At 46.3% G+C, this 129,694-nt stretch overlaps 4 protein-coding genes across 8 annotated transcripts; 3 read left to right on the forward strand and 1 right to left on the reverse strand.

Moving 5' to 3' along the window:
• Positions 1-23,609: 23,609 nt before the first annotated feature.
• LOC310768091 (F-box only protein 44-like) lies at positions 23,610-34,761 on the reverse strand. Its single transcript, XM_083625802.1, has 6 exons — positions 34,430-34,761; positions 32,335-32,765; positions 31,325-31,403; positions 28,944-29,137; positions 26,895-27,106; positions 23,610-24,338 (listed from the first exon to the last, which is right to left on the reverse strand). Coding segments are annotated over exons 2-6 (891 nt in total). The 5' UTR covers positions 32,740-32,765; positions 34,430-34,761; the 3' UTR covers positions 23,610-24,337.
• Positions 34,762-35,071: 310 nt separating this feature from the next.
• On the forward strand, positions 35,072-42,241 carry LOC310769505 (F-box only protein 44-like). Of its 3 annotated transcripts, none has more exons than XM_083628950.1 (7): positions 35,072-35,228; positions 38,036-38,046; positions 38,596-38,863; positions 39,397-39,514; positions 40,577-40,672; positions 41,620-41,755; positions 41,895-42,241. In XM_083628950.1, the coding sequence occupies exons 1-7, from the start codon at positions 35,081-35,083 to the stop codon at positions 42,018-42,020; spliced, it is 903 nt and encodes a 300-aa protein (XP_083485076.1). In that variant the 5' UTR covers positions 35,072-35,080; the 3' UTR covers positions 42,021-42,241. The 3 variants fall into 3 exon arrangements, with proteins under 3 accessions (XP_083485076.1, XP_083485078.1, XP_083485077.1); XM_083628952.1 differs by having other exon boundaries at positions 35,072-35,210; XM_083628951.1 differs by lacking the exon at positions 38,036-38,046 and having other exon boundaries at positions 35,072-35,210; positions 38,579-38,863.
• Positions 42,242-46,719: 4,478 nt separating this feature from the next.
• Positions 46,720-58,267, forward strand: LOC310769524 (F-box only protein 6-like). 2 transcript variants are annotated; one of them, XM_083628991.1, is made up of 6 exons: positions 46,720-46,823; positions 51,094-51,355; positions 53,705-53,822; positions 55,136-55,231; positions 56,868-57,006; positions 57,922-58,267. In XM_083628991.1, the coding sequence occupies exons 2-6, from the start codon at positions 51,094-51,096 to the stop codon at positions 58,036-58,038; spliced, it is 732 nt and encodes a 243-aa protein (XP_083485117.1). In that variant the 5' UTR covers positions 46,720-46,823; the 3' UTR covers positions 58,039-58,267. The 2 variants fall into 2 exon arrangements, with proteins under 2 accessions (XP_083485117.1, XP_083485118.1); XM_083628992.1 differs by lacking the exon at positions 46,720-46,823 and having other exon boundaries at positions 50,992-51,355; positions 57,858-57,974.
• Positions 58,268-62,859: 4,592 nt separating this feature from the next.
• Positions 62,860-85,006, forward strand: LOC310769520 (F-box only protein 2-like). Of its 2 annotated transcripts, none has more exons than XM_083628973.1 (7): positions 62,860-62,947; positions 66,799-67,111; positions 72,924-73,177; positions 76,677-76,803; positions 79,618-79,713; positions 80,611-80,746; positions 83,112-85,006. In XM_083628973.1, the coding sequence occupies exons 3-7, from the start codon at positions 72,925-72,927 to the stop codon at positions 83,244-83,246; spliced, it is 747 nt and encodes a 248-aa protein (XP_083485099.1). In that variant the 5' UTR covers positions 62,860-62,947; positions 66,799-67,111; position 72,924; the 3' UTR covers positions 83,247-85,006. The 2 variants fall into 2 exon arrangements, with proteins under 2 accessions (XP_083485099.1, XP_083485100.1); XM_083628974.1 differs by lacking the exon at positions 62,860-62,947 and adding an exon at positions 64,134-64,645.
• The last annotated feature ends 44,688 nt before the right edge of the window (positions 85,007-129,694 follow it).

A 129,694-nucleotide genomic window follows, 5' to 3' on the forward strand; every position in this document is an offset into this window, starting at 1 on the left:
TGTGCATATCCTGTCAACTTAAGTTGCCATTCTTCTTTAGTTGGGACCTCGCCCCTTTTCCATTCTGGCTAACAAAACATGGGCTGCAGTAGCAGCATACATAAATAACCTGATTTTTCTGCTGGCACCTCTACCCAGGATCTCTCTGTGCAAAGGAAGCAGCCTTGCGTAGAGTCCATCTAGCTCAGTAGTGTCGACACTGACTGGCAGAAGCTGCCTGGGGTTTCCAACAGGACTTCCCTTAAAAATAAAGCAAGCTTCTGGCCATACTAGTTCTCCATAAAGGCTTGGTTTCAGCAGGAAGATGAGCAGCTGCCTTATAAAGGGTCCTCGGTCCATCTAGCTCAGTGCCGTCTACACTGGCTGGCAGCAGCTGTCCGGGGTTTCAAGCAGGGGTCTCTCCATGCTTGGAGATGCTGCTGCTTCTCTTTCTTGTGCCAAAGCTCAGTTCTGGGATTTGTTTTGTTGTAGCAATAATGATAATAAATAGTGCTTCCTCTGGAATGGCATTTAGCATTGTTGCTTAGTTGTTTAGTCATGTCCGACTCTTCGTGACCCCATGGACCAGAGCACGCCAGGCACTCCTGTCTTCCACTGCCTCCCGCAGTTTGGTCAAACTCATGCTGGTAGCTTCGAGAACACTGTCCAACCATCTCGTCCTCTGTCGTCCCCTTCTCCTTGTGCCCTCCATCTTTCCCAACATCAGGGTCTTTTCCAGGGAGTCTTCTCTTCTCATGAGGTGGCCAAAGTATTGGAGCCTCAGCTTCAGGATCTGTCCTTCCAGTGAGCACTCAGGGCTGATTTCCCTAAGAATGGATAGGTTTGATCTTCTTGTAGTCCATGGGACTCTCAAGAGTCTCCTCCAGCACCAGAATTCAAAAGCATCAATTCTTCAGCGATCAGCCTTCTTTATGGTCTTTATGGTCCAGCATTCTGAAGCTGCATTGTAGAGAGCTGGGCTAGAACAGATGACCTTCGGGTGTACTTGCCAACCTTGTGCATTCAGTGAATCAGAGAACTGCAGAGTTGGACGGACTCCCTGGGGTCATCTCGTCCAGCCTTTGCATTTTATGTACAGTTACTGCAAGTTCTTTATCACCCGTTGTTTCTGAAGAAAGCGTGTTTTCTCAGAAGGAAGGCTATCCTCCCTCCACCACAACAAAATAAGAAATTCTGATTGCAATGGGTGACTAATGATTTCTTAACCAGAGAACGATGTTTGTCTATTTCAGAAAAGCACCGTCATTTCAGAAGGCTCTGTGAGAGCCACCTCGCCCTGACATTCGGCAAAGCAAGGAATTGTTGTTATGTTTTCTTATTGGCATAATTATTATCATTGCAAATGTGTCTAGTGATATAGACACAGCTGCTGCTGTTTTAATTTATTTATTTGGTTTTTCAACTTAAAATTTTACAGAGATACATCAAACATAAATCATAAAAACCAGATTCCAAGGAATCTCTTGGACTTCCATCCTCCCCTTTGTGGGTCCTATTATTAATCATTTCCTCCCGCATCTTTTATGGTAATCCAAACCCTTTACCCCTTCCATTATATCCAAAATTCACCGTTAAACTATAAGTGATATTCCAATCATATGAATGATTTTAACTGTTTACAATGGTCTTTAAGATAAGTTATAAATTTCCCCCATTCCTTATTAAAAAATAATTGTGCTGTTTACAGGGCCTAATACAGTGTGATCTAATGGTTAGAGTCGCAGACTAGGACCTGAGAGAAACCAAGGTTCAAATGCTGCCACATAGCTATGAAGCTCACTGGATGGGCTTGGGGGTGAGTCCCCGCCTTTCTCAGCCTTGCAGAGTTACAGCTCAACATCCTGTTCTCAAAACAGCCCATTCTGCATACCCTCCAGGGTCCCAATTTTCCAGGGACAGTCCCGAAATCACAGAAGCCATCCTGGTTTCTGATTTGATCCTGGGATGTCCCGCTTTTCCTTTTCCCTTTCCTCTATGTCTTGAACAATTAAAAGTGATTGTCAGTCTAAAAAATGAGTCCTGTTTATACTGAAAATAAAATCGCTTTAGCAAATGAAGGAAATGCTGAAGATGGCATAGAAAGCCCTCTCTATAATTTTGAAGGAAAAGGTCACCCATCCGCTTTAAATTATTTAATTGCAAAGCTTCAGCAGCCAGCCATTTTTTTTTAGGAAACACGTGATGTGTTTATTCCTTTATTGTAAATTGAGCCTAACACTGCCTACTCAGAACTAAGTCCCACTGAGTTCAATAGGATTTACACTCTGGTATGTTCCTGGTCATTCTCACAGTTTCTACCATTATTATTATTATTATTATTATTATTATTATTATTATTATTATATCAAGACAACTTCCAGCCAAAATCTTATTTCATTCCATTTATCTGTTGAAAGTGTTGTACACAATCCCTTCCCTCACACATTTCCACCCCCTTTTCTGAAGGAGCGTCTCCACCCCCATCGTTCTACCCTGACACTGAGGTCCAATGCCGAGTGCCTTCTGGCGGTTCCCTCACTACGAGAAGCCAAATTACAGGGAACCAGGCAGAGGGCCTTCTTGGTAGTGGTGCCCACCCTGTGGAATGCCCTCCCACCAAATGTCAAAGAGAACAACAACTACCAAACTTTTAGAAGACATCTGAAGGCAGCACTGTTTAGGGAAGCTTTTAATGTTTGATGTATTACTGTATTTTAATATTTGGTTGGAAGCCGCCCAGAGTGGCTGGGGAATAAATATTATTATTATTATTATTATTATTATTATTATTATTATTATTATTATTCCTGATGTAGAATAGAATGTCCCTATTTTGAAATGTTGGAGGGTATGCACCTTTCCCTGATCTGTCATCCCCTTTGCAACACATCCCCCCTGAATTTGCTCGGGGGCAGCAGCAAGCAGTTCCTTCTGGGAACGCAAGGAGCCATTCCATTTGCAGAAGAGCAGCTCAAGATCAAATCCTGCATGAGTTCCATTAGGTGGGGGGGGAGAGAAGGGGGCATTCCAGTAGCTAAAGAAAGCCCAAATATTTCAGAAGAATATATTTCAGAAGCTAGACGAATCAAGGATCTGACTCCATATAAAGCAGCTTTTGAGGTCACTGAAGGGAACCCAGGGGTCATCTAGCCCAACCCCCGGCAGTGCAGGAATCACAACAACCTTTTCAGCCCAAGGCCTTCATTGCCTTGTGGGCAGCTTTCCTGGGGCTGCAGGCCTGCGGTAGGTAGCTGATCCTTGCAATGCAGCCCTAATTATGGTCATTGCGTAATTATAAGATCTTTACGTGATCTTAGAAGGTCATGCAGTCTTGACTTCCTAGGGCGAAGCCCTCAGACCTGGAAGACTACATTTGGATTTGGTGCCCAGCCCCCTCCCCCCCCCAAAAAAACACACCACCACAAAAGGATAGGGCTTACTGGCGAGCGTTGACCTTACACACCCCATCCCAAGACTTTCCCTGGCTCAGGAGAGTTAGCATCTGTGACAAATTACCTACAGAGCAGCCGACGCCCGAGACTCAAGGGTTGCCCAACATCCTATTATAAGGACGATGGAGATCTATGGAGATGAGGATGTCATCTAATCAGGGACGTGAGGCTGGCAGACTTCACACGCCCATCTCCAAAGGATTTGCCTTGCAGTTTAGGGCCGGAGTCACAAGACCAGGAGAACGCAAGCACAGAGGAAAACATAATGGCAATAAAATCTGCATTGGAAATACCGTCTGTCTATGCCTCTAGAGCACAAAGGTCTGCTTGCTTTGGGCTCAGTATTGCAAAGGGTTCAACACTGCCAGCCTCTTATAATGGGACTGGATAACAGACCCGGATTAACCGGTATTTACGATGTCGAGGTATCAAGCCACAGTCATAGAAAAGTAAGTTATGTAAAACGAAGCATAAGTACACACACACACGTATTCTGACAGCCAGTGTGGTGTGGTTAGTGTTGGACCAGGGCTGGATTTAGACACACCAAAGAAGCGTTTCAGTTAACGCGTTGTAAACGTTGAGAAATCAGGTTGGCAAAAGCGGAACTCCACAGTGCCATATGGTGTCACATATAAAGTGCCTTTCCTTTGCCAATGTAGTTGAGTCCCAGGGTTCAAATCCCCACACAGCCATGAAGCTTACTGTGTGGGACAAGTTTTTGTGGGCCTGAGTCAGTCCACTTTTTGAATTATTCCCAGTTGGGAGGCATGTAGGCGCAGGTGAAAAGAATGGACCCAGCAGGTTCTGTGGGAAAACTTTGGGTAGTAGCCAATGCTGGTCCTACACAGAGTAGACCCATTGAAATCATGACCATGATTGACTTAGATCTATTAATGTCAAAAATTGTAGAGACAGAAGGGACTCAAAGAGTCATTTAGTCCAACCCCTTGCAATGGATCTACTTTGAGTAAAACCTAGTTGCATCCAACCCTGTCAATTTTGGTTTCTTTCCAGTTCTGACTTTTTTCAAGTTCAGTTCTTCACTTTTCCAGATCAGGGTGTGGGTGTGTGCCCCCATGAACATTCATCCGCATTTCCGTGCATTTCCCCACATTAATATATACATGTGCTCTGCGTTGCATTGGGGGGGGGAGGTAAAGGACCCCTGGACGGGTAAGTCCAGTCCAAGGTGACTCACTTTCAGGCCAAGGGAGCCGATGTTTGTCCACAGACAGCTTTCTAGGTCATGTGGCCAGCACAACTAAACCGCTTCTGGCGCAACGGAACACCGTGACGGAAACCAGAGCACATGGAAACACCATTTACCTTTCCGCCACAGTGGTACCTATTTATCTGCTTGCACTGGTGTGCTTTCGAACTGCTAGGTTGGCAGGAGCTGGGACAGAGCAACAGGAGCTCATCCCGTCACAGGGATTTGAACTGCCAACCTTCCAATCAGCAAGCCCAAGAGGCTCAGTGGTTTAGACCCCAGTGCCACCCACATTACAATGGCCACCTCGGAACCACCCACCCCCTCCAGATTGGTTCCTGGTTGCTGCTGCAACTTGTAAAACAGGAAAATCTCTTGTTCTTCCTTGACAAGTGAGGTGTGTCAATAACAGCACCCAGATAAATCAATGGGTGGAGGCCTTCATTTCCGCCTGACATTTGAGGCTGGTCCTTAGTCACCCATCAAGGGCGGAAAGACCCATCAAGTCTCCGCACGGCACTTACATAAACTACAGAACTGGCTGCCGCAGGAGGCAATACTGGCCACTGACTTGGATAGCTTTAAAAGAGAATTGGACAACTTGATGGAGGAGGACAAAGGCTGGCAGTGGCTACATCTGTCAGGGGCCATTTGTCTCTGAATGCCAGGGGGAGGCGATTATAGGTGAGGAGAGAGTTGCTGTTGTGCTCAGGTCCTGTTTTTAGGTTTCGCCCTTGGACTTTTCCCATATTCTTATGCTGAAAATGAGCGAATCAGTGGTCTGAGCTACATCCCCAGCTAGCCAGATGTATGCAACTCTGCATATGCTCAGAATCCCATCTCCTCAGATACTTGCCAATTTATTTCCCTTTGGATGACTGGAGTAATCAACCTTATGGGCAAGAAGGGATATTTTCCAGGCAAATCATGCTGGGCATAAATTATACATAAAAGAATAGGATGGAAAGGATCTAGGGGTCTTAGAAGACCCCCACTTAACATGAGTCAATGCTAAAGTGATTCTAGGCTGCGTCAACAGAAGTCTAGTGTCCAGAGCAAGGGAAATAACAGTACAGTACTACTCTATTCTGCCTTGGTCAGACCACACCTGGAATTCTGTGTCCTGTTCTGGGTGCCACAATTTAAGGATATTAACAAGTTGGAATGTGTGCAGAGGAGGGTGAATGAGATTATCTGGGTCTGGAAACCAAGCCTTAGGAGGAATGTTTAAGGGAGTTGGGTATGTTTAGCCTGGGAAAGAGGAGACTGAGGTAAGAGGAGAGAGTCATCTTAAGGGCTGTCACATAGAAGAAGCAAGCTTGTTTACTGCAGAGGTGGATGGTCACCAGTTAGGGATTCTTTAACTGTGACTTCTGCATTTCAGTGGTTTGGACTAGATGAGTAACAAATGATTTTCAGAGGTGATATGACATATATTTCTTATTTAAAAATCTACTGAATGAAGACTTCCTTTTTCTGAACTTCTGTCATGTTTGACTAAAGGGTGTGATTCCTGATCAGATGTGACCTCAGTTTAGAAATGAGCTGAGCTGCACTTTGTAGAATTCTTTGGAAATGCATTTATTTTAAGACAATTGGCTTCATGGCTGAGTGGGGGATTCGAACCCGGGTCTCTCCCAGTCTGACACTCTAACCACTACACTTGTTGTTTAGTCATTTAGTCGTGTCTGACTCTTCGTGACCCCATGGACCAGAGCACGCCAGGCACTCCTGTCTTCCACTGCCTCCTGCAGTTTGGTCAGACTCATGTTTGTAGCTTTGAGAACACTGTCCAACCATCTCGTCCTCTGTCGCCCCCTTCTTCTTGTGCCCTCAATCTTTCCCAACATCAGGGTCTTTTCCAGGGAGTCTTCTCTTCTCATGAGGTGGCCAAAGTATTGGAGCCTCAGCTTCAGGATCTGTCCTTCCAGTGAGCACTCAGGGCTGATTTCCTTAAGAATGGAGAGGTTTGATCTTCTTGTAGTCCATGGGACTCTCAAGAGTCTCCTCCAGCACCGTGATTCAAAAGCATCAATTCTTCGGTGATCAGGCTTTTTTATGGTCCAGCTCTCACTTTCATACATCACTACTGGGAAAACCATGGCTTTAACTACATGGACCTTTGTTGGTAAGGTGATGTCTCTGCTTTTTAAGATGCTGTCTAGATTTGCCACCGCCTTTCTCCCAAGGAGCAGCCGTCTTTTAATTTTGTGACTGCTGTCACTCAGAGGAGAAGATGGTGAAATGCAAACAGGGGACACAGAAAGGGCTGAACTCCTCAATGCCTTCTTTGCCTCAGTCTTCTCCGATAAAGAAAACAATGCCCGACCTGAAGAATTTGGAGCAAATGATTCAGCAGAGGAAACACAGCCCAGAATAACTAAGGAGATAGTACAAGAATACTTGGCTAGTCTAGATGTATTTAAGTCTCCAGGGCCAGATGAACTGCATCCAAGAGTATTAAAAGAACTGGCAGATGTGATTTCAGAACCACTGGCAGTCATCTTTGAGAATTCCTGGAGAACAGGCGAAGTCCCGGCAGACTGGAGGAGGGCAAATGTTGTCCCTGTTTTCAAAAAGGGGAAAAGAGAGGACCCAAATAATTACCGCCCAGTCAGTCTGACATCAATACCAGGGAAGATTCTGGAGCAGATCATTAAGCAAACAGTCTGTGAGCACCTAGAAAGGAATGCTGTGATCACCAATAGTCAGCATGGATTTCTGAAAAATAAGTCATGTCAGACTAACCTGATCTCGTTTTTTGACAGAATTACAAGCCTGGTAGATGAAGGGAACGCAGTGGATGTAGCCTACCTTGATTTCAGCAAGGCATTTGACAAGGTGCCCCATGATATTCTTGTAAAGAAGCTGGTAAAATGCGGTCTTGACTATGCTACCACTCAGTGGATTTGTAACTGGCTGACTGACCGAACCCAAAGGGTGCTCATCAATGGTTCCTCTTCATCCTGGAGAAGAGTGATTAGTGGGGTGCCACAGGGTTCTGTCTTGGGCCCGGTCTTATTCAACATCTTTATCAACGACTTGGATGATGGACTCAAGGGCATCCTGATCAAATTTGCAGATGACACCAAACTGGGAGGGGTGGCTAACACCCCAGAGGACAGGATCACACTTCAAAACGACCTTGACAGATTAGAGAACTGGGCCAAAACAAACAAGATGAATTTTAACAGGGAGAAATGTAAAGTATTGCACTTGGGCAAAAAAAATGAGAGGCACAAATACAAGATGGGTGACACCTGGCTTGAGAGCAGTACATGTGAAAAGGATCTAGGAGTCTTGGTTGACCACAAACTTGACATGAGCCAACAGTGTGACGCGGCAGCTAAAAAAGCCAATGCAATTCTGCGCTGCATCAATAGGAGTATAGCATCTAGATCAAGGGAAGTAATAGTGCCACTGTATTCTGCTCTGGTCAGACCTCACCTGGAGTACTGTGTCCAGTTCTGGGCACCACAGTTCAAGAAGGACACTGACAAACTGGAACGTGTCCAGAGGAGGGCAACCAAAATGGTCAAAGGCCTGGAAATGATGCCTTATGAGGAACGGCTAAGGGAGCTGGGCATGTTTAGCCTGGTGAAGAGGAGGTTAAGGGGTGATATGATAGCCATGTTCAAATATATAAAAGGATGTCACATAGAGGAGGGAGAAAGGTTGTTTTCTGCTGCTCCAGAGAAGCGGACACGGAGCAATGGATCCAAACTACAAGAAAGAAGATTCCACCTAAACATTAGGAAGAACTTCCTGACAGTAAGAGCTGTTCGACAGTGGAATTTGCTGCCAAGGAGTGTGGTGGAGTCTCCTTCTTTGGAGGTCTTTAAGCAGAGGCTTGACAACCATATGTCAGGAGTGCTCTGATGGTGTTTCCTGCTTGGCAGGGGGTTGGACTCGATGGCCCTTGTGGTCTCTTCCAACTCTATGATTCTATGATTCTATGATTCTATGATCTGCAGTGACCACTACACTAACCTAGCTTTATTAGTTGTTCTACAATGCTTCTCCAACTGCTACCACATTATTGCTTTCCAATGGGTTCTAGCGCAATGGAAACAGGGTGAAAATATACCCAGAACACTCATAGCATAAAAAGGTGTGGGATTTCAACTGTAAATTATGGGATATGCATTGGAAATGAAGCCCCCCAAACTCAGCAAGGTGCAAATACAATGGAGACTGGGATTGCTTATAACTGCTCCAATACCGTCACAAGCCCAAACCACCACAAATGCACAATAAAATGGATCTTCCAGAAGGGCCCTACTGCTACTTCAGAGTAGGGTTTTTTTGTTTTTGTTTTTGTTTTTGCCTCGCATCACACAACCTTCTTTTTCACACAATCACCATTAATAGTTTGCCAGGACAGCATCTTTCTGGTCATTTTGACTCTGCCAGCCTTGTGCCAGGAGGAAAGAAAACTCAAAACCTAGGTTGGTGAATCAATAACAACTAGACTTGATCCCAGAGAGCCAAGATTTTTGCAGCTGAGATTCCCCCCCCCCCTCCATTTAACAAACCAGGCCATATGAGGAAAACTTGAAGGAGTTGAGTCTGTTTAACCTGGATCAGAGGAGAATGAGAGGAGATTCGATAGCCATCTTCCAATATCTCAAGGGCTGTCACTTGACAGATGGAGCAAGCTTGTTTTCTGCCATTCTGGAGGGTAGGACTCGAACCCATGGCTTCGAGTTACAAGAAAGGAGATTCTGACCAAACATCAGGAAAAACTTTCTGGCAGTAAGAGCTGTTTTGACAGCGGAGCAGACTCCCTCAGGAGCGGGTGGACTCTCCTTCCTTGGAGGTTTTTAAGCAGAGGTTGGATGGCCATCTGTCATGGATGCTTTAACTGAGATTCCTGCATTGCAGGGGGTTGGACTAGATGACCGTTGGGGTCCCAATTCTATGCTTCTATGCTAGATGTAATGTTAAGCCAGGGAGCAGGGTTTGTTTCCTTCGCATGTTAGTTGGGAAGGATCGAAGGAGCCCTCAGAGGCACAGTCAGCGCAAACTGTTACCTGTGGTTCCCCATGATGTGGGAACCGCACCTTTAGCAAGCACTCTGGTTTTCGCCTCAAGGTAGCCGTCACATATAAATGCAGCCATGCAGATCTATGGCACAACTGCATTTGAAATACTGTGTACTGTTCCGGTCGCCTCACCTCAAAAAGGATGTTGGAAAAGGTCCAGAAAAGGGCAACCCAAATGATCAAGGGGAAAAGGCGAGCGAGAGGCGACATGACAGTTTATAAAACTATGTGTGGTGTGGAGAAAGAGGGTGGAGGGAAGCTTGTTCTCCTTCTCTTCGAACACCCGAAGTTGCGGACATTCACTGAAGCTGAAGGACGGAAGAGTCAGGACAGATGAAATCAAGGGCTTCTAGAGTTAAACTGTGGAACTCACTGCCACAGGAAGCAGTGATGGCCACCCAATTGAAAGGCTTTAAAAGACAGACTCATGGAGGAGAGGACTATATACCAGTTTCTAGGAATCATGAGTGGGGACTGTTGCTGTTGTGCTTGGGTCCTTTTTGTGGGGTTCCCACAAAATGGGCATCTGGTTGGCCGCTGTGAGAACAGGACGCTGGGCTAGGGGGACCATTGGCCTGATCCAGTAGGTTCTCCTCATGGCCTTTACTATATTCTACCGCAGCTGCAGCCAAGATGGCGTCCTGCAGGCCTCCAAATCCCCTCATCCCCAGCCATCACGGCCCAATGGTTGGGAATGAGGGGAGTTGCAACAAATGTTGGAAATTTAAAGAAAAAGGGAGAGAGACTTGTTGGAATGTAATGTAAAGTGCTCTCTAAAATGTATAAAATATTATTGGAATGGGAGACCAAGTAAAATCCTTAATGATACATTGGGCAATAGATATTGGTCATGCTATAGATATGGAAGTATGGGAACGATTGTGGAATATGGATATAAAATTTACAGCATGTTATGGTGTAAGAGAAAATGATATGAAAATGATATATCGATGGTATCTAACTCCGAGTAAACTGGCAAAAATGTATAAATCAATATCAAATAAATGTTAGGAATGTAAAGAGAAAGAAGGGTCTTTTTATCATATGTGGTGGTCTTGTGGTAAGGTTAAAGCTTACTGGGAAATGATATATAATGAATTGAAAAGGATGTTCAAAATAACTTTTATTTTTTAAAAAAAAACCACAGAAGCTTTGCTTTTAAGAATTATAGGGACAAAACTACCTAAATTGTATAGAAATTTATTTATGTATGCTACTACAGTGGCAAGAAGGTTACTTGCCCAAAAGTGGAAAGAAGCAGAAGTCCCAGCAAAGGAAGAATGGATACAAAAACTTATGGAAGATGCAGAAATGGCGAAACTTACCGGAAGAATAAAAAGTGAAGACAACAAACTCTTTATAAAAGAATGGAAAGAGTTTATTGAATATTTACAGATAAATTGTAAACAGATAAAAACTTTAGCAAGATTATTGTAGTAACCTAGTTTTGTAAGAGTATATATTTAAAGTAGATGACTAAATGAGCAAATTAAGTTAATGTGGATATACAGAAGATATTAAAAATATATTTAAGGAACCACAGAAAGAGGGGGGAGGAAGTCAAATTTTGAAATGATAAATTGATTGTAAAGCTAATGAAATGTATAAATTTGAAAAGTGTGTGTGTGTGTATGAATGACAGAAGTTATAGTCCCTCAGCCCCAGGAGGACGCCATCTTGACTACCCCCTTTCTGAAAAATAAAGCAAAGCAAATAACCTTAACCGACAATAGTGGGAGAAATCGACTATCTTGTTGTTAATTTATTTTGGTAAAATGGCCTCATGAACCAAAGCACTTTGTAATTCTCCCATTTTACTTCATGGTTGTTGTTTAGGTCAGGAGAGCAAGCTATGCCCCCTGTCCATGTCTGAGGTAAAAAACGAAAAACCTTAGTCGTGCCTTTTTATTTTATCTCCAGATCGCCGGTGTTATGTACTGAGTTGAATAGGATCCAAACTGCAGCAGTCTGATTGGTCCTAGAACAATAGGATCCAAAAGGCAGCAGTCTGATTGGTCCTAGAACAATAGGATTCAGAATGCAGCAGTCTGATTGGTCCTAGAACAATGCAGCAGTATGATTGGTTGGCAGGAACCACCCAATCATGCTCCAGATAGAAGTGAATCCACAACCTGATTGGCTTACAGTAGAATTCCGGAATTAGCCAATCATGTGCAGCCCATTGTGTAAATAATGTATATAAAGCAGATACTTTGAGGGGACATTCATTCATTCCTCCTCACCACTATGAGCTGAATAAAGAGCATGAAATCACTTTACGACTCTGAGTATATTTCAGCCTCAGTTTAGCTAATCACAGTTGTTTGTTCATAATCGCTGTGGAATTTGGTTTCTTGTGTGGTTAGGATAGAAATGGCCATGAATATCTGGCTCGGCATTACATTTTACCTCAAATTTTACCTCAGGGTGTAATGACACAGGTCACGCTAACAGCGCTCCCCTTGTCAGTCAGCGAGAAATAAATTCACATCTTCCTCTTTCCTTATTGCGATTGCTCCCGGAAGATTATAAAGAGGTGTGGAGCTTTTATTTTAAAAGGACCAGTTTTTTAAAAACATGTTTTTGTTAGCGGGTAAAAGGGAGTGACTTTGATCCTCATCAACTAAGCGATTGTTCATAACTGACTTCTTAAAATCCAAGAGGCGACAGGAGTGTGACTGGTGTGTTAGGCCACATTGCTATTGGGGTTTGTGATTCTTAGTGTGAAATTTGGCCTCCATGAAAAGGAAATCTGCACCTCTGCAGTCCGGTGTTTGTTTTGCAAAGCGACTGTTTTCTGTCAGCCCGACTAATGAATGGGGGGATGGATTTGTTTAAAGAAGAATCAGCTTTATTTGCACTTTCCAAAACAAGACAGGAACTGAAATGCAGCCCACCTTCCAAATTTGCATTTTTCCATATTTTGCAATGCATTTCTCTGGCCATGTGTACCAAAAAATGCATATGCTGAGGTAAAGTGTGCGTAGAAATGCATACGATAAAATGAAGATGGCATTCAAAAGTAGAGAACCCTGCTTGTGGGTTTTCCTTCGGCGCTTCTGGTCAGCCATTGTGAGAAGAGGAGGCTGGACTAAATGGGCCCCCTTTGGCTTTTTCCTATGTTCTTGTGAAATTTAAATATATGTGGAAAAATAACCATATGGGGGAATGTAAATATTAGGGAACATAGGCTTTGCAAAAATAATAGGGGAAACTGAATGCATAAATGTATATATTGGGAGAAATCCACACTGAACTGCTGGTGAAATTTTCACGAAGGCTTTTGAAAGACGCACATCACACTTTGCACACTGATGTGGCAATGTAGAGAACTGAAGACTGGAAAAATGAAAGAAACCGAAATGGACAATTTCACCCATCCCTAGGCCTAATAGCCTTCTTTGATCCTGTGCCCTCCAGATATTTCGGACTATGGCCCCAGCCAGCATTTGGTCGATATTTTGAAGTAAAAAAAAAAAGACCTGGATTTCACCAGGCCTAGGAAGGAAGATGGAGAACATCTGTGGCCCTCCAGATGTTGATGGACTCCAACCCCCACCAGCCGCAGGCAGCGTGGTCAGGGAGGAGGAGGATGGGAGTTGTAGTCTGGGATCAGCCAGAGGTTTGCCAGCCCAGAATTAAAAGAAGGCAGAGGGGGTATGGAGGGAGCTAGGGGCAGTGAAGGCATGTGAGGGTCTAGTTCAGGGATGGCGGAAGTTGCGGCCCTCCAAATGTGGTTTGACTCCAACACCTACCAGCCCCGGCCAGCAAGGCCAAAGGCTCAGATGGGTGCCAGACATTCAAAGAACTATGATGCCATTTCAAACAGTCACGGCTTCTGGGAGCTGTCATTTGTGACAGGTGCTGAGAAGTGTTAGTAGGCCTCCTTGGGGCTGAAAAATAACAGAAAGTCTGTCTTTGGACGCAGAAAGAGATGCTGATGACAATGTCTAGGAATGAGGAAAGGAGATTACAAAAAAGGGAGCCAAACATTTGCCGAAGAGAGTTGGGCAATAGAAACCAGCTGCCAGGGGAAGTTGTGGTATGGTGTTTACTGGATGACGGAAACAAAACAAAATGTCTTTCTATTCCAGGGAAGATGTATTGCAGATCTTACACAGTGTGTGACTTCAGATAGGTGCTGAGGCTCAACCTAGACAGAATTGCTCAATTGCACCATTAACAGGAGCAGAAATGGCCAGCTTTTGCCTATTTGTCCCGCTTCTGGAAAGGAAATCAATCTAGCAAGTACAATAGGTATTTACACTGCTTTCCATCTGCAAATGATACATAATTGATTGTTTCCCTTCCACTCCTTTGCACTGTGCTTCCTTTGCACTGAAATGATGAGGTGGAATAACATAACAACAATGCAATTCATGTGATTAATTATGGGTGTTATATAACTGTACCACAGTGGACAGTGGGACAAACAATGTAGGGGTTTTGGGTTTTGTTGTTTTGTTTTTGCAAAAGGCAAACTGAGGTGGAATGGAAACCGCACTGCAAATTCAAGGTGGGATGGAAAAGGTCCAGAGTCACCTGAACTCTGATAACGGTTTTCCTGCACATACTTGCTGTCATGATGCAAAAGTCTGTCTGCCAGGAGCTCATCCAGACCTGCACAAATTTCAAAAAACTTGCTGGCTTTCATGAGCCCCATCAGGAAAGGAGCAGTAACTGAATTTTCTCAGTTGGTTATAGCATGGTGCTGATGACACCAGGCTTGCAGGTTCAAATCCTGTATGGGGCAGCTGCATATTCCAGCATTGCAGAGGGTTGGGCTAGATGATCCTCAGGGATCCCTTCCAACTCCACAATTCTTTGATTCTGTCCTCACCTTCAAACAGGGCAGCATTTCCGAAACCTTCTTTTGGCTTCATTCCAAACAGCGGGACTGGCTAAGAGCAACCAGAAGGCAGGGGGAGCCCTCGATTCCCCTCTTCCAGAGGAATCATTAGCCATTGGAACCAAGGAAATCAGTCAAACCGTTGAATTTTTGTGCCTCTTTGCTGTTGTGTATGTATGGTTCTTGTATAAATGGTCATTGTCCTGGCTTAGTTTGAGGCTGTGTTGGGGACTTGGGATTTGGGGGGATTCATTTAACTGCCACCACCATTCCTGGCTTTAACAATTACAATCACCTATAATTGGAAAAACTTTCTGACAGTAAGAGCTGTTTGACAGTGGAACGGTCTTCCTCTGGAGGTTGTGGACTCTCCTTCTTTGGTGGTTTTTAAGCAGCGGTTGGGTGGACATCAGTCATGGCTGCTTTAGCTGGGATTTCTGCATTGCAGGGCATTGGACTAGATAACCGTTGGGGATCCCTTCCAGCTCTGCACTTTTATGATTCTACAATCACTATTATGACTACATTTGGGTGCCATATTTTTCCTTCAAGGAACACCAGGTGGCACACGTGGTTCTCCCCCTCCAAAACAACCCTGTGAGGTAGGTTAGGCTGAGGAAAGGCAGCGACCTCATACCCAAAGTTGTACCCATTGAGCTCCCTGGCAAAGTGGGGATTTGAACCCTGGTCTCCAGAGCCTCGCTCAGGGCTGCCATATTACCAAAGTTCTCCCCTGGTTAGGGGAGAACTTTGGTAATATGGCGGCCCTGAGCGAGGACAAAATTTGGCCCACACCCCTAAATATTTCTTATTTTCATGCCCTCCAGCCTCTTGCCTTCTGTTCTGCGCATATTTTGTGCACCTTTGGCTTGGCGCACTGTTTGGGGGAACCGCCCACAGCACTTCCCTAAATCCAGCGCTGCTCTAACCACTAGGTCTCACTGGTTCTCTATTCCAGCTAGGCAAAAACCTCCAAATACTTTAGTGCAAAGCAGGCTCAGTAAGAGGTGTGGTTCCCAAATTTTGGGGGACCCACTCCCTTGGGTTCCATAAACTCATACCTAGTGCCCGCTACACTAAAATAAAAAATCATCCAGAATAGCGCTTTGCAGGACCCACTAAGGAAGAAAATAACATAATCCAATCCTAAACAGAAACCATTAATGGCATATTTATTCCAACGCCAGCTAAAACTATATGGTTTATTGAACTCAACAAAGCTTTTGAACTTGATCCAGTGATAGGGGCTTTTTAGAGTCTGATAGGCATTGACACCTCAATCGCACCTGTGATTCCCCCTTGCCTCTTGGCCCCTGGGAATCCTGCTGGCCACTTTGGGATCCCCTACCTAGAATTCCCCCTGCATTCTGACTGCATTCCAAATCCAGGATTGTGATGCAACTCTTGACAACAGCCTTACACACACACACACACACACACTCCGCATATGCATTACAACCTTTCTCTCTGTGCTTCCTCCACCCAGCTTTGTCTATGCCTTGCAGCAGCTTGCAAAGAAAGATATTAACCTGTCAACGTGTGGAATTTAAAAGAGAAGCCGAGGGAGGCAGTAAATCTGGCTGTAAACCCATCTAATCGCTCCTTTCCTTGTAGTTGGGCTCTGTTGGATTTATGATCCACAGAAGCACACCCATTAAGTATGACTCCCGGAGCTAGTCATCTTTGGTTGCAGAAAAGGAGGACGGAATGCACAGGGGGGAGAGGGGAATGAAACCTTCCTTTATGGGCCCTAAATAAGAGCAATCAGTTTCACAGTGTTTTCCATGCAGGTGGAGCAGCCGCCTTTGATCTCTTAATCTGCACACACCTAAAGGTCATCCTGGGAGTTGGGCTGGCTGATCACATAGCAGTTAAAGTCTTGAGTCCATTACTGGAAGCCCCTGAATAGGTCCTGAGCGCAAGAGCAACTCTCCCCATGGCTTCATTAACCTGCAACCCCGAAATTCAGGATCCCTCCCAAACTGATGCCAAAGTTTTGTGCAGTTTTATGCTGTAATAAACATAAATCTGCCCTTATTCCCTTATGGGGAGCACAGGAGCCCTTGTAGTGTCCTTTGCAGGTACTCCATCAGTCGGAGAAAATAACAGAGATTATTGAGAAGCAAAGCAGCTTGTAAGTGTTACGGTAAAAATCTGGGTGCGAGGCTGCTCAGCCACCCAGCTCGTCGGACTAAGTCCGCGGGTCCCTGCGGAGGAAAAATGAGCTCAGCCGGAAACAGGAGCAAGCTGCAGAAGATCCAAGTTTATTGCGCAACAGGTTCAAGGCGAGATTGAACCGCGAGAAAGGGGTGACATAAACTTTTGAAACTTCCCTCCATGTCCCAGAATACAGTGCAAAATACATCCCAGTTACATCATGAATACATTAAAGAGAGGTTGGGTTACACAGTTACATCATGAATACATTAAGAAGAGGTTGGGTTACACAGGATTAACATATGGAGGAGGGAGGGGGGAATATGCAGAGCTGGAGATATGCGCAGATAAGCACATCCTGATGAGAAGACAATGGTCCATGTACTGGCATTTCCTGGAGGCAGAGTGATTTGACAGGATTAGGGTCTTGACACCTTGTTTGAGGGATTATGGAGGACAGGGGAGGTGTAATGGAGTCCTAGAGAAATTGAGCAAATTGGCACGTTGATTTTCTATGAATTTTATAGATTTTAGTCCCTTTTGACATTGACAATTGGAAATAAATTGATATATTGTAGCGAAGAAGAAGGTGAAGAAGACATGCCCCCCCCTTCCGTATCATAAGCCTAATCTTTATTGAACTGTTGCAACAGGGTGCCCCCTTCACACACAGGACAAGGAGGAAGTCATTTTAAATTGCCCTGCCTTGGAGTCCAAGACCACCCCCAGAAACATCATACCTACATCACATATACATATAACCTTAATTTTTTTATTTCAATGCTGTGAACCCCGCGTTTTGTGCGACTCCCCAAACCGAGTAACCGACAAAACAAATTAGGGTCACAAGTTAATGCCAAAAATCCAACCTTGTCCGATTGACTCCACACCAGTGTCAAAGTGCCGCAAACCCCACTTTCCCAGCTGCCCCCCAAACTGTGTTACTGACACTCGAACTGGGGTCACAAGTAAAGGGCCAAAAACCCAATTGACTGACACCAAACTGGTCCCAAAGCAGAGTGCTGGTTTTGTGCTGTTTTGTGCCACAAACCCTGCTTTCCCAGTGATTTAGAAAAATAGCTAAAGAAGCTGAAAACCAAGACCAAATAAACCAAATGAAGACAACCTAAGAGAGAGAGATATCAGTCTTTTCTTCAATTTTGCCTTCCAGTCTGCTCTCCTTTTAATATGCTTCTCCTGTTATTCCCCTCCTTCAAATCACCTCTTTCCTTTCTGTAAAATAAAGCATTTTTCTTTCTTCCCTGCACTGCCCTATTTCCTGAATTTACCCTACCTCTATTTTTATAATTGTTGCCAAGTATTTTTTGTAATTGTATCCAAGTGTTGCTGTTGTTTTTATAATTGTATCCGGGTAATTTTAAATTGTATCTAGTTTCATTTTTCTTGTAATTGTGTCTTTACTACTTGTAAATGTGAATCCTTTCTGTGATCCTTATGCAATTGTTACATTTGGTGTCTTTGCAATGGAATTGACCCCTTTGTATCCTTAGGCCTTATCAGTGTTTGTTCAACTTCTCAATGATTGTAACTACTTTCAGGAAAATAATAATTGGAACTCATGTATTCAAATTGCATCACTTTATTGTAACCATGAAAGTAAAAATATTATTTTTAGCCTCAACCTAATCACTTCCACTCAGCTTCCCTTCCTTCCTCCTATCAGATGACCAGATCCATTTCCTTTGACCCTGCATGGTGAGGAATTCAGCTGTTGGATAAAATTCTCATCCAATTCCCATTCTAGAAAAACCGGATTACATTACCATTTGCCATCTCTTCCTGGATTTCTAGGTATTACCTTACTTATGTAGATAGGATTTGCACCCCATCTTATATCTTGCACCCGAACCTCCCTTTCGCATCCCTCACCCATGTACTTCCCCCCTTACTTTGTAAACTGATGAACCTGTGATGAATAAGACCACCTACAATTATGACTGTACAAGATTCTGGATTTATCATTGGACGGGGTTCCTCATACCTTTTGTCACCTTTGTATAGGGAACCCGGTTGCAACCAAATAAAGGATCTTTGCTTTTAAAAAGCCACTTGCTTCTTTCTCTCCTTGGTTGGACATCACCAGTCTTCTACAACTGTAGCTGACCCCTTCTTTATAAATTCATAGAAAATCCATACTTTAACCAACTCTCCTCATTCCAAGGCCATTTTGACCCTTAAAGAAAGATGAATTTGGGCTCCACCTCCCTCTATGAACCAAGAAGCAGGAAGTCATGTAGGCAGCAGGAACAGGGCATCCTGCCATAATTCCCAAAGCATGAGAGCACATACATGGCACCCCACCCAGGGAGTGACCAAGGGGGCAACAATAGACATCCACAGAGGCAGTTTAGCAAGTCAGGTGTTCTGAAAGCCCATCTCCAGACAAGTCCTGAGGGCAAGGATATGTAAAGTGTTTTATTGTTCTTTCGGTGATGGGTACTTAAGAGGTGTTGGGAAAGGTGTCTGATAAAGTGACCTAATGTTGAATTCCTGTAACCCTTGTATTTGTTGTTGTTTAGTCGTTTAGTTGTGTCCAACTCTTCGTGACCCCATGGACCAGAGCACGCCAGGCACTCCTGTCTTCCACTGCCTCCCGCAGTTTGGTCAAACTCATGTTAGTAACTTCAAGAACACTGTCCTTGTGCCCTCCATCTTTCCCAACATCAGGGTCTTTTCCAGGGAGTCTTCTCTTCTCATGAGGTGGCCAAAGTATTGGAGCCTCAGCTTCAGGATCTGTCCTTCCAGTGAGCACTCAGGGCTGATTTCCTTAAGAATGGAGATGTTTGATCTTCTTATACCCCTCCCTGTTTGTGACACTCCACTGATGTAGTGATGATGTATCAATGATGCTGCTCAAAGTGTATTCTGGGGGAAAGAGTGAAGTTTTAAAAGAGGATGTCACCCCATGCTTAGTGTTCTTACTTTTGTGGGGACCTGCACAATAATAAAGATATTGGTCTACTGACTGCTGTTTTGCTCCTATATATGTCTGGAACTTCCTTCCTTTCTGACTGTATAGACCAGCGGGCTCTGCCCCGATGAGTGGGGTTGTTGAGTAGTCTTTCACCCCAGAATTTTCCTTAACAAAGTGTTTCACATAACCAGCTGCCCCCCCTACATTTGAGTAATTGACACTCAAACTGGGGGCCATAGGCACACCAAACCCACTCCACTTTGGCACCAGTTTGCAGTCAATTGGACAAGGTTTGGTTTGCGGTGTGCTTGACCCCCCCCCAATATTTTCTTCAGGTTGGCACCCCTGCCCAAGATCTTCCGTCCCTTGAGGCACTGGGCTATGTCCAATTAAATTTCACTTGGAGTAGTAGACCCATTGCCTATGTCCCCAACGAAGTCCTAGGTGGAATCTGCACACGTATAAAAAAGGCTGTGAAAATGCTTTAAAAAAAAAAAGTTTTGAAGGATACGTTGAATTTTGCATAGCTCACTGTTACCATCTAGTGTCACATTTGTATACTGCACTTTGCAGCACATTTAAAACATTTTATTTGCAGTAGTATAGCTGAGTCCCTGGGCAACAAACCTTGCCAACAAAGGTCCGTATAGTTAAAGCTATGGTTTTCCCAGTAGTGATGTATGGAAGTGAGAGCTGGACCATAAAGAAGGCTGATCGCCGAAGAATTGATGCTTTTGAATTACGGTGCTGGAGGAGACTCTTGAGAGTCCCATGGACTGCAGGAAGATCAAACTTCTCCATTCTTAAGGAAATCAGCCCTGAGTGCTCACTGGAAGGACAGATCCTGAAGCTGAGGCTCCAATACTTTGGCCACATAAGAAGAGAAGACTCCCTGGAAAAGACCCTGATGTTGGGAAAGATTGAGGGCACAAGGAGAAGGGGATGATAGAGGACAAGATGGTTGGACAGTGTTCTGGAAGCTACCAGCATGAGTTTGGCCAAACTGCGGGAGGCAGTGGAAGACAGGAGTGCCTGGCGTGCTCTGGTCCATGGGGTCACGAAGAGTTGGACACGACTAAACAACTAAACAACAAGCTGAGTCCCTGGTCTGGAATGAACACAGAAACTACATAATGCTTCCGACAGGAAATCTAGCCACTGCCCTGCTCAGCCACCAGGCAGCAAGAGGAAATCGAAAGCGATCCTGGTCCAGGCACTGGAATTGCAGGAAGAGACATACCCCCTGCTGCCAATCCTCCCCTTAGGGGCGGGGCCTCTAGCAAGTTCTTCCCCTTGCGGGCTGGGCAAGCAGTGGAATCCCTGCCAGACTGTATTTGCATAAGATGATGCTCCTCCCAGCCTGCCACGCCGCTTTCAAGGCCACAGGCGCTTATTAAGCCCCAGTCTTGCTGCTCCTAAGGTTTTAGCTCAGCCTGCAGGAATTTGCTCTGAGCTCCAGGAAGCAGATTTCCAAAGGTGGACTCAGGACCCTGCAGCCTACAAAGCAAGTGGATGCAAAGCTTATATTGCAGGGGAGCCAACTCGAATAAAATATTGATAACTGATCACATGACGTAGTGCAGGCACACTATTTGAAGGGCAGTGCCCATGAACATTTTATGGGGGGGAGAGACCCTTCGGCCCCTAGGAGTTGGCTGCTATGTTAAGATTGTGTGTTAGCAAGCATTATGATTAGCACAAAAAAGCCCCAATGTTATGTGTGACCCACTAGGCTGAATTCAGCTCCACCACTGGTCCCCATGAAGCATGGCTGTGGCCCCTGGAAGGTGCTCCACGACCCTCTGTGGTGCATTAATTTTGCTTGGTTACTTCCTCCAAAAGGGTGCTGTACAAAAGTTTAAAGCAGTATATATAGCATACAACGCACGCAGATATCTTTAGCAAATTTTTCAAAAGAACCAACATAAAAACTAAATAAAAAAGCAACAACTCAGATACTTCGCTATGACAAAAAATGAAAATTGTATTATGAGGTTACCTTGAAGAAGTCATAAAAGGTATCAGTTTAAGGGTCTGGAAACTAAGACAGGTGAGACACGGTTGAGGGAGCTGGGTCTGTTTAGCCTGGAGGAGACTAAGAGGGGATACAATATCAATAATAATAATAATAATAATAATAATAATAATAATAATAATAATAATAAATTTTATTTATATCCCGCCCTCCCCAGCTGAAGCCGGGCTCAGGGCAGCTAACAACAATCAAATAGTCAAACAATCAAAATAATCCAACATTTTAAAAATATTTCATTATAAAAATTAATTATTAATTAAAATCAAGTTGATGGCAACCATTAAGCAAAATTCTGTGCAGGTTGCCAGAGGAGGGAGTCAGGCTGCGCCCTGACCAAAGGCCTGGTGGAACAATTCTGTCTTGCAGGCCCTGCGGAAAGATGTCAGGTCCCGCAGGGCCCTAGTCTCTTGTGACAGAGCGTTCCACCAGATTGGAGCCGCAGCCGAGAAGGCCCTGGCTCTAGTTGAGGCCAGCCTAACCTCTCTGAGGCCTGGGACCTTCAGGATGTTTTTATTTGCAGACCGTAGGTTTCTCTGTGGGGCATACCAGGAGAGGCGGTCCCGTAGGTATGAGGGTCCTAGGCCGTATAGGGCTTTAAAGGTTAAAAAAAGCACCTTAAACCTGATCCTGTACTCCACCGGGAGCCAGTGCAGCTGGTATAGTACCGGATGAATGTGGTCTCGCAGCGAAGACCCCATAAGGAGTCTCGCCGCGGCATTCTGCACCCGCTGGAGTTTCTGGGTCAGTCTCAAGGGCAGCCCCATGTGGAGCGAGTTACAATAATCCAGTCTGGAGGTGACCGTCGCATGGATCACAGTGGCTAGGTCAGGGCGAGAGAGATAAGGGGCCAACTGCTTAGCTTGGCGGAGATGAAAAAATGCCGCCTTTGTTATAGCTGTAATCTGCGCCTCCATAGAGAGGGAGGTATCGAAGATTACACCCAAACTCTTAACGGACGGTGCTGGCACTAATTGCACCCCCGCAAGAGATGGGAGTTGCCCCCTCAATCCCATATTGTCCCGTCCCAGCCAGAGGACCTCTGTCTTCGAAGGATTTAACTTCAACCGGCTCCCACGTAACCATCCAGCCACAGCTTCCAGACATCTGGTCATCTTGAAATAACTAAAGGGCTGTCCTAAGGAATGGAGCAAGCTTGTTGTTTTGGTGCGCCAGAGGGTAGGACCCAAATCAGTGGATTAAAGTTACGAGAAAGGGGATTCAGACTAAATATCAAGAACTACTTTCTGACCCTAAAAGCTCTTCAGCAGTGGAATGGACTCTTCTTCATTGGAGGTCTTTAAGCAGAGGTTGGATGGACATCTGTCATGTATGATCTAGATGAGATTCCTGCATTGCAGAGGGTTGGGCCAGATGACCCTTTGGGCCCATTCCAACTCAACTATTGTGTGTATTTGGATTACCTATATATAGATATAGGTAAAGGACCCCTGGATGGTTAAGTCCAGTCAAAGGTGACTATGGGGTGAGGCGCTTATCTCGCTTTCAGGCCGAGGGAGTCGGCGTTTGTCTACATCTGGGTTGTGTGGCCAGCAGGACTAAACCACTTCTGGCACAACAGAACACCGTGATGGAAACCAGATCGCACGGAAATGCCATTTACCTTTCCGCTGCAGTGGTACCTATTTATCTACTTGCACTGGTGTTCTTTCAAACTGCTAGGTTGGCAGGAGCTGGGACAGAGCAATGGGAGCTCACCCTGTCGTGCGGCTTTGAGTGGCAAGCTCAAGAGGCTCAGTGGTTTAGATCACAGAGCCACACGCATCCCAGATATAAATCTGCTTCATGTGCATGGCAGCACATTGGAAGTGGAAAAACCGATTGCTCCTTTGATCTTGGAATGTTACAGGAGGGATAGAGAATGTAGCATTTTCCTCTAAGCTGATGTCTTTAAAAAGTGATTAATGTAAAGAACAGGCAAACACATTTGTTGAAAGATGGACTTTATTTGCCAAGTTTTGTCACAGTAAATGTCAGGGTGGTGCTCAACCAAATTTCTTCCCCCCTCCCTCTTATCATAAGAGCTTGGATTTGAGGCTTTAACTCTTTTCGTGTGAGACAGTTCTTTATCCCCTCTCTCTTTTCATAAGTTCTATGTCCGCTGTCACAGTTTACTCTTCAAAGAGTATTGAAGGCAGTGTTATATAACCATGGCAGGAAAAATAAATTAATCAAATTCATCTGGCAAAGGATTTGGGAGAAGTCTCGGAGTTTTATGCATTTGTTTATGAGAAGGAAATCAACATCAAGATGTCTGCAGCGAGGATTGCATTGGGAAATGCAGTAATCAGGGCTTCGGTTTAAGGAAAAGGCAGGGGTCCTCATTCCCTCCAGGACAACTTTCCAGGGGCCACAAACCAGCAGTAGGTTTGGCTTGAGGCAAAACATGGGTGGAGCAACAGAAGGCTTCATCCAAACCATGCACAATCCAGAGGTTTGTATACTCAGGTTTCTCCATCTTGGCAAGCTAAAGGCTTTATTACAACTCAGGGACACATTCTGCTAGGCAAAGGCACTCAAGGAAGCAAGCAGAGCAGGGCCAGTGAGAGGAGAACCCCGAGGGCCGGATGGGAGGGCCGCATCTGGTCCCAGGGCTGCAGTTCATCACCTGAAAGTTAGGGACTAGAAGCTTGAATGGTGTCCAGGAGTACTCATCTGCAAAGGAGGACAGAGATATGGATTTAGCACAGGGGCAGGGAACCCTTGGCTTGTCACAGAACTACAACTCCCATCAGCCCCGGCAAGCATGGCATGCCCTATATCAAAAGATGATGGGAGTTGTGCCAGGCCCAAGGTTTCCCATACCTGACTTAGTGTAAACCACGGTAATCCTCATAGCTTGCTTTGCTGCAATTCCTTTTATAGTAAATAACCCCTCACAGTCAGTTACATAGAAATATGTCTCTGAAGAGCAGAGAGAAGGAAGGGAGCATCCTACCCCCACAAAAACAAAAAAGTGAACCCAGAAAAAGACAATGTTTGGTATCCAGTTACTATGTCAAACACAAATTAGGCCGCGAGCCTAACCCCACTTACTTGAAAATAAACCCCACTAAATTCAATAGGGCTTACTTTTGAGTAGACACAGTTAGGATTGCAGTGTCTATTCCTATTTTATTAATTCAGGATGAGACAAAGACCCAGCTCATGAAGAGATACTTGATTTACATGTCGCGGTAGAGAAAGACAGAGGACTCTTGGCTGCCCAAAATTATCGTCGTTCAAAAGTCAGCTTCCATTGTTCTCCCTAACTGGCCAGACTACACAGATCAGGAAGCCCTGATGCATCTTTTTTTTTTTAAAAAAAGTTTTTATTTATACTTTTCAAGTTTATACATTTCATTAGTTTTACAATCAATTTAACATTTCAAAGTTTGACTTCCTTCCCCCTCTTTCTGCGGTTCCTTAAATTTATTTTTCAATATCTTCTGCATATCCAAATTCATTTAATTATCTACTTTAAATATATACTCTTATGAAACTGCAGGTTGAGACTTCCGGTTGGCCGTGCGATTAATGGTGGATGAGAGCTCTTTCGGAAGAAGGAGCCCTTGCGCTTTGAAGACTGGGGTGACAGCAAGAGCGTCGCAGAACCCCGAAAAAACCTCAGACTGAGCATTCTGAGGACCTGGTGTTCCAGCGGGTACCCCTTGCAACTCCCCTGCTCCCTGGTAAGCTCTAATAAGCAGGGTTGGAGATGCGGATACTGTGGAATCTACTCGCTTTCTTCATCGCGCGAAGCTCCGAAGTCCGGCAATCATGAGCGACCAATTTCTCTGACCAAATTTTAAAAGATTGGACAATCATGAGTAAAAAAGGTTTTAAATTCGGACTGTCAATTGGATTGGAAGGGATTTAAATTACGGAGGTTGATCCCTTTCCGCTGAAGTAGAAGTGAAAGAAGTTACCGCTGACCGAAGCCGTAACTTTAAAAGACGTGTCAAAACTTCCAAGGAAACATTCTAAACCCCTCTTTCTGCAGGGGGAGGGGGGGGGGAATTTGACTGAATTGAGAGACCTTGCAAGAGATAGATTTGACAGGGGAATAGACTCTTTCTGGAAGCGGACCTCCCGGTGGGAGAAGGCTATACTCCATTATTGTGTCACAAAGGGAGAGGAAACATTCAACTTTCTTTTTCCGCTTTGGGGACTACAAAGTAACTGCTGCTGTCTGAGCTTGTTAAAATAGTATACAGTGTTTCTTTTACCCTCCTTGAATTGGATATAAGTGTGTGAATGGATTTTGGATGGTTTTTTAAAAGAATAAAAAGAGTAAAGAAATTAAGACTTTGAAAGGGGGGAGCTGCTGAGCTGTCTGCTGCTGCCTGTGCACTAAAAATCTTGTTGACTGTGACTGGGTGAGTTGACCTTGATACTATGGAATAGTTATGGCTAATGGTGTAGATAAGCCTGAGAAAAGTAAAATGAAAGACAGAAGAGACTCCAAAACACCAAATTTTGAAGAGGCGGTGATGCAAATGTTGTCGGACATAAGAACAGATGTCAGAGGAACGCAGCAGAGTGTACAGGACAGAATTAAGAGTCAGTGGGGGCTGGCGTGCCCATTGGCACTGGTAGGGCAGTAGGTAGGGAGCCCACCTCTAGGTGGTGCCACGGCCAAAGACAGATGGAGAGCCAATGACAGGCAGAGCCTGAGGAGATTTCACCCCTCCCATATCCAAGAATCTGCTGATGTTCTCTGCTGATTCTCCCAGAGAGGAGGGGCAGTTTTCTGCTCACTACTTATTCCGCTCCAGCCTCATATCAAAGAGAGAGAGAGAGACACTGAGTGTTAGAGAGAGACTGTGTGTGATCTCTGTATAGATAAGGTTGCTGCTAAGAGCAGCTGCAGACAGTGCAGTTCAGCATTTTCGTTTTAGACCTCATTTAGCTCTGTATATAGTTATATATTATAGTTGTAGATAGAATAAAAAAGATATTCTACAGAGCTGCTCTCCGAGTGGTTTATGCTCTACTATACTCTGCTATACTCTGCTGTGTCAACGACTGTCTTCTTGTGGAAGTGAATCCTGTGAGTCCACAGCACTTTGACCTGTTCCTGTGCAGAAGGTGGTCTCTGGAAGTGCTACCCAGCTCACTGGCCCAGTCGGGGCTGAAGTGGATGAGTCCAGTTGGTGGCACTGGCTCAGGGGCGATGCTGACAGAGCCTCCCCTTTATTGGTTGCAAGAAGACAGGGGGAGGGTCCTCACCAGTTGCATCCGCTGCCACTAGCGCCATCTTCGTCATCTGAGTTGGGAAAGGGCTCTATGAAGTCTTCATCCCAATTAAATGGCCCAAGAGTGACGCTGCTCCTGGTGACTCTTACACTGTTCTCGGGCGGCTGGCCGCTCCCGTTTACAGCCAGGTGTTCAAAGAGGATGTAGCGGAGTCCAGCCCGGCATTCGATAATCCCTTGCGAAATCTGAAGACAGGAGAGAAAGAGAGAGATGCTGAAAACGGGGCAAGGATGCCGAGGTAGGAGGAAAACTACCCCCCTCAAAGGTAGAGGTCTTTGGGCTGAATGTGGCCCTCAAGCCTGGCCCCTGGATCTCCCCTCTGGACACTCCACTTACCAGTCCTGCTTGGCAAGTATTTTTAGGGGGCTGGGAGATCTTCCTGACCCCCCCACTCAACCAATATGTCCTGCCAGATTACAAGGGATGCACAAATGTTCACTGTGCACTTGGATTCCTTCTTTTAGCATGGCAGCACCAATGTTTTGGAACTCCCTGCACATGATGTTTGTCAGGTGCCTTTGCTGTCCTTCTTTCAGTGCCCAGCTAACCTCTTTTTTCTTTTAGGCACATCCAAAGACATGCATATAATAATGTGCAACTTTGTTTTATAACATGCATGTAGTCTGATTTCGCCAGTAGTGATTTATGGAAGTGAAAGCTTCCCGCTTGCCCACTTCAACCTCTGCTCCTGGCCCATCACTGGAATGTGGCCCCCGGAAGCCTGCATACAAGGGAATGCCGGCCCTCAGATCGATAAATCCGACTAAACAACTAAACAACAACAACAATCTGATTTTGTTCCTATGTTGTACATTTTGGTTTTTTCACCTTCTTTCTCAGTCGTTAGAGCATGGGGCTCTTAATCCTGGGGTTGTGGATTCAAACCCCATGTTGGGCAAAATATTCCTGCATTGCAGGGGGGTTGGACTAGATGACCCCCACGGTCCTTTCCAACTTTGATTCTCTGAACTTGCTTTATCGATAATTTTGTGTATATCACATACAGGTTTTTAAATTCTGTTGTTGTTTAGTCGTTTCCGACTCTTCGTGACCCCATGGACCAGAGCACGCCAGGCACTCCTGTCTTCCACTGCCTCCCGCAGTTTGGTCAGACTCATGTTTGTATCTTCGAGAACACTGTCCAACCATCTCGTCCTCTGTCATCCCCTTATCCTTGTGCCCTCCCAACATCAGGGTCTTTTCCAGGGAGTCTTCTCTTCTCATGAGGTGGCCAAAGTATTGGAGCCTCAGCTTCACAATCTGTCCTTCCAGTGAGCACTCAGGGCTGATTTCCTTCAGAATGGACAGGTTTGATCTTCTTGTAGTCCATGGGACTCTCAAGAGTCTCCTCCAGCACCAGAATTCAAAAGCATCAATTCTTCAGCGATCAGCCTTCTTTATGGTCCAGCTCTCACTTCCATACATCACTACTGGGAAAACCATAGCTTTAACTATACGGGCCTTTGTTGGCAAGGTGATGTCTCTGCTTTTTAAGATGCTGTCTAGGTTTGCCATTGCTTTTCTCCCAAGAAGCAGGCGTCTTAATTTTGTGACTGCTATCACCATCTGCAGTGATCATGGAGCCCAAGAAAGTATTCATTTCTTACTTTTATAGACCATGTTTTCTCCAAGGAGCTCATGATGCCGTATATAACTCTCGCCTCCTCATTTTATCCCCGGGGAGGTAGGTTAGGCTTAGAGAAGACATTGAATGGGCTCAAGTTTCATGGCCAAGTGGGGATTCGAACCCTGGTCTCCCAGGTCATAGTCTTGACACTCTAACTAAAACACCACACTGGCTCCCTCCTTTTGTGATGACCACAAACTCCTTTAGATAAAAATAAATGAATAAGCACCCGCTTGCCCACTTCTACCTCTGCTCCTGCCCATCACTGGAATGTGGCCCCCGGAAGCCTGCATACAAGGGAATGCCGGCCCTCAGATCGATAAATCCTTCCCCCATCTACTGCAGGCTTTGCTTCTGCTCCCCACCCTAAGTATTCCCCACTGGGGCTTACAGACCCGACGCCAGCGTGGAGCTTCCGAACCGCGCCCTTCCGTATGGAGGATGTGGAGGAGCTGAAAGTCTGCGTCCAACAGCTTCACACTAAGTTGATAGCGGCTGCCAGGGGGACAATAATAGCTGGGTTTTTTTTGGGGGGGGGGGAGAAAAAACATCAGTTTGGGCAGAAACCAAACTAGGCATGATTTGAACACTCAACACCAAACCAAGAGTATATATTTCGCGACCGATAACCTCCAGATAAAAAAATCAAGGCAGCCTAGACCTTTCAATACAAATCTATTCCCATGTACTTGAATGTACAACTTTAAAACAGTTACTTCTAATAAATAATAATTAGTAGTAATATAGCCAATAATGGCGAATGGCTGTATGCTTATATACATCAATCAGTTTCATGCCTGAATACGGCTTTCAATGGCCATTATTATTATTATATTATTATTATTACAGTCATACCTCGGGATAAATGTTCTTCAGGTTAAGTATTTTTGGGTTGCGCTCCGCGACGACCCGGAACTAACGGAGCGTGTTACATCCGGGTTTCGCCGCATGCACATGCGCAGTCAAAATGACATCATGCGCATGCGCAGATGTGGCAAAAAGTGACCCGTGCACGTACAGGTTGCGTTCGCTTCAGGATGCGAACAGGGCTCCGGAATGGATCCCGTTCGCGTCCCAAGGTACCACTGTATTATATTTCTATAATGTCCTATACGTGCAGGTCTCAGGGCGGATACAACATAAAATCGCAATATAAAACCACAATACACATAATCAAAATATAAAAAAACAACCCAATACATTTTAAAAGGACATCGGGTGTCAGTCAGCCAAAGGCCTGCTTAAAAAAGAACATTTTTGCCTGACACCGAAAGCTGTATAATGAAGGAGCCAGGCGAACTTCCCTGGGGAGAGCATTCCACAGATGGGGAGCCACTGCAGAGGAGGCCCCGTTCTCGTGTTGCCACGCTCCGGGCCTCTTGAGGAGGAGGCACACGATGGAGGCCCTTGGAAGATGATCTCAGGGTCTGGCTAGGTTCATATGGAAAGAGGTGGTTCTTGAAGCCATGGGGTCTGTGTTCTCCCTCCACTGTCAAGAGGTGGGACACATTTGAATGCCAGTTGCACAAGAACAGGAGGCTGGACTAGATGGGTCACTGGCCTGATCTAGGAGGGCTCCTCTTACGTTTGCATGCAAATATATTATTTGGTGTGTCTACAAAACATAAGAGCCTGCTAGATCAAGCCAATGGACCATCCAGTCCAGCGTCCTGTTCTCACAGTGGCCAACCAGATGCCCATTATGGGAAACCCAAAAGCAGGACACGAGTACGAAAACCCTCTCCCTTCCTGCCTTTCCAGCAGTTGTTACTCAGAAGCATTGCTGTCTCTGACTGTGCCATTCATGTCTGCCTGCAGGCCCTTTCAGAAGGATCTTAGAATCATAGAATCATATCAGTGAGGCACAGCTTGCTCAGGAAATTCAAGGCCTGCAAAGGTGCAAAAAGGCTCAGGGTGCTAACAAAACAAGGTTATTTATGTATGCTACTACTGCGGCCCATATTTTGTTGGCCCCCAAATGGAAAACGAGCAAGGTCCCAACTAAAGAAGAGTGGCAATTTAAACTGATGGAATACGCGCAGCTTGCGGACTTAACATATAGAATAAGAGAACATATGCTTAAAGAAGATTGGAAAATGTTTGTTGAATATATGGGGGGGGAATTGTGTGCACTCGAAAACATTGGCAGCATTAAGATAAATTCAACAGCGCAAATAAGTTTGGATGAATGCAATAATGGAAAACTGAATGGTTCAGTTTATATAAAATATGCAGGGATTTATGTTATGCAAAATGAACCATGGAAAGAGAAGGAGGGAAGTCATTGATATTTTAAGGTTGTTTAAATGGATATTCTAAAATGTAAAACAGAAAAATTATAGGGGGGGGGGAAGGCTCAGAGTGGATGAACAGTGTTCTATAACCTTAGGTGGTTAGACTACAAGTCCCATCATCTCCAGCACACCAATGGTGAGGGATGATGGCAGTTGTAGTCCAGTAACACTAGGAGACCCAAGGTTGAAAGGTGTTGGGTTGGACCACACTGCAAGATTTGGAGCTGTCTGGAATCCTACCAGATCCTGCTTTTCAGATTTCCACATTCACTAATTTTACGATCATTTTAACATTTCAAAACTTGACTTCCTTCCCCCTCTTCCTGCGGTTCCTTAAATTCATTTTTAATATCTTCTGTATATCCAAATTAACTTAATTTGCTCATTTATTGATCTATTTTAAATATATTTAAGACAGATGAATAAATGAGCAGGCCCAGCACTCGCCAGCAGCCCCTCTCCACAAGGTGAAGACACCTAACGCCTTGCGCCCGGGAGGGTGGGCTGCGTCATTCCTCCTGGGGTGAACGACACCCCCACCATAGGAAAGAGGCAGCGCACCTGCACAAGCGAAGGCAGTCAAACGCACAGAGCCTGACAGGTTCCATGTGCTTGGCTATTGCTGCTAGGTTAGTCTTCGGGAGTGGGGGGTGAGGGGGCAAGATAGCTCGCCTGCCCCCAATGCCAGCAAAGGCAGAGGCAGCTTGGGTCCTTGTGCTCCAGCACGAGCGACAGGAATGTCAGGGCTGGCTCCACCGGGGCCAGTGGTTCTCCCGCCCCCAGCAGAGCCAGGCCAAGGGCCTCAGAGCTGGCTCCACTGCGGGCAGGAGTCGTTCCGCCCTCCAGCTGAGCAGCAGGCTGTATTGGCCCCCAGCCTGCAAGGCACTGGACTGAAAATGCCTCAGCTCCCACAATGAGATCTGTGGTGTTTTCACTCGCCACCTCACCAGCTGGGCCGATGCAGCTTTTTTCAAAATTGCGGTATATCGCCAAACCACGATGTTTGGCTGGCGATGCACCGCGATGTCGAAAACCCAGCATTGCTCGGCCTTGTTCCCCATCATTCGCAGCAAAGTGCCTTCCAAAAAAGGTAAAGGACCCCTGACAGTTAAGTCCAGTCGCAGACAACTCTGGGGCTGCGGCGCTCATCTCCCTTTACAGGCCGAGGGAGCTGGCGTTTGTCTGCAGACAGTTTTTCCGGGTCATGTGGCCAGCATGACTAAGCTGCTTCTGGCGCAACGGAACACCGAGACCAGAGCAGGGTACAGAAACACCATTTACCTTCCCGCCGCAGCGGTACCTATTTATCTACTTGCACTTTTTGGCGTGCTTTCGAACTGCTAGGTTGGCAGGAGCAGGGACCGAGCAACGGGAGCTCACCCCGTCGGGATTCGAACCACCGACCTTCTGATCGGCAAGCCCAAGAAGCTCAGTGCTTTAGACCACAGCGCCACGCGCCTTCCAAAAGGGTCACGCAAATCATTTATCGAACTGTGACCATTTCCTTTTCCTTATTTATTAAATTTGTATACTGCCCTTCATCTGTAGATCTTGGGGATGTAAAAATGCAAGGTAACGAATACAAAATACATAATAAAAACAAATAACAGAAACCAAGCAATAACCCCCTCCTCCCCCAGCTGAACAGGGATGCACCTTTGCCGCAAGGATTCTTGATTAAGTTCTTCTCCCTGTGGGAGTAAATGAAGAAAGCCTTCGACTCTTGGGTCTCGGGTCCGCTCTTTCGCTGGAAATTAATCTTCCACAGCTCAGGGTCGTCCACCAGGCGTCGCCACTGGGAGCAAACCAGCCGGCAGTTGCAAAGTAGGTTCCTCGCTGGTACCCGGGCCAGCACCTCCAGCAGGACACGTTCAGGCAAGTCTCCGATAGTCAGCATCTTTCTTCAGAGTGGTCTTTCGGCCGCTTCCAGGGAAGAACCACAAGAGGGCGAGAATGAGAGAGAGAGAGAGAAAAAACCCCACAAGAAGAACAGCAGTGGGAAATACGTAGTTGTAAAGAGGAACGCTGCAACAAAATGTTGTAGCCACGTGCTTCATTCCTTTCCTGCTTCTTCCCCCTGGGTTTCCTTCCCTGCCCTAAGAGCCAGTTAAACATTCTGTGCTCTATCCATATCTACAGTGGTACCTCAGGTTACATACGCTTCAGGTTACAGCCTCTGCTAACCCAGAAATAGTACCTCGGGTTAAGAACTTTGCTTCAGGATGAGAACAGAAATCGTGCTCCGGTGGTGTGGCAGCCCCATTAGCTAAAGTGGTGCTTCAGGTTAAGAACAGTTTCAGGTTGAAAATGGACCTCCAGAACGAATTAAGTTCTTAACCCGAGGTAACACTGTATCTGCTGCCCCCTTTCATTCTTAGCTTTCCTTCTGCATTTTGTGCTGGCCATCAGGCAATGGCTTTTTCTACCTGCCCTGGCCCACCCTCCAGACCTAGGAGGAGCCTTTCCCAGACCATGCAGAAGCAGCTGGGAAGAGAGGAGTTCAGCGATATTAAAAAATTATTATTATTATTATTATTATTAATGAATGAATGTGCTTTTGCTTCTCAATTTGTATTGTGTTACTTTATGCACCGTGACTTGCTGTTATTTTTATTGATTATAGTTTAGAAACTGTTTATTGTAATTGTTAAGAGTGAATTTGTACTTAATTCTTATTCGCTGATATTTAATTTCATTGTGCACTACTATATCCCAATGGGTTATCGAAGAACGCTTTATTGGATATAAGTTGTTCATTTTAAAGATGTGTTTTTATTATGACATAACTTTTGTATGTCATAATAATGGATTGGATCATATTGTTATAAAGTGCACAATCTTTTGTTATTTCTTCTGCTTGCAAACCGCCCTGTGTGTAGTGCTATAGAAAGGTGGGATACCAATTAAAAGTGAAATGAAATGAAATGAAGTGAAATTAAATCCAAAATTAGCATATTACATTTAGAAACCATTTAAATCAGCCCCACTCCCCAAATAAAACAGCACCCACCCAAGTTAAAACCCCATCCCCCGTTAAAATGTTAATTTAAGCAGGGTTATTGTCAGGTTATATCCAACATCAGTTGCCTTCAGAGATGACCCATTAAAATGAGTGAAACTGGCTAACTTTGGCCCATTCATTTCAATGGGCCTATTCTGAGTAGCCCATTACTAACTATTGCATTTCACTCTTCTGTATTGACATATTGGTACCCCCACCCTTCTCTGGCTATGGGTCTAACAGGGATCGTCTGGATAGGCCAATAAATTTAATTCTGAGCATCCCCACGGACCCCAAAACGCAATTACTCCATGCACGTGGCAACACTTCATAGCGAGGGGAGGGAATCCCATCACAAGCTCACACGTATCTGAAACCCTGAAAATACACACACGAACTTATACTTAGAGGGAAGAAAAGAAGGAGAGGTTGCTCTGCACATGCTCAGAGGCCATGCCATCACTTCTCCTACCGCAAACAGGTCCGGAGGGCAGGAGAGGGCGGACCCGCCCCCCCCCCCCAATACAAACTGAACCTCGCAGGCTCCACAACGTCGCCTCCCTCCAAAAAACAACAACAGGCTTACCGGGGCTGGAAAATGCGCAAGAGCCACGCGGGAGCCTTGCAGGAAAAAGAAACCGAATGTGAACATGGGCGAGGGCGCAGGAAACTCTCGGGGAGGGTCCCCCAAGGGAGCACCACCCCTTGGAGGCCGGGCGAGCAGGGGATTCGTGCCTTTGCGCACGATGATGCGCTTCTCGGATTGAGCGCGCCCCGGTCAAGGGCACAGGCTCTTCTCCAAAGAGCAACTGCAATTCCCAAGTCCACTTTTTCCTGAGTTTCCCGGAAAGGAAGTCTATCTGCCTGAGCTCAAGGAGGCTGAAGAAGCACGGTTGCAGGAGGACCCTATACAGCCTTCGCTGTTAGGATGGAGAGCCCCGGTTTTTTTAAAAAAAGCGCTATTATCATAAATACTGTAGCTTCCAAAAAATCCATGCACACGTCCAATGAGCGATCCCCAAGTAAGGCTCATTTGCATAATATGACGAGACACTCCTGTCGCCCCGCCCCGGATTAAATGAAGCCCTGGTGGCCAGAATCAGCTCGGAACCGAAGCGTTGCGCGCGCCTCTGGGTTTGCATTTGGAGACGCTTTAAGCTATTAAACGATTAAAGCGGGAGGGGAGGGACGGGGTTCCTTTGGAAGGAGCCAGCTGACGTCGAAGGGGTGTCATCGTATGCAAATGAGCCAGGATTCCCCTCCTCGAGGCGGAGATTGGGTGGTGTTACCTGATATTAGGGCAGTTTCGCTTCCTCCTTGTCTTCTGGGCGCAGAACCGGGCAGAGACGACTCTTTAAACCCCGGAGGTGAGGTGGGGTTTCCAGGTACCATGAGCTAGAGGGCGGGGGTGGTGGGTGTTGGGGTAGATCCGTGGGAGGGTTTAATTAACAACACTTTTTTAAAATAAGGAACAGGGGAAATTTATAATTCCTCTTAAAAACCCATTGTAAACAGTTAAAATCGTTAGTTGGATTGGAATAACACTTGTAGTTTAATGGTGAATTTTAGATATAATGGAGATGTAAAAGATCTGGATTATTATAAAAGATCAGGGGTCAGCAAACTTTTTCAGCAGGGGGCGGGTCCACTATCCCTCAGACCTTGTGGTGGGCCGGACTATATTTTTTTTGGGGGGGAATGAAAGAATTCCTATGCCCCACAAATAACCCAGAGATGCATTTTAAATAAAAGGACACATTCTACTCATGTAAAAACACGCTGATTCCCGGACCGTCCATGGGCCAGATTTAGAAGGCGATTGGGCCGGATCCGGCCCCTGGGCCTTAGTTTGCCTATGCATGTAAAAGATGCAGGAGGAAATGACTAAAGATAGAACCCACAAATGGGAAGAGAGAGGTCCAGATGATTCTTTGGAATCTTGTCTTTATGATGTATGTTGGATATGCGAGTGTAAAATGTTAATTCGAAAAACCAAATAAATAAATTTGCAAAAATAATAAAAAAGCACTTTTGGAGCGGGGAACCAACAAAAACGTTATTCTCATCATCTGAGTAAGCAAGATTGCATTTCCGAGGGCAAGCTGTAAATAAGTATTTAGTATAAGTCAGTACGGTAAAAACGCCCACATCAGAAACAGTCTCCAAGAGCACAAGTGGCCACAGTTCCTCTGAGCAGGGAAAGAAGGAACTTCCCCCATGATCAGAAAATAAGAAGCAGTGATGGCCACCAACAGTGGAAGGCTGTGGACTCTCCTTCCTTGGAGGTTTTTAAGCAGAGCTTGGATGGCCATGGATGCTTTCGCTGGGATTCATTCCTGCCTTGCAGGGGGTTGAACTAGATGACCCTCGGGGTCCCTTCCAGCTCTAGGTAAAGGTAAAGGGACCCCTGACCATTAGGTCTAGTCGTGGCCAACTCTGAGGTTGCGGCGCTCATCTCACTTTATTGGCCGAGGGAGCCGGTGTACAGCTTCCGGGTCATGTGGCCAGCATGACTAAGCTGCTTCTGGTGAACCAGAGCAGCGCACGGAAATGCCGTTTACCTTCCCGCCGGAGAGGTACCTATTTATCTACTTGCACTTTGACGTGCTTTTGAACTACTAGGTTGGCAGGAGCAGGGACCGAACAACGGGAGCTCACCCTGTCGTGGGGATTTGAACCGCCGACCTTCTGATCGGCAAGTCCTAGGCTCTGTGGTTTAACCCTCAGCACCAATCACGTCCCCAGCATTTTCCAGCTCTACGATTCCATAATAACTTGGATGGCTTTAAAAGAGGATTAGGGAAACTCATGGAAGAAGATGAGGAGATCTGTGGCTGCTAGCCAGGATGGCTGTGCTTTGCCTTCACAGCTGGAGGCAGCAATGCTTCTGCATGTCAGTTGCTGGATGTGCTGTGCCTGAGGGTAACCGAAGAACCATGGTCCAGGTCCGGTCCAGAATCTGTAGGTTCCACTAGGAGTCAGTCCAACAGGGTCAAGGCAGGACACGAGACAGGAACCCAGGCAAGGACAGGTACAGGATCTCAGGCAGGGTCTGGCATACAGCAATGTTGCTCCTGCAACCTGGGGCAGGGTCTAACAGCCTTTTATCTATGTCGGGGTAGCGGCCAGTCCTGATCCCCTGCTGACTCACCTCCCTGTTTTGCCCAAAGGTGAGCACTCCTCCTGCGAGAAGGTCTTTCCTTCTCTCAGACCTTAGTCTCTGCAGCTGGGGAGACGTCGGTGGATTACTAGACCCAGAGGCCGCCTCAGCCTCTCCTGACCCAACTGGTAGTGGAGCAGCTGTAAGTGATGGCCCAGGTGATGACAACGAGGTAATCCCTGCATCTGGAGCCAGGGCAGGCTCAGGCCCCTGACTCAGCCCAGCTGGTGTTTGTTGCAGGGGAAGCTGTGCAGACTGGGACCCTTCAGGATCAGGCCCCAGACTTGTTTCAGATGATGCCTGAGGCAAAGGATCCAGTGCAGACTGAGACTCCTCTGGTTCCGAGTCCGAGCCCGAGTCCCAGGCCATCACATTGGAAAACACAGATGGTTCTCTGGCTTGGAAGCATCTGTGAGAACAGGATTCTGGGCTAGATGGACCATTGGCCTGATCCAGCAGGCTCTTCACATGTCTCCATGACCTTGTCTAATCCTTATTTATTTATTTTTATATTTATTTATTTGGTTTTTCAAATTAAAAATTTACAGTCACATATCCAACATACAACATAAAAACAACATTCCAAGGCATCTCTTGTACTTCCCTCCTCCCCTTTGTGGGTCCTATTGTTAATCATTTCCTCCAGCATCTCTTAGGATAATCCAAAATCTTTTTTACCTCTCCATTGTGTCCAAAATTCACCATTAAACTACAAGTGATATTCCAATCCTACTAATGACTTTAACTGTTTACAATGGTTTTTAAGATCAGTTATAAATTTCCCCCATTCCCTATAAAAAATTTGGTCTTCCTGATTTCTGACTCTTCCGGTCCTTTTGGCCATTTCGGCATAGTCCATCAACTGGATCTGCCATTCTTCTCTGGCGGGGACTTTATCTTCTTTCCATCTCTGTCTAATCCTCTTTTAAAGCCATCCGAATCTGCGGTCGTTGCTGCTTCTTGCGGGAGCGAATCCCAGAGTTTGAGATGCTTTCTCTTCCATTTCTTCCCCTGCCTCATGGCCGCCCTCAGACCTTTCCCGAAGGAAGATGGTGAATATTGTTTTTTATATATATATAAAATATTTATTGAAGTTTTACAAAAACAAAAGTTTACAAAGATAAAACAAAAAATCGTGTAATCAAAAAAGATACAAAAAGATACATAAAAAAAGAAACAAGAAAAATAAAAATACAGAATTCAAAAGACAAATAGATACAAAAAAAAAATTTAAAAGCAAATCCGTTTTTGTAACTTTAAATTCATTTAACTTGTTTCCTTGACTCCCTCACACCTCCCCTTTTTGTATTCCCATTTAAATAATCAAATCAGCAAATCCTTACCCTCTTTCATTTATCTTAACTCTATGTCTTAACATATTATAACTCTATATTTTCATCCATTTATCAATTCATTTTTGCATATTCTTATTAACCTTTGTTGCTAAATACCACTTATTTCCAATCCAAACATCATTTTAACATTCATTAATTTTACAATATTTCTGAAGATAGTCTTTAAATTTCTTCCAGTCTTCCTCCACCAACTCTTCTCCCAAGTCTCGGATTCTGCCAGTCATTTCCGCCAATTCCAGGAAGATGGTGAATATTGAGGACCTTCCCAAGGAGATGCTGCTGGAGATCTTCCTTCGGCTCCCTTCCTGGTTCCTCCTCCGCAGTTGCCGTCTGGTTTGCTCCGGGTGGCGAGACATGGTGGACACTCTGAACACGGGATGGAAAGAGAAGTGTGAGCAGGCCGGCTACCCACTTGGGGTGTTGGCCGGTGCTCTCCCTGACTGGAAGACTCTCTACTTTCTTTGCAGAATGACGAAGAACCTCATTAGGAATCCCTGCGGCGAAGGTGGGGAGCAAGAACTTCTTCCAGACTTCTCCCGCACCATAAATCTTAATAATATAATAATATTTTTTATTTATACCCCGCCCTTCCCGGTTCAAAAACCAGCCTCAGGGCGGCTAACAACAAATTTAAAACACTTAATTATAAAAGCAGCATAAAATACAGTATAAAATCATGAATAACAATAAAATTCAAAATTCAAAAATAAGCATTAGATAGGGATGCGGGTGGTGCTGTGGGTTAAACCACAGAGCCTAGGACTTCCTGATCAGAAGGTCGGCTGTTCGAATCCCCGGGACGGGGTGAGCTCCCGTTGCTCGGTCCCTGCTCCTGCCAACCTAGCAGTTTGAAAGCACGTCAAAGTGCAAGTAGATAAATAGGAACCACTCCGGCGGGAAGGAAATAGTTTTAGTTGCCTCAGGAGATTACCTTTATCTGGAGACAGTGATCGTGTGTAGGGAGTGCAGAAATCCCAGGTTCAATATCTGTATGTATCCTATCCTTTCACTGTCCTTTTCTTTCTGGATTTGCCACAGAGGGCCTGAACTCCTGGCAAATTGGGCCAGATCAAGAAGAGGCCTGGGATGTAGGGAAGCTATCAAGGGACGACTCTCCCTTTGAGGATGGAACATGGTGCTTTGGTGCATTTAGCGGGTAAGGAGCACATTCCCAATCAAATGAATTTGGGGCGGTGGTGGTATGTGCTTAGTAATAATAATAATAATAATAATAATAATAATAATAATAATATTTTTATATATATATCCCGGCCTCCCCAGCCGAAGCCGGGCTCAAGGCAGCTAATAACAATAAAATAATACAACATTCTAAAATCATTTCATTATAAAATTAATTCAAATCAAATTGATGCAACCATTGGGCTAGAGTTCTGTGAAGATTGCCAAAGGAGGGAGTCAGGCTGTACCCTGGCCAAAGGCTTGGTGGAACAGCTCTGTCTTGCAGGCCCTGCAGAAAGATGTCAAGTCCTGCAGGGCCCTAGTCTCTTGTGACAGAGCGTTCCACCAGATCGGAGCCACAGCCGAAAAAGCCCTGGCTCTGGTTGAGGCCAGCCTAACCTCTCTGTGGCCTGGGACCTCCAAGATGTTTTTGTTTGAAGACTGTAAGTTCCTCTGTGGGACATACCAGGAGAGGTGGTCCCGTAGGTACGAGGGTCCTAGGCCGCATAGGGCTTTAAAGGTCAAAACCAGCACCTTAAACCTGATTCTGTACTCCACTGGGAGCCAGTGCAGCTGGTATAGCACCGGGTGAATGTGATCCTGCAGCAAGGACCCCGTAAGGAGTCTCGCTGCAGCATTCTGCACCCGCTGGAGTTTCTGGGTCAGTCTCAAGGGCAGCCCCACGTAGAGCGAGTTACAATAATCCAGTCTGGAGCTGACCGTTGCGTAGATCACGTGGCTAGGTCAGGGCGAGAGAGGTAAGGAGCTTAGCAGTTAGTTATTTGTCCAGTGGGAGTTTGCTATGGGGAGTTGAAACTTTGCATGCTTTCGTGGAGGGTAAAAGCTTCTGAGTTGGGTCGTTGAGTTTGTCAAAGTCAGTAGGGCATGGGGTCGGGAAGGGGTTGCAGCCTGGGCCAGACAGAGAGGTTTAGAGGGCTGCAGTAGGTGCTGGGGCCTGAGATTTCCCACCAGTGCTCTCCAACCCAATATCAATGGGTCCACATGGGTGATGGTGATAATGCCTTGATCTCTTTTTCAGGCCCTCACCCAAAAGCCAGGTCGTCATCTTAAAGGATCATGGCTACTGGGATGAGCTGATGGATGAAGTCAAGCCTGATATTGTTGTGAAAGACTGGTGAGTGCTGGAGGGCTTGCAGGCTGGGTAGCCCTTCTTGATAGCAGAAGCAAAACGAACCCCTACGGTTGGGGTTGCTCATCTGCCATGATTTCTGGGCAAAGCGAGGAATGCAATAGATAGCAGAACTCAGTTTAATTTGGAAGCAACAAGTTCCTAGTGGTTTCAAAGATCTCAGGGCTTCACCTCCTTCTCCTGAATTGTGCCAGCTGGTCCCTATAGGTACAACTGTTTAGAAACTGGTGCCCACGTTTTGATTTTCCTCTTCCTTCCTTGTCCCTTTTCTCTCTTGTGTGCTGCAGATTGCAAGCCTGCAAGAAGGGGTGGTCTAGTTTTCAGTTTCAGTTCTGTGTAAGCTGATCTGGGGGCTTTTTTGGCTGAAAAGAAGGGCACAGATACCCTTTGTTGTTGTTTAGTCATTTAGTCATGTCCGACTCTTCGTGACCCCATGGACCAGAGCACGCCAGGCACTCCTGTCTTCCACTGCCTCCCGCAGTTTGGTCAAACTCATGCTGGTAGCTTCGAGAACACTGTCCAGCCATCTTGTCCTCTGTCGCCCCTTTTCCTTGTGCCCTCCATCTTTCCCAACATCAGGGTCTTTTCCAGGGAGTCTTCTCTTCTCGTGAAGTGGCCAAAGTATTGGAGCCTCAGCTTCACGATCTGTCCTTCCAGTGAGCACTCAGTGCTGATTTCCTTCAGAATGGATAGGTTTGATCTTCTTGCAGTCCATGGGACTCTCAGGAGTCTCCTCCAGCACCATAATTCAAAAGCATCAATTCTTCAGCGATCAGCCTTCTTTATGGTCCAGCTCTCACTTCCATACAGATACCCTAAATAAATGCATAATAAGCAGGCAGCTACAAATTCTCCAAATGCGATCAGCTCTTTTTTGCGGGACCGGTTCCTCCTCAGAAATCGCTCATGTGTCGTTTTGTGCCGCAAAATAGGTGCAACGTCCTTGACGAGGACCCCTACAACTACACTCTGCACGTGAAACTGTTGTCTGCTGATTCTGAAGTCCTCTGCGAATGTCACGCTGAAGAGTTGGTCTTAAGTGAGCCCGGAGAGACAGAATGGAGAGAGGTTAGCTGGAAAAATGCATTGAATCAGCTCTGGGATATTAATGTGGGCCTTGAGTAAACGGTTCTTGAAAACGTCAGTTCCTTCCTCTTCCTTTTGTTAAACTGACTCCTAACCATTCCTTCTCCTCTTTCCTCTCTAGGGCTCGTATACATTCCATAACTACCCTGCCGGAGTCCGTTACATCTATTTTGAACACGGAGTGACCGGTGTGGACTCTGGGGGCCTAACTAACAGCAGCATCACTGTGGGACCCAGATTTCCCTAGAAAGAGGAGGAACCACCACAAGGGGAAACGGTTCCACTCATCCGCTTGAGCAACAGGGCGGGGAGACACACAAGGGCTCACTCTGTTGTGTCATTCCACACACACACACACACACACACACACACACACGCTTTCCAGCTAAATGGGTTGCAATCTTGGGTCCTACATCTGTTTCCCCGAAGTTGTGTTTTTGTGTAGTTTTCGGATGATCAGCATTTTTTTTTTAAAAAGGGTATGTGTGTGCATGTTATTTTGTAAGAGAAGGTGGGGGGACCCTGCAAACAATATTATACTGCAAAAAAGAAAATGCAACCAGCCCACGGTATTGCAGCTGCATTGAGCAAATACATAACGTGGGACTCATCTACACAGCTGCAAATGAAACGTTTTAAATGTGTTGTAAAGTATACAAATGTGACACTAGATGGTGACAGTGAGCTATGCAAAATTCAATGTATTTTTAAAAGCATGTTTGTTTGTTTTTAAAAAAGCATTTTCCCAGCATGGGGTGGTTGTTTTTTTTTGGTGTGTGTGTATATCCCATCGTGGTTAAGATAAAAGAAAGTCCTTCTTTACACAGCTCACAGTTAAGCTATGGATCTCTCTTCAATAGGAGACAGCAATGGCTACCAATTTGGATGGCTTTAAATATGAGATCAACATGGAGGAGAGGTCCAGTGCCGAGGGCCTTCTGGCGGTTCCCTCTCTGCGAGAAGCCAAGTTACTGGGAACCAGGCAGAGGGCCTTCTCGGTGGTGGCACCCGCCCTGTGGAACACCCTCCCACCAGATGTCAAAGAGGAAAACAACTACCAGACTATTAGAAGACATCTGAAGGCAGCCCTGTTTAGGGAAGCTTTTAATGTTTAATAGATTATTGTATTTTAATATTCTGTTGGAAGCCACCCAGAGTGGCTGGGGAAACCCAGCCAGATGGGCGGGGTATGAATAAATAAATAAATAAAAAATAAATAATAATAATAATAATACGAGCCATGATGGCTCTCTTCTGGCTCTGCAGTTGGAGGCAGCCATGCTTCTGAAGACCAGGTACTGGAGACAACAGCAGGAACAAGTTTGTTTTGTGCTTGAACCCTCTTTATGGGTTTCCCATTGAGGCATGTACTAGGCCACTGTGAGAACAGGACGCTGGACTCGATGGGTCAGTGGTCTGAACCAGCAGGCTCTTTTTACATTCTTATAAGTACCTGGAATTATACTAAAGGCAGATGATATACGGTATATATCCCCTGACCCCGGTCAATTCAGCTGTGTCAAAATAATGAACTGAAGTCAATGAATCTCTCCAGAAAAAAAAGTGATAAAATTGTGGTGTAAGTCAGTGTGGTATAACGGATACAGTGGCGGACCCGGAGCTGGGTTCAAATCCTCTGCTTGGATATGAAGCTGGGGCCGCTCGCTTTCTTCCAGCCTAACCTGCCCTTGCAGGGCTGTTGGGATAAAATGAGGAGAACTCTGTATGCCACCTTGAGCTAGCTTGGATGAAAAGGTGGATTCATAGAATTGTAGCGTTGGAAGGGACCCTGTTTAGGGAAGTTTTTAATGTTTGATGTTTTATCGTGTTTTTAATATTCTGTTGAGAGCTTCCCAGAGTGGCTGGGGAAATGGAGCCAGATGGGTGGGGCATAAATAACAAATTATTATTAATTCCCCTATGGATTATCTCGTCCAACTCCCTGGAAATATGCAGTTGTCCATATGGGAATCGAACCTGTAACATTGGTGTTATCAGTACCACACTCTAGCCAACTGAGCTATAAAGAAGTGAAAGTGAGGAAGAATTCAGATTTCTAGAGGAAATAAAGTGGTACCACACTGATGAAAACTGCTCAGACTGAGGACCTCATTCCCTTCCGGGAACCTCATGCCTGTGATGGGAGGGGCTAGGGACAAAGGGGGCGGAGCCACAAATGCAAATTTTACCTTTGTCCACACACTTGCACGCTGCTCTCTATTCCCCATCTAGGCAAGCAAGAGGCATTATCAGAGTCCCCCCCCCCATATTAAATTAGTATCCCGCCTTCACTGCAACAACCTCAGATATGCAGATCACACAACTTTGATGGCAGAAAGTGAGGAGGAATTAAAGAACCTTTTAATGAGGGTGAAAGAGGAGAGCGCAAAATATGGTCTGAAGCTCAACATCAAAAAAACGAAGATCATGGCCACTGGTCCCATCACCTCCTGGCAAATAGAAGGGGAAGAAATGGAGGCAGTGAGAGATTTTACTTTCTTGGGCTCTATGATCACTGCAGATGGTGACAGCAGTCATAAAATTAAAAGACGCCTGCTCCTTGGGAGAAAAGCAATGAAAACATAGACAGCATCTTAAAAAGCAGAGACATCACCTTGCCAACAAAGGTCCATATAGTTAAAGCTGTGGCTTTCCCAGTAGTGATATATAGAAGTGAGAGCTGGACCAGAAAGAAGGCTGATCGCCAAAGACTTGATGCTTTTGAATTCTGGTGCTGGAGGAGACTCTTGAGAGTCCCATGGACTGCAAGAAGATCAAACCTCTCCATTCTTAGGGAAATCAGCCCTGAGTGCTCACTGGAAGGACAGATCGTGAAGCTGAGGCTCCAATACTTTGGCCACTTCATGAGAAGAGAAGACTCCCTGGAAAAGACCCTGATGTTGGGAAAGATGGAGGGCACAAGGAGAAGGGGACGACAGAGGACGAGATGGTTGGACAGTGTTCTCAAAGCTACCAGCATGAGTCTGACCAAACTGTGGGAGGCAGTAGAAGGCAGGAGTGCCTGGCGTGCTCTGGTCCATGGGGTCACGAAGAGTCAGACACGACTAAACAACAACAACTTCCCTGCAAGGAGCTGAATGGTGGTGCTCACAACTGTCCCTTTGTATTGTCCTCACAATGACCCTGTGAGGTAGGTTTGGCTGAGAGGTGGTGACTGGCCCAAGGTTGACCTTTGTACCGGAATGGGGATTTGAACCCTGGGCTCCTAGGTCCACGTTCAGCAGCCTAACCACAATGCCACAGTGAAGACACCGTGACAGGGGAAGCTTACCTGGTTGAACATCTGCCTGTCATGCAGCAACTAAGTACAGCAAATCCCTACAAGAATTATAACCATTGCTAACTCCTCTTAACATAATTGTCTAACAGCAATGTACTAAAAAAAAAAAAAAATAGTTGTGAGAAATAGATGGTGCGGTAACATCTACTTTGGAACTCCCTACTTTGGAACCAGTCGCCTTCTCTGTACTTTTTTGCGGGTGTGTGTGGCTTAAACACCTTTTGCGGTGGAAATGCACAAATTTATTTATTTATACTTCTCATGTTTATACATTTCACTAATTTTACAATATTTTTTGACATTTCAAAATTTGACTTCCCCCTCTTTCAGCGGTTCCTTAAATTTGTTTTTAATATCTTCTGCATATCCAAATTAACAATTTGCTCATTTATTCATCTTATTTAAATATATACTCTTAAGGCTTAAACGATGCGGGTGCCACTGTGGTCTAAACCACAGAGCCTAGGGCTTGCCGATCAGAAGATTGGTGGTTCGAATCCCCGTGACTGGGTGAGCTCCCGTTGTTCGGTCCCTGCTCCTGCCAGCCTAGCAGTTTGAAAGCATGCCAGTGCAAGTAGATAAATAGGTACCACTCCAGCGGGAAGGTAAACAGTGTTTCCATGCGCTGCTCTGGTTAGCTAGAAGCGGCTTAGTCATGCTGGCCACATACCCGGAAGCTGCTGGCTCCCTTGGCCAGTAAAGCCACAACTCCGGAGTTGTCTGTGACTGGACCTAATGGTCCTTTACCTTTAAGGCTTAAACACCTTTTGGTCACACAAGCCTATCCAGATACATAGATGTTGACATCACTTTTGCTGTTGATTTTGCATGTTTTTAACTGATTAAAAAAACCAAAACTGGTCGCATTTCTTGTAAACTGCTAGGCTTTCTTACAATCAAGTGATATGCACATTTTGTTAAATAAAAGAAACGTCATTAAAAACTCAGGGTAAATTGCACAGAAAATTAAATCCATGTATGCGACCACAGTGGCTAGATTGTTACTTGCTCCCAAAATGGAAGGAAACACAAGTCCCAGCAAAGGAAGAATAGATAAAAAAACTTACGGAATATGCAGAAATGGCGAAACTTACCGGAAGAATATGAATTCAAGATAACAAACTTTTTTTATAAAAGAATGGAAATGTTTTATGGAATATTTACAGATAAATCGTAAACAGATAAGATCATTGGCAGGATTATAGCAATAACCTGCAGTTTTATAAGAGTATATATTTGAAGTAGATGAATAAATGAGCAAATTAAGTTAATTCGGATATGCAGGGGATATTCAAAATAAATTTAATGAACCGCAGAAATAGGCGGAAGGAAGTCAAGTTCTGAAATGTTTTTTAAAAATGTAAAATTAGTGAAATTTATAAACTTGAAAAGTATACATAAAATTTAAAAAACTGAAAAAGGAAAAAGGAAATCCAACATATGGAAAGTGCCTCTCACGTCACCTTGGTGGGAGACGCGATTGAACTCTCTATCATTGATTTGCCACTGGCATGGGAAACGTTCTTTTGGAAGGGGCGTGACGTTGCAGACGCGTCACTGAATGCAAATGAGCTGGGGTTCCCCTTCTCCGCCCCGCCTAGGAAGGAGGTAGCGCCTGGCCGCTGACGCCTCCCTGGGTTATCTTGCCCGCCTTCTGCTCCTGCAGGCTGAGCGGGGCGGAGACGGAAACTTCCTTCGTTTTGTCTTTCCAGAGAGCTTGGGACGCTGCCATTCCTTTTCTTAACCGAGGTAAGGCTGGGAGGTGTCCTCAGGGCTTACACTAGCTGCGAGGTTGAACCTCAAGGCAGCAACACTTTGGTGATAGGGTCTCTGAGCATGGAAAGAGTGCCTCTTCACTCCCTCCTTCGCTTGATAAAGCCAATTCTTACCTATCTCCAGGCTAGGCAAAATAGCTGGCGGCATACGTCTTGGAGCCTAGGCTTCTGTATTCTGTATTTGCCATCAGCATGGATGAATTTTTAGGGCTTATTTTATTTACCGCATTGATATTCCACCTTTTCCGCCACATGCTGGCTTGCATGGTCATTAACTTCATTAGTTCCTCTCTGAGTAGCACTAATATTGGATGCAAGGCATTGTTAGCAAAAGCCTTTTGCATTAAAACTTTTGTTCCCTCTAGCAATAAAATGAAGGTTGAGTGTGAAAAACAGGTTGGGGAGTCTAAGCTGTAGTGGAATATATTTAAAAGGGTATGTGTTTTTAGTTCCTATTTCCCTCCAGAGCGCCAAGTGAGTAAACTCCAAACTTTAAAACAGCTGCAACAGTCCCTGCATTAATGGTCATTAATTTGATCCCGTACAGAGAAGCTTGTTTTCATACCGTTAATATTCCCTGTGTGTGTGTTTATCTGAACCATTTTAATCCTGCTCACCAGCAAAAAAAAAAAAAGGGGGGGGGGCTTGTGAATGTAGCTCAGAAATGTGAAGGCACTGTCCTCATGCTTAACAAGACTAAAAAATAAAAAATACACACAGCACAAAAGGAAACAAGGTTGGGAGGGAGGAGGAAGAAAGCAAACTTGCGCCCTTACCAGGAACCTTGTTATTACCAGCTGGAGTGGAAAGATTTCAATTAGAGGAGGAGTCAAAGTTGGTGCTTTTTTGACAAAGGTCTGAAAAAGAGGTTATCCTGGCTTCCTGTCCTGTAGCCATATTAATTATAATGTTAGACCAGCTCTGATAATACCAATCTGAGCCTGAAACCAAGCAGCAGCTTGAGGGCTGTTTTGGCTAGCACCAAAGCTGGAGAAGGAAGGGTTAAACCTCAGCTCCACCTTGCTGGGATCCTAATTAATCAGGTGATCCCCAGCTGGGGCTCCTGCTTTGCACTTAAAACAAAAAAAAATTTCCTGTATCTAGTTTGTCCTTGTATCCGCCCAAGTGAGTTTAGAACTTGAGCCTAGCCTCTTGCACCCTAATTCATTCATTTGAGATGCTGATTTAAGAGGCCAACTAACATTATTGTTTTACGGGATTTCCCCCCCTGACTAGCTCAATGATAGAATTCTCTATTTATAAGATTCTAACCTTCACTGGAGGGACGCGGGTGGCGCTGTGGGTTAAAACACAGAGCCTAGGATTTGCCGATCAGAAGGTCGGCGGTTCAAATCCTCGCTACGGGGTGAGCTCGGTCCCTGCTCCTGCCAACCTAGCAGTTTGAAAGCACGTCAAAGTGCAAGTACATAAATAGGTACTGCTCCGGCAGGAAGGTAAATGGCATTTCCGTGTGCTGCTCTGGTTCGCCAGAAGTGGCTTAGTGATGCTGGCCACATGACCCGGAAGCTGTACGCTGGCTCCCTCGGCTAATAAAGTGAGATGAGCAGCGCAACCCCAGAGTCGGTCACAACTAGACCTAATGGTCAGGGGTCTCTTTACCTTTAACCTTCACTGGAGGGATGAGGGTGGCACTGTGGTCTAAACCACAGAGCCTAGGGCTTGCCGACCTAGCAGTTCAAAAGCACGTGAAAGTTCAAGTAGATAAATAGGTACCGCTCCAGCGGGAAGGTAAACGGCGTTTCTGTGTGCTGTTCTGGTTTCGCTAGAAGCGGCTTAGTCTTGCTGGCCACATGACCCAGAAGTTGTACACCGGCTCCCTCAGCCAGTAAAGTGAGATGAGCGCCGCAACCCCAGAGTCGTCCGTGACTGGACCTAACGGTCAGGGGTCCCTTTACCTTTACCTAACCTTCACTGGGCACAAGATTCCAAGAACTGGAAGGGACTCAAATGCATTGGTTTTTTGTTCTTGCCACGACAGGACCTAATGGTCAGGGGTCCCTTTACCTTTACCTATATTTTAACAATCCCAAAGGTTTGAGAGTCAGTAGCCCAGAGGCTGTGACAGTCTCACAGTAAGTTGTGCATATCATCTCCAGAAAAACGAGATTGCAAGGAAGCTCTCATAGGATGAAACTGTATGTGAATAAGTTGCTAGAAAAACCAGAAAAGAGAATATTTTGTAAAATGTGCTTCGTGTAACAGGAGGTAATCCAGTACAGCAATTTTAATCAAAACTTGAGATATGGTAGTTATTATTATTATTATTATTATTATTATTATTATTATTATTATTTACTGTGGTGATTTGTTGTGGAACAACCCCACTGAAGAAGATTAACTTAAGTTACCCAGACGTCATTGCTGGTTGCGAAGAGGGCTTCATGACAGTGAAAGCTTCTAGGACCCCAAAATGTAGCGTGCCACTGATCCAGATTGACCCCAGAAACCCACAACAGTGTTGTAATTTTCCTACCACCACTGCAAGTTTCCTACACACACCCATGCCCACCCCCACACAGTGCTTTTTTCGGGGGGTACGCAGTGGTATACATACCCCTAAACATTTTGTGAATCTAAGCTTGGCCTCATTGAGGGGTAGTATTTCAATATGGGATGTGGGTGGCGCTGTAGTCTAAACCTCAGAGCCTTGGCTTGCTGATCGGAAGGCTGGCGGTTCAAATCCCCGTGACGGGGTGAGCTCCCGTTTCTCAGTCCCTGCTCCTGCCAACCTAGCAGCTCGAAAGCACGTTAAAGTGCAAGTAGATAAATAGGTACCGCTCCGGCGGGAAGGTAAACGGCATTTCCGTGCGCTGCTCTGGTTTTGCCAGAAGTGGCTTAGTCCTGCTGGCCACATGACCCGGAAAAACTGTCTGCGGACAAACATCGGCTCCCTTGGCCAGTAAACGAGATGAGCGTGCAACCCCAGAGTCATTTATGACTGGACTTAACTGTTAGGGGTCCTTTACCTTTATTTCAATACAAGTAGGAAAATGAGAGTACCCCTAAACATTTTTTTAAAAGAAAAAAGCACTCGTGTGTGTGTGTAAATTTTGTTATTAAATTTTCTGTTTTGCAATTTAGAATATTCATTTAAACAACCTTAAAATATTCATGACTTCCCTTCTTCTCTCTCCATGGTTCATTTTGCATAGCATAAATCCCTGCATATTTTATATAAACTAAATCATTCAGTATTCCATTATTACTTCCCTCAAAACTTATTCACACTGTTGAATTTATCTTAATGCTGCCCATGTTTTCAAGTATACACAATCCTCCCCTCCCATATATTCAATAAACATTTTCCAATCTTCTCCAAACAAATGTTCTTCTTGTTCTCTTATTCTATAAGTTAGGTCCGTAAGCTGTGCATATTCCATCAGTTAAGTTGCCATTCACTCGTTTTCCATTTTGGGGCTAACAAAACATGAGCCGCTATAGTGGCATGCATAAATAACCTTTTTTGACACATGGGAATTTCCATCTGAATCATCCCCTACAAAAAGAGGGGTTTTTTTTTGGAAATGTGTTTTTAAACATATTTTTTTCCAATTCATTATGGATTATTTCCCAATACTCTTTTACCCATTTTCATGTCCACCACATATGAAAGGAAGTACCCCCGACCTTATTGCATCTCCAGCACTGATCTGATTCAGTCTTACACATCTTAGCCAGTCTAAAGATAAAAGTAAAGGGACCCCTGACCATTAGGTCCAGTCATGACCGACTCTGGGGTTGTGGCGCTCATCTTGCTTTATTGGCCGAGGGAGCCGGCGTACAGCTTCCGGGTCATGTGGCCAGCATGACTAAGCCGCTTCTGGTGAACCAGAGCAGCACACGGAAACACCGTTTACCTTCCCGCCGGAGCGGTACCTATTTATCTACTTGCACTTTGACATGCTTTCAAACTGCTAGGTTGGCAGGAGCAGGGACCGAGCAACGGGAGCTCACCCCATCGCGGGGATTCGAACCGCCAACGTTCTGATCGGCAAGTCCTAGGCTCTGTGGTTTAACCCACAGCACTACCCTTGGAGTTGAATATAAATCATTTTCAAGTTGTTCTCCTTCAGGGAATAACATGCTGTAAACTTCAGGTCGCTCTGAAGGAGCAAGCCCTATTGATTCCTAGCGGGTTTGGGTCTGAGTAGCCCAGGTCTCCTGCCTTTGCATTTATTTTGCATCTCTAAAACCTCTCTCGGCCAAGACTTCTCTTGCGGAAGATGGTGTCCATCAACGACCTGCCTCTGGAGATCCTGCTGGATGTGTTTGACTTCTTTCCTTCGTGGCACCTGCTCCGCTGCTTCCGTTGGGTGTGCTGCTGGTGGAGGGACCTGGTAGACTCCTTGAACGCTCAGTGGAAAGACAAGTGCAGACGGGCCAGCTACCCCATTGAGATGCTGACCAGTCCTTTCCCAGACTGGAAGGTCTTCTACCTTCTCTGCAAGCTGCAGAAGAACATTGTCCGGAATCCTTTCGGCAAAGGTGGGTATCTGCTCGGTGGCAGAGGGCTACCCCTGGCTGCTAGCCTATGGTTATTAGATTTTTTCCAATGAATCCAATGAATTAATTTTTTTTTGAGGCTGAGTAGCAACAGGGAGTCAGTAGTGGAGATGGTGAGGCAAAAGACCCTGGGCCCAAGCACACATGCATATTGTATAAAGGTGCAAAGCCATAGCTGTCAACTTACAGATTTGAAAATAAGGGACCAGCAGCCTCGAAAATAAGGGATCAGCAGCCAAAATAAGGGATTTTCCAAGCACAGGTATGTTCAGCTTCTGAGCCCCTCCAAGCCAAAGGCAGAAAGCCCAGCCAGCAGCCAAACGAAGCCTCAAGCGGTGGTTCCCACAGCGCAGCAACCGGGCAAAGGGGATGCAGCAAGGAAAACCACCGTCACCTCTCCGCTGGGAAGCGCTGAGCAAAGGCGAGTCCCCAGGCAATGCGGCCGATTTGATCGGCACAAGGCATGCAAGCTCCACCCCCCAGTCGTTCTTAGACTCCTTATTGGGTGAGCAACACAGCCAAGCAACACAGTTGGAGCTTCCCTCCTCCCTGGCCGGCAGGGAGGGAGGGAGAGGAGCTGCTTCCTTTGAAACCCGGGAAATTTAAGGGACATCATCAATAAGGGACAGCAGCGGGACACAGCCCTGGGATAAGGGACTTTCCCACCAAATAAGGGGTGGTTGACAGCTATGTGCAAAGCCCTTCTTTTGCACCCTGTGAAACATAAATGTGCAGGTTTTTTTTAAAAAAACCTGGGCAACGCCCACCCACCCGAGCCTCCCCTGATCTGTCAAAACAAAGGAGGAAGGCGGGATCTACAATGGATTGCTGCCTGCGCAGTTTTCTTTGATGGGGGGGGAATTTCAATGTGAGGTGGTGACAAAAAACAAGTTCCGCCCCAAGTACCACCTGACCATTCTACACCACTGTACCCACCCACCCTGTTTTCATGCTTTGCTCTGATATGACCTTGCTATGGCAATCGTCGGTCGCCATGTTGTTGGGGCTGGGTCGGAGTTTTTTCCACTTGGCAAATTTGTACCGGCCATTTGGTTTTTGCCTGTCTCGTAGCAATTGTTGCAACTTTTGTGAGGTTAGGCCTCCGTTTGGTTGCAGGGGATGTTGTTACCTTCGCCTGCCCCTCCTCAGTAAGGGTATCCTGTTAAAGCGATTCGTGAATACTGTCCAAAGCCTGGGCGTGGGCTAGGGCCATGTCACAGCCCCTATGGGGACCCCTCAGAGTCTCAGAGTGGTGCCGCTATCTGACGTAAGTTATAAAGGTAAAGGGACCCCTGACCATTAGGTCCAGTCGTGGCCGACTCTGGGGTTGCAGCGCTCATCTCGCTCTATTGGCCGAGGGAGCTAGCGTACAGCTTCCGGGTCATGTGGCCAGCATGACTAAGCTGCTTCTGGCAAACCAGAGCAGCGCACGGAAACGCCGTTTACCTTCCCGCCAGAGCGGTACCTGTTTATCTACTTGCACTTTGATGTGCTTTCAAACTGCTAGGTTGGCAGGAGCAGGGACCGAGCAACGGGAGCTCACCCCGTCGTGGGGATTCGAATCGCCGACCCTCTGATCAGCAAGTCCTAGGCTCTGTGGTTTAACCCACAGCGCTACCCACGTCTCCGCCAACGTAAGTTATAGGGCACCCCATATCGGTGGTTTAACCTTCTGTGGACTCCCTGCAGATGGGCAGGAGTCAAGATATAGTCTGGCTTCACCCCAGTGCCTATGCCAGACAGCTCACGTTGGTAACCAATAAAGTTGTGGCCTATTTTGAACCCATAAACCAAAATACTCTGCATCGGTGTTATGCACTGAGTTGAATAGGATCCAAAATGCAGCAGTCTGATTGGTCCTAGAACAATAGGATCCAAAATGCAGCAGTCTGATTGGTCCTAGAACAATAGGATTCAGAATACAGCAGTCTGATTGGTCCTAGAACAATGCAGCAGTATGATTGGGCTGCAGGAGCCACCCAATCCAGCTCCAGATGGAAGTGAATCCACAACCTGATTGGCCTACAGGAGAATCCCGGAAATAGCCAGTCACGTGGGGCTATTTATATAAATGTATATTATATAATGTATATAAAGCAGATACTTTGGGGAAACATTCATTCCTCCTCACCACTATGAGCTGAATAAAGAGCATGAAATCCACTCTCAACTCCGAGCATATTTCAGTCAGTGCGTTTTATTGTTCTCCTGGGAACTTTGTGGCTCAGGTGCCTTGGCACGCAACAGGATACTGGACTTGATGGGCCATTGTCCTGACCTAGCAAGTCTCTCTTAAAGTTCTTACGCCCTCCTTTCTTCCTTCTCCCGCAGAGGAATTTCTCTACTGGGAAATCGACAAGCATCAGGAGCACTGCTGGGGTGTGGAGGAGCTGTTAGCAGACGAATACCCCCATGACAACATCACGAAATGTTTCTTTGCCTTCAATGGGTGAGGACCTTTTTATAGGTTCAGTAAATCCTCAAATGTGGCTATGGATTTAGAAGATTGGTCACATGGTAGTGGAGGACCTGCATTGAATGCAGAAGGTCCAACCTATATCCCTGGCATCTCTAGGTAGGGCAGGGAAAAGACTCTTCTAGGAATCCCTTGAGAGCTGCGGCCAGAGTCAAAGAGTGGACAATATAAAACTAGTTGGACCAATAGTCTGACTCAACAGGCAGCCCTTCTTTCATGAGGACTGGAACCTTAGAGAAAAGAACGCAGGTTAGATGGAGAACACCTGCTTTGCATGCAGAAAGTCCTGAATTTGATTCCCAGCATCTCCAGGTAGCTCTAGAAGAGACTTTTCTTGTGATAGGATAGATAGATGCTGCCAGTCAGTGGTCTGGCTCAGTGTAAGGCAGGAAGATCCAGTCTCCTTTTCTCCCCTCAAGGGCTATTTCAGTAGAAGCAGAGAGTAAAATTAAAGATGTCCATCGGTGGCAAAAGAAGGACCACAGGAAGGCTTAAGGTATCTGGTTTCTCTGCCCTCCTCTCCTGCAGTGCAGGCTGCCTTCTGAGGGCTGGATTGGACTCATTGGCTGCCAGTTGCCAGTCTCCAAGGGCACAAAAGGTTAACAAGCTGGGCTGGTGATGGTGGTACCTTGATTTTCAAACTTAATCTGTTCCATAAGTCCGTTCCAAAACCAAAGCATTCCAAAACCAAGGCACACTTTCCCATAGAAAGTAATGCAAAACAGACTTTTAAAAACAACCCCTAAAACAGCAATTTAACATGAATTTTACTATGTAACGAGACCATTGATCCATAAAATGAAAGCAATAATCGATGTACTGTTCTATAAAATAAGGAAAACAGTATTGTAGATGACACAAATTAAAATTATTATTTTTTCTTACCTGCACTGATGATAGTCATTGTTTGGATGGGGTGATTTTATCAATTTCTGCAGTCACACAATCAATCAATCAATCAATCAATCAGTCAGTAGCTGAACTGGATTCCACACAGGCACAAAAACAAATTAACCAAAAAGGCCTTAAAAAACCCCCACAAAATAAATAGCGAAAACAAAAGCACCAAACCTAATCTGTCTGTTTGACTTCCGAAATGTTTGAAAACCAAGGCACAGCTTCTGATTGGTGCAGGCATTCGGAAAACAATAGCCGACAGCCACGTCAGACATTCGGCTTCCAAAAAACATTCGAAAACTGGAACACTTACTTCTGGTTTTCCGGAATTTGAGAACCAAGGTACCACTGTACTTGAAATGGCTTTGATTTCCTTCCTCAAATCTCAGGCCCGACACAAAAATTCAACGCATCACCTTGAAGGACCACGGCTACACGGACGAGTTGATGGACTACGTGACACCCCATATTGTGGTGCAGGATTGGTGAGTGCTGGAACTGGCCTCAGAAGAGCTTGCAGGATCAAACCCCCATCTAGTCCTGTTATTACAGTTCCCAGCCAGAGGGGTGGGTTTGGTAGGTCTTGAGTAGCAGGGAAAAAAACCCTACCAGGGTTGTTTAGGTGTGTTTGAGGATTTATCCTGAACTTCCGAGGGTTATTTAGCAAAATTTACAGCCCGCTTAAAGATAAAGGTACCCCTGACCGTTAGGTCATCAGGAAACCCCTATGAGTTCATTCACGCTTTTGCATTTTAATCATTTTGTGCACTACAGTGTTTCTCAAACTCAGGTCTCTAGCTGTTTTGGGACTACAGTTCCCATCTTCCCTGACCACTGATCCTGCTAGCTAGGGATGATGGGAGTTGTATTCCCAAAACAGCTGGAGACCCAAGTTTGGAAAACACTGGCATACAGGTTAATTTCTCCCCGGGTCTGAGAGCTTTCCCCGTTGTTCCTTGTGGAAAACTGGATCTTACTCTCTTATCAGGTGCGTGGAAAATCCAGAGAGAGATTTTGCTTTGCTTATCTTGCTCAGTTTGGTTCCGTGAGTAAGGCTAGATTTTTGGCAAGGCTGGAAAAGTAAGAAAAGCTCTCCGACCTGGGGTGGGTGGGAATTAACTGAAACACAAAATGTTCAAAATATGGGTTGGGAGAAAGTGTGGGTGGTTTGCAAAAGAACAATCTAACATATTCATTAGCAAATACCGATTTCAAACCAAACATCAGAAACAAATTGATGTGGTTTTTAAAATCAAGATATAAATCCAAGTGTTTTTAAATGACTGGTTTTACGTGGCCAGAAAGAACACAACTGCCCTCCTGTAGCAGGCCTGAAATACAATAGAATTGTAGATTTAGGACCCCAAGGGTCATCTAGTCTAACCCCACCCTCGCAGTGCAATGTGTGATGAGCTGCCTGCTTTGGAGATGCCCCACTTTTGTTTTGAAGGTGCCGCAAGTGCCTCCAAAGCAGCTGGTTTTGCTTCAGCCTTTGGGCTTCATCTGCACACTTGCTGTTGTTTAGTTGTGTCCAACTCTTCATGACGCCATAGACCAGAGCACGCCAGGCCCTCCTGTCTTCCACGGCCTCCCACAGTTTGGTCAAACTTATGCTGGTAGCTTCCAGAACACTGTCCAACCATCTCGTCCTCTGTCGTCCCCTTCTCCTTGTGCCCTCCATCTTTCCCAACATCAGGGTCTTTTCCAGGGAGTCTTCTCTTCTCATGAGGTGGCTAAAGTATTGGAGCCTCAGCTTCAGGATCTGTCCTTCCAGTGAGCACTCAAGGCTGATTTCCTTCAGAATGGAGAGGTTTGCAGTCCACGGGACTCTCAAGAGTCTCCTCCAGCACCATAATTCAAAAGCATCAATTCTTCGGCAATCAGCCTTCTTTGTGGTCCAGCTCTCACTTCCATACATCACTACTGGGAAAACCATAGCTTTAACTATACGGACCTTTGTTGGCAAGGTGATGTCTCTGCTTTTTAAGATGCTGCCTAGGTTTGTCATCTGCACACTATAAAGCAGCAATTACGATATTGTCTTTACTCTGCCAATGACTGGGCAGCCATGATACTTCTTACACTTGGCTTGATTTTGCCTTGTGCCCTTCTCCCCAACAGGTCTGATGTCCTGTACCCAAATCCTCGTTACAACTACAGACTGACCGTGAAGCTGCTGGCTGCAGATTTTAAAGCCCTCTATACCTGCTATATCTCGAATGGGGAGGTAATCAAGGATGGCACAAGGAACTGGAAAAAGGTAAATCCGGGATTTAAGGCAGGAGAAGTACTCAGCCAGGGTTTGATGAGGCCCTAAGCTACTGAAGGTAATGGGGCCCTTTATATGTCCAGCTTTCCTTTGTCAACAACAAATTGTCCCTGTTTTTTGTGTTGAATATTTGCTATAATACCAGATAACAGATACAACAGCTTGACCTACATTCAAGTGTGCTGCACTGCAGTCTGCAGCTGCATGCTGCATGTTGCCATGCAACCAGTCCATGCAGAATGTAGGCACCCTGTACAGTCATGCCTCGGGTTACAGCCACTTCAGGTTCCTTTTTTTGGGTTATAGACCGCCGAAACCCGGAAGTACCAGAGCGGGTTACCTCCGGGTTTTGGCAGTCACGCATGCATAGAAGCACTAAATCGCACTTTGCACATGTGCAGATGCGCCGAATCGCAACCCGCCTGTGTGCAGATGCGGGTTGCAAACATGCATCCTGCACGGATCACGTTCGCAACCCAAGCGTCCACTGTATATAGAAATGAGCAAATCAGTGATATTTTAGGGAGCAGGCTAGCAGGCGGGGCCCATTACTTACATCATAGGAGCCCACACAACACAAAACACTGTTGCTGTATGTAGGTTTTATTTGTTTTTTATCTTATATTTTGGAAATGTACATCCAGTTGTTGTTTTTCCTTTAATTTTTTGGGGGGGAACCCAAGAGAGTGGGGCCCTAAGCTATAGCTTATCTGTAAATCCGGCACTCTGTGCTCAGCAGTGGCCTAGCTTGAGGGTGGGGTGGGGGCAATGGGGTAGTTGTCCCGGGTGCAAAGTTGTGAAGGAGGCACAACATTCCGACACCCGGTGCTACTTCAATACAGCTGCACCCACCTGTTGCTGTGCTCTGGTGAAAACTCCTTCTCCCTCCCCATCCGAAATTTCCAGACTGTGTACATCTTCCGCAACTACCCCAGCGGAGTCCGCCACATCCATTTTGAGCACGGCGTGGACTATGGAAAGCTTGCCAACAGCAGCGTCATTGTGGGCCCGAACTTCCCGTAGAAGAAGAGGAAAACACCCCGAAGAGAAGGAAAGGGTTGCTGAGCAGCTTGAACCCACCTCACCTGGAGTTCTCTCAGTGTCCCTATGGATCTTGGATGCTGGTTATGGTCCCTGCTTAAGAAACCATTCCTCTGAAGCTGTATGTCTGCATTTTAAAAGTTATCATTGGATTTTTATTTTTTAAGGGGAAGTTTTAAAGTCTATCAATAAAGTACTCGACTCGAATGTATGTTCTGGGTATGAAACAGGATGGGAGAGCTGTGGCTCAGTGGTAAATGGCTGCCTGGTATGCAGAAAGGTCATGGGTTTGATCCTCAGCATCTTCAGGTGGGAGAGCTGCTGCTGGTCAGTGTAAACCATGGGTAGGCAAACTAAGGCCCGGAGGCCAGATCTGGCCCAATCGCCTTCTAAATCCGGCCCGCGGATGGTCTGGAAATTAGTGTGTTTTTACATGAGTAGAGGGACGCGGGTGGCGCTGAGGGTTAAACCACAGAGCCTAGGACTTGCCGATCAGAAGGTTGACGGTTCGAATCCCCGCGATGGGGTGAGCTCCCGTTGCTCGGTCCTTGCTCCTGCCAATGTCAAAGTGCAAGTAGATAAATAGGTACTGCTCCAGCGAGAAGGTAAACGGCGTTTCCGTGCACTGCTCTGGTTCGCCAGAAGCAGCTTAGTCATGCTGGCCACATGACCCGGAAGCTCCCTCGGCCAATAAAGCGAGATGAGCACCACAACCCCAGAGTCAGTCATGACTGGACCTAATGGTCAGGGGTCCCTTTACCTTTACTTTACATGAGTAGAATGTGTCCTTTTATTTAAAATGCATCTCTGGGTTATTTGTGGGGCCTGCCTGGTGTTTTTTCATGAGTAGAATGTGTGCTTTTATTTAAAATGCATCTCTGGGTTATTTGAGGGGCATAGGAATTCATTCATTTCCCCCCCAAAAATATAGTCCGGCCCACCCATAAGGTCTGATGGACAGTGGACTGGCTCCCTGCTGAAAAGGTTTGCTGACCCTTGTAAACAATGCTGAGCTCTGCTTTCCTTTGAACCACATCAGAGAGGCTGGGGGGGGGGGTCTTGTCAACTGGGCAGCCCAGGACCTCCAGACACACTGCCCAGGCTTGCAGCCCAGGGAGATCACTTCAATGCTGTTAATACATGAAATATGCTCGGAGTTGAGAGTGGATTTCATGCTCTTTATTCAGCTCATAGTGGTGAGGAGGAATGAAAGTTCCCCCAGAGTATCTGCTTTATATACATTATTTACACGATGGGCTGCACGTGATTGGCTAATTCCGGGATTCTCCTGTAGGCCAATCAGGTTGTGGATTCACTTCCATCTGGAGCTGGATTGGGTGGCTCCTGCAGACCAATTATACAGCTGCATTGTTCTAGGACCAATCAGACTGCTGCATTCTGAATCCTATTGTTCTAGGACCAATCCGACTGCTGCATTTTGGATCCTATTCAACTCGATACATAACAATACAGCAGTGGGCTTGAAGCGTCCTTGGTTGACCATTGAGCCAGTCACTGTCTCACTGCCCAACACACCTCGCAGGGTTGTTGTGAGGATAAAAAGCACACAGGGTGGGGAGACTCATATATGCCCACCTTGGAGGAAAGAGGGGATACAAATACAGTATAACAATAAATAAAACAGAAATGAAATGAATTACAAGGGCTAGAACGGGAATAATCCAACAGCTGCTAGAGGGCCCTGCCTGTTGGCTACCAGACCGTTGGCCATGTTAGCTGATTTTTAGAGTCAGATGGGAGCCCCGGGGGTCATCTAGTACAACCCCCTGCAGCGCAGGAATCACAGCTAAAGAATCCCTGTTAGATGGACATCCAACTTCTGCTTAGAAACCTCCAAGGAAGGAGAGGCCACTGTTATAAGAAAAAACTGCTCCCTTTCTCTTATGAGCCCGTACAGAGTCCTTAAGTGGGTTCCCTATCGGTAGGAGAAAATAACAGAGGCAAACCAGAGAATATTGAGAAGCAAAGCAGCTAGTAAGCTTGATCTTTATTAAACTGTTGCAACAGGGTCCTCACACACCACACGCAGGAGGGAGGAGAGAATACTGAACAATGGTGTGTAAGCCCTTATATAAACTTTTGAAATTGCCCACCCTGTAGGCCAAGACCACCTGCCAAAACATCATACATACATCACAGAATGAGGCAGTCTCCAGCAGAAATCCTGACTCACAGGATACCTGATAACGGTCACTGATTGCATTACCAGGGCAGCCTGGCTATTCTTTTGTGATGGTTAATACTTTGGGTTCCTGACTCCAGGTCACAGGCTCACTCTATTCATACACAAATACGCCCTTAAGACAGGATTCAGGTACTAAAGACAATGGGGAGGTTTTCCTATTCCCTTCCTCCTTGCAGAAAAATATTTGAGGTCAATTTGGGAGAGTCAAAATGGCTTCAGGATTGCTCTCATGTACTATTTCAGACACATGGTTTATATACTTATGTATGGGTTTGTCTTGTACATTTATGAACATTTACCCGTATTTTTCGCTCTATAAGACGCACCAGACCACAAGATGCACCTAGTTTTTGGAGGAGGAAAACAAGAAAAAAAATATTCTGAATCTCAGAAGCCAGAACAGCAAGAGGGATCGCTGCGCAGTGAAAGCAGCAATCCCTCTTGCTGTTCTGGCTTCTGGGATAGCTGCGCAGCCTGCATTCGCTCCATAAGATGCACACACATTTCCCCTTATTTTTAGGAGGGAAAAAGTGAGTCTTACAGAGCAAAAAATACGGTAATTTGTATTTGAGGGATGTGGGTGGTGCTGTGGGTTAAACCACAGAGCCTAGGACCTGCTGATTAGAAGGTCGGCAGTTTAAATCCCCGCGACGGGGTGAGCTCCCATTGCTCCTGCCAACCTAGCAGTTCAAAAGCACGACAAAGTGCAAGTAGATAAATAGGTACCACTCCGGCGGGAAGGTAAATGTCGTTTCCATGCGCTGCTCTGGTTCACCAGAAGCGGCTTAGTCATGCTGGCCACATGACCCGGAAGCTGTACGCTGGCTCCCTTGGCCAATAAAGCGAGATGAGCGCTGCAACCCCAGAGCCGGCCACGACTGGACCTAATGGTCAGGGGTCCCTTTACCTTTACTAATTTATATTTGAGACCCTAGAATTCTTATAACATTAACAAGGCAAATCTACACACATTTGCCTGGATGGATACCACATCAATCTAAGATGGAGACGTATAGGCTGGGGGGGGGGGGGCGGGGGTGTTGTGTATGGTACGTTTGGTGGATGCTGGAAGCTGGATAGACAGAAGACTGTTTTGCTCTGAGCTGGAGACAGAGCTTTGGCTTGAAGCATCCCTGGAAACCCAATGGGGAAGCAAGATCGATGGGAGGGTTAATGCTGTGAAACCCTCCATCCTCATACATATGTGTAAACAAAGCATAATAGCCTAAAGACACCACAGCCTTCATTCCAAGGAAATGGAACCCTGGGTAAGCTCAGATACTCCTGGAGTCTCTTTCCACCCAGAGATGTTCACAACAGCCCTTTTTCACCGTCCCACGCCACTTCCCCATGTGAAGAAGAGAAGATGCTTCATCAGTTCTCTCAAAATGCATCTTACCTGCAGGAACCAGGCTATTGGGACTGCTTAAAGGTAAAGGGACCCCCTGACCATTAGGTCCAGTCGCAGATGACTCTGGGGTTGCAGCGCTCATCTCGCTTTATCGGCTGAGGGAGCCGGCGTACAGCTTCTGGGTCATGTGGCCAGCATGACTAAGCCGCTTCTGGCAAACCAGAGCAGTGCACAGAAACGCCGTTTACCTTCCCGCTGCAGTGGTACCTATTTATCTACTTGCACTTCGACGTGCTTTCGAACTGCTAGGTTGGCAGGAGCAACAGGAGCTCACCCTGTCGCGGGGATTCAAACTGCCGACCTTCTAATCAGCAAGTCCTAGGCTCTCTGGTTTAGACCACAGCGCCACCCACGTCCCTCTATTGGGACTCCTTAGCCAACGCAAATAATAAAGAGAGAGGTCTTTGCCAACGTCTTCCATCCTGTTCACACTGGAAAGCAGGACTGAAAAGGGTCTTCTTTTCTGTGGGAGGTGGGGGCAATAGAAAAGCTCAACTTGCTGTCCCTTCAGCACTTAACAGCCCCTGCTGAAAACACAGGGTTGTACCCAATGCTGCCTGCAGGGACTTTAGCAGGTGCTTTCTGTCTCCTCTGAGCCTGAGTCCACATCACAATGCAGCCAGTCATGCACTGGGTGGGTGTTGCCAGGGGATGGCTGAGGTTTATATAAATCAGACCCTTTCCCTGTTTCCCCAGTCTGTTCCTGAGGCCTCAGTAAAGCCATTAAGCCTCGGGTCTTGCTTGAACCCAAATTGACTTCACTTTCAATCTTGTGGCTGTGTCTAAATGCAGGCAAGTTGGAGGGGATATTCCCAGTCTAGCATAGGGGATTATCAAGTACAGAATCCTGTGGAAGAAATACTGTGCAGCTGGTATGGGTCAGCTTTTCACAACTGGTGGTTTATGACATGTACATCCTGCCTTTCTCTCAAGGTAAGGTCCATATTTCTCCTCCCTGTCTTCTCACAAGAATCTGGTGAGGCCAGCTAGGCTGAAAGTGAGTCACTAGCCCGAGGTCACCCAGGGAGTCTCCAGGCTGAGTGGGGCTTTTCACCTTGCTTTCCCAGGTCCAAGTGTACTATGACACACTGTCTCTCCTAGAATCTTGGCACGGTGGCCGTCCATTCCATGTCACCAAGGGCTGTTGCCCAGCAACAAAGTGTGTGGCCGTTTGAATGGAGGTTCTGGCATCAGCGCATGGAGCCTTGCAGAGGTTTGCTGTAGTGACCCTTGCTTACTTGAGTTATAACATGGCATCTGAAAAACTCCTGGCAGTAAGTGAATTGCTGTAAACAAAAACTGCTCCCTTTCCCTTATGGGGTACACAAGAGCCCTTATAGAGTCCTTTGCAGGCTCTCCATTGGTAGGTGCAAAGCAGCCAGTCATGCCTTAGGTGGGTGTCGCCAGGGGCTGGCTAAAGAGTTTAGAAATCAGATCCTTTCCCCCTTTCTGTTCCTGGGGCCACAATAAAACCGTTAAGCTGAATCACTGCCTTGGGTCTTGCTAGAACCTGCATATACATGTTTACAAAGCTATTGTACTACCAACCTTACTGTATGCTTGTGAAACATGGACCACTTACAAACACCATCTCCAACTTCTCGAAAGATTCCATCAACGGTGTCGCCAAAAAATCTTACACGTCACTTGGGAAGACAGGCGAACTAATGCCAGTGTACTGGATGAAGCAAAGATCACCAGTGTTAAAGCAATGATTCTTCAACATCAACTTCGTTGGAATGGTCATGTTGTGCGGATGCCTGATGATCGTCTTCCAAAGCAACTGCTCTATTCCGAACTTAAAAATGGAAAGCGTAATACTGATGGTCAACAAAAGAGGTTTAAAGACTGTCTCAAGGCAAATCTAAAAAAATGTAGTATAAACACCGACAACTGGGAAACACTGGCCTGCGAGTGCTCCAGTTGGAGAACAGCCTTTGCAAAAGGTGTCATGGGCTTTGAAGATGCTCAAACTCAGAACGCAAGGGAGAAACGTGCTAAGAGGATCAACTTCCACCCGGGAACCAATGTCCCCACTGTGGAAGGTCATGTAGGTCCAGAATTGGCCTCCCCAGTCACTTACAGACTCATTGTTAAAACCGTGTTTATGGAAGACAATCTTACTTGGCTATTTGTGATCGCCAAAGACGAAGAAGAATACTTCAGGTACCACCAAGTTTGGCAAAGAGCTATCAAAGGTCAAAGAAAGTGTTGACCTTTGCAATTTTTGAGAAGAGAAGAATGAATGCCGTTTCCATTTAATGCGAACCTACGTTATCTGCGTTTCCCAGATCAACACTGAAATATACTCGGAGTCGAGAGTAGATTTCATGCTCTTTATTCAGCTCAAAGTGGGAGGAGGAATGAAAGTTCCCCCACAGTATCTGCTTTATATACATTATTTACACAATGGGCTGCACGTGATTGGCTAATTCCAGAATTCTCCTGTAGGGCAATCAGGTTGTGGATTCACTTCCATCTGGAGCTGGATTGGGTGGCTCCTGCAGACCAGTCATACTGCTGCATTGTTCTAGGACCAATCAGACTGCTGCATTCTGAATCCTATTGTTCTAGGACCAATCAGACTGCTGCGTTCTGAATCCTATTGTTCTAGGACCAATCAGACTGCTGCATTCTGAATCCTATTGTTCTAGGACCAATCAGACTGCTGCATTTTGGATCCTATTCAACTCAGTACATAACAAACACACAAACAGAAATTTGCTTTTAGGTGCTTCCTTGTCCCCATTTTGCAAAAAGGTTCTCCATCCCACGCCCCTCCCAGTGTAAATATTAGCATCTTTAGAAATCTGCTTAAAAAAATGTGACATCCCTGCCTGGGGGCCTGATCCATTCCTCACATTCTGACATTCCTGTTTCTTTTCTCTCTATTCTCATGGATGGAGAATTGATTTAAACGAACACAAAATCTCAGAAATCAGCCTGGAAGAAGGGGAGGATCTTCCTCCAAGGTAATGCTGTGCTAACCCCCCCCCCCCATTATCAATCACTTTCAGAAGCCCCCTGGTCCATTTCTATGGTGCTGCTGCTTGGGTTCTTTGAAGGACGGGAGGCAATGGAAGCTGCTTGGGACTTCCAGAGAATTGAGGGACCACAACTGGGGGTTTGAGAAGGCAGCCATTTCCTTTCTGACACAAGCAGCCCTGTTTCAGTTCTACTATTCAGTGGGCCATGAATGCTGTAAATAACAGTTCGAAAGCATGTCAAAGTGCAAGTAGATAAATAGGTACCACTCTGGTGGGAAGGTAAACGGTGTCAGTGGCATAGCGTGGGTTGTCAGCACCCGGGGCAAGGCAAGTAATTTGCGCCCTCTAACCCGTGGATTTGCGCCCCCTAACCCCCAGATGTTGCGCCCGGTGCGGCCGGCCCCCCTGCACCCCCACGCTACGCCACTGAACGGTGTTTCCGTTCGCTGCTCTGGTTTGCCAAAAGCGGCTTAGTCATGCTGGCCACATGACCCGGAAGCCGTACGCTGGCTCCCTCGGCCAGTGAAGCGAGATGAGTGCTGCAACCCCAGAGTCTGTCACAACTGGACCTAAAGGTCAGGGGTCCCTTTACCTTTACCTATTAACATACTGGTAAGTGTACTTTTTATATTCCCTTCCACTCTCCCTAGTAAAATAACATGTCTTTGGGGAAACCTGATAGTGAATGCTGATTCCTGTCCTGCCCCCCCCCCCCCCGCGCTTACTGGCAAATAAAGTGCATCCCTAGTGGGTGGGGTACACACTCGTAGGTACTATGTTGTGGACCCCAGGACTAGGTCAGACAAAATGTGCTTGGGAGGAGTCGCAAGGTTGGAAGGAGCAGAGACCGAGCAACGGGAGCTCACCCCATTGTGGGGATTTGGACCACCAACCTTCTGATTGGCAAGTCCTAGGCTACAGCCTCAAATATTTCCCTGCAAGGAGGAAGGAAATGCAGGGGTGGGGGTGGGGGTGGGGAATCCAGTTGGTCTTTGGATTGTAGGGGCTTACACCTCCCTTTTCAAATACAGTCTGGCAAGTTATCTGTTAAGCTGAGCACACTATCAATATGCTTCAGGATTGCTCTCCTGTACTATTTCAGACATGTGGCTTATATACTTATGTATGTGTTTGCCTAAACGCCCTCTGCCCAGTATATCTGAAGGAGTGCCTCCACCCCCATCATCTAGCCTGGACACTGAGATCCAGCACCGAGGGTCTTTTGGTGCTTCCCTCCCTGCGAGAAGTGAGGCTACAGGGAACCAGGCAGAGGGCCTTCTCGGTAGTGGCGCCTGCCCTGTGGAATGCCATCCCATCAGATGTCAAGGAAATAAACAACTACCTGACTTTTAGAAGACATCTGAAGGCAACCCTGTATCGGGACGTTTTTAATGTTTGATGTTTCATTGTGTTTTTAATATTCTGTTGGGAGCTGCCCAGAGTGGCTGGGGAATAAACAATGGGCAGGGTATAAACAATAACTATGATGATGATGATGAACATTTAATTTATACTTGAGACAATGAACATTTAATTTATACTTGAGACCTTAGAATTCTTTTAACACCACCCTCTTCTGAGGGAGTCGGTTCAGCTCTGACCTTCAGATAGTTCTCCCTAAGGTTGAGTCAGAATCTCCTTTTTTGTACAGTGGTACCTCAGGTTAAGAACTTAATTCGTTCTGGAGGTCCATTCTTAACCTGAAACTGTTCTTAATCTGAAGCACCACTTTAGCTAATGGGGCCTCCCGCTGCCACCTTGCCACCACCGCATGATTTCTGTTCTCATCCTAAAGCAAAGTTCTTAACCCAAGGTACTATTTCTGGGTTAGCGGACTCTGTAACCTGAAGCGTCTGTAACCTGAAGCGTCTGTGACCCGAGGTACCACTGTAGTTTGAATCCGTTGGTTTGGGCCCCACCCAAACGAGCTTGCTACATCTTCTGCGGGACCGCCCTTGGAAGCGTCAATGCAAAGGTTTTCCTCGCAGGGCACGTTTTCCTGGTTTGGAAATGTAAACTGCAAACATTCTCCTAGAGAAGGCGAATCTCGGTCTTGCAGGGCACGTTTTCCTGACTTGCTGCTTGCATTGGTTCGTCTGCATGAGCTCTCTCTCTCTCTCTCTCTTACTCAGCCAAAGGGAACAAGAGCCAAGATCTGAAGTTACTTGCCTGCGACAGACAAGATCAGACCAGTCCCGCTCCAGAGGCGGAGTCTGACGCCCCAGAAAAAATCTCTCCTCCTCCTCCTCCTCTTCTCTAACCTTGCTGACGAGGCTGGGGCATCAGAGACTTGCTGTGTCACGGAAAGGAAAGGGACCACTGCGATGCTGCGCTAGGAGACGGAAAGCACCAGCTCCGCTCTCTTTCCCACCCCCCTCCTGCAAAATCCACCTTTTCGCCCGCCTGCAGACTCCTTACCTCCCCAACCTTGAAAGTTCGGACGTCTTAGAGGTACGTGAGCCCTTGCAAAAATGCCCTTCCTCTCCCAACTTTACCCCATTAAAAAATTAGAATGTGCAAGTTCGTTTCTAGAAACATAAATAAATCATTGATAGACGAGTCGACGGAGCCCGGATCAAATGATCCTGGTTTATGAATGAATGTATTGAGTTGACGTTGCTTTTGATGGATGATTTGTTCGGGATCATCTGCTCCAAAAAGGCAGACGTTTCCCAAAGTTTGGGGGCAGAGATCTTTCATCTTTTTATCAAGGTAATAATAATAATAATAATAATAATAATAATAATAATAATAATAATATACCCCACCTTTTCACCCAGTGGCACTCAAGGCAGCTTACAGATACAAACAAGAATGACTAAACACATAGATAAAACAACTAACATTAAAGGCATGGGTAGCAGTGGCGTAGCGTGGGGGGTGCAGGGGGGGCCGGCCACACCGGGCGCAACATCTGGGGTTAGGGCAAATCCACGGGTTAGGGGGCGCAAATTACTTGCCTTGCCCCGGGTGCTGACAACCCACGCTACACCACTGATGGGTAGGCATACTAAGGCCCCGGGGCTGGATCTGGCCCAATCGGCTTCTAAATTTGGCCCACGGACAGTCCAGGAATCAGTGTGTTTTTACATGAGTAGAATGTGTCCTTTTATTTAAAATGCATCTCTGGGTTATTTGTGGGGCATAGGAATTCGTTCATTCCCCCCCCCCCCGAAAAAAATATAGTCCGGCCCCTCACAAGGTCTGAGGGACAGTGGACCAGCCTCCTGCTGAAAAAGTTTGCTGACCCCTGATTAACAGAATTAAAACCTGAATGTGGGGAAATGACTCAAAGGGACAGCGGTGGTAGCAGTAACTACCAGAGTCATTGGAGAAGCACATCGGGCCAACCTTGCAAGGCAGCTGTGCAAAGAAGGGGGTTGTAAGAGGCTAGACGGAGCCCCCTCCCTCCACTTTGCTTCGTGACTGAGGGAGGGGGAAAGGTGTGCCTCAGAGACAATTTCTTAGGACCTTCTGAAGCTGCCTTATGCTGAGTCAGACCATGGGTCCCTCTAGCTCAGTCTACACTGACTGGCAGCAGCACTCCAGGGTTTCTGGCAGGAGTCTCTCCCAGCTGCACCTGGAGATAAATCTGGGGACCTTCTGCACAGCCAGATTCTTGAGAGATCCCTGCAGGATCTGATCAGATCGTTGGCAGCCAAACTCTGGCTTCTTCTCGTCAATTTTAATAAAACTAGGTTATAATAATAATAATAATAATAATAATAATAATAATAATAATAATTATTTAGTATTTATACCCCGCCCATCTGGCTGGGCTTCACCTGCCACTCTGGGCAGCTTCCAAAAAAAAAAAAATTAAAATACCGTAATACATCAAACATTAAAAGCTTCCCTAAACAGGGCTGCCTTCAGATGTCTTCTAAAAGTCTGGTAGTTGTTGTTCTCTCTGACATCTGGTGGGAGGGCATTCCACAGGGAGGGCGCCACTATCGAAAAGGCCCTCTGCCTGGTTCCCTGTAACTTGGCTTCTCGCAGTGAGGAAACCGCCAAAAGGCCCCCGGAGCTGGGCCTCAGCGTCCGGGCAGAACGATGGGGGTGGAGACGCTCCTTCAGGTATACTGGACCAAGGCTGTTTAGGGCTTTAAAGGTCAGCACCAACACTTTGAATTGTGCTCGGAAACGTACCTGTAAGCTCAAAGGGGCTAGTAAATGCATTTTGGATCACAACATGCAAGCTTATCTCCAACCCTATATAGCAGGGATCAGCAAACATTTTCAGCAGGGGGCCGGTCCACTGTCCCTCAGACCTTGTGGGGGGCCGGACTATATTTTTTTTGGGGGAAAGAACAAATTCCTATGCCCCACAAATAACTCAGAGATGCATTTTAAATAAAAGGACACGTTCTACTCATGTAAAAACACGCTGATTCCCGGACCGTCTGCGGGCCAGATTGAGAAGGTGATTGGGCTGGATCCGACCCCCGGGCCTTTGTTTGCCTACCCATGCTATATAGATTTGGTGGTGCTGACCGTCATCTGTCTGGTTCCCTTCAACAGATGCTGATTTTTAAATCCTTGAGATTGCAAATTGCTCATCCAGGGGGCTGGGTGTTAATTAAACACCCGCTTGCTAATTTGGTTGTTTTTGAAAATATTTGGCTTCTGTTACATTGGAACGAGTAAGCTGATAGACAGAGGGAGGTTCTTTCTATTTGATAATGAGCAGCAGCTTATAAAATCGCTAAGTTTCTCTAGCACACCCCAAAGCTAAGTCTCTTTACCCAATTCTGTCTCCTTAGCAAAATTAAAAGTCTGTTTACTTTGTCGCAAGCCCCATGGAGTCCAATAAAATATCCTTACAGTCTAATTATTGATTTATTTTAAAGGATCTCGCCCCTTTGCTCTTCATTTTTAAAATAGTTCCCAACAACTGCTTACAGATCTGTTAAAAAGCTCCTGATCAGCTGCTTACTTATCAGTTTTTTTAAAAAAATAAAAAGACTGTCCTCGCTTTTATGACCGAAAAAGAAATATCATCAAAGGAAAAAGGGAGGGGGAGGAGGAGGAAGTGAACAAACTCAGGCATTAACTCTTAGTTACATATTAGTGATAGCCAAACCTTCTCCCTTCAAAGAAGGTATATGGGCTTATTTCTTATTCTTTTTAAAATCCTTAAATGTCCCTGTTAAGTAAATTGGCTGAATAACTGGTCCCAAGGTCTCTCAAGGAGCTTGATGGCTGAATTGGCAGGGCTAGGGGAGTTTGAACCCAGGCGTTCCTAGTCTGAGGCCAGCCACTCTGAACTAGCATAAACAAAGCACCACTGTCGAGGTGTTGGTTGTGTCAGATTGATTTAAATTTGGTGGTATTTTTAAATATATATATTTTTCTGTATTTTTTATTAAATTTTCTGTTTTACATTTTGGAATATTCACTTAAGCAACTCTTAAAATATCAATGACTTCCCTTCTTCTCTTTCCATGGTTCATTTTGCATAACTTAAATCCCTGCATATTTCACATAAACTAAACAGTTCAGGACAGTCCTACCTTGGAAGTCGAATGGAATCCGTTCCGGAACTCCGTTTGACTTACAAAACATTTGGAAACCAAAGTGTGGCTTCTGATTGGCTGCAGGAAGCTCCTGCAGCCAATCAGAAGCCGCTGAAGCCCCATTGGACGTTCAGCTTCCAAAGAACGTCCGCAAACCCGAACACTCACTTCTGGGTTTATGGCATTTGGGAGCTAAAATGTCCGAGTACCAAGGCATTTGGGATCTAAGGTATGACTGTATACCATTATTACATCCATCAAAACTTATTTACACTGTTGAATTTATCTTTTTTAAAAAAAACAGTTTTAAATGCTTTATTGTTCATTTTCCATATAGATACAACACATAATTTTCTTCATTTCAGTCAGTCCAATAAGAATGTCTATGTTCACAAAAAATGCATAGAAATCCAATTATGCGTTTTCTACACAAACCTATGACTTCCCATTCTCTCCATATTTCTTTTATAATCAACATCTTACTTTAAACAAAAAAAATTTTTTTCCTTCCAGTAGCACCTTAGAGACCAACTAAGTTAGTTCTTGGTATGAGCTTTCATGTGCATGCACACTTCTTCAGATACACTGAAACAGAAGTTGCCAGATCCTTCTATATAGTGAGAAGGTGGGGAGGGGTATTACTCAGAAGGGTGGTGGGAATGGGTGATTGGCAGATAGCTGTGATGAGCCTGTTGACGACTCTTAACGACTGCAATAGGTCTTACAGGAAAAAGCAAGGGGTGAGAAGGTGAAAAATGGCTTTGTCATGTATAATGAGATAAGAATCCAATGTCTTTGTTCAGACCAGGTCTCTCCATGGTTTTAAGTTTGGTAATGAGTTGCAATTCAGCAGCTTCTCTTTCCAGTCTATTTCTGAAATTCCTTTGTAGTAATACAGCTACTTTGAGATCTTGTATAGAATGTCCTGGGAGATTGAAGTGTTCTCCTACTGGTTTCTCTGTCTTGTGATTCTTGATGTCCGATTTATGTCCGTTTATTCTTTGGCGTAAGGTTTGGCCTGTTTGTCCAATATAGAGAGCTGAAGGACACTGTTGGCATTTGATGGCATATACAATGTTAGACGATGAGCAATTAAATAGTCCCGAGATGGTATGTGTGATGTTGTTGGGGCCAGTAATGGTGTTGTCCGGGTGTATGTGGCAGCAAAGTTGGCATATGGGTTTATTGCAGGCTCTGGTGCCAGTGTCCATGTTACGTCTGGTTGTAGTATTATTGTGGGTTAGGAGTGTGCATGCACACGAAAGCTCATACCAAGAACTAACTTAGTTGGTCTTTAAGGTGCTACTGGAAGGAAAAAAAAATTTTTTGTTTTGACTATGGCAGACCAACACGGCTACCTATCTGTAGCTAAATCTTACTTTAATTTATCGTTACTATTTTGTAAAAATTCTCTTTTCTATTTTGATATCATTTTCTTTCATATACATTATTTACAGAAATCATTCAAAGGCAACTGCCGTGCTTAGATTACAACTACTTTTCAAATAAATCTTGAAATTAAGATAAATTCAACAGCTGAATCTATCTTAATGCTGCCATCGTTTTCAAGTGTACACAATTCCCTCCCCCCATATATTCAATAAACCTTTTCCCATCTTCTTTAAACATATGTTCTTCTTGTTCTCTTACTCTATATGTTAGGTCTGCAAGTTGCGCATATTCCCTTATATGTGTGTGTGTACTTTTAAGTACTTTTAAATATTTTTTTAAAGTTAGGCATGTTCATTAACATAATGGCTCTGTTCCGAGTAAGACTAACATTGGAAAACAGCCCATTGAAATGAATGGGTCTAAGTCAGGCATGTCTGTCACCTTGAAAAGACCTACTCTGACTAGGGCGACAACCCTAGTACATTTTAGCATAAGGTTACCAGATTTTTTTCAATGAATCGGGGGGGGGGGGCACGTTAAATAAATAAACAAATACTACACCTTCGGGATGTTGATGCTACAGCGATGGCGGTGCCAGAGGGGCGGCCACCGTCTTGACCTCAACCGCCATGTTTCCCCTTCCTCCGAGGCTTCTATCTCCTTTCTCCATGAGCCTGGGCAGCCCCCGAGTTGTTGGTTCTTTGGTGATGGTGGTGGGGAAGCGGTGTGCCGTGGGTCAGGCATGGAAGGTGGAGAAGGAGGGCCCAAAGTGGCGGCGGTGAGGTGGGGATCCCTCGGCTGGGAAGTGAGGCTTCACACTGCCTTTTGGAGCAGCCCCATCCCAACTCCTACTTGCGTGCAAGCAGGAAGGGGCGGGGATCCCTCAGCTGGGAAGGGAGGCTTCCCAGTTGCCTAACTGAGAGATCCCTGCCCCCTCCTGCTTGCACGCAAGCTCTGATAGGCAGCATGAAGCCTCCCTTCACAGCTGAGAGATTCCCGTCCCCTCCTGCTTGCACACAAGTAGGAGTTGGGAGGCTGCTCCAACAGGCAGCATGAAGCCTCCCTTCACAGCTTGGTTGCTGGGGTCAGTGAAGGTGGAGGCAGCCCGGAAGCTGCATCTTAGAGCCCCTGCACCACCATCATATGGGGACTTCTGAGCAGCTCCTGAAGGCAACCTGAGCTGACTGCTCTGGGCTGCTGAGACTGCTGCTGTTGCATTTTCCGGGGACATTAGATGGAATCCGGGGACATTCCAGGGATGGAATTTGTCCGGGGACTTATTCACAAATCCGGGGACTGTCCCCGGGAAACAGGGACGTCTGGTAGCCTTATTTTTAGCAAGCTCTCTCCTCCAGGATGGAGACCCTCCCAGAGCCTCTTCTGGTCCGGATCTTCGCATCCCTCCCTGCGGTCGAACTGGTCTTAGTGTGTCGCCTCGTCTGCTCCCAGTGGAAAAACCTGATTGATGGAGCTGCCCTCTGGTTGTTGAAATGCCAGCAGGAAGGTTTCGCTGGGGAAGATGCAGAAGAGGAAAGCGTCGACAGCTGGCAGACGCTCTACTTCCTGAACAAGAGGAAGCGGAATTTAATCAAGAACCCGGACGGCGAAGGCAAGTGGCTAGAGAACATTCTGGAAAAATAATAGGAGTTGGCAGTAGAGTGGCCGTCTCCACACACCCACTGTGTGTGGCTTTTGGCACCCTCACACCAGGGTGCTTGCGATCTGGCAGGTGAAACTTTTTGCCCATCGCTGTGCTTTTAGGCTGGAAAAGCCTGCGCCTGTTGAATCTCTGTCTGACCCGTTCAAGGCATGCCGGAGCCGGTAAATCTACAGGATGAGAATAAAAATAATACCGTATTTTTCGCCCTATAGGACGCACTTTTTCCCCTCCAAAAATGAAGGGGAAATGTGTGTGCGTCCTATGGGGCGAATGCAGGCTTTCGCTGAAGCCTGGAGAGCGAGAGGTGTTGGTACGCACCGACACCTCTCGCTCTCCAGGCTCCAGGAAGCTATCCACAAGCCTTGCACGCCGGGGGGAGTTCCCCCAGGCGCGCAAGGCTTGCAGGCGGCAGCCTGCAGCGCGGAGCACGGGGCGCCCTCCGGAGGACGCCCCGTGCTTCGCGCAGGTGTCCGCAAGCCTTGCGCACCCGGGGGATCTTCCCCTGGGAGCGCAAGGCTTGCGGGCGGCCGCAGCCTGCCACCCGGCGCGTGGGGCGCCCTGAAGCAGAGCACCCCTCGCGCCGGGCAGACATCGGCCAGCCCCACAAGCTCAGGGGACAGCGGGGAGGTGCAGCACCGCCATCCCACTGTTCCCCGACCTGGTTTTTTTTGGGGGGGGAATAAAGAAAAAAAATTCCTTTATTTCACCCCCCAAAAAGTAGGTGTGTCCTATGGGACAGAGCGTCCTATGGGACGAAAAATATGGTACATTGTGAGTGTGTGTGGCTAATTTGTGGCCCTCCGGATAATACTGTATTTTTCGCTCTATAAGACGCACCTGACCATAAGACGCACCTAGTTTTTAGAGGAGGAAAACAAGAAAAGCCAGCAAGAGCAACAGACACGCTGGCTCGGCGCGGCTCCTTAAAGATAGAGTAGCTCTTGCTGGCTTTTCTGGGAGATGGGAGAAGGGACTGATGGGCTGCCCTCCATCCCTTCTCCCACCTCCCTAAAAGCCAGAGCAAGCTGCGCAGCTATTGCTAAAGCCAGCAGAGCAAGAGAGAGAGCTGCGCAGTGCCTCTTGGTCTTCTGGCTTCCCAGTGAAGCAGGATGAGGGATGGAAAGGAGCCCTTACGGAGCCCCTTCTGTCTCTCATCCTGCTTTGCTGGGAAGCCAGTGGCCCAGAAACGCTGCACAGCTCTCCCTCTTGCTGTGCTGGCTGCACAGCCTGCATTCATTCCATAACACACACACACATTTCCCCTTACTGTCTTATGGAGCGAAAAATACGGTACTTAAAAAAAAAAACCACAACAATTTTTATTTGATTTTACAAATATAAATTTATAACAATCCAAATGCGTATCCATATACAGTGGTACCTCGGTTTAAGAAGAGCCTTGTTTACGAACTATTTGGTATACGAACTTCACAAAATCGGAAGTAGTGTTCCGGTTAGTGAACTTTACCTCAGTCTATGAACGGAATCCGAACAGCGGAAGGGCACTGGCAGCGGGAGGCCTCATTAAGGAAAATGCACCTTAGTTTTGGTTTAAGAATGGACTTCTGGAATGGATTAATTTCGTAAACCGAGGTACCGCTGTATAGAGATTACTCTGGACCTCGAGACTTCTTCACCCCATCCCCTCCATGGGTCCTAACGTCGACATTTACAACTGCATATTATTCCATAATCTATATTTTGTATCCATCCATATTATAGACTACATTCACATTACAAGTGAAATTAAAATCCTGCGAATGTTTTCATCTGCTTGCAGTTGCCTCTTAAATAAGTATACATTTTACCCATTCCTTTATAAAGTTTTTCCCCCTCTTGGTTTCTGGATTTTCCAGTCAGCTTTGCCATTTTAGCGTATTCCATCAGCTTAGCTTGCCATTCTGGCCCTCCGGATATTACTGAAGTACGACTCCCATCAGGCATTGGTGACGTCAAGGCTAGATTACTACAATGTGCTCTTTGTGGGGCTTGCCTTGCACTTAATCCTGCAGTTAGTGCTGTGGCAGGGCTACGGGCAAGCCCTGTCAGCATAAAAACTCCTCCCATCAGAGCTGTGCCCTGGTTGCCAATTTGTTACCAGGCCAAGTTCAAGAAGTTGCTGCTGGTATAGAAAGCTCTCAACAGCCAGCTTGGGATCAGTTTACTTGCGAGATCACCTTACCAAATATATGCCCGTTTCCGTCTGTAGAATTGGCAACAACCCATTCTGCACTAGTAAGCAATCGATCCTATAGTGTGGCAGCATCTACCCTTTGGAACCCCCTGCCTTTTGAAATCAGGCACATACGTTTGCTGTACTCTCTTTAGTGCCCGCTTAAAACATTTTTTTCTTTAGCCAAGCCCGTTCAGACATGTAGAAGTTGCGTGTGTGTTTTATCGCTTAGCTCCCACTGACTTTTACCGCCTTCGGATTATTATTTTTAAAGCAGCTTTAAAACTTTAAAACCGATAATTTTAATGCTTTATTTTGTATTCTTGTAAACCGCCAGAAATCAAGCGCTATATCAATTTTGTTAAAATACATAAACAAAATCAACCCCAGGCAGCATGTTCAATGGTCAGGGATGATGGGAGTTGTAGTCCAACAATATCTGATTAGGCACAATTGTGTACAAAAAAGGGTGTGTTAGGCAAAAACTCACACTAACATGCCATTGAGCTTTCATAAGGACTAGTTTTCTTTTCCTTTTTCATAAAGTGATGTGTAGCTTTGGAGAAATGAACGATAAGACTGTGAAAATGAGAAACCGAGTGTAATGGGAATTGGGGTTGCTTGTGCGTAAATTCCAAACTGCTCCCAGCTGTTGGGGTAGCTAAACCTTTCCCTGATTTGACAGCCCTTACAAGGCGACTGTCTCAGTCACTGGCAGAATCCGTCAGTGGGCGTTCCCTGAACTTCTTCCAACATAAAAGCTGTTTGACGCCAAGTCTCCGCCTAGCCTCCCTGCGCGGAAGTCTCCTGCGCAGAGTGGGCGTGGCCAGCGGAGGTCCTGGGCTCTCCCCGCTGGACCCTGTGGAAGGGTCTTGGAGCCCTCTCTCCAAAGGCCTTCCCTCCTCCCCTTCTTTCCTGGTGTCACGCCGATTTCCTTCCCCAAGGGAAGTGTTCTCCCTCTCCCTGCTGGTCCCTTCTCCTGCATCGTTGGAGAGCCCTACCTCCACTCTGGGCTCCGATGTCAGTTCCCTGACACCGAGGAAACATCAAATTGATAGATTTTCCTCCAGGAAGAACAGTATTCTGTGTACATGCATGTGTGTGTGTATATATGTGTATTTAAGGAACTGCAGAAAGAGGGAGAAGGAAGTCAAGTTTTGAAATGTCAAAATGATTGTAAAATTAATGAAATTTATAAAATTCCTGAAATGTATGAACCTGAAAAGTATAAATATATATTTTTAATGTTGCTGATGTCATTCTGCCATCCCACAGAGGGTCTTGAACACTGGCAGGATGTGGAAAATGGAGGTGACGGCTGGGCAATTGAGGACCTGCCTGGAAATTTTGGGCAAGAATTCCCCAGCGAGGATGTCCATAAATACTTTGTCTCATCTTTTGAGTAAGTCAAAAGCCCTGTAAAGGTGGCCTGGTTTGAGCCAAGATGCCTCTGTGGAACATCTGAAATTTGGAGTTCTTTTTATACCTCTGAATGGGAGCAACAATGGGGAGGGTTAATGTCCGTCACCCCCTGTTTATGGGCTGCTTGGTGGCCTCTGAGGTCAGGATGTATGACCCTAGGGACCTCTGCAGCTCTTCTTGGGTTTTCTTATCCATCTGCAGTATGCCACTTTTAACAGGGACACAGGGGTGCTGTGGTCTAAACCACTGAGCCTCTTGGGCTTGCCAATTGGAAGGTTGGCAGTTTGAATCCCCATGACGGAGTGAGCTCCCGTTGCTCTGTCCCAGCTCCTACCAACCTAGTAGTCCGAAAGCACACCAGCGCAAGTAGATAAATAGGTACTGCTGCGGCGGGAAGGTCAACGGTGTTTCTGTGCACGCTGGTTTCCATCATGGTGTCCCGTTGCACCAGAAGCAGTTTAGTCCTGCTGGCCACAGGACCCAGAAAGCTGTGTGTGGACAAACGGCAGCTCCCTCGGCCTGAAAGCGAGATGAGCATTGCAACCCCATAGTCGCCTTTGACTGGACCTCCTCCTCCTCCTCCTCCTCCTCCTCTTCTTCTTCTTCTTCTTCTTCTTCCTCTTCTTCATTTATACCCGGCCCATCTAGCTGGGTTTCCCAGGCCACTCTAGGCAGCTCCCAACAGAAAAGCACAATAGAACATCAAACATAAAAACTTCCCTAAACTGGGCTGCCTTCAGATGTCTTCTAAAAGTCAGATAGTTGTTTATTTACTTGACATCTAATGGGAGGGCGTTCCACAGGGCGGGGGCCACTACCGAGAAGGCCCTCTGCCTGGTTCCCTGTAACCTCACTTTTTGCAGTGAGGGAACCGCCAGAAGGCTCTCGGAGCTGGATCTCAGTGTCTGGGCTGAACGATGGGAGTGGAGACGCTCCTTCAGGTATACAGGACCGACTTAACCATCCAGGGGTCCTTTACCTTTTACCTTTACCTTACAGTTCCCTGGATTGTTTGGGGGAGGGGGAAGTAATGTGCATGCAACCTAAGTGTTGTAGCGCAAAGTGCTGCAACTCAGGGTTCCAGTCACTCCATCCGATTCCTCTGCCCTCCCCCTTCTGGCTTCTGAACATGCTCAATTCTCGTTGGGCTGTTTTTGGCTCGTCCCTTTGGATACTCCTCCAACAGTATACATTTTTGTGGTTAGGTAACATCATTCTTGTGGACAGGTGGTGCTGTTTGGCCCTCATGTGAACCGGCACCCATGACCTGTTGGTGACACAGCAGCACAGATCCTCCAATGGGGGCTGTGTGATGACAACCTTACATTTTTATGTATAGAGAGAATTTAAAAAATGACAAACTGCTTAATCAAAGAGACTCCTCTAAACGACCTACATAAAAAAAATCTGTGGGTGGTACCATTTTTGGCTAAAATAGAAATGGCGCCAGTAACCTGAGCATCAGAAATAGAGGGAAGGATGAACTCCTCCCCATATTATGGGCTGTATTCAAGCCCATATTCACCATTTGATTGAGTGCAGATAGCAAATAGCTTGAGGCAGTTTCATACCCTCCAAGTATCCCTATTTTCCAGGATCAGTCCCAGATTTACAGAAGCCATCCCAGTTTCTGATTTGATCCCAGAATGTCCCGCTTTTCCTTAAAAAGGTAAAGGGACCCCTGGCCATTAGGTCCTGTTGTGACCGACTCTAGGGTTGCGGCGCTCATCTCACTTTATTGGTCGAGGGAGCCAGCATACAGCTTCCGGGTCATGTGGTCAGCATGACTAAGCTGCTTCTGGGTAACCAGAACCAGAAGTTTCCAGTGCATGGAAACGCCGTACCTTCCCACGGGAGTGGTACCTATTTATCTACTTGCACGTGACGTGCTTTTGAACTGCTAGGTTGGCAGGAACAGGGACCGAGCAACAGGAGCTCACCCCATCGCGGGGATTCGAACCGTCAACCTTCTGATCGGCAAGTCCTAGGCTCTGTGGTTTAACCCACAGCGCCACCCACTTTTCCTTAGGATGTCCCTATTTTCATCGGAGAAATGTTGGAGGGTAGGGAGTTATCCGACCCCCCAGCCATCTGACGATTTCCCTGTATAGGGAAGTTTTTTAGTGTTTAATGTTTTATTATGTTTTTATAGAAGTTGGAACCTGCCCAGAGTGGCTGGGGCAACCCAGTCAGATGGGCGGGGTATTGATAGTAAAATTATTATTATGGAATAGGATGTCCTTATTCCATCGGAGAAAAGTTGGAGGTTATGCAATTGCTGTCAAATGAGGAAGAGGAATTGCACCGAGAATGCTACTAGCAGCGAGTGGCCTGAGAGGGAGGATGTTTTATTATGTTTTTATATATGTTGGAAGCTGCCCCGAGTGGCAACCCAGCCAGGTGGGTGGGGTGTAAATAGTAAAATTCTTATTACAGTGGTACCTCGGGTTACAGACAATTCAGGTTACAGACACTTCAGGTTACAGACGCTTCAGGTTATAGACTCCACTAACCCAGAAATAGTACCTTGGGTTAAGAACTTTACTTCAGGATGAGAACAGAAATTGTGCTCCAGTGGCGCAGCGGCAGCAGGAGGCCCCATTAGCTAAAGTGGTACCTCAGGTTAAGAACAGTTTCAGGTTAAGAATGGACCTCCAGAATGAATTAAGTTCTTGACCAGAGGTACCACTGTATTATTATTGAATAGGACGCCCCTATTTTCATCAGAGACATGTTGGAGGGTATGCAGTATTATACATTCTTCTCGCGTGTTAACCTTTTTAAAATGTTACAGGTGGTGCTGTAAGTCGCAAGTCATTGATCTCCGCGCCGAAGGATACTGGGAGGAGCTTATGGACACCACCCAGCCTAAAATTGTGGTGAAAGACTGGTAAGAGTGGGGGGTGGGGTGGAGAGACTGTGGAACCTGTCGGAATCCGGCAGGGAAATTGGCAAATACGGCCAATGTAGAATTGAATCCTGCCTCCATCACTGCCCATCGGCTGATGCTACACCTGTGGGAATGTTGTAGATACTAAAAGAGGATCTCGAGACTCCCCCCCCATCCCCTCCATGGGTCTTTAACGTCAACATTTACAACTGCATATTATTCCATAATCTATATATTTTTTATCAATCCATATTATCCATAGTATTTGTTACATTGCAAGTGAAATTAAAATCCTGCTAATGTTTTCATCTGCTTGCAGTGGTCTCTTAAATAAATTATAATTTCCCCCCATTCCTTTATAAAGTTTTTTCCTCCTGGGTTCTGGGTTTTCCTGTCAGCTTTGCCATCTTAGCGTATTCAATCAGCTTAGTTTGCCGTTTTTCTCTTCTTTCCAACTCTGGGCTAATAACATCTGGGCAACTGTTGTTCCATACATAAAGAGTATTTTCTGCTCCTTGGGTATGTCAGTACCTGTAATTCCTAATAAAAACGCTTCTGGTTTATTAACAAAAGTTATTTTAAGCCTTTCCCCCCTGTTTCATTATATATCATCTCCCAGAAAGCTTTTATTACCTTACAAGTCCACCACATATGATAAAAGGTACCTTCTTTTTCTTTATATTCCCAGCAGATCTTTGTACTTGTCTTATACATTTTTGCTAACTTAGAAGGAGTCAAATACCACCGCTGAGATTAAAGTCTATATTAAGTCCTATATCTATTGCCCAGTGCGTCATAGACAGTCTCAAGCTGCGTTTGGCTCTTCTGCTGCCAGCTTCACATGACTGGCTCATGCTCAAGTTATATAGTCACAGATGTTGTGGTCTCATCCTGCAGGTATGCGGCCCGATGTGACGCTGGTTGCCTCTACAACTTGAAAGTGCAGCTCCTGTCTTCGACAGAGGAGGTGCTGGCTGAGTTTGTGAGCGACACCATTGCCGTCCCGCAAGGCAACGAGGGCGAATGGACCGAGGTGGGTGTGGACAGAGGGACGCATTGCCTTTTTCCAGCGTCGGCTTGGCTTGTGGACATTAGTAACTGATCTCGTATATAATAATAAATAATAATGCATTTTATTTATACCCCGCCCTCCCCGGCCAAAGCTGGGCTCAGGGCGGCTAACACCAATAAAATTACAATAAAAACATAATAGAAAAAATAAAATAAAGCAATTTAAAATACAGATTAAAATGCAATTTAAAATGCAGCCTCATTTTAAAAGTAGCCCATATATTGTGTACGTCTGTAAATCATAGCTGTCAACCGTCCCTTATTTGGCGGGAAACTCCCTTATCCCAGTGCCGTTTCCCGCTGCTGTCCTGGATTGATGATGTCCCTTAAATTCCCCGGGTTTCAAAGGAAGCAGCTCCTCTCCCTCCCTGCCTGTTGGCCAAGGAGAAGGGAGGCTCCAACTGTGTTGCTTGGCTGCGTTGCTCCCCCAATAAGGAGTCTAAGAATGACTGGGGGGTGGAGCTTGCATGCCTTGTGCCGATCAAATTGGCCGTGTTGCCTGGGGACTCGCCTTTGCTCAGCGCTTCCCAGCGGAGAGGTGCCGGTGGATTTCCTTGCTGCATCCCCTTTGCCGGGTTGCTGCGGTGTGGGAACCACCGCTTGAGGCTTTGTTTGGCTGCTGGTTGACTAAAATCCCTTATTTTGGCTGCTGGTCCCTTATTTTCAAATCTAAGTTGACAGCTATGCTGTAAATCTCAGGCCTGGAGCCTGAAAGTGGCCCTTCAGGCATCTCTGCCAGGCCACCAGGATAGGGCATGACCCCTCTCCAAGCTGCATCTCTCACCTGGAGCACACCTGGAGTGCTTTTGCCTGGCTGTGATGATTCCTCTTGCTTCCTTGAACTACATCTCCCATCTGCCTCAGCAAGTGTGGTCAGTGGCCAAGGGTGATGGGAGTTGTAGTCCAGCAACATCCGGAGGCCCAAAGCTTCCCCACACCTGATGCAGATCCTGCCTTGAGCAGGGAGGCAAATCATGCAACCTCCTTGGTACCCCATCCCCAAATACTCTGATTCTTCAGTTGGTTGGATCGGGGCTTCCCAAACATGGGTTTCTAGCTCTTTTTGGACTACACTCCCATCATCCCTAGCTAGTGGTCAGGGATGATGAGAATTGTAGTTCCAAACCAGCTGGAGACCCAAGTTTGGGAAACCCTGATGTAGATCGGGAGTGAGGAACCTTGGGCCCTCCAGATGTAGCGGGACTCCAACTTCCATCAGCCCCTGATGCATGATGGGAGTTGTAGTCCAGCAACATTTCGGAGAGCCAAGAGGACACCTGCGTGGGCCAGATTCTTTTTTTAAGAAATATTTTATTGATTTTCCATTTTCAAAACAAATATCCAAAATCAATACTAAACATTAATTTTTCACTCCCACCCCCATTGACTTCCCTCAGCTTCCATTTCTGGTTTATTACATCAAATGATACGTTCTGCTGTTTATATACAATACTATATTATCACAGTGTTATATTCCTTGTTTTATGTAAAAAAAATGGTAAATGTTTATTTAAATCCTGCCAATGATTCCATTTTTTGGGGAGGTGTTTCTGCAAATATATTGTAAAAGGCTCCCATTCTTTTTCAAAGTCCCTGTTGTTCTTTTCTCGCAGTTTGTCTGCTAAGTTTGCTAACTGTGTAGCTCATCGGTTTTTCTTGCCATTGTTCTTTAGATGGTACTTCTCCAGTCTTCCAGTTTTTTTTTTTTATATAAATATTTATTGGGGTTTTACAAAAAAAGTAGAGATTTACAGAATGAAAAAAAACCACATAAAAAAGATAAACAATGAAAAAAGAGAACACAAAAAATACAAAAATTCATACGAAAAACAAATAGTTAGAGAAGAAGTTAAAAAACAAATCCATTTTTTTTGATATCTTTAAATTCTGATGCTTGTTTCCTTGACCTCCTCACACCTCCCCCCTTTGTACTCCCATTTACATAATCAGTTCAGCAAATTCTTACCCTTTTTCATTTATCTTAACTTTATATCATAACATATTATAACTCAATATTTTCGTCCATTTATCAATACATTTTTTACATATTCTTATTAACTTTTGTTGCTAATTACCACTTATTGCCCATCCAAACATAATTTTAACATTCATTAATTTTACAGTATTTCTGAAGATAGTCTTTGAATTTCTTCCAGCAGTCTTCCAGTTTTGTGCTATTAGAATTCTTGCTGCTGTTGTAGCATACATGAATAATGTCCGTTTTCTCTCAGCAGCAGGTGCCTTCCAATTCTATGCTTCACATTTTTGGGGGGGTCAAATATTTCCCTCTAACCCTCTTGCCTTTTTCTCTTCCTCCTGCACCCAAGATCACCCACACTTTTGCCGACTACGGTCCCGGGGTCTGCTTCGTTCGCTTCGAACACGGCGGTCAGGACACGGTCTACTGGAAGGGCTGGTACGGTGCAAGGGTGACGCATAGCAGCGTAACTGTGGAGCCGTAGTGGTGGAATCGGGGAGCCATGGAGCCGCTTAGGAGCCTGCACATCATGCCATCCCTCAGCGAGGCCAGAGTGAACTTTGCATGGTTGTCCTCAGGGCTGGATGAAACCTGGCGCTAAATGCCCAACAGGACTTTGGGGCTTGCTGCGATCTATTTCTCTGGAATTTCCCTAAGCGAGAGAGAAAATAGAGTGCTTTCTTACGTTAAAAGTATTTCCCTGGGTCTTCCAGCAATGTAGAATAATATAATGCTGGCTTGTGTGTAAAAAAAAATATACGATAGCAGTAACCACTTCACCGATGATGTAAAACGTTTTAAAATACTGAGAGTTAATTAGACATCACCCCAGAACTGGCCCTACTAAACATATTCCAATACAACAATGTCCATTTACACCACAAAGAACTCATAACTCACCTACTTTCAGCAGCCAGAAACACCATAACCAGACACCGGAGAGACCTGTCAGGAGTAAGCATGGACCAATGGTACCAAATAGTATGGGAAACAGCCCTACTAGAAAAATTAACCAATAAACTGAAACTGGCACGGGGACAAACAGAAGAAGATGCCTTCACCCCAGTATGGCTCCCCTTTATCACATACACAGCCCAACAAGACAATGACAATAATCCACCAACAGCATACAAATCAATATGGCTAACCTGGTCCAAAACACCCACCCACCCCACTCACACACGAAAACAAAGATCACCACAGCCAATCACAAACAAACAACCACACCCTAGGCCAACCCCAACCTCTCTCATCACCGAAGAAACACAAATGAACAGCAGAGAATCTGCACGAGGAACGCTGACACCAAACCCTACATACATTAAGCAAAATAGAAACATCGCCACCCCACTCCCCCCCCATCTCCTCCCCCAATGTCTCAACAAATGAAACTGATTTGTAAAAATGTTACACGAAAAAAATACGAGAGACATTGCATGTACTTCTGTAAAACAAGAAAATCTTTAACTAAAAAAAATACAAAAAATAATAATCCTGAGAGTTAGGAACAGATCTGCCTTATACAGACAGTATTAGGGAAGGATGAAGCCATTGAAGTCTGGTCCATTCTCAAAAGAGATAGGATCGGGTCTGCCTGTCATATTTCCAGGTAGATTTTTTTAAAGGAGAAAACATTAAAAAACAAAACCCCAGCCTTATAAACTTGCCTTTATTTGAGGACAAGGCTATTAGTGGCTGCTGTCAGAGGCAGCGTGACAGTTTCTGTTCGGCTCAGGTCCTTTTTGTGGGCTCATGGTTGGCCATGGTGAGTACAAGATGCTGGGCTAGATACCTTCAGGGTAGCTAACATGATGCTCTCTGGATGTTTTTGGACTGCCGCTCCCACCAGCTAGAACCACCAAGGTTCAGGGATGAGAGGAGGTGGAGTCTTTCAACAGCTGGAGAGCTGCAGGTTCCCCGGTGCCTGCATTAAAAGAAGGCAGAGCTGTGATGGAGGGATCTGTGGGAAGTAAAGGCAAGTGATGGTCTAGTTCAGGATTTCCGACTGTTTTTGGACTACAACTCCCATCATCCCTGGCTAGCAGGACCTGGACAAATGTGATTCCGCTGAAAATCACTTTTTTTTGTTATGTTTTGTTTTGTTTTGAGCAGTGGTTCCCACTGAGAGCCAGCGTGGTGTAGTGGTTAAGAGCGGTAGACTCGTAATCTGGTGAACTGGGTTCGATTCCCCGCTCCTCCACGTGCAGCTGCTGGGTGACCTTGGGCTAGTCACACTTCTTTGAAGTCTCTCAGCCCCACTCACCTCACAGAGTGTTTGTTGAGGGGAGGAAGGGAAAGGAGAATGTTAGCTGCTTTGAGACTCCTTCGGGTAGTGATAAAGCGGGATATCAAATTCAAACTCCTCCTCTTCCTCCTCTTCCTCCTCCGCTTCCTCCTCCTCCTCCTCTTCTTCTTCTTCTTCCCAACCTTTTTTCGGCCATGCCCCACCTAAGCATTTTTAAAATCCTGACCCGCTGATCAGAAGGTCGGCGATTCGAATCCCCGGGACGGGGTGAGCTCCCGTTGCTCGGTCCCTGCTCCTGCCAACCTAGCAGTTCGAAAGCACATCAAAGTGCAAGTAGATAAATAGGTACCGCTCCAGCGGGAAGGTAAACGGCGTTTCCATGTGCTGCTCTGGTTCGCCAGAAGCGGCTTAGTCATGCTGGCCACATGACCCGGAAGCTGTACGCCGGCTCCCTCGGCCAATAAAGCGAGATGAGCGCCGCAACCCTAGAGTCAGCCATGACTGGACCTAATGGTCAGGGGTCCCTTTACCTTTACCTTTATCCAACTCTTCAGCCAAAACGGCTCCTAGAGGTGGCTTGCATACAGTCAACTAGAGCAGGACAGTTCCTACCTGCGGGCTTACGATATGAGAGACACGACATGAAAGGAAAAAGGGACAGGGAGGGAAGAGGGGAAGAAAAATCAAGCCAAGACACCAGTTCTTAAATGGTTGTAGTTATAAGGACCAGCTGGCACGGATGGAGCGGGTCCTTTAGCAAAGCTGATAGAGTGGGCTCCGCTTTCCATCTCTCCCACCAAGGCAGCCTGATGGACTGGTTGCTTCCAGGTGGCCGTCGAGGGAAAGGAAGATGGGCAGGGCTGGCCTATCACAGCTGAGCTGATGGAGCGAATCCTGCTTCCCATCATTTAAAATTATTGCTGAGTTTTATCTGGCCTGCAGCGTCTCCTCCATGTTTCAGTGCAAGGATGGGGGTGTGTGTGAGGTGGAATCTGATAATAAATTTTATTAGTTTTCAGTTACAATAATCCAATAATAGCCTCATTATAACAATGCCAAATTATAATACAATTCCTATTACAAATCATTCAAATACCAGATTATATAATTTAGGTGCCCCCCCTGCATGCTAGAATTGATGGTTTGATAATTTACTTTGTTTCTGCATTCCAAAATCTTATTGATTTCAATCACGTTCCTGTCATAATAGTAATCCCTTATACAACAGCTGCAATATTTATAACTTCTATTTGTGTTGACACATGAGACTGCAAGTGAAGATCTCTTTCTGTGTCATTGTTTTTCCTGTGTGTGACATTTATTCTGTCCATGATGTTTCTTCCTACTCTTATCTGTCAATCCTCTCCCTGCCTGCCTTTGCTGCAAACCGAAATGCCTTGAGCGCAGCTGATATCCCAATGTTGTTCCAAAAGTTTCTCCCTGCCTCAGTCCTGTGCTCTTTGTTTTTGCAACTTTAACAATAGCTGCAAAAGTCCCTCTATCCCAGTCAGTAGCCTGTTTTTCGCCTCCCCCCGCCCAGCCTCAGGAGAAGAGTGATATTTTATCCTGCTAGTACAGGATGGGGGGAATCTGACGCTGTTTGAATGTTGCTGGACTCCCCCAGCAATCGAGGCCAGTTTGGTGTTGGTGGTGATGGGAATTGTAGTCCTGCAGAACTGGGAGAGTCCCAGGTTTGCCTTCCCTCTTTCAATGCCTTGTGATGCCAAAGTTCAGAGTCTCACGAGCTGCCTTCTCTTCCTGTTAACAAAGCGCCTTGCCTCTGCTTCCGGAAACATGCCTGAAAGGGTATGTGTGAGCTTCTATGCACTTGCCCTGCCCTGCAGCCACCCTGCTGAAGGTTGGCAAAAATAAATAAATAGGCACTGTGTTTTATATTCCTCACTCAGCTGGTATGATGGGGCCACCCCACTCCAGAGGTTTTTCTCCTGCCTTAGGTTTTGGCTCCCTGGGGCTCATCACAAAATTGTGTATATCAATAAACGTTGAATTGAAAGCAACAGCATCTCCATGTGGCGAGTTTCTCTTTTTTATAATAATTTTTATTTGATTTTACAATGTAGTCATACTCGGGATGAATACGCTTGAGCTTAAATATTTTCAGGTTGCACTCCACGGCGACCCGGAAGTAATGGAGTGCGTTACTTCCGGGTTTTGTCGCTTGCGCAGACGCTCAAAATGACGTCATGCACATGCGCGGAAGCGGCGAAACGCGACCCACGCAGACGCGTCTTATGTTCGCTTCAGAATGCGAATGGGGCTCCGGAAAGGATCCTGTTCACATCCAGAGGTACCACCGTACAGCGGACGCTCGGGGTTGTGAACGTGATCCGTGCAGGAGGCACGTTCGCAACCTGCAGCGCCCGCAACCTGCAGTGCCGCATCTGCGCACGCGCAGGTTGTGATTTGGCGCTTCTGCCCATGCGCAAAATGCGATTTAGTGTTTCTGCGCATTTGCGAGCAGTAACCTGTTCCGGTACTTCCGGGTTTCAGCGCGTCCGTAGCCTGAAAACGCGCAGCCTGAACCAGAGGTATGACTGCAATAAAAAAGCTTCTGGTTTTTGTTTTTTAAAAAAGTTACTTTAAACATTTTTTTCCAGTTCATTATATATCATTTCCCAGAATTCTTTTACAACCTTACACTTCCACCACATATGGTAAAAGGTGCCTTCTTTTTCTTTACATTTCCAGCAAATATTTGAACTTGTCAACTGTGTGATGAGCCTCTCTGTGCATTCAAGGCTATTCCATGTTCTGTTCTGATCTATTCTGTTCTGTTCTGTTTTGAGCAATGGCCTCAGCAGTTTGAATGCTTCAACAACAAAAATATACCCCACAACCTTGAACGAATGAGATTAGGCAAAATCAACTGTCCACTTTCAATGAACTCATTTACCTACATGATTGCCCACTCGACTGTTTTGAGTGCCACATAATGCCTGTTTCACATTTGTAAGGACTTTATCTTCTTGTGTGGCAGCATCAACACTTTGGAACTTCCTGCCTATTGATACCAGGCAGGAGCCTTTGCTGTTCTCTTTTCAGCACCTGCAAAAGCATCTTTGTTTAGACAGGCCTACCCAGGTACACAGGTGGCTTTGTGGTCTAAACCACTGAGCCTCTTTGGCTTGCCGATCAATCGGAAGGTCAGCAGTTCGAATCCCCGGGATGGGGTGAGCTCCCATTTCTCTGTCCCAGCTCCTGCCAACATAGCAGTTTGAAAGCATGCCAGTGCAAGTAGATAAATAGGTACAATTTCCTCCAATATATTCAATAAACTTTTCCCAATCTTCTTTAAATGTACTGTATTTTTCGCTCTATAAGACGCACCAGACCATAAGACGCACCTAGTTTTCGGAGGAGGAAAACAAGAAAAAAAATATTCTGAATCCCAGAAGCCAGAACAGCAAGAGGGATCGCTGTGCAGTGAAAGCAGCAATCCCTCTTGCTGTTCTGGCTTCTGGGATAGCTGTGCAGCCTGCATTCGCTCCATAAGACGCACACACATTTCCCCTTACTTTTTAGGAGGGGAAAAGTGAGTCTTATAGAGCAAAAAATACGGTATGTTCTACTTGTTCTCTTATTCTCTATGTTAAGTCCACAAGCTGTGCATATTCCATCAGCTTAAGTTGCCATTCTTCTTTAGTTGGGACCTTGCTTGTTTTCCATTTTTGGGCTAAGAAAACACGGGCTGCCGTAGTGGCATACATAAATAAGCTTTTTTGACACCTGGGAATTTTCAGCTGAATTATCCCCAACAAAAAGGACTCTGATTCCCCCACCCCCCGGAAATGTACTTTTAAACCTTTTTTTCCAGTTATTATAAATTAGTTCCCAATACTCTTTTACCCTTTTATCCACCACATATGATAGAATGTTCCCTCAGTCTCACTGCATCTCCAGCACTTATCTGATTCAGCCTTATACAAAGGAGCCTCTGAATTTAAAGCATTCCAGGCTGTTGTGGTTCGAGGACCCAACCCCCGCGATGTGAAATGAATACACAAGGACACGAGATATAAGGTTAATGGGCAAGAAAAGGCCACAACTTTATTGATTACAGCAGTGAAAAGGTATTGGCTTAGGCATTGGATGTCTAACACGGATGGGTTTATTCACCAGTAGGTGGAGCCTGTTGATGCTCATCCAACTATAGGCTCTCCCCTGATGTCACCGAGGGTCGTGCCATGGCCTCCCGCCAAGCAGGCATCGGACAGAACACACGACCGCCAGATTCCTTTAACGGAATACCCAAAATATTGAAGGCATAGGCGATGGCCACACCTAGCTCTTCTACACCACAACACATATTTCCAATGCCTAACCTACCCACCAATACCACGCCGGGACAATACTCGCGCCGGGACAAAGGTGAATGAGGCCGAGGAGGGGCTGGCGCCGCAGCATATAGGATGCTGAAGAAACGCCCCCCCGGTGTCGCCTGGTTGGTTGCCCACCGGCGGGGGCGGGTGCCAGCCAGGTGAGAGAGGGAGGCGGGGCTCGGGCTCCCGCCCACAACCACTCCCCTCCCTTCCAGGGAGGAGAGTCTTTAGCAGCCATTGACTCTGATGGTGCAGGGGACGTGAGGGACATTGTGGTTGCACTACTGTATATCTGGAGTTTATACATTCAATGGTTTCTACCCACAATGATTCTACCTCCACTGTCAGAGGCAACAGGCTCCAGAATGACAGTTCTTGGGAATCGCAGGTGGCCAGGGTGCCACTACTGAACTTAAAAATGGAAAGCGTAATGCTGGTTGTCAACAAAAACGGTTTAGGGACTATCTCAAGGCAAATCTAAAAAAATGTAGTATAAACACCAACAACTGGGAAACACTTGTCTGGGATCGCTCCAATTGTAGAACAGCCTTTACCAAAGGTGTCATGGGCTTTGAAGACACTCGAACTCAGAAAGGAAGGGAGAAGAGCAACAGGAGCTCACTTCATTGCGGGGATTCAAACTGCCAACCTTCTCCTCAGCAAGCCCAAGAGGCCCGATGGTTTTTAGACCACAGCGCCAACAGCTCCCTTCACTTTGAAGTAAGCCCCATGGACAGAATACACACCCCAAGTTGGGCTTGCTAATCCCAGTCACAGCCACCAGGTGTCATGCTTGATCCACTGGTTAAAAACAACAACCCAGTTCTGGAAATGAAAATGATGCTGTCCGGTCTGGTTGCATTCAAACTCTAGAGACCTGTACCAGAGTTAGTGGAGGGTTTTTTTTGGTCTTGATAAAAGGAAATAATGCAATGCATATAATTTATGGAATTCATTGCCAAACAGTGATGACTCAGTTTAGATGGCTGTAAGAAATGCTCCCATTCAATAGGCTGGTCATCAGCCATTAGATATGAGAGCAAAATTAAGAGCCTCTGAGCACAGAGTGAGTGTTCCTGGCATGGATGTTTATATATGTATGCTCAGTCCCTGCTCCTGCCAACCTAGCAGTTCAAAAGCACGCAGTGCAAGTAGATAAATTAGTACCACTCCGGTGGGAAGGTAAACGGCTTTTCCGTGCGCTGCTCTGGTTTGCCAGAAGTGGCTTAGTCATGCTGGCCACATGACCCAGAACCTGTACGCTGGCTCCCTCGGCCAGTAAAGTGAGATGAGCGCCGCAACCACAGAGTTGTCCGCGTCTGGACTTAATGGTCAGGGGTCCCTTTACCTTTTACCCTCCCTTTAAAAGCAAATTCAGGTGTGTGAGTGCCAATCATTTTGGAAGCCAAATGGGGCCACAGTCCCAAATATAGCCTGCGTTTGCAACAAGTGTGGCACAGTGTGGACTAGCTGCTCCTATGCCATACACTTCAATATACAGTGGTACCTCGGGTTACAGACGCTTCAGGTTACAGATGCTTCAGGTTACAGACTCTGCTAACCCAGAAATAGTACCTCAAGTTAAGAACTTTGCTTCAGGATGAGAACAAAAATTGTGTGGTGGCAGCGGGAGGCCCTATTAGCTAAAGTGGTACCTCAGGTTAAGAACAGTTTCAGGTTAAGAACGGCCCTCCAGAACGAATTAAGTTCTTAACCCGAGGTACCATTGTACCTACCCACTTAAATAAGATCTGAAGGTTGGTGGTTCGAATCCCCACAACGGGGTGAGCTCCCATTGCTCTGTCCCAGCTCCTGCCAACCTAGCAATTCGAAAGCACACCTGTGCATGTAGATAAATAGGTACTGTTGCAGCGGGAAGGTAAATGGCGTTTTCATGCACTCTGGTTTCCGTCATGGTGTTCTGTTGCTCCAGGAGTGGTTTAGTCCTGCTGGCCACATGACCTGGAAAGCTGCCTGTGGACAAATGCCAGCTCCCTTAGACTGAAAGTGAGATGAGCGCCGCAACCCCATAGTCGCCTTTGACTAGACTTAACCATCCAGGGGTCCTTTACCTTACTTAAATAAGATAGCAGTTTCGCTAAATCTGTAGGTTATGCAGAAGTATATATAAATTTGTAATTATTCTTTTTCAAGAACCTTCAGAATGACATGACCAGCTATTGCGCCAAAGGCCCAGTGCCTTTTTTTCTTAAAAAATGTTTAGGGGTACTTTCATTTGGAATCAAGAAAATCACCATTTTATAGTTTGAATCGGGGAAAATAAATACAGTAAATGCACAAAAGTACAAAGATTCATAAAACGTTCAGAAGTATGCATACCCCTGCGTCCCCCCAGAAAAAAAGCACAGCAAAGGCCCATACTCTTCCTGTGACATCACACCCAGTTGACCTGGCAGCCTTCAAAATATCTTTGTCTCTGTTCACACAGAGCAAGGTGTTACGCCCTCAATGGCTCTGTATTGTTTCTTAATGGCTCTGGTTTGGTTAGGTCGTTTTGCATAGCCTAGCCCAGGAATTCCTTGGCAGCTTGTATTTCCCCTTCATATCCTAATTAATCAAAATCCCACCATTTATTAATTTATTGGGACTCTCCCCATCCCGCCATTCATAACACAACTGCATATATCCTGAAATGAACAAGGGTTTTCTATGCCTGCGTTTACAACAGCGAGGCCAGTAGGTGGCGCTGTGGCATCGCGAGAACCCACCCCAGCTTTCATCTCGTTTCTGATACTCACCAAATCATTTATAGTGGTGCCCTGTGTTCCCCAACCTACGGTTGTCATGCATCTGGAATTTTCCGGACACATACGGAACATTGTAGTCGGAGGCAGTGTCCTGGAGGAAATTGGCAAATTGTCCGGGCAGACGTATGGCAAGCCATGTCGGCAGTGTCGTTTTTGCTGATTCTTCTAAAAAACAAAAAAAAAAGCTCGAAATAGCTCAAAAAATGGCTTTTTTTTGCAGTTTTGCAGCTCAACAACTTTGCTCAGAAAAGCTCATTCAGTGGTACCTTGGTTCTCGAACTCAATCTGTTCTGGAAGGCCGTTTGACTTCCGAAAACATTCACAAATGAAGGCACGGCTTCCAATTGGCTGTTTGGTCGCAGAAACAACGATGACATATGAAACAGACATTCGGCTTCCAAAAAACATTCGCAGACTGGAGCTTTTTTGTGATGTTGGTATGATGTATCTGAGGGGTGGTCTTAGGTTACACCCCTTCTGTGATGTATGTATGATGTTTCTGGGGGTGGTCTTGATCTACAGGGTGGCAATTTCAAAAGTCTTTATAAGGCCTTGCGCGCCATTTTTCTGGGTTCCTCCTCCTTTCCTGCGTGTGAGGGGAGCACCCTATTGCAACAGTTCAATAAAGATCAGGCTTACTAGCTGCTTTGCTTCTCAATATTCTCTGGTTGGCCCTGTTATCTTCTCCTACCAACAGGGAACCTACGTAAGGACTGTATATGGGCTCTTGGATACCCCATAAGGGAAAAGGGCAATTTTTGTTTACAACAGTGGGTTATCACAGCAATAAATAACAGCAGGCACTATGCCCAAGCACTGACACACACCCCCGATCTCTTTTGCAAGGTTATTTCACAGGAAAAATGGATCATAGTTCCTTGAATTTTCGTTCCGCCCAAAGCTTTGCTATAGAATCATGCAGAGGACGATCCGTCCTGGCTTCTCCCCCACCCCACCATCCCAAGAGGAGTGCCTCAAGCCTACCACCGTACAAAGATGGATGTTTGGCAATGGTGCCTAGCAGGTACTGCACACAGTAAAAAAAAAATAAACTAAAAGAAATTAACCGCCCCAGGCCTCGGTTTGTGTGAGGTCTCAATCCCAGGCGATACAAAGTTAAGGAAAGAGGAAAGACATGCCCCTGAGCAAGTGCAGAGTTCATTTCTTTTCCGGCAGAACTACAGAGGGTTCCATCCTCTCTACCCTGGCGCAGCTGGGATTCACAGATGAAGGGCTGGAGATCAGACGGTGCTGTTTCTAGACACTCTCTCCCCAGAAATTACAGACACCGTGTCTCCCCTTTGCTGGGTGAAAAGGTGGTTCTGTTCAATGAAATGTTGAGAAAGTGAACATCACATAGTGAGGGGTGTTTTTTTTAAAAAAAAGAGAATAAAAATCTGATTCAGAATAATGGCAAGAGATTTGGAGACCCCCCCAGCTTCCGCCCTTTCGGTTTTTTTTGCTAAATTAAACCTAATCTTGTGTTGACTCTGTGCTACAAAAAGAAATAATGAAGATTAAGATGAGATCTTGTTTGCTCTTGCTCAACAAAAGCCAATTAATTGCCTGGAGTGGATTAGGGGCTGCATGTCTCACCTTAGACAGAAAATGGGATCAGATAAGGGTAACGGCTGGGGAATGGTCCCAGCACAGTTTGAGTGATAACTTGGGAAGATTGACAGACGTTGCAGGAAGGGAGAAGAGAAACTGGCTTGGAGAATCTTGTGGGGAAACTGCGGACGACTCACTGATTCGGAAGCCATCCCAATTGGCTTGTGGTGGTTAGACTGGTCTCAGCTAGGGCCAGGGCCTTTTCAGTACTGGCCCCGACTTGGTGGAACGCTCTGTCACAAGAGACTAGGGCCCTGCGGGACTTGACATCTTTCTGCAGGGCCTGCAAGACAGAGCTGTTCCGCCTGGCCTTTGGTTTGGACTCAGTCTGACCCTTATGTTTTCCCTCCCCTTATGGTTTTGATCCATGATCCCTGTAAGGAACAGAACCTGCAACCTTGGTGTTATCAGCGCCATGCTCTAACCAACTGAGCTATTCTGTTCAATGACTAGAACATTTGCTCTCCATCCTCCATCTCTCAATTTTACGGGTGGGGTGGTGAGCCAACCTCTTGAGACCAGGTATCCGTAACCCTCAGAAATTGATGACATTTAGGGAACACAAGGACAATTTAGCCTCTGTGCTCTGCTTTGTACCTTTCTCAACGGTGCAACATTTAGAAGAAGAAGAATTATATACTGTATGTATTTGTCAACAAAGGCCGCCGATCTCCATTTCGCAACCCCACCAGCAACAGACGGAAATGACTTAAAAGAAGAAAGAGGGAAGGGGGTTGGGGGAGCAGCCACGGAAAAGTGATTTTCTGTGCCTGCCTCGCCAAGGGAATTAAATCTTGTTTTCCCCCGTCACCAGCGAGTGGAATAATCCAATATATTACAGTTAATGTGCATCTGGTATTTATTGCTGTGTGGTTGACCTAACAGAGTTTTATTCTTACATTACGGATAAAAACCATTCCGAGAGGCGAGGCTGCAGGCTCCGAGATCAATTATGAGCCTTTGCAACACTGGAAAAATGAATTATTCCTCGTACAAGATGAAAATATATATAAATATATAAAACACAGGGCGGAAAACACACCCGCCATTTCATGCCGCCCCCCAGCTCTTTCTCCCTCCCACTTCTGCACTGCGGATTTGACTGAACCAAGTTTGGGCTCTGAGCAAGATTTTTACTTGGGCAAACCTTTAAGAGTTGACCTGAACCAGCAATTCCCGAACGAGAGGCTAGGAGGACTCAGTGGGGAATTGCAAGTGAGGATTGCTCACCTGGGTTTTGAGGAAGCAGGGACTTAGACTAGACCTGACCCCAAATGCACCCTTCCTGGATTTTTCCACCCTACCCCCATTAGGGAAGAAGAAGAAGAGTTTGGATTTGATACCCCGCTTTATCACTACCCGAAGGAGTCTCAAAGCAGCTAACATTCTCCTTTCCCTTCCTCCCCCACAACAAACACTCTGTGAGGTGAGTGGGGCTGAGTGACTTCAAAGAAGTGTGACTGGCCCAAGGTCACCCAGCAGCTGCATGTGGAGGAGCAGGGAATCGAAACCAGTTCCCCCGATTACGAATCTACCGCTCTTAACCACTACACCACACTGGCTGTACACCACTGAAGGGCTGTAGTTCAGTGGTTGGACACCTGCTTTGCATGCAGAAGGCTGGGAATGTTCTCTGGATGTGAGGGCGATCTGGCTGCGACATCTGTCACCCCATTGATCGCCAGGGTTGATTCGGCTGATCTGGCTGGCTAGGCTGGTGTCCCCTTCCTCCCTCACCGCTCCATGTGCGTCCCTCCCGAAGCTGCGTGCTTGGTGGAAGAGGACGACCATCCCAGATAGAAGGAGTGTACCGTTCTTCGGTCAAGGGTATATGATAGCTGCGCTCCCCTGCTAGAACCTCCAAACAAGCTCTGCCTGAAACCCTTGAGAGCTGCTGCCTGTCAGTGTGGACAGTACTGAGCTAGATGGACCAATTGACTCTGTATAAGCCAGCACCATTATCCCTGTATCTTAAGGGAAGGGCTGTAGCTCAGTGGTAGAGCTCCTGCTTTGCATGCAGAAGGTCCCAGGTTCAATCCCATGGTCAGGGCTAGCCCAATACATTTCAGCTCCTGAGGTGAACCACAAATCTGCACAGACGCACACACCCGCAAACAGCAAAGTTTAAAGTAGTCACAGAGTTAAGCAGTAGTATAGCATGGGAATATTGGTTCTTGGACCCCTGTTCACATGTGTGGCGCTGTTGTCTAAACCACTGAGCCTCTTGGGCTTGCTGATTGGAATGTCAGAGGTTCGAATCCCTGTGACTCCCGTTACTCTGTCCCAGCTCCTGCCAACCTAGCAGTTCGAAAGTACGCCAGTGCAAGTAGATAAATATGTACCACTGTAGTGGGAAGGTAAAAGGTGTTTCCATGAACTCTGGTTTCCGTCACGGTGTCCTGCTGCACCAGAAGCGGTTTAGTCCTGCTGGCCACATGACCCAGAAAGCTGTCTGTGGACAAACACCGGCTCCCGTGGCCTGAAAGCAAGATGAGCGCTGCAACCCCATAGTCACCTTTGACTGGACTTAACCGTCCAGGGGTCCTTTACCTTTTTTTACCTTACCCGCTTAATCCACCTACATTGCTTTCCGCTCTCTACCCCTCTGGCAACGAACAGACCACACTCTTAAGTAAGTTTAAAAGTAAGCTTTACTTACAAAATCCAAAGGTCTGATTCATGCATTATTTCATGCAGCAGCAAGGAGAACACTGGTAAAATACTCCTCGGTAGGAAATATGGAAAGTTAGCTTTAAGCAAGCTGACTGGGGTTCAGTAAAGGACAGTTGTGAGGAAGCCTGAGCAGGTGATTTATTTTTAGATTATTTAGATTTAATTATTTTAGATATTTCTTGATCTACTTGATATAGATACAGTGGTACCTCGGGTTATATACGCTTCAGGTTACAGACGCTTCAGGTTACAGACTCCGCTAACCCAGAAATAGTACCTCGGGTTAAGAACTTTGCTTCAGGATGAGAACAGAAATTGTGCTCCGGCGGTGTGGCAGCAGCAGGAGGCCCCATTAGCTAAAGTGGTGCTTCAGGTTAAGAACAGTTTCAGGTTAAGAACGGACCTCCGGAACGAATTAAGTACTTAACCTGAGGTACCACTGTATATGCTTGATATTGATGAAGATGATTATATTCTGCTCATTGCAACGAAACAAAACAAATCGCATGGCTGCCATTCCTCCCCCTGTCCTCTGCCCAAATCCTGCCCCCATTTGCTGGAATAAAACAACCTTCCAAGCTGCTCAGTTGCAAGGAGACCATCTCTCTCTCTGCCCCTCCAACTTTCCAGTAGAAGCAATGACCTTCCGGAAAACTCCCAAGGCAGCCCGGAGAACCAGATGGCACTGCAGGCCTCAGAATTTCGCCAATCATCAATGCACAGACCTCATCCTTTTCTGGCATGTGTTGGGGAGGGCAAGGGCCTGACTCGGGTCCCCATCAAAAAACCAGTGAATCATAAACCTTCTGCAAGGGAATGGAGTCAGGCAAGGGGGGGGGGGTGGACAGCTGGTGGCTAAAAGGCAGCTCACCCATACATGTCCAGAGAATGTCGACGATGCCCCCCCGTCCTTTGAGCACCTGTTCTGACTTTTCAGAGAGATTTTTGATAGATTTGCTGAAAGATGCTTAAATGCACACCTTTCCAAGAAAGATTCACAGCATTTAACGCCTGCTGCTCAGATCAGAGGGCAACAAGGCACAGAATAAGGAAGGTTGCAGCCGCCCGCCCCCCCCCCAGTTCTTTTTCACGGTCTCCCCTGCCCCAACTCCAACTCTTCCTGAGCAGCAGGGTGATTTGCCACCTAGCAAGGCCAGTTTCCTTTTGAAGCTGAAGTCGCTGTGTTTGCAAGGACTGGTTGCTTCTCACACACAGGTTGAGAAGGTGTTGTAAACAAAATCTGCCCTTTTCCCCTTATGGGGTATCCAAGAGCCCGTATAGAGTCCTTACGTGGGTTCCCTATTGGTAGGAGAAAATAACAGAGGCCAATCAGAGAATATTGAGAAGCAAAGCCGCTAGTAAGACTGATATTTATTAAAGCTGTTGCAACAGGGTGCTCCCCTCACACACAGGAGGATGGAGGAGGACCCAGAACCAAGGTGTCCCTGCCCTTATATAGACATTTTAAATTGCCTTTCCTGGAGCTCAAGACCACCCCTCCATACATCATACATACATCACAGAAGGGGAGTAACCCAAGACCACCCCTCACAAACATCAAAACTACATCACAGAAAAGTCGGTCTACAACAGAAATTTGAATGTTGTTTTTCCTGACTGCCAGGTTATCTGATAATGCCTTATCTGATTGCCTTTCCTGGTAGTCTGGCCACTTCTTTGAAATGGTGATTACTAAATTCCTGTAACAAGGAAGGTTTTTTTCACCTCTTCCCTCCTTGCAGAGAAACATTTGGTCAGCTTGGGAGTCAAAATGGTTTCAGGATGGTCTTCCTGTGCTGATGTATGTATGTGCTTGGTTGGTACATTTATGAACAATTATTATATATATCTCGGGACGCGGGTAACGCTGTGGGTAAAACCTCAGAGCCTAGGGCTTGCCGATCGCATGGTCGGCGGTTCAAATCCCCGTAGCGGGGTGAGCTCCCGTCGTTCGGTCCCAGCTCCTGCCCACCTAGCAGTTCGAAAGCACCCGTAAGTGCAAGTAGATAAATAGGTACCGCTTTATAGCGGGAAGGTAAACGGCGTTTCCGTGTGCTGTGCTGGTGCTGGATCGCCAGAGCAGCTTCGTCACGCTGGCCACGTGACCCGGAAGTGTCTCCGGACAGCGCTGGCCCCCGGCCTCTTAAGTGAGATGGGCGCACAACCTAGACACAACTGGCCCGTACGGGCAGGGGTACCTTTACCTATTATATATATAAGACCTTAAATTTTATTATTACAAAGGCGTTTGCGATGTGCCTCATTCACCCACCTTGCTCTGAGCAAAGCAATATCCCATGAACTTCTGCCTGTCTGGGCCATAAAAATATAAAGCTGCTGTAATGGGAATTGGGGTTGCTTGTGCGTAAATTCCAAACTGCTCCCAGCTGTTGGGGTAGCTAAACCTTTCTCTGATTTGACAGCCCTTACAAGGCGACTGTCTCAGTCACTGGCAGAATCCGTCAGTGGGCATTCCCTGAACTTCTTCCAACATAAAAGCTGTTTGACGCCAAGTCTCCGCCTAGCCTCCCTGCGCGGAAGTCTCCTGCGCAGAGTGGGCGTGGCCAGCAGAGGTCCTGGGCTCTCCCTGCTGGACCCTGTGGAAGGGTCTTGGAGCCCTCTCTCCGAAGACCTTCCCTGCTCCCCTTCCTTCCTGGTGTCACGCCGATTTCCTTCCCCAAGGGAAGTGTTCTCCCTCTCCCTGCTGGTCCCTTCTCCTGCATCGTTGGAGAGCCCCACCTCCTCTCTTGGCTCCGATGTCAGTTCCCTGACAGCTTCCTTCTAGGCTGCCTCTGGAGTTCCAGTCCTATCTGGAGATGCTAGGAGGAATGAAAATGGGATCATGCTACAGCACTGTACCGTGATGCTTTGGCCTGTCCCCTAAAATGAATATGAGATCCCTGCTTCAATAGGGGAACAGGGCCTCTAAGAAGAATGGGATGCCATCATGTCAGAGGCACACAGGCTCCACAGGCTGGTCTTGTGGGTGGCAGAGGGCTCTCCTCCATTGATGGGTTTTAAGCAGAGATTGGATGACCATCTGCCAGGGACAGGACCGGATTTAGGTTTGGTGAGGCCCTAAGCTACTGAAGCTAATGGGGCCCTTTATATGTCCAGCTGTGCTTTGTCAACAACAAATGGTCGCTGTTTTTGTGTGTTGAATATATGCTATATGGTAATTGATGGGCCTAATAGGTATCTAAAGCCATTTGCACATAAGAAATAGGAGCCTACACAACACGAAACACTGTTGCTGTACATTCAACTGTGCTGCACTGCAGCTGCATGCTGCATGTTGCCATGCAACCAGTCCATGCAGAATGTAGGTACCCTGTATATAGAAATGAGCAAACCAGTGATATTTTAGGGAGCAGGCTAGCAGGCGGGGCCCATTACTTACATCATAGGAGCCCACACAACACAAAACACTGTTGCTGTATGAAGGTTTTACTTTATTTTTTTTTTATCTTATATTTTGGAAATGTACATCCAGTCTCTTTTCCTTTAGTTTTTTCACCCCCACCGCAAGAGAGTGGGGCCCTAAGCTATAGCTTGTTTAGCTTATACGTAAATCCGGCACTGCCAGGGATTCTTTAGCTGTGATTCAGGCATTGCAAAGGGTTGGAATAGCTGACCCCTTCCAACTCTATGATTCTGTGATTCTGTCTACAGCAGGAGGCGGCCTACAGTAGAAATCCTGTCTGCCAGGATACCTGATAGTGGTCACTGATTGCATTACCTGGGCAGCCTGCCCATTCTTTTGTGATGGATAATACTTTAGTTCCTCAACCAAGGGCACAGGCTCGCCCTATTCATACAAATGCACCCTTAAGACAGGATTTGCAAGCAAAAAGGCAATGGGAAGTCTTTCCCCATTTGCCTCCCTTACTGCAGAGGAATATTTGAGGTCATTGGGTCAGTCAAAATGGTTCCAGGTTTGCTCTCCCTTACTATTTCAGACACATGGTTCATATATTTAGATATGTGCGCATTTATGAATATTTATTCTATATTTTTACACCTTGAAATTCTTATAACACTGTGAATTGCCTCTGGGCTCTGCCCTGCTTGCAATCCCCTTTCTGCCTCTGGCAATGTCAGGGATGGAACCAGGGACCTCACTCCTGAAGAGGGAGAATCTGTTCCCAGGATCCTGTCCACATCCCAGCCCTGGAAGATTATAGGAGCAGCCTCGTCACCGTCTTGAGTCCCCCTTTCTCTTAAATTCATGCTCTGCAGTCAAATAAACTCTCTCTCCCCCCCACAAACCTCGTGCATGCGACTGTGCCCTCCCCTCCCGCGCTGAAAAAGAAAATCAGCATTAAATCGCAGGGGTCTGCCAGAAGACTCCTCCAGAGCACATCCGCTTTCTGGCGCCTGCCTCAGACATCGATTCCCTCTTAACCTGCCTCCCTTGGCACTGGGATCAAGTGCCACCGTGTCTCCGGTTCCTGCCTGCGCTTTGGAAGGAAGGGTTAAGGGGGGCGCCCGCCTCTAATGATGTTTAGAGCAATCGATTGTGTTCTACCTGTTTAATTATGGAGATTGGGGCTTAAAAGCTTACTCAGGCCACGGAAGGGAGCTTTGGATAACAAGTGAATTGCTTGGCAGGAAACGAAGGTCTTTGTGTGTGTGAGTGTGTGTGTGAACCCGGTCTGCAATCAGTTCGAATCTAAAAAAGAAAGAGGTTCCAAAACCCCAATCGCCCAGAAGCCGACCTTCTGAAAGAAGTCTGTAACTTTATCCATGGCACAGAGAAAGCGGAGGAAGAAAAGTCCCCCCCCCGCCCCACCTCTCAAAACACTAGTAGCTCATGGACATCCAATGAATGAATAATTTTAAAAAAATTAAAAATTAAAATATTTTTTAATTTTTAATTTTTTTTAGATTTTTAAAATTATTTCGACTGCGTCAGACCAACACAGCTACCTACCTGAATCTAGATCCAATGAATGAGTGTAGGAAGATTCAGGAAAGAGAAAATGAAATCCTTCTTTGCGCAATGCATTGTTAAACTACGGAACTCACTGCCACAGGAGGCAGTGACAGCCACCAACTTGAACTAGGTGGGTTTAAAAGAGGATTCGGCAAATCCACGGAGGACAAGGGATTCATTGGTTATTAGGCACAATGGTCATACCAATTATAGGAGTGTGTGTGGAAACTAAGAGAGGATATGTTTCTTAAATGTTATCCTTCCTTACAATTGTGAGTTAAGCAGAGTACATCCCTTTGTCAGCAAAAAAGAAAGAAGATAGCTTTAGCCTTTTAATTTAAGTAATCCAGGATGGAGACTGGATTTCCTGTTATTTCCCCCTCTTCTCTCCTTTAAAACAATAAGCACGCAAAATGATCTTCTTATAAGATAGATTTACTCTCTTATTTCACACCAGCAGTCTAGAGGCAGACTTATATTGTAGTTACAGACATATATTATATTTTAGAATGGGAATCTGAGCTGAGACTCAGCATATGTCCTATGTCCCTAGTCATTGGTGGAGCTTTTTAAAGACAAAGCCCAAAGCTGTTGAACGCTTTCTTTCTTTCTTTCTTTCTTTCTTTCTTTCTTTCTTTCTTTCTTTCTTTCTTTCTTTCTTCTTCTTCTTCTTCTTCTTCTTCTTCTTCTTCTTCTTCTTCTTCTTCTTCTTCTTCTTCTTCTAAAAATGCCAAAAAATTGTGATTTTTCAATTGACTTCTCTAAGATCCAGGACAAAGTGCCACCTTTCAGAAATTCTCCCTGGATGTCAATTCTGCCTTTGAAAGGTGGGAAAATGCGAAAACATGGCCCTAGAGAAGAGCTCTAGCAGGAGGCTGGACACAGGGGGAGTAGCTCTCACAGAAAGGATTTCCTGTAGATCCTGTGAGATCCAACTTTCTCTCTGTGTGTGCTTTCCTAGCAATCAGAAGTAGTTGGGTTTGATTGCTTTACTTTAGATATCCCACAACAATTTCTGGAAACCCCAGGCAGAGAGAGAGGTCTTGTGCTCAGATCCTGCTGTAGCCACAGGATGATGGGCTAGATGGGCCATTGGCCTGATCCAGCAGAGGTCTTCTAATGCTCCCAGGATCCATATTCTCTGACCTACATGTGAGTCTACAAATGCTGCCTCGAGTCCCGGAAGCAGCGAGAAGCATGCTGTGTGTCTATGCGCAACAACGTATTGAAATACTGCAGCCGAGGCCAGGTCACCAGCATTCATGCACAGTGCTGTCGGAAGGCGTTGCTGCTACATTTGGGGTGGCCAATGCAGTATTCTGAGCACACATGCATATGGAAACGTGGCCAGGAAGTCTGGGGCAACCGCAGAGCTTCTATGTGCACATGTGCAGTATCATAAGAAGATGTAATTGCTAGGGTCACAGCATTCCAAGCATGAGGGTGCATGTGAGGGTTTGTGTAGAAATATGACGCCTGGGTCTGAGGCATCAACTGAGCACCTGTGCATGCATGCGCAGCACCACAATAAACTATATTGGTTAGAACAGAAACGCTTTGTCAGGAGTCCAGTTCCCGGCTTGATAGCTCAGTGAGTGTAGTTAATTAAAAAGGATGCTTTATTGTCAAAACAAACAGATAGCTCCGGATGGCTTTAACGCAACCTCCACCACCATCAATCAAGATGACCCTTCTGAAGACTGCTTCCTGACCAGAAGCAACTGAACTTTCGCTTCATACGTCTTTTGTTTTGGTTCCTGTCTTGCAGCCCTCCCATTCGTCGAGACCTTGGAGAGGTTAGCTCCCTCCTCTTCACCATTCTCTGAGAGGCTGTCTCTTCACTCTTTCACGCCTGTTTGTGCTTCCCGCGAGCTTTGCCTGCGTTCTAGCTTGCTGTCAGCCATTCCCTGATTAGCCTGCATTCCAAGGTGTGATGGCCTGGGATTTGGACTTGGATGCTGAACCTGAGGGGTCCCAGCCTGCACAGAATTCTCCGCCTCCAGAACCAGCTGAGCCAGGGCTGGGGCATGAGCCCGAAGGGTCCTCACCTGTGCTGGATCCTCAGGTGCAGACACCAGCTGAGTCTGCTCTGGCTCCTGAGGTGATGGAGGACCCATTGCCTGCAGGTGCTCCACTCTCAGCCCCGTCAGAGGAAGCTGAGGTTGCCTCTGGGTCTGGTAACCCTCCAGCCTCTCCTGAGCTGCAGAGGTTCAGGGCAGAGAGGCGGAGGGAACTAAGTTCCCGCAGGAGGAAAAGAAGAAGAGGAGTTTGGATTTGATATCCTGCTTTATCACTACCCGAAGGAGTCTCAAAGCGGCTAACATTCTCCTTTCCCTTCCTCCCCCACAACAAACACTCTGTGAGGTGAGTGAGGCTGAGAGACTTCAGAGAAGTGTGACTAGCCCAAGGTCACCCAGCAGCTGCATGTGGAGGAGCAGAGACGCGAACCTGGTTCCCCAGATTACGAATCTACCGTTCTTAACCACTACACCACACTAGCTCTCTCACCTCCAGGCCAGGAGAGGCGAGTCACCAGAGGATCGGGGCCGCCCTATGCCTTGGGGCAGATAAAAGCCGGCCAGCCCCAGTCCCAAGTTGCTGGAGCAACATTGTTGGTTGCTAGTTCCTGCCTGAACCCTGTCCTGCTTTCCTACCTGAGCTCCAGACCTGCCCTGGCTCCTTGCTTACATATCTGTTCCTGACTTCACCTGACTCCCTGCCCTGTACCCAGCTTCAGCTACTACGGACTGCCTCCACGTTGCGCCTTTGACCACGGACCGGACTTGGTCCTTGCCTCTCAGGTAACCCACGGGACCAGCACACAAAGGGTGGGGGAGTTGGCACTAGCTGATGCTCATCCTGAATGGCAGTTAACCCTTCCTGTTCCTTGCTGCTTTCTTCATTTGACAGCAACTCTTCCCTGGGAGCTGGTTGCAAACCTTCCCTGGGAGCTGGCTCATTCATGACACCCTTGCAGCCAATGGCATATTCTGAGGGTGGCATGCATGCACAGCAGTCAAAGGAACAGCCCTCCTCCATGTCATCAGATACCCCAAGTGCTGGGTCGCTACCAGTTGAGGTGACACACATGCCTGCCCTAATCATGTTTCATAAGGTTTTGTTGTGCTGATCTTTCTTACCTGGCACAGACACGGAATGAGAAGCAGCTCCGGCGATTGCTTCGCAGTCCAGGAATGACAGCAGGAGATGACAGCAATCTCTCCAGAGCTGCATGTGAGGTGACGACGCCCACACCTGCCTGGTACATGCGTGGGCGCTGGAGCCGAGTTGCTGAATGAGAAAGGAGGACGCCGGGGGAGGAGGGAGGCATTGAGTGCTGTTACTGCCACCCCAGCACCACCAGGCGAGCTAGTTTATCCCTGAAGCATGAGATTCAATTACCTTTATTGTTATCTTAGCTTACGTAGCGGGGGAAAGTTATTAGCCACCACAAAATTATCTGGTTCTGTGCTTGTCGTTTTCTTTCTTTCTTTCTTTCTTTCTTTCTTTCTTTCTTTCTTTCTTTCACGCTGGAAAGAGAGTGCGCTGGGGCAGCCAGGCATGGATGCAAACAGAAGCTCGGGACGGCTGGGCGGATGTACATGGACGCTCACGCCGTTGAGAACAGAGAGTCAGAGTTGGAAGGGACTGCAAGGGTCGTCGAGTCCAACCCCTGCAATGCAGGACTCTTCTGCCCATGTTGGACTCAAACCCTCAACCCCGAGATTAAGAGTCTCATGCTCTTCCGACTGGGCCATCCCAGAGACAGACAGAAGAGTGTGCAAATGCCCTCATTTCCTTATCACACACCTCTCCTGATTGAGCAGAGCTTCCTCACCTGCCAGTATTCCTTACATTCCTTATCTGATATCTGGGCTATGTGAGATCAGCTTTGCTTATGAGTACATTTTTAAAAATGTAGCATAAGCACCAACAATTGGGAAACACTTGCTTGCGAGCGCTCTAATTGGAGAACAGCCTTTACCAAAGGTGTATTGGTCTTTGAAGACGCTCAAACTCAGGACGCAAGGGAGAAACATGCTAAGAGGAAGGCACATTTGGCAAACCCTCACCATGATCAACTCCCGCCCGGAAACCTACATCCCCACTGTGGAAAGATGTGTGGATCCCGAATGGGCCTCCACAGTCACTTATGGACTTATTATTAAAACTGTATTTATGGAAGACAATCTTACTCGGCTATGAGTGAAGAAGGATGTCAGATCCTCTTTTAAAGCCATCTGAGTCGGTGACTATCGCTGCCTCTTGTGGAAGTGAGTTCCACAGTTTAACTATTGTGTTGCGTGAAGCCCCAGGATCAGGGCCTGGGGAGCCAGGGTATGGCAAGAGCAAGGGAGAGAGTGAGCAAGCAAAAGGCAGTCAGTGGGAATTATTAATTGCCAGAGAGCAGAGCGCTACATGCTCCATTTCAAGCGTTCTCTTGTCTGTTTTGAAACTGTGAAATGAGGCGAAGCAATCAAGAAGGGGCTTTTAATAACCATCCCCGGCTCTGACATTTAAATTACAGATGGCATTTTCAATTAAACGGGCACTCTCGGCAGGTTTAATTTAGCTATCAGTTCTGCTCTAGGTCTCGAAATTCATGTAAAAAATAATAATGCAGGGAGGGGGGGTGGAATGAGCTCACAGATGAGCAACGAGGACAGAACAGGTGCTTTCTCAAAGGAGGGAGCTGGGGGCTCATGAGTGTGAGCAAATGTCTGGACAGAGGACTCATTCTGAGATCGGACCAGAAACTGGGACTGCTTCTGTAAATCTGGAACTGTCCCTGGAAAATAGGGACACTTGGAGGGTCTGAAATGCCCTGGACCAACAGCAGTTGGCTTGACAGCTACGGCCATTCCTGAACCAGGGAAGCCACGGCAGTTCATGCATTGCTTACTTCAAGACTAGATGGCTGCAATGCGCTCTATGCATGGCTCCCCTCATACTTGCTCCAGAAGCTGCTGTTCGTGCAGAGTGCTGCAGCACCATCGCTGACAGGAGCGGGGCCTTATCAGCATACGATGTTTGTGCTTAGAGAACTGCACTGCTTGCCAATTTGGTACCGGGTCAAGTTCAAGGTCTTACTCTCAGATCATAAAGCCCTTAACAGCTGACCTATGAGATTGCCTTACCCCCCAAAAGCAACTCCACCTACACTTCGGAACTCCCTGCCTATTGATATCAGGCATGCCCCTTCTCTGTATAGTGGGCCCTCGGGTTGTGAAATTGATCCGTGCGGGATGCATGTTCGCAACCCGCAGCAATCGCAACCCGTGTCTGCACATGCATGGGTTGCGATTCGGTGCTTCTGTGCATGCACAAAGCGTGATTTAGTGCTTCTGCACATGCACGACCACCGAAACCTGGAAGTAACCCGTTCCGGTACTTCCAGGTTTTACCGGTCTGTAACCCAAAAAAAGGCAACCTGAAGCGGCTGTAACCTGACTGTACTCTTTTTGGTGCCTGCTACAAACATTCTTATTTAGACTAGTCTATCCACGTGGGTGGTGCTGCGGTCTAAACCACTGAGCCTAGGGCTTGCCGATCAGAAGGTCGATGGTTCAAATCCTCACGATGGGGTGAGCTCCTGTTGTTCAGTCCCAGCTCCTGCCAACCTAGCAGTTCAAAAGCACATCACATTTCCGTATGCTGCTCTGGTTCACCAGAAGCAGCTTAGTCATGCTGGCCACATGACCCGGAAGCTGTCTGTGGACAAACGCCAGCTCTCTTGGCCTATAGAGCGAGATGAGCGCTGCAACCCCAGAGTCGTCCGCAACTGGACCTAATGGTCAGGGGGTACCTTTACCTTTATCCAGGTGTTTAGAAAGTTGATACGCAGCTCAGTCTGTCCTCAGCTACCTTCCAGGGGTGTCAATCCGAATAAAATATTTGAGAGGCCCAGGTAAGTCCTGCACCGCAGAATCGAACATATGACGCAGTGCACACACCCCATTTGTATAGTAATTCCCATCAATATTTTTTTGGGGGGGACCTCAAATATTTTATTGTGGGGGCCGAAGATGCCTCGGCCCCTAGGAGTTGGCTCCTATGTTACCTACCTAGAGTGCCATTAATAATAATAAAAATATTAAGCTAGCAGAGAATGCAACTTGCAAGCTTCAGCCCAGCAGAAGCTGATTGCAAATGATAGAATGGATCTGTCTATGCTCCTCTCCCCCCTTTTAAATCCATTTTTATTAATTTTTAACATATTAATTAACATTCGTACAACAGAACTTCTCATCTTATACAATATTTTTTGGACTTCCGTCAACACCTCTGATGATTTTCCGTACTTATCACTTATTATGCATTTCTTAATTTCATATTACCTCTAAATATCTTTAACTAATAATTATCTATGCTCCTCTCCCAATTTACCTCCATCTCCAGGATCCACCCCCTGTGATATCACTACCGGCCACCCCTAGGCCTCAGGTTTGGCCCCTGAAATCTCAATGTCTGGGGTTGGACTTGGAAACCCTATAAAGCAGGGGTTGGGAACCCCAGGCTCACAGACTGAATGCAGTCTGTCTTTGGTTCTGGCGCCACCTACTGTTGACCTCCTTGCCTTTTGCCCTACCAGTCTCCATGGTCGACAAGCCACCGCTGCTAAACCAGCTCTTCCTCTGCTGAGCTGTTTGGCAGGTTTCTCCCTGAGAAGGTGGTGGGAGGGAAAAGCAAATTTCGTTGGCGTGCACAGGGTCGGCAAACAGCAGCTCCCCGTTAGATGACATCATTGTCGCTGCTGCAAAATAAGTGGCAGCCCTTGCTCACAGCCTCGATTTACGCCCAGGCTCCTTTCCACTCTGCCGACACCAGCTGCCGAGAACATCACGTCCGCTGAGCTGAGAACAGTGTGTGTTGAGAGAGTGGGAGATGGGGAAATATTGGCTGTAATTAGATCGGCATCGTTTTGAGGAGGTCATCCCAGACAGAAAGCGCTTGGCTCATTAGAGGCAACAGTGTTATTGACATTCTGATCAATTTGCATAGCTTAGGCGCTATTAGGTGAAAACAGCACCGGTTTCTGCTTGCCAGCGATTCAGGCTGTCAGCGTCTCCTTATCTGACACGGATCCTCTGCCTGAAACGATGCTACTTGCAGTGTACCGACACAGGGCTTGGCGACTTTTGGTTCCTCTACTTCAGTATCGTCCACACTGCCTGGCAGCAGCTCTCTGGGGTTTCAATTTTCCCAGCCTACCTGGAGATGCTGAGCATAAGTTTGGAAGGGGTTCCGAGGCTCCAGGCTCCTTCTGTGTGCAATGTCACTGAGTTATGGCTCTTCCCTTAAGACACAGAAACACAGAAGGCTGCCTTCTGCTGAGTCAGCCACTGACTCATCTAGCTCAGTATTGCTGACACTGACTGACAGTGGCTCTCCAGGCTTTCAGGCAGGGAACAAATAAATAAACAGAGCAGACCAGCCTAATCCCCTCTGTGAACAACGTCTCTATTTATTTATTTTAAGGGGGTGGGAAGCTGTAGCGTGTAAGAGAGAGAAAGAGATCAACATTCTGCTTCGGTTGTGGTTAGGAAAGGCACAAGTCAGCCGACCTTCTTGGCTGATTTCAATTTTATCCCCCTTAAAATCCATAATGTAAGGAGATAAAAAGGGAAATAATTAGAAAATTAGCAAATGCATCTGGAGAGAAGAAAGAAAGGGCCCCGGGGCAATTAATCCCATCCCTCAGCTAGCTCCATTAAAGTTCACTGTAATTAGATTGTAAACTACCGCGGTTTACATTAATGTAAAAGAAAAAAGACCAAATTGAATTATAGGACTAGAAGCCGGCTCGTGTTGGGGGAGGAAGGAAAGGGAAAAAGGAAAGACTGTAATTAAAACCAGTGATAAGTTGAACGGAACCCTCTTCTAATCTTCCCCACAAGCACCTCGTTCCTGCCACAGCTCCTGGAAGTGGTGCTGTTCATTTTGCATGAGAACATGAGCGCCCTGCTAGGTTAAACCAAAGTTCTGTCTAGTGGCATCAACGCATGCCATTGTTTCAGAGCTAAATTGTAGGGTGGGAGGGCAGAGTCAAGGGGAGGAAGCTGCAGGCTGGGTGAGCCTGCAGCCACTTCACCTCCCACCCCCATATGTAGCCCCAAACACCTCCTTTCCTTCAGTGCCTCAGAGACATCACCTTGCCAACAAAGGTCCGTATAGTTAAAGCTATGGTTTTCCCAGTATAGAAGTGAGAGCTGGACCATAAAGAAGGCTGATCGCCGAAGAATTGATGCTTTTGAATTCTGGTGCTGGAGGAGACTCTTGAGAGTCCCATGGACTGCAAGAAGATCAAGCCTATCCATTTTTAAGGAAATCAGCCTTGAGTGCTCACTGGAAGGGCAGATCCTGAAGCTGAGGCTCCAGTACTTTGGCCACCTCATGAGAAGAGAAGACTCCCTGGAAAAGACCCTGATGTTGGGAAAGATGGAGGGCACAAGGAGAAGGGGACAACAGAGGATGAGATGGTTGGACCGTGTTCACGAAGCTACCATCATGAGTTTGACCAAACTGCGGGAGGCAGTGGAAGACAGGAGTGCATGGCGTGCTCTGGTCCATGGGGTCACGAAGAGTCGGACACGACTAAACGATTAAACAACAACAACATGTGGAAGCTCTGAGCCTCCAGGTTCTTTTGGACCTCAGCTCCCATCAGCAATCAAGACATCATCTTCACCATTAATGCAGACTTTCCAAGTGTCCCTATTTTCCAGATTTACAGAAGCTGTCCTGGTTTCAGATTGATCCTAGAATGTCCCGCTTTTCTTTAGGACGTCCCTATTTGCATCAGAGAGATGTTGGATGTTATGGGGTTATGCAACCCCCGAGCCAGGAGATAAGTAACTATACAACCTTTAGAATGCATGTTACGGGCAGCCCTGTAAGGTTTTTGTAAATGTTTTATTAGGTTCTTATATACAGTGGTAAAAGGGACGCGGGTGGTGCTGTGGGTTAAACCACTGAGCCTAGGACTTGCCAATCAGAAGGTTGGTGGTTCGAATCCCCACGACGGGGTGAGCTCCCATTGCTCAGTCCCTCCTCCTGCCAACCTAGCAGTTTGAAAGCATGTCAAAGTGCAAGTAGATAAATAGGTACCGCTCCGGCGGGAAGGTAAACAGCGTTTCCGTGCACTGCTCTGGTTCGCCAGAAGCGGCTTAGTCATGCTGGCCACATGACTCGGAAGCTGTACACCAGCTCCCTCGGCCAATACAGCGAGATGAGCGCCACAACCCCAGAGTCACAACCCCTGGACCTAATGGTCAGGGCCCCCTTTACCTTTATATAGTGGTACCTCGGGTTAAGTACTTAATTCGTTCTGGAGGTCTGCTCTTAATTTGAACCTGTTCTTAACCTGAAGCACCACTTTAGCTAATGGGGCCTCCCACTGCCGCTGTGCTGCCAGAGCACAATTTCTGTTCTCATCCTGAAGCAAAGTTCTTAACTCAAGGTACTATTTCTGGGTTAGAGGAGTCTGTAACTTGAAGCATCTGTAACTTGAAGCATATGTAACCCAAGGTGCCACTGTACGTTGGAAGCCACCCAGAGTGTTTGGGGGGCCACCCAGTCAGATGGATGGAGTATAAATTATTAAACCATTCTGATATGGAATAAGATGTCCCTATTTTCATCAGAGAAATGTTGGAGGTTATGTTAAGGTGGACATGATCCTTTTGTCCCTCTCTTCTAACTCCAGGACACCCAATGAAGGTGACTGTTTTGTTCGATGATTCAGGGCAGATGAAAGAAAGTCCTTCTTAACGATGCACAGAGTTAAACTGGAACTCCCTCCCACAGGAGATGGTGATGGCCACCAACTTGGATGGCTTTAAAGGGACTGGGCAATTTCATGGAGGAGAATCAAGCTACTGATGGCTGATTCTGTGGCTGGAAGCAGTAGTCCTTCTGAATACCCGTTGTTGGAAACCTCAGGTGGGGAGAAGTCTCGTGTGCTCTGGTCCTGCTTGTGAGCTTCCCATTGAGGCATCTGATTGGCCACTGTGAGATGAGAATGATGGACTAGATGGGCTATTGGACTACTGCAATGCACTCTACGTGGGGCTACCTTTGAAGATGACCCAGAAACTGCAATTAATCCAGAATGTGGCAGCTAGACGGGTGACTGGGAGTGGCCGCCGGGACCACATGACACCGGTCCTGAAAGATCTTCATTGGCTCCCAGTACGTTTCCGAGCACAATTCAAAGTGTTGGTGCTGACCTTTAAAGCCCTAAACGACCTCAGTCCTGTATACCTGAAGGAGCGTCTCCACCCCCATCATCCAGCCCAGACACTGAGATCCAGCACCAAGGGCCTTCTGGCAGTTCCCTTGCTGCGAGAAGTGAGGTTACAAGGAACCAGGCAGAGGGCCTTCTCGGTAGTGGCACCTGCCCTGTGGAACGCTATCCCAGCAGATGTCAAGGCAATAAACAACTATTTTACTTTTAAAAGACACCTGAAGGCGGCCCTATTTAGGGAAGTTTTTTATGTCTGATGCTGTATTGTTTCTGATATTTGGTTGGAAGCCACCCACAGTGGCTGGGGAGACCCAGTCAGATGGGCGGGGTATAAATAAATAAATTATTATTATTATTATTATTATTATTATTATTATTATTATTATTATTATCCAGCAGAACCTTTCTTAGATTCATACCAGTTCAATCAGAAAGCTGCCAGATTCTCATGATAAGCGAGAAGGAGAAAAATCTGCAGCCGTTCTCTCCACAGTATTCATAATTTTATTAACCTTTCCTCGTGCCTTCTCTGCCTTGCTCCTAACAAGCTAAAGAACTGTCATCAAGCTCTCTCTCTGCTTGTATCTAAACATGTATAAATTGATGGATTCATTATGCTTCATTTGGTATATAGGTTTTTTTCTTCTTCTTTTAGGCATAACTAAAAATATAAAATAAACCCAGCAACCCTGAATGTGTTATAAATATGCATCTCCTCTAATAGTGGGGGAGAAAACAGTTTTGAAAAGCTCCATAATGATGAATTTAATGAGCTGTTCCTTAATTGCCCCAAAGAAAAAGAAGAAGGAGGGGTGCATGAATGAATCGCTGGGATGATGAGATAATTACACCCAAACCATGAACTTCTTTTGGGTTGCTGGGAAATAAGGAACAGGAGCTGTGGAGGGAAGGGTGGAATTAATCTAGGTGTTTTTTTCAAAAAAATTTTTTTGAAGTATCACAAAGTGAACAGTAAGCTAATGAGGACAAGGAAAGAAGTTTAGCTGCTACCAGACTCTGATGCTCATAGAAGAGGCCTGTCAGCTTTCACTAAGGTATTATTTCCACCAAAATAACTTCTTCCCCAAACCAGAGACTCAGCCAATTAGTCCCCTTAATTAATCAGCTGCCTCAAAACAGCTGCATGCTTCCATAGCTGGTCTCCATCGAAAACGGCTTCTCCATGCAAACCAGGAAGTGACCTCTCTGGACAACTGAAGGACTCTTCTTTTCTTATATCTGTGGCTGTGGTCTCCTGGGTGACACAGTGTGATGGTCTGGGATTCAGACGCAGAAGCTGAACCTGAGGAATCCCAGCCTGCACAGGAGTCCCTGCCTCCAGAGCCAGCTGAGCCGGAGCTGGGCCTGAGCCTGAAGGGTCCTCACCTGTGCTGGATCCTCAGGTGCAGGCACCAGCTGAGTCTGCTCTGGCCCCTGAGGTGATGGAGGACTCATTGCCTGTAGGTGCTCCACTCTCAGCCCCGTCAGGGGAAGAGGGGGTTGCCTCTGGGTCTGGTAATCCTCCAGCCTCTCCTGAGCTGCAGAGGCTCAGGGAAGAGAGGTGTAGGGAACTAAGTTCCTGCAGGAGGAGTGCTCGCCTCCAGGCCAGGAGAGGCGAGTCACCTGTGGACCGGGGCCGCCCTATGTCTCGGGGCAGATAAAAGCCAGTCAGCCCCAGTCTCAGGTTGCGGGAGCAACATTGTTGGTAGCCTGTTCCTGTCTGCACCCTGTCCTGCGCTTCTGCCAGAGTTCCTGACCTCACCCTTCTCCCTGCCTTGGACCCTGCTTCACCTTTGACGGACAGCCTCCATACCGGACCCTCGACCTCGGACTGGACTCAGACCTCACCACACGGTTGACCCTCGGGACCAGCACACACAGACACCATTAGGCAGTTGAATTTGCATGTGTACTCCAAACATTTCCCTCCTTCCCACCCCTACCCCACATGGCCCCTGGCCTGGCAACCCACTCTATGTCACTGCCAGCCTCACTTGTATGGTTTCTCCCCTTCACTCCTCTTCCAACTTGAGGCTGATGGGATTAAGTTGTATGGAGGAATTGCCACCTTGGCTACAGAGGTAGCAGGTTTTTATGGTGGTGGGTGGGGAGAGGAATTGTTGGCTGTTTCACAGCCCATTACTCAATGGAGAAACTTGACAGAGTAACAACATAGTCCTATCTAGCAAGTTGAACATGTTCTCTATGTCCTGGAAGCCAACTTGGCCAGATTCCTTGATGGGGTCACAAAATAGCTCTCGCTAGAAAGTCAAGCATATTCTCAATCTCCTGTATGGGACGGCCCAAGACATGTTGGCACCTGAGGCGAACTAATAATAATAATAATAATAATAATAATAATAATAATAATAATATATTATTTATTATTTATACCCCGCCCATCTGGTTGGGTTTCCCCAGCCACTCTGGGTGGCTTCCAACAGAATATTAAAATACAATAATCTATTAAACATTAAAAGCTTCCCTAAACAGGGCTGCCTTCAGATGTCTTCTAAAAGTCTGGTAGTTGTTTTTCTCTTTGACATCTGGTGGGAGGGCATTCCACAGGGCGGGTGCCACTACCGAGAAGGCCCTCTGCCTGGTTCCCTGTAACTTGGCTTCTCGCAGCGAGGGAACCGCCAGAAGGCCCTCGGTGCTGGACCTCAGTGTCCAGGCAGAACAATGGGGGTGGAGACGCTCCTTTAGGTATATTGGACCGAGGTCTGTCCACACACACCCTCCCCACCTGGGAAGGAGGGGTGAGTGAAGATCTACATAATGAATTATACTACCTGAGGCAGTTACCTCACCTTGCCTCATGCATGGGCCGGCCCTGCTCTTGGAGGCCAACTCAGCCAATCTTCTTGATGAAATAAAGACATAATCCTCTCTAGGAAGTCATAGAATTGTAGAGTTGGAAGGTGACTTTCAGATCATTTAGTCCAACTCCCTGCAATGCAAGAATATGTAGTTGTCCCATATGGGAATTGAACCTGCAACCTTAGCAATATCAGCACCACGCTCTAACCAACTGAGCTATCCATTCAAACATCTCTGTTTCCGGGAGGCCAATTCAGCAAGTCTGCTTCTTGAGCAGGTTGCTGGACTAGATGGGCCATTGGCCTGATCCAGCAGCCTCTTCTTATGTTCTTAAACTTCAGGCATGCCATGAGAGGATGTGTGGTCCTGTTTGGCAACAAAGCAGAGAGTCTGTAAGGCCTGGCTCACATTGTGACCTAGAAGGAGGGATGGTGGAATAAGGTTTGGGTAACAGGGCTTTTTGAGGTACAGTGGTACCTCGGGTTAAGAACTTAATTCATTCTGGAGGTCTGTTCTGAACCTGAAGCTGTTCTTAACCTGAAACATCACTTTAGCTAATGGGGCCTCCTGTTGCCCGCTGCGTCGCTGCTGCACGATTTTTGTTCTCATCCTGAAGTAAAGTTCTTAACCTGAGGTAATATTTCTGGGTTAGCAGAGTGTGTAACCTGAAGCGTTTGTAACCTGAAGCGTATGTAACCCATAACACTGTATGTGTGTGTGCTAAGTTGCAAAATCCTGCACCCTTTTAAAAAAGCCCATTGTATATGACCTCTCTCCCCCTACATCAGCGAGGGCATTGCAATTCATAAACTGTATAAATGGTGTCTCTCTCTCTCTGTGTGTGTGCTTGGCATGCGCTCTTTACAGGAGCCAGCTGCCTCTATCCATGACACAAGCGTAATTTATTAGGCTGGGATTGTGTAGCTGGTGCGTCAATGCTGGATGTGGGTCAGCCAATTAACTGCATAAAAGGAAGGCAGAGTTAATACCACTGCCCTTCCCGGGGGCCCTGGAGCAATCTGCGTATTACAGGCTGCTGAGAAAGAACTTTTTTCCACCCCGCCTCAGAATGACAAGCCATTTCTTTTCACATTATCCTTCAGTTTGGTTTCAACCCTTTGCTGTCCAGGCTGGAGGTCTGGGGTGAGTTGAAGAAAGCCTAGGGTTGCCAACTTTATATATATATATATATTGTCTTCTGCTCCTGTGCCTTTTTATGGCACAGGATTAAGTTGCAGGGGTTATTGGGAGAGGAGGTTCAGCTCAAATCCACACTACAGAAAGAATATTCAGTTTGCTGATTTTTGTGGGTCAAGACAGAGAGCACGCAAGCAGGTCAGGATAAGCTGGCAATCCTAAGCAAAACAGATGGGGTAGCAGGGGGGTTGGGTGGGAAACCAGGGAGCAGAATGCTGGAGGGGCAAGGAAGAGAGATTTGATAGTAACAAACAATTTAGCCATGATTTCCGTGCTGCAGTTGGTTGGATAAGATGACCAGCATGGTGTAGTGGTTAAGAGCAGTGGACTCGTAATCTTTTGAACCAGGTTCACATCTCCGCTCCTCCACGTGCAGCTACTGGGTGACTTTGGGCTAGTCACACTTCTCTGAAGTCTTTCAGCCCCACTCACCTCACAAAGTGTTTGCTGTGGAGGAGGAAGGGAAAGGAGATTGTTAGCCACTTTGAAACTTCTTAGGGTAGTGATAAAGTGGGATCTCAAATCCAAACTCCTCCTCCTCCTCCTCCTCCTCCTCCTCCTCCTCCTGCTCCTCCTACTCTTCTTCTTCTTCTTCTTCTTCTTCTTCTTCTTCTTCTTCTTCTTCTTCTTCTTCCTTGGGGTACCTCCCAACTCATTCATTCATTTGTTCATTCATGCCTCTTTTTCACACAAAAAATCCTGCTCAACGTGGCTTACAATAAAGAAGTGGGTGGCACTGTGGTCTAAACCACTGAGCCTCTTGGGCTTGCCAATCAGAAAGTTGGCAGTTCAAATCCCCGCAATGGGGTGAGCTCCCATTGTCTGCCCCAGCTCCTGCCGACCTAGCAGTTCAAAAGCAGTGCAAGTAGATAAATAGGTACTGCTGTGGCGGGAAGGTAAACGGCATTTCTGTGCGCTCTGGTTTTCCTCATGGTGTTCCATTGCACCAGAAACAGTTTAGTCCTGCTGGCCACATGACCCGGAAAGCTGTCCGTGGACAAACGCCGGCATCCTCAGCCTGAAAGTGAGATGAGCGCTGCACCCCATAGTCGCCTTTGACTGGACTTAACCATCTCGGGGTCCTTTACCTTTTACATCAAAGAAACAGGGATGCATTTCAAACAAACATTACAAAAGCAGTTTCTTAATAACATTGCACAACAAAAATATAAAGGTAACGGTAAAGGGACCCCTGACCGTTAGGTCCAGTTGTGGCCAACTCTGGGGTCGCAGAGCTCATCTCGCTTTATTGGCTGAGGGAGCCGGTGTACAGCTTCCGGGTCATGTGGCCAGCATGACTAAGCCGCTTCTGGTGAACCAGAGCAGCACACGGAAACGTCATTTACCTTCCCTCCAGAGCGATACTTATTTATCTACCTGCACAAATCGCGGGGATTTGAACCGCCAACCTTCCAATAGGCAGGTCCTAGGCTCTGTGGTTTAACCCACAGTACCACCCGCTTCCCTAACAAAAATATAATAACACACAAAAACCCACATTTCAATACTATAAATATAACTTAAACAACATACAGCATTTGATAGGAAAACTAAGAAGAGAGCTTCACAGTTTCACCTTAGAGCTAGAAACACCCCTCCCATGATGGGGCTCAGTATCTCTTTCCTGCAGCAACTTCTTAAAAGGCTTCCAAGGGCAAAGAGCGGGGTAGCTGAAAACTCCTTTCTCATTATGTTTCTCTACTGTAGTACTCTACAATTCTGTAAGTCCACAACTCAGTATTTTCCTTTGGCTTCCTTTTTAAAAATTAATCCCTTGGGTCAACTTGTAGTTTGTAAGGAGGGCCGGTGACTGGTCAGGCTTGATGTTTGTGAAGGACCACAACCGTAGATTGTTCTATCACCTTGCTGACTATCTCAGGTACGGGGACCTGTGCCCCCCACATGGTGATGAGATGCCATCACCAAGCACCAGGTAGAGGCCCACAGGTTCCTCTTCTGTGGATTAAAGGTTGGAGCCCACTGTGGTTCTCAAGGGGTTCTTGGAACTGTCCAGGGTGCTGAATACTTGTACTGGACACAGCACCTGCTTGCTTGCTTGCTTGCACACCCCACCTTTTTCTGCAAGGAGCAAAAGGTGGCATATATGATTCTCTCTCTCCTCATTTAATTACCACAACAACCCTGTGAGGTAGGATAGGCTGAGAGGCACTGGCTGGCCCAAGTTCACCCAGCGAGCTTCATGGATTTGAACCCTAGCCAAACTTGTGACTCTTACACCAAAGATGGAGAGATTGTGGCCCTCCTGATGTTCTTGGGCTCCCAGCCCTCATCAGCCCCTTCCAGCATAGCCAGTGATTGGGGGTGTTGGCAGTTGTGGTCCAGCAAAATCTGTAGCATGCTAACATCTGTCTCAATCTTAGCTCGGGCGATCTGTCTCTCATATAATGCCTGCATCCTCAACCTCCTCCACCCTTTCCAGCATCCTTTTTGAAACTCCAGTATGCAATTCCCGTGACATCTCACTCTAGCAGATCAGATTGATTCATTTTGGGAGTTCTTAAATTGCAAGCTCATCTTTCAAAAGCAGCTCTGGTAACTTCCCGGGGCAATCAGGAGTGCTAATATAAATGGAGGAGCTATTTACATCAGGCTGGCAGGGGAGACAGTGGGGTGAATATGGATGAGCAGGAGTTTCAGGGAAAGGAGGCTGAGCCACAGAAAGTTGTGTGGAAGGCATGGGGTGAAAACAGAATGGTTTTATGTGGAAATGGTTGGCTAGCAATAAGAAAAAAAGAGATTTTTTTTTACAAAAAAGAAAATTCTTTCCTTCTTGGAAATACATGAAATGTATTGATTGATTGATTGTAAGGTCTAGTTTAAGAGAAAATAAACCTCGCCCAAGGAGGGTTATAGGTCAAAATGAACACACTTAACATAGGGATGGGGAAGGAATTTGGTTTGGTTTGCTGTTGCCTAAAGGTAGGGTCAGCTCTATCTAATTTGCACTTCCTGAAGTGATACACAAAGCAAAATGCAGCCATCTTTTAAAATTTGCACTTCTCTGAATTTTATGATGCAACTCTCTGGCCCCCATACAATTCAATACCAGCAGAAACATTTAAATGCAAAACAGTTTCCAAAAACGAGGACATTCGGAGAAGTGAGCACTCAGATGCCGGTCAGTTTTCGTAAGGACCCTTTTCTTAATACATAAATGACAAACTGTGGCAGAATAGGGTGAATTGAACTTAGTACTGAAAAAGAGAAAGAAACATGAAGCTGACAATTTTGCCCATTCCTACATTTAGAATTGAAACCTGAATTAAATTAATAGAAAACCAGCAATACACACAGATACTTGGGCAACTGCATTCAGCACTCAGAACTGGGCAGCTCTAGGTGGACTGCATTGTAGTAGTCCAGCCTGGACAGCACCATTGTATAGATAACTAAGCCCCCCCCCCCAGCAACCAAGTTCCAAGAACAGGAAATTTTGGCACAGAAACGTAGGCATGGGGAGGGAGACAAGCCCACACCTCCCTTCTGCAGTGAGTTATCCTAGTCCTCATTTTCCAGCAGCCCAAGTCTCCTTTCTTTCACCCATGAAGTGCAAAGTAATAAAAAAATAAAATAAAAGAGTGCTGTTATTTTGCCAGTCAGTTGAATTTCATTTGTACTGTACGAAATGTATTTTCTAGTTAATGAACCTGCCATGTTTTTATGACCACCCATTTCCAGTGGTAGGAAGAGAGTGGGAGAAATGAGGTAGGGGGATGGGGAGAGGGGCGGAGAAGGAGTGCAAGGCTGCAGTCTTTTAACTCGACTCGCAGCTGAGATGTGTTTTATAATGGTAGGAAAAAGGCTGTGCTTTGAGAGGTCTCCTCCTCGGGTCGCTACGGGGTCAGGCCATCGCCTGCTTTCAATGCAAGGCCACGTCTGATTTATACGGACATTAAATCCCCTGAAGAAAAGTTGCTGCAGTTGCTAAGAATGAGAGGAGGAGTTGTGAACTTTGCAGCAGGAGGTAAGCATCTTTGGAAAAGCTCTAAGGCAGGGCTAGGGAGGATCTCCCACCCACCATCAGCTCCAGCCTCCAGTGTGGTCAATGCGATGACTCTTGGAGCTGTCCAAGGTGCTGAATACTTATACTGGTACCTTCTTTCTTGCAACACTTATTTAGGGCGGCGGGTGGCGCTGTGGTCTAAACCACTGAGCCTCTTGTGCTTGCCGATCAGAAGGTTGGCACTTCAAATCCCTGCGACGGGGTGAGCTCCAGTTGCTGTGTCCCAGCTCTTGCCAACCTAGCAGTTTGAAAGCAAACCAGTGCAAGTAGATGAATAGGTACTGCTGTGGAGGAAAGGTAAACAGCGTTTCTGTGCGCTCTGGTTCCGTCACGGTGTCCTGTTGCACCAGAAACGGTTTAGTCATGCTGGCCACATGACCCAGAAAGCTGTCTGTGGACAAACGCCGGTTCCCTCAGCCTGAAAGTGTGATGAGTCAACATAGTCAACTTAGACTGGACTTAACCATCCAGGGGTCCTTTACCTTTACCTTATCTTTTACTGCTAGCTTCTACACACATTCTCACATGATCTCTGTATCCTTCATCCAGGCAAGCAAGGGTCATAGTTGGAGTGTAAAGACATAAACCAGCCTGACAAAAGCACTCATGGTGGGTGAGAAGCAGGACCAGTGAGTGGCAGGACCTGGGGGAAAGGGGGTGTGGCCTGTAGAGAGTATTGCAGGCCAGGTAAAGAGGGTTGATGGGCCACAGTTGGCAACCAGGACTGAGCTTCTCCATCAGGACATCCTAAGGAAAAACGGGACATTCCAGGATCAAATCAGAAACCAGGACGGCTTCTGTAACTCTGGGACTGGAAAATAGGGACTTTGGAGGGTGTCTGTGGACAAACGCCGGCTCCCTCGGCCTGAAAGCGAGATGAGCGCTGTAACCCATTTGACTGGACTTAACTGTCCAGGGGTCCTTCACCTGCCTTTACCTTTACTAAACTCCAGTGTGGCCAATGCTACGACTCATGGTGCTGTCCAAGGTGCTGAACACTTATACTGGCACCTTTCTTTCAACCTTCCTTCCTTCCTTCCTTCCTTCCTTCCTTCCTTCCTTCCTTCCTTATTTCATTCATTTATATCCCACCTTTTCATCCAAGCTGCTCAAGATCACACACGTGTTTCTCCCTCTCCTCATTTAATCCCCAGAACAACACCGTGAGGTAGGTTAGGCTGAGAGCCAGTGACTGGCCCAAACCCAAGGTCACCTAGTGAGCTTCATGACTGAGTAGGGATTTGAACCCTGGTCTCCCAGGTCCTAGTTTGACACTTTATCCACTACACCACACTGGATCTCTTTCATCAGGGGTGGGGGACATTTGTGACTCTAGAGATGTACCAGAAGTTGTCCTGGGTGCTGAATACTTATACTGGCACCTATTTCCTTGCAACTCTTACACCTGGGGTGAAGGATGTCTGTGACGCCGCACCTGCAGGATGTGAAAATTCAGGCCACATAGCACCTCCTTCTTTTCAGGATTCAGCTTCAGTTCGTTGTCCCACATCCAGCCTATCACCACCTCCAAGCACTGGCTGAACACCTCAACCAAATCTCCAGATTTAGATGGAACAGAGAAATAGAGGGTGGTGGTGTCACTTACATATTGATGGTGCTTCATTCCAAATCTACTGATGACAATTAAATAGACATTAAATACCATGGAGGACAAGATGGAACCCTGCAGGACACCACAGGACACCTCTCATGGCACCAAACAGTTGTGTCCCATAACTGGGTCCTGGAGGTATGAGAGGAACCAGTGAAGTGCAGTGTCAGCCTTCGGGGACTCAGCTCCCTCCTACGGGGCAGCCCAGAATAAGAGAAATGATAAGAGTTCTTACCAAGCAATTTATTCAATAATTCACAGAGAATGACGAAGGAATACAGCCTTCTGAAAAATGGAGTTGCTCGGGTGAAAAACTTCTGGGAAATGATATATAATGAGATGAAAAAAATGTTGAAATATACATTTATTAAGAAACCAGAAGCATTTTTACTGGGCATTGTAGGAGATGATATAAATAGAAAGGATTGTAAGCTGTTTTTATATGCAATGACGGCAGCAAGAATATTATTGGCACAAAAATGGAAGCAAGAAGAATTACCGACGAAAGAAGATAGGAGGATGAAATTGATGGACTATGCAGAACTAGACAAACTAACAGGAAGAATTCGAAACCGGCGGGACCAGAGATTCACAGACGATTGGTGTAAATTTACGGACTATTTGAAAAGTAATTGTGATGACCAGATTATATTTGTAGGTTTGCAAGAAGTTTTGTGAGGTGAATAATTTGAATTATTGCATAATTGGATAAAAAGGGAGACATGAGTTAAGATAATTAAAGGCAATATGAATTTAAGAAATGCAGAAGAAATGATAAAAATGGAGGATCATCCGAGGTGTTGATGGAAGTCCAAAAAGATTGTATAAGATGTGAAATTTTGTGGTATGTATGACAATTAATATGTTTAAAAATGAATAAAAATGAATATTTGAAAAAAGAAAAAAGAAAAATGGAGTTGCTCCAACTGAGCTCCTCTCCCCTCCCTTCCTAGCAACAGCAGTTCCCCTTACAGTGGCCGCCAGGGGCTAATTGTCTCTGAGTCCGTCACTCTTCCACTTTCAATGTATGCTGAGTTCTGGGAGAAGGGGGGCTCAGAAATGCTCTCCAGTGATAATGTGTCAGCTGGCTGATCTGTCTCTGTCTCCCCCTTCTCTTCTCCCAACACCTCCAAGCTCTTCTGTTCACCTGTCTCTGTGCTGTGATCTTCCTTAAACCACTGCTGTAATTCAACACTCCCTTCCTCTTCTCTGGGAAGTTCAGGAGGGTGGGGGGACGGTCTCCACAATTCCTCCTCAGTCTTGTCCCCCTCAGTCCAGTCCCTGACACACAGAAGCACAGTGACCCCAATTCCTGCCTCTGCTTAATTATGGTGCCAGTCTCCTTTTGGTTCCCCACTGTTGCATCCCCTTCCTGACAGATGACAGCTTCTTATTGATCCTTTGAAACAATCAGTTCCAGAAGTTGACATATTATCCCATGGTTGTTTGATGCTGGGGCTAATGGGAGCGGAGCTGTACTGGTGGGGCTGGTGGTCCAAACCATCCATGCTGACTGGGAATTGTAGTCTGAAACAGTTGGAGGGCAGCAGCTCAGGAAGGGCTGAATTAATTGAAAGTGAGTCGATGACGCAAAACCAGCGAAGGATCTCAAAAGTGTGTGGTGCTAGAATTGAAGTGTTTCTCCAAGGAAGTGGGCTTTCACATCTATATAAAACAGAGCCCTTTTCAAATTTGTTCCCTTTCTCTCTTCAGTATTCACTCAAGCCTGTGGATCATACGGGAATTTAAGAAAGCAAGAAAAATCTGCATTTTGGTCACAGTTCTCCAAGAACAGAAATCTTCTGAGAGCACTGTCAAAATGTGAAAATTAGCCAGGCTGCATCTGGAGTACTGAGCCCACTTCTAGGCACCGCATTTTAAGAAGGACATTTTGCAAATTAGGTTACTAGTAACTGGTTCCAGCAACATCAGGAGGGCACCAGATTGGCTAATTCTGATTTACAATCAGAGTACAATTCTGTACTCTGAGTGCAATCAGAGGGTGGTACCCAGATTGTTCTACCTCAGTTGCCAGAAGTATTCCTTTGAATACCAGGTGCTGGGAAATGCAGATGGGCAGAGGGCTTCTGTGCAAAGGTCCTGCTTGCAGACTTCTCACAGACATCTGTCTGGTTACAATGAGATCAGGAAACTGGAATAGATGGTTCATTGGCCTAATCCAGCAGGCTCTGTGTATGTTTTTATGGTTGAGAGTTCTGGACAACAAGTCCTGCAAGGAACGATGGGAAGATATGGGCATGCTTAGCTTGGAGTGGATGCTGTTGTTTTTCTGGGGCAGAGACCAATTCCTTTATTATTCTTTATCCCATAGAGCTCCATGGGCAACTCATGATGCCAAGTAAACATGGATAAGATGCTTCAATTCCTTGGTTTGCCTGTTTCCCTAGCCAAGCCCAAGCTTGGATGGACCTGCCTAGAATTGATGACAGTGGATTTAGCCACATAAGAACCTTGAACAGATTTAGCCACACAACAAGTTTGGATGGATCTGTCTAGAATTGATAGCCATGGATTTAACCACACCGCAGTCAATGGGCTGGTTGGAATCAGACTGAATGCAGAGCCATATATTCAGCCACAAATCCCTCTCTCTGCTTGTTATCCCTCATCCTTTTCCTTTATTTTTAGAATTCTTAAATCTTCCAACTTCCTCTCTTTCTCCCTTTCTTTAACATCCTTTTTCCTTTCATAGGGACTGTCTTCTCAAAAGGACACCCAACGTTCTTTCCCTTTGTACCCAGTTCAGACACAGCTCCTGAATATGGAGCAGGGTCCCTTTCATATGCCATTCTCTCAAGGATCAAAACCTTAAGATACTTTCATGGATCCTCCCTTCTTCTTCACTTTAAAAAAAACAAACAGCCAAAACCTTTTCACAGCCTGTCTTGAACTTTCAGGAGTCTTTGTGTCCCATGCAATTAGTTTTGCACCATACCCTACCCATACTGGCTTTCTGTTGGATCATTCTCACTTAGCACAAATCAGTAGTGATGTATGGAAGTGAAAGCTGGACCATAAAGAAGGCTGGTCGCTGAAGAATTGATTCTTTTGAATTCTGGTGCTGGAGTCCCATGGACTGCAAGAAGATCAAACCTATCCATTCTGAAGGAAATCAGCCCTGAGTGCTCACTGGAAGGACAGATCCTGAAGCTGAGGCTCCAACACTTTGGCCACCTCATGAGAAGAGAAGACTCCATGGAAAAGACCCTGATGTTGGGAAAGATGGAGGACACAAGGAGAAGGGGACGACAGAGGACGAGATGGTTGGACAGTGTTCTCGAAGCTACCAGCATGAGTTTGACCAAACTGCGGGAGGCAGTGGAAGACATGAGTGCCTGGCGTGCTCTGGTCCATGGGGTCACGAAGAGTTGGACACGACTAAACAACTAAACAACAACAACAAGCACAAACGGTTAAAACCATTCTAGCCTAACTTGCTGCTTAATGCAAGATCTGCAATGCAGGATACGGCTGTAGCATCCCTGGCAGTTGGTCTCCTAACCTCTGATTAAAGATCTCCAGCAAAGGAATGTCCACCTCCTCCTGAGGCAGCCTGCTCTCCTGTCGACCTGCTCTTACATTCAGCTTTGCTGAATGTCTCACCAAAATCTGCTTCCTTGTGTTGCCCACTGGTTGGTTTGAGTCTGGTCTCTGGAGCAACAGAGATCAGGTCTTCCCCATCTCCTGTGTGACAGCCCTCCAGATATTGGAAGGCCACTGCCATTTATCCCCTTCCGTCCCACCTTCCAGTCATCAAGGTCCCCAGGTGGCTTCTAAATCAGAACATTAAAAGCAACCATTTGCTAAAATCTGGAAGCAGTGGAAGCTGCCAGACAGGTACGGGCAAAACCAAATGAATCAGTCACTGCTAAAAGCCTTGCATGGGTGGGGGTAAAGCAAAACTAACAAACAAACGCCAGAGAGCCTTTTGGTGTCAAAATTACACTCCATCTGCCGCAACATGCATAATTTTATATTCCTCTGTCGTATCCTCATCTTCGCTGTTTTCTACTCCCCTTTCTTCCCTTCTGAAAATATGAAACGAAGACAATGGATTATGAAGCCCTGGAATGAACCACAATCAAAGTACTTATGAGCAGCTTCCATTATTTTCCTAAGGCTTTGACAAACTAGAAGGTTTAAACCAATCACTTAAAACTTGTTAATGAGGCAGCTTAGTAGACCACCTCTGGGGAAGGCATTCCGCACTCGCAGTTAAGATACAAAAGTCTTACACAATCCCACAGTATCAAATTAGAAAAGCCCTGGTATTATAAACCTTCTTGTTATTTGGGAGGAGATTTGAAAACAACAACAGCCAGCTCCAGTCTAGCTTAAACAGATTTAGTTGTGATGCATGGCCTGACGACAGAGGCACAGAATTCAGGAGCCACGGTTCAGGAGTTCAGGAACCAGGCCAGAAGTTCAGAACTGGATGCAAGCAATGAAGATGTCCCAATGAGTGCCACACCTCACCCACCAAGTTGTTTAAAGCACCATGTATGTTAAAGTACATACAGTACTGTGTGTGTTATGATTCTGTAATTGAGAGTGAGTGGATGGAAGCAGCTCTGTACCTACCAGGGTGAGAGGCTGTTCTGGCATAGGTCTGTGCCCCTCTAGGGTGAGAAGTGGGAGAGGAATATTAGATAGTCCAGTGGGGTTGGGACATGTCCATTACTCCATCAAGTATTAGAGGTGCTGTTTCCTCCTCCTCCTCCTCTCCTTCTTCTTCTCCTTCTTTTAAAAGTTTATATGCCACCCTTTATCAAAAGATATCAGGGCAGTTCACAGAATAAAGTACAAGACAAAACACAAGGAAATCATAGAATCATAGAGATAAAAGGGTCATCTAATCTAACCCCCTACAATGCAGGAATCTCAGCTAAAGCATCCATGACAGATGGCCATCCAACCTCTGCTTAAAAACCTCCAGGGAAAGAGAGTCCTCAACCTCCAGAGGGAGACAGTTCCACTATCAAACAGCTCTTGCTGCCAGAAGGTTTTTCCATATGTTTAGTCGGAATCGCCTTTCTTATAACTTGAAGCCATTGGTTTGAGTCCTACCCTCGAAGAAGAAGAAAACAAGACAATAATTAAACCCAAACAATAAAACAGTAAACCCCCTTCCCATAGACACATTTAAAAGGCTGTAGAATACTAATCAGCCAAAGGCCTGGTTGAAGAGGAAGGTTTTCACCTGGTGCCTAAAATATATATAAAGAAGGTGCCAGGTGAGAATTCCTGGAGAGAGCATTCCACAAATGGGGAGCCACTGTAGAGAAGGCCTCGTTTTCGTGTTGCCACTGTCTGGACCTCACATAGTGGATGCACACAAAGAAGGGCCTCAGATGATGAATGCAGAGTCTGGGACGGTTTATATGTACAGGGGTACCTCTGGTTACAGACGCTTCAGGTTACAGATGCTTCAGGTTACAGACTCCGCAAACCCAGAAATAGTACATCGGGTTAAGAACTTTGCTTCAGGATGAGATCAGAAACTGTGCTCCGGTGGTGCGGCGGCAGCAGGAGGCCCCATTAGCTAAAGTGGTGCTTCAGGTTAAGTACAGTTGCAGGTTAAGAATGGACCTCCAGAACGAATTAGGTTTTTAACCCGAGGTACCACTGTATCTTATTTGTATGCGTGGGTTGTGAAGTTGTTGGGTGTGAGTGGCTTACGTGGTTGACAGAGGCAATGTCTGATGAAGTGAATGCTTGTAGCGGTTGTGTGAAATGGATGGTGATTGGACTTGGAAGTATGGCTGCAATTTATTTACCGGTAGTTAGTCATTGCATTTCTATCCCACGTTTTCCTCCAAGGCACTCAAGGCAGCATACAAGACTCTCCCCTTCCTCATTAAATAACTACAGCAACCCTGTGAAGGAGTTTAGGCAGAGAGGCAGCGACTGCCCCAAAGTCACCCATTTGGGGGGGGATTTGAACCCTGGTCTCCCAGGTCTTAACCTGACACTCTTAGTCCGACACTACACCACACACTGCCTTGCATTGGAAGGTTTTTGTTTTCCTTCAAAAGCAGAAATATCAATGCCTGGAGAATAGTGGATTCATCCAAAGATCTATTATGCCTACAGACTGATCAAATTGAGCTCTGCATCTGACCGTTTCCCTGTGCTTGGCATTTTGGGTGCTTCTGGTTTTGTGGCAGCAGGCAGTACGGTATCCCACCTCTCTCGCTCCATTTTTTCTTTTGTTAACAAAGACCTTTTTCCTCCCCTGTAACGGCAAAGATGGATGTCTTAATCTGTTTTAAATGGGTTCCTTCCCACCCCGCAGCTGAAGCCTTTTGACAAAGATTCTCATTACCGTAATGCTTCAATGCAGAAAAGCCCATTCGTGCTATTAGGCTAAAAATCTCTCTCTTTATAGACATTCTCCTCTTTTACACTGAACAGGTTTCAAGCAGCACAGCAGGAGGAGGCTGAAAGAGCAGGCTTTGATTGTACTGAACAGATTTGGAGGGAATTACAGCCTCTTTGGCAGAAAACACTTTTGTTTTTACGGTTCAGGGCCCCACTCTCTCCTCTCGCGGAGATCAAGATGCCCACGATCTGGACAGGTACTTAATGGGACATGTTGTGTCAACAGAAACCTGCCATTTCACTCTATAAGAACATCGGAGGGGTGTGTGTTTACCAAATTCCTTTGCCTTCTCCCCCCTCCACTCACCCTGAAACAGAGCTGCGTGTGTAAGATGATGAGATTCTGCAGCTTGAAGGGAAAAATCTAAGAATTGTAAAGTTGGAGGGGAACCCAAGGGTCATCCAGTCCAACCCCCTGCAATGCAGGAACCACAGCTAAATAAGCCCTGACAGATGGCCATCCAAACTCTACTTAGAAACCTCCAACGAAGGGGAGCCCACCAACTAAGAACATAAGAAGAGCCTGCTGGATCAGGGAAACGACTGATCAAATCCAGCATCCTGTTCTTTGATGCCCTAAATGGCCTCGGTCCTGTATACCTGAAGGAGCGTCTCCACCCCCATCGTTCAGCCCGGACACTGAGATCCAGCACCGAGGGCCTTCTGGCGGTTCCCTCATTGCAAGAAGTGAGGTTACAGGGAACCAGACAGAGGGCCTTCTCGGTAGTGGCACCCGCCCTGTGGAACGCCCTCCCTTCAGATGTCAAGGAAATAAGCAGCTATCTTATTTTTAAAAGACATCTGAAGGCAGCCCTGTTTAGGGAAGTTTTTAATATTTAATGCTGTATTGTTTTTAATACTTGATTGGGAGCCGCCCAAAGTGGCTAGGGAAACTCAGCCAGATGGGCGGGGTATAAATAATAATCATCATCATCATCATCATCATCATCATCATCATCATCATCCCAGTGGCCAACAAGAAGGCCATTATGAGAATCCCACAAGCAGGATCCGAGCACAATAGCATTCTCCCCTCCTGTGGTTTCCAGCAACTGGCATTCAGAAGCATTGCTGGCTTCGACTGCGGGGGCAGAGCATAGCCATTGATAGCCTTCAATAAATGTGTCCAATCCTCTTTTAAAGCCATCTAGGTTAAAAGAAGAAGAAGGTAAAGGACCCCCTGGATGGTTAAGTCCAGCCAAAAGCGACTCTGGGGTTGCGGCGCTCATCTCGCTTTCAGGCCAAGGGAGCCGGCGTTTGTCCACAGACAGCTTTCCAGGTCATGTGGCCTGCAGGACTAAACCACTTCTTGTGCAACTGGACACTGTGACAGAAACCAGAGTGCATGGAAACGCCGTTTACCTTCCTGCCGGAGTGGTACCTATTTAACTACTTGTACTGGTGTGCTTTCGAACTGCTAGGTTGGCAGGAGCTGGGACAGAGCAACAGGAGCTCACCCCGTCGTCGGGATTTGAACCGCCGACCTTCCGATCAGCAACCCAAGAGGCTCAGTGGTTTAGACCGCAGCCATCTAACACTGTGGCAATCACTGCCCTCTGTGGGAGGGAGTTCCGTAGTTTAACTATGTGACACAATTCAGCTCCTTCAGAAGATCTGCTTTCACATTGAAATCCAAGTTTCTAGTCCTTAGGGAAAGATGTGCTTGAAACTCTGACATCAATACCTGTTGAAATAGGAGGCAAACTTAGAGATGCTGAGGATTGCCCTAAACTCTGAGTGTTTGATTTTTTTTTTTTTTAAATTTCATCTTCCTAATTGGGGTGTGCTGGGGCTGCACGCAAAGCAAACCTAAGCTTTCTAGGGTGGGATGGAATGAACTGAACCAGTTTAGCTATGAACCTCAATGGAGGCTCTCGCCCCTAAGTCTGCCTTTCTCATGTGGTCCTTGTGAGGATAGAATGGGGAGCGGCAGAAGCATGTAAACCATCTGGCACTCCTTGGAGGGAAAAAGGTTGAGATATCAACACAATGAATGAATAATAACAAAGTCTACATGCTTAATAAGCTACAGCCAGATGCAATATAGTCTGAATCCAG

The sequence above is a fragment of the Podarcis filfolensis genome (genome assembly GCF_964270895.1).
Source record: "Podarcis filfolensis genome assembly, chromosome: 8".
NCBI classification, from domain to species: domain Eukaryota; kingdom Metazoa; phylum Chordata; class Lepidosauria; order Squamata; family Lacertidae; genus Podarcis; species Podarcis filfolensis.

Bases quoted from the DNA above. Each gene is read 5' to 3' on its own strand.
- LOC310768091 (XM_083625802.1), bottom strand. From the start codon at position 32,739: ATGCTGACTATCGGAGACTTGCCTGAACGTGTCCTGCTGGAGGTGCTG. The intron at 29,138-31,324 runs GTTAGGTGTCTT...TTTGGTGTTGAG, and splicing joins CACCCTCCCGGGCGCAAGGC to TGTTCAAATCATGCCTAGTT. The intron at 27,107-28,943 runs GTCTGTAAGCCC...TCCTGTCTTCAG, and splicing joins AAGCTCCACGCTGGCGTCGG to ATTTCGCAAGGGATTATCGA.
- LOC310769524 (XM_083628991.1), top strand. From the start codon at position 51,094: ATGGTGTCCATCAACGACCTGCCTCTGGAGATCCTGCTGGATGTGTTT. The intron at 53,823-55,135 runs GTGAGGACCTTT...CTCAAATCTCAG, and splicing joins TGTTTCTTTGCCTTCAATGG to GCCCGACACAAAAATTCAAC. The intron at 55,232-56,867 runs GTGAGTGCTGGA...TCTCCCCAACAG, and splicing joins CATATTGTGGTGCAGGATTG to GTCTGATGTCCTGTACCCAA.
- LOC310769505 (XM_083628950.1), top strand. From the start codon at position 35,081: ATGCAAATGAGCCAGGATTCCCCTCCTCGAGGCGGAGATTGGGTGGTG. The intron at 40,673-41,619 runs GTGAGTGCTGGA...GCCGCAAAATAG, and splicing joins GATATTGTTGTGAAAGACTG to GTGCAACGTCCTTGACGAGG. The intron at 41,756-41,894 runs GTTAGCTGGAAA...TTTCCTCTCTAG, and splicing joins GAGAGACAGAATGGAGAGAG to GGCTCGTATACATTCCATAA.
- LOC310769520 (XM_083628973.1), top strand. From the start codon at position 72,925: ATGGAGACCCTCCCAGAGCCTCTTCTGGTCCGGATCTTCGCATCCCTC. The intron at 76,804-79,617 runs GTAAGTCAAAAG...AAAATGTTACAG, and splicing joins TACTTTGTCTCATCTTTTGA to GTGGTGCTGTAAGTCGCAAG. The intron at 80,747-83,111 runs GTGGGTGTGGAC...CCTGCACCCAAG, and splicing joins ACGAGGGCGAATGGACCGAG to ATCACCCACACTTTTGCCGA.